Source organism: Halictus rubicundus, unplaced genomic scaffold, assembly GCF_050948215.1.
Source record: "Halictus rubicundus isolate RS-2024b unplaced genomic scaffold, iyHalRubi1_principal scaffold0396, whole genome shotgun sequence".
Taxonomy (NCBI): domain Eukaryota; kingdom Metazoa; phylum Arthropoda; class Insecta; order Hymenoptera; family Halictidae; genus Halictus; species Halictus rubicundus.
Window position 1 is genome coordinate 34,611 of NW_027488937.1, and position 144,179 is coordinate 178,789.

Here is a 144,179-nt window from a genome sequence, read left to right on the forward strand (position 1 = left end):
CAAATCTGATAAGTTAGACGGTGCCAGTATTGAAACGTTTCCTTCGAAGTTTATCAACGAATTTTATTTCACTAGCTGACCGTTCCATTTCGATAGAGTCCGCTGCCGTACCAGAGCATGTTCTACAGAGTCGGTAATTCAGAACCGTAGACAGAAAAATGCCATAGCATGCAATGCCTACATATGTACGTGTACCTGTACATAATACATAATCTAAAGAGTTCTTTATAAAATTGTCTTAATAACTTAACATCCAGCAGAGTACCAATGGTGAAACCCAATGACATTTCCTTTTCTTATAAATAGTTTTACTCACTGCAAAACGTGACGTAAATTGTTTAAGTAATAAAAATGTGTTTGTTTAAACAATCCTTTAAGTAATAAAAATGTACTGGTTTAAACATTTGTTTCAATAATACAAATGTACTGGTTCAAACATTTGTTTTAATAATAAAAATGTATTTGTTTAAACAATTGTTTAAATAATAAAAATTTAATTGTGAAAACTAGCGTTTAACTAGTAAAAATGTACTGGTGTAAACATTTGTTTCAATAATAAAAATTTATTTGTTTAAACAATTGTTTAAATAATAAAAATTTATTTGTGTAAACTAGCGTTTAACTAGTAAAAATGTACTGGTGTAAACATTTGTTTCAATAATAAAAATTTATTTGTTTAAACAATTGTTTAAATAATACAAATTTATTTGTGTAAGCTAGCGTTTAACTAGTAAAAATGTACTGGTGTAAACATTTGTTTCAATAACAAAAATTTATTTGTTCAAACAATTGTTTAAATAATCAAAATTTATTTATGTAAACAAGCGTTAAAAGTTTAAACGATAAAAAGTGTTCGATTGTTAATGGTAGTCACTGTACCGTGGTACGTATTTACGTATTATGGCTTGGCAACGTCGGATAAAAAAGTCGGCCATCCGACCATCGAATACAATTTCGAATAAAAGATACATTTCATTTTCATCTCTGCCAAATACTCGTCCCGAATAAATCCTCAAACAATCGTCTGGCCACATCGAGCTTCGGATATCGAATAAAAGTTACGAATAAATTTCGCCGCGACATCTGCCTTCGAATACATTCTGAAATTAATTTTTATTCGACGCCTAAAATCGTTCGGATGGTCGGCGGACGCCGAGTATCTACAAATAAATCCGTCGAATAAATGGGGGCGTTGCAATCGACCATCCGAATAAATCCTGACGTAGCCAGAAAATCATCCGGAGGCACGTCGAATACAAATCTCGAAACCAGACGCTCGTCGAATAAAGATACAAATAACTGCTCGCGATTCATCCGACTTCGAATAGAAACAAAAGAACAGAGAATTTGTATCCGAAGGCGCTTCAAATAAATTTTTCATCGGATACTGCCCAACTCTGCAACCGGGTATCGCGGTGGGGCTCGCTAGCACCCGATGACGTACTGCCAAGCGTCTTGGCGCGCTCGCGGATGGAAATGATGGGAATGTCTACGGATGACGATAGTAATAACTTATAATTAACTTATCTTCTACCTTAACCTATGATGCGTCGCGGCCGGCGCCATCAACCACACGTCGGTCGCCCGACGTGACAAGGAATAGATTCGGGATAAAATCGTTTGTTCTTTGTGACTGCAAGACGGGTTATATTCAAGACTTTATTGTTTATACGGGGGCTGGTACCACTATAGGGACCGAACATAAGGACTATGGTAAATCAGGAACTATTGTAATGTCCCTCCTAGAACCATATCTAGGTAAAGGTCACACCCTTTACGTCGACAATTGGTACGCGAGCCCCGCATTATCTGATGAATTGCATAAAAATTGTACAAATGCGTGTGGCACTGTAAAAAAAAAGAGGAGAAAAGGAATGCCGAAAATGAACGAAAAATTAAAAAGAGGAGAAGCGTGCTTTCGCTCGGCTGAAAATATGTTAGCCATAAAATGGCAGGATAAAAAAGAGGTTTTTATGCTTTCTACAATACATAAGGAAGACTTTGTGGATGTTCCAAAACGCTACAGTGCACAAGAAATTGTACAGAAACCATCTTGTGTACATGCCTATAATAAATTGCTGGGTGCTGTAGTCAGGATCGACATGGTCATCAGCACTATAAATTGTACCCAAAAAACAACGAAGTGGTACAAAAAATATTTCTTTCATATGATTGAAATGTGTTTATGGAATTCATATTGCCTATACAAATTGGAAACCGGTAAAACAATATCAATTGCAAAATTTCAACTGAAATTAATCGATCAAATTTTAAAGAAATTTTGGGGAAAAGCAAGCCGTCATGTAACTATGTGTAGCAATCGGGAGTAGTAATTTATAAGCTGCAACTCGCGCCGAGAAGTCAAATGACATTGCAGACTAGCAGTTGGGGGATTTTATGAAACCCATTTTTCGCAAGACACTCCTTGAATCAATCCTGACATCCCGAAATTTGTATTAATTTAAAAAAAGGAAACGCTCCGTTACAAGTGAAACATTAACCCGGAAATAGGCTACGAAATTTGCAAGAATCTCTTAAACTTAAAGTATTATGAAACAATCATGCTGTTACAATCATCCGTTAATTGTAACGCCTAAATGACAATCGCTTTGAAAAACACGAACAACCCATTTCTTCCATTCGCCGATAAAGAAAAATTAACAGATATTATCGATCAGCTGTTGAAAGAAAATATTATTCGTCCAAGCAGTTCGCCTTACGCAAGTCAAATAGTATTAGTTGTCACGTGCGTAACAGATTTGGCGACCCGAGGGGCCAGAAAAAGGCTCGCATCTGGTCGAGTCCTTGGTCAAACCTCATAAAACAATTTTCAAAAAATTGCAGGACGGTTGGGGACGTGTACGATCAAAAAACCATAAACCCAAAATCTTTGTAACACCCAAAATATAATAAACCTCCTACTCCCAACGTCCCACACAGACCACACCCACTGCCATATCTACGCCAATCAGAGAAACATACACTCGTCCCCACAAAACGTAGACACAACCAATAGAAATGTAACCCAAAAAAACTTAGTAGCTAAGTTCAAACTGGCACTCACTCGAGATCCGAATTCCGAACCGCCAACACGACTTCGTACAATTCCGATTTTAATAAACAGTTCTAACCCTTAGCGCTCGAATGGCGACTGTAAGGCACCACTAAAAATTGCTGTATTATTTTTTAAAATATGTTTTACATTATTAAGTTTGTTTCAATTTAATAAATTACTAAACATTTCAGTATTGTACGAGTAAATTGCACCATTTTCGTATGTATAACATGAAAAAAATATATTGAAGGGTGTTTGGGATTGGCTGCGCGTGGCGTCAGATCTCGAACGCGAGATCCACCGCGCCGCCCCGCTATTGGCAGGTGCTATTGTCGCCGCGAGATCGACGGTCGATCGACGACGAGTCGTGCCATAGGCTGTCACCGCCGGATCGATTATCGACGCCGCTATTAGAATTCTAATTGGCCCGGGTTCAAATTCCGCCAAATCATCATTCCGGCGGTGATAGAAAACCGCTCGCGACTCGTCGACGATCAGATCGTTAGTTCATCTCCCAACGTCAACATCGCGAAATAGTTCTCTCAAAATCGTTAAATAGTAGCTCAGACGTCGCGCGTCGTGGGACCGGTCTAGCTACATCAATTCGGTTTCGGGATTCTCTCCTCAGCCCAGCTGAGAATAATCATAATTCTCTCGGTTTCATACATTTATTGTAACCTGAAGTCCAACCGGTGGGCTTCACATTGTACATATTCTTTGTAAAATTACTCAGTGTAAGTGACGTCCGTTCGACGGTAGAATAAAGTGCTCGTCCCGTACAGCATAATTTATTTTCCGTCCCAATCCGTAACAAAGGGAAATATTCTAGGTCGGAAGAAATGTTTCGTTTTGGAGTTAAAATAGCTTCGAGTGCAAAGGGTTAATAGTTAATCCGGTTCGCGTTCCACTACCCGAGTCCCGATCCCGGGTAAATTCCTTCAGTGGTTTGACCCAAAAGTAAAGACAAATATATCACGTCGCGATCGGTCCGTAAATCGGTACATCGCACAGTGCGGACAAACAGCCTGGTTTCGGCACTTCTCGTAGTTTGGTTATTAATGTATATATAGAGGAAATTTTTTACAGATAATTATATTTACCAATATAGTTAATAATTTTAACAAAAGAAAAAAAATTTTGTTTTTAAATTTATTATTAAAAATTACCAATTTTAATTTTAAAAACTAACAAGTTTAGAACAAAATTAATAATAAATGGACCATATGTAAAATTAACAATAATAAACTTAAACAAATTATAATACTAGTAAATAAAATTAATAAACTTAAGAAAACGCTATTCGCTACTCGAGTCATTCTCAGTACTTTGATTCCGATCCAAAATCGTTGACTCTCGTGATCTTGCTCATTTCTTATTAAGAACTGATCAATTTCAGTAAAATTGCAAGATTTGCTTTTTGTTGTAGTTTCTCGATATGTTGAAATAAGCGAATCGGATGTGAGTAAAAGATAATTGAATAAGTCGGAGTTCGTGTCCTGTCTGTCCTGGTTTTTCGTGTATAATTCAGACGATATTTTCTGATTTCTTTGTGTCCCGCTTCTAATGCCTCCTCAGACAGAAGTCCCATTGGCACATCAAAATGATTAATAATGTCACACCCATGAATTAAAACTTTATGTATGGTTATAGGCATGTAGTACCAATTGTATTTTTCTATGTATAAATCTAATTATATATCATATCAAACATATATTAAAAATAAATTAAGAATACATAAAAATGATTGATATATAATTATTGCAAAATTTTATTATGCATAGAAATGATTATTATATTAATGATTATTATTAACAATTTCCATCCTAATACGCATGTTTTGCAAAAGAAATGTATTTCATATCGTGATATACACGAATATTGAACTTTTCCAGTAAATTCCCCACTGTAACTGTGCGCGAACAAATGGCAAAATTTTTTACAAAAATCCAAATTTGTTTACAAATGTATACTTATTGTTAATTATTCAAAGAAAATGAAATTTAACAATATAACTAATACATTTAAAAAGAAAATAACAAATTTTCCACGATAGGTCCTAAAGGAAAGATATGGACACTCCTTAAAAGGTTTATAAAATTAAGAGTCACAAAAAGTGGCAGACAAAACTATGAAATTCTTAAACTATAATAAGTAATGTATCCGAATAATCGCACGTTTTTTCATTTTCATTGCCGTTTTTGTTTTATGTTAATTTGAAGTTTTATATGCATTTAACAAATAAAACCACCCTTGAAAATTTGTGCAAAAAATAAATCTACTTTATTAAATGTAAAAAGAATGCATGTTCCTTGGTAAGCACTTTCCATTACACAGAATTTTTATTGCAGACTCATTTACAGTTAATGTAATATTTTTCGATTTTTGGCACTTTAGAGAGTGCCTCCAAGGCCAAATTTTTTTACAAAAATCTAAATTTGGTCACTAATGCATATGTAATGGCAATTAGTCACAAAAAATTAAATTTAACAATAAAATTAATGAATTGAAAAAAAGAAAACAATTTTTATGCATAAAAATAATTGTTAAATGATTTTTAAATGAATAATAATATGGATTTCCGGCTAATATGCAGTTCTGCCAAAGGAAATTTTGGTACGTCGTCAAATAAACATGTAGTGAGATGTGCCGAGTTGTCCGCACTGTGCATCGTCGCGAACGTAACATAGTACATAAGAAAAATGGTGAATTACGAGTATGCGTGGATTATCGCGAATTGAATAAGATCACCATTACAGATAATTTTCCGACGCCATTGATACACGATCACCGTGATCGACTGCGAGATAGAAATTATTTCAGTAGCTCGATTTAAGGAATAGTTTTCACCGCGTTAAAGTAGGAGAATCATCGGTAAGATATACGTCCTATAAAATGCTATTTGGTTTTACGAACGGACCCCTCGAGCGAGCTGGTCGAGGATATAAACATCTCTTCTCTATTGTTGACGGATTTACGAGATTTATTCAATTGTATCCGTGTAAATGAACTATAACCGACGAAGCGATAAAACACTGAAAAGATTAGTTTAGGTCGTACGGTAAACGCACGCGATTAATGAGCGCTCGCTGTACTTGGTTTACTGGCGTGCAATTTTCTGACTTTATGCGCGAAAAATCCATTGATCATTTGTTAATTGCAGATGGCACGCCACGCGCCAATGGACAAGTCGAACGCTTCAACAGAACAATAACATCGATACTAGCGAAATTATCCGAGCATCCTAATAAGTGGGACCAAGTTCTCGATTTAGTAGAATACTCATTGAATAACACGATTTCTTGATCGATTGGGGATACGCCCAGCAGATTATTGTTTGGTGTAAAGTCCACGACAACATTCGCCCCGTGTTAGAGTCTCAAATTGAGAAGGATTCAGATCTTGAAACCGTTAGAAATGATGCGGTAGCCTGTATAAAACATTGTCAACGGGAAAACAAGCTAATTATAACGGAAAAAGGAAGCCCACGTCTTTGTATAGGGAAGAAGATTGCGTGGTAATACGGAATTATGGCACTACTCTAGGAGTAAATAAGAAATTGCTTGCTAAATTTAAAGGGCCTTACGCCGTAAAAAAAAAAAACATGATTCGACCGATACATGGTAGCCGATTGAGAAGGATTTCAAGTCACACAATTGCCGTATACTGGTTCCGTGAGTGCCGAATATATGAAGTCCTGGACCCGTGCTCGATCGGTTACATAGAAACCATTTCATTAATATTAATTAATAGGTCCCCTCGTATCTCCGACAATAGCCAACCATGTGAGTGGATGTGGATCGATAGCATAAGCCGCGGACGGGACTAAAACGGTTTGCCGTACGAGGGGCGAGACGAAAGCACGTGGCACCCCTGCACCGGTGGTGTGCGCTACACAAAAGATACATCGATGGGGGAAGCGTTTTGCCTGGGGCAGACGTATCTCCCCATCACTGGTCAATACTAGCGATGGGGAGGATAGGGGCCGCCGAGAACGTCTCTTTCGTACAGCTCCCATCTTCGTCGCGCTTCGGTGCCATTTGCCTCCATCACCATGTGCCATGTGCGCTGGTTATGCCGCTGCACAAAAGAGACGTTGGCGGGAGAAGCGTTTTGCCTGCAGCATGCATCCGCGCCTATCGCTGGTCTATACCGTGGTCCAGTTTATGGTCAGAATGGCCGAGCTATGGGTAATAACGCTTTCTAGAGATTGCGTTGAGCGTGTGCGTGATGTCATTGCAAACAGTTTCGGCCGAGCAGTGGAAAAATAAGCGACGAGTAATTAAAAGCGACGATCAATTAAAAAAAGAAAACGCGTTGTTACTGCGTAACGGGAAAAATAGTTTGATGCGGGAGCTCGAGAAAGAAAGTCATACGAAATATGTATTTCCAACCTTGTAATTTACGATCTAATAAGATTTGTGTTTGAATTCCTATTTTCTATATTAGAGAAATCAATATTAATTCTTTCCTTAAATAAAACTCCTTCATTTTAGTATTTTTCTAGCAACTCCGACTAATTGAAATTTTCACAAAATTTTTCTACGCCATGTAGTAAACCAATTCTCAAAAACAAAAATCCAAGTCGTACAGTCCGATATTAAAATAGTTATCGTTTTTAACCCCTTGCAGTACGATTTATTTTATGGTTACAGAGATTAGAACTCTTTTGTGATTCATCATTTCCTAGAAAAGAAAAGAAAATTTCTGTGTATTGTATGCATTTTACTAATTTTTCTATCCGTGCCTGTATTGAAAATTTGAAGACTGCATTTGATAAATACATATGTGTCACTTACAGGATGTTCCAAAAATGTACTTCCTCGAAAGGGATGATTCCTGAGGTCATTTCGAGCAACTTTTTCCTTTACGAAAAGGAACTTTATCCATTACGGTTCCAACTCCGCCAACACCAACACCATGCTCTGCTGTATCCGCGCTTTGATTGGCTCGCGTTATTCGTTAATAAATTTTTAACGGAGCCGAGGAGAACAGTTTTGGAAAGATAATAGTTGCTTCAAATGACCTTGGGAATCTCCTCTTTCAAGGAAGTACATTTTGGTACACCCTGTATATTCTGCAATGATTATACATCGACGACGAAATAATCTGTTCGAGATCCCTATAACGAGTCTGACTCGATGTAAGTAGTGCAAGAGATTAAGAGTATCCGAATATTAATGAGAGTCGTTGAATGTGAAGATTATAACCCTCAAAGCAGAAGTCGGCGAAAAGAGTACATTTCGGTTCGCGCGTAACTGCGCGTGGCGCGTTAAGGCGACACCCGTATCAATAGGATTCCACATTACGCATGAAGTACTATGTATTGACAATCTCGCGACGAAAAGTTTCAGAACCGTAACCCGGGCCCAGAGGGCCCGGATGCATTTTCTTCAATCAACATCCTCTGCTGCCGCGACTTGGGGACACCCGCTTTGCCTGAATCATTGGAAATCTCCCCGAGGAGGAACGATAAGGATCCCGAGCCCGGGCCAAGCAACGCGGAAGCGCCGACGAGGGATCAAGGGTACCCAGAAGAAAACAGGCTTAACGTCCCGCGTTGGACATTCCCGGTCGCGGAAACGCGGTCGTTAGGGAAATCGGGAGATGAGGTGGACAGGGGCCCTCCCGTTGAGGTGCGTCCCTGCGTAGCCACAATAGAGCACGCGACAGCGATTGGGGGAAGAAAGGATAAGGAGAGTGGGGGACGCCTCACATCCGCGACCTCGAGCCCCCCAAAACTTCGCGTGGTGGCTCGAGTGGCGTTTGAGGCGGGTCCGATCGTGTTATAGTTTCCTTTGTGTGCCGCTCGAACGGCTTTTTCGCGCTTATAGCATGACATTTCTCTGGTGAGAGCGACAAGCAAGAGTTTTCGCGATGCCCGCGCTATTTCGTGCCGAGAGTATCTTATCGTACGGGTAGTACACAGTCTGGAAAGTCCGACGAATTTCTGTAAAATCGCGTATACCATCGGAAACCGGTAGAGAAATCCGAGGACCGCGTTCCCTCGCTCGTCCAGTCAGCGAAATATCGATTTCCACGCGGAAAGATAGAGAGGCGGGTCTTCCGAAAAACGCGAGCGTGCCGGTTATCTGCCGTGTTCGTCGAATCCTGTAACGACGTGCTTCGCTCGAATGATTCGCTGCCGGCTCGTTAATCGGCCTCTCAACGAATTTGCTAATAAACATCTTCGATCTTCGGAAAGCTGTTTCACATTCTTTGAGAGGTCCCTTCCCGCCGAGGGGAACGTCCCGTCCGATCCCACGTAGAATCCTGCACCCTTTCCGAGCTAATCCAGCCTTTGCGATCGTGCCCTCGGAGACTTCCAATTAGATTCCACGATTTCGTGTGACATCCCTCCTTTGGAGGCCCGGAAAAATAAGCGACGTGATAATATAAAGGATATTGGATCTGACGTTCTTGCTGAATAGCGAATCTCGAGGAATATTTAAATTTCATTTATCCCTTACATGAAAGAGTTTTGATGACCGAAAAGTGCCAGCATCACATTGCTTTCCGTATCCCCCAATTTCCACCATAATAAATTTTCCACGAGCATCTGCAACAGCTTGTAGAACAATTGAAAAGAATGGTTGTAATTATAATACATTGTCCTTGGACATTTCAAGCGTATGTGTTTCCCATCAATTGCACCAATTACGTTTGGAAAATTCCAAATGTTTCAAAATCACTTGCGGTACTCAAAAATCGTTTAAAGTTGGTGATTTCATATGAATGGGCTGCAGACATTCCCATAATGCAACAATTAAGAATCGGCGGCGATGATGGGGCAGCTGCTACATCTCGTCCGATAACGCAACATGGAATAACACCGCGTGTGACTGCGTCGATGGTGACGGAGATGCTAAATTATTTCGATGGCAATGTCGAAACATACGAAATGTGGGAAAAACAAGTGCGTTTACTGAAACAATGAGGCTGGTTATTTCGTCGCGTTTGAAAGGAAAAGCGTGCGAGTGGTTCCACTCAAAACCCGAATGCATCGCGATGAAGGTCGAGGAGACCATTGTTAGAGGCGTTCGAGGGGGTGTCGTCGTATGGGAAATTCTTGTCAACGACGTATGAATTATATGCGAGGGCTAAAGAAAATTCGTTTCAACCGCGGATGGCAGAAGAGAGGATATTTCGACCATGGAGGACCGAGGAGAAGATGTTTCAACCACCGTGGGAAGAAGAAAGGAAGAGAGACATAAGAGAGGCATCCGCCGTCGGTGCCACGACAGCATCCCCACACAATCCATGTTCGAAGTAGAGAAAAGAATATTGTTCATCTGAGTTGTAATGTTTAGAAGTAATGGTTCAAACTATAATCTAATTTAACGATGGAACGATGAAAATCAGCTTCACAAATCAATTTTAGCATACTTAAATTATATCTTATATCTTATAAGTGATTACAAGTCAAAACTCCGGAGAACAAGTTTAAAATGATTAGAATTCATTGGTTGCAAGGTGTGTTCGAAAGCTGGTGGAAATAGTGGAAAATTGGAAAAGTTGAAATATACGTATAACATTTGGTTCGCAAGCATCTACGGTTGTAAATCTTAGTACGCTAACGGTGTACAAGGTTCAGCATGTGCTGCATTCGGCTGGCTTAAAAATTACGAAAGTGCTGGGTACAATCGGAAGGATTTTTGATTTATTATCGATTTATTATCGATTTATACCTGGCCTTGGTCGCGTGCTTGTCGCGTCGTACGTAAGGTCTTACGACGCAACCCAAAAAAAAACCATTTTAATGTCGCCATTCTTTCAGTGCCACCATTTTTGGGGAGTCTATCGTTAGATCTGCCTATGCTCATCTCCGCCGCGCCCGCAGACCCAGTATCTTGGCTTCGACGTCACACGCTACATAGTATATGTGACCGCTGTAGCCAATATCTCGACTATAGCCGAAAGTACGTGTGAAACGAGGCCTGTCCCTTGCACTCTGATCCAATCGGCCGCGCATTCGTACCTATGCTCTGTCCAACGAGACCGAGGCAGTGAAGCACCCAACGTGCGTCCTTTGCTAATCGTCTTGCAAGGGTAACTTCAACTCTGTCGCACTCGAGCGCCTATGTTTACGTCTACTGTCTCGTCTCATTGGACAAGATATAGATACGCCATCGCATTCCTGCCTGGGAACCTTGCATCTAATCATCTTTAAGTCATTATGGACAAGAATTCAGAAGTTTTCCATGTACATTTTTTCGTGTCGTAAGACAAAACGATGCAATTTATGTGGAATTAATTCTTCTTATTCTACAAATTATCATGTGATTGAGTCCTGAGGATTTCTTCCACTTTCACTTGGACCACAACATATTTCAATGTCATCAAAATTCGAGACATAGTCCCCCAAAAATGATCGAATTCACAAGGCATGATCCCCTTCCTAACGTGGATACTTCCTTAAAAAAAACAACTATTCTCGTTTTTACAATATATGTACAATTTAGGTTAATATATAAGGATGTGTGATGCTGTTTCACGAAGAGGCAGGAACGGTTCCTATTTCCATAATGTTGTAGAGGAGGGATACCGATAGTTTACCTAAGGAGCTGTAGAGCCCCGAGAAACCTTTTTTTTTTGTGCCACGCACAGCAGGGAACTGTCAACGCGGTCTCGAAAGGGCATCTGGTAATGATCAGCCGCTTGCTCAGCCGACGGGCAACGGCGGCCGGTGGGATTGCTCTAACGCCGGGACGACGGCGCCCGTTTTACGACAGATAATCGGCAACACGGCATTTGGACCTACAGTCCTTACGTAAAACCCTCCGGTCCCGGCAAGTATGAAGAGACCCTTAGGCAGAGTTTCGTCTTAGGGTTTCAATAGCGCCCGGGCGGAAAGTCCTAGATCTCTCGTTAAGTAGTTGTAATTTGTTTTAAACATTAACTCGTCTTGCCGAGCGCGTTGTGCTCGTAGTTTTAGTTCAGTATCAGTTTTACGGTAGCTCGTTAGCCCCGCGGTATCGTTATTCGCGTGGCGGAGTGTTTAACGAGTTAACCGTTTTAATTTTAGCTTTTAGATACATTACTCAACGGCATATTGTATTCTCTCTTTGCGAGTTATTTCCACCGTTGTATTGTGTGGAGAGAGATATTGTATTGGTGAGTGGTTTTCGTTGTGTTTTTATATTGTTTATATTCATGTGTGATATATTGCTAAACTGTTGCCTTGCCGGTCCCTATACAGCCGTGCGGGTTATGCTAACCGATTTCACTCGATTGTTTTCGCTCCGCATTTGCGTAAATATATTCATACATAGTTCGTTCATCTACTCGAACCCATAGTTTGTCATTCAAATCCTCCTGTTCCTTTATGCTTGAACCGTCGGGAGAGCAGCGGAACAGTGGGTAGTAAATCTGGACGATTAGAGAGATCCCGCTCTCTCGGTTTAGGCTTATGCCCTTCCGGGAGTTCGCGTAGTCGTCACACTGGTGACCGAAAAATGTATTTAGTTATTTATGTTGATGATGGGCTTTTAGCAGCTACGCAGAATTTCTTAATATATCAATTCTTTACTGAATTAGCGAAGGAATTTAAAATAACTACCACAAAAGAAGTAACGAATTTCTTAGGCGGAGAAATTGTCAGATTAAAGGATGGTTCTATATTTGTACACCAGACAAAATATATTGAAAGCATTTTACAAAAATTTAATTTAAACGAAGCAAATAGTGTCTGTTCTCCAATGGAGGCAAGTTGGGATGCAGGTAATTCAGAAGGAAACAATTGTAAAGCGCCCTATAGGGAGGCCGTAGGTAGCCTTATGTATCTTCAAGTATTTAGCCGGCCCGATATAAGCTATGCCGTAAACATTGCTTCGAGAGCTCTAGAAAAACCAAGCGAAGGACATTGGCTACTCGTCAAGCGAATAATGAGGTACCTCAAGGGTACGTTAGACTTAGGATTATTTTATACTAAAGGCGGTAATTTTAAGGTATATAGTGACGCAGATTATGCGGGAGACAAGGAGACGCGTAAATCAAGGTCGGGTATCGTATGTCAATACGCGAATGCAGCCATCTCATGGCAGAGTAAGAGACAGCAATGTGTATCATTGTCTACGACAGAAGCTGAGTATGTTAGCGCAGCATCAGCCGTTAAAGAGATTGTGTGGCTAAAGAAATTGTTCAGTGAATGTGAAATTAATGTACAATACACGTTATTAGTAGATAATACGAGTGCGATCAAATTAATCAAAAATCCAGAGTTTCACCAGAGAAGTAAACATATCGATGTAAAATATCATTTCATACGTGATCTACATAATAAAAGCGAAATTGACGTAGAATATGTTAAGAATATGTTAAGACCGATAAGCAGTTAGCTGACATTTTTACGAAAGCACTATGTAAATCGCGATTCATGCATTTAGTAAAGGAATTAGGACTGTTCGGTGCCGTCGCCGCAACAGACGCGGTCGTCAAGCGACACCACGACGACGATGAGCACCACTGCTCTCGCCGACTCCGCGGAACAATAGACCACGGGGACCTCCAGCGAAGACGACTGTTTAGGTCACGTTTTTTGGAAACCTCCACCAAAGGAGAATCGACGCTCGATACTCGTCGCGAGGTCGATCGCTCTCTCGCTTTCCGGATCGTGAATCGTTCACACCTTCGTTTTTCGTATCCCGAGCAATCGGTAGAGTGTCGGCCGTTCGTGAAATTAACCGCTCGTTTAACATTGTACCGGCGATCCTAAGATTATTGTTACGCGAGTGCTTGGTGTCCGCCAAGTCTCGCGATCAGACGATATCAAAATAAACCTGGTCATTTTTCGCACCACCCAGTGACTTTTTTCATATCCACGTGGCACCCATCTCGCCGTCTCCTCACTCAACTCCACCAGCCTCCACGAAACACATGTTAATTCGTCTTTCGAGGCCTCCCGAGAGGCCAAGGTGTTCCTACCGCAGGCGCGGAAAAACTAATAAAAAGACTACCGCAAAACCAACGGTGAGTCGTCTCATTTTCTGTTCCGACCAGGCCCAGCCCAAAACTCGGTTCACATATTCCAGTGTGAGTATTCCGGCGGTCACGTCCGGCGGTTCGCCGATAAACGCCTAAACAAGGACCATTAGTATTATCACACGGGAAAACAAAATAAAATCGAAATATACGTGACAAGCCGACGCGGTTAAAAATACGCCGACTTATCTTCCTGCAAGACACGCAGATGAAGACCAGATTACAAATTAGACGCAAAAGAGGAAAATATCAAATTACGCCGAACCATAAGAAAAGACGACGACTTCATCTTGGCAACACACAGCTGACGAAGCAAGAAACATCGAGAAGATCGGGAAGCAGAAACGCCTAAATCAGCACTTCAAGAAAACAAAGGACCGCCCACACTATAAAAAGGAAACCAGGTCTTCAATTCGGATTCACTCAGTTCAAAATCAGTGCTACTGCTCAGTTCCGTTGACAGACCCTTGTACCACACACGCGTCGCGCCGGCAGTAAGATAGTGTCGCCGAATTTCGAAACCCCGTTGCGTGAAGTGTCCGCGTGTGTCCCAGCGTCCAGCGGCTACAACCAGCGAGCGCCCAAAAACTCCACAACCACGACTTGCGAGCGCCTACCAACGACTCGGTAATTTAAACGTACTATTAAGCGAACTGTTTATAAGTGCTCTAGCTTATGCGCTATGAGAATTCATCCTTGTATAATCTGATTCAGAACCAGACTCTAAATAAACCAAACCTTTGCCGTTTTTATATAAAATTTAAGGTACAATTTATTTAACCAGCCCTCAATCTCCCGAACCAAAGCCGGTGAACGCAGGTAGGTTCAAAACTGCGCCTTATCCCCGGAAAACTATAAACAGCCCCATCTGGGACGTAACAATTAATTCATATTTAAAAACACGAAGGCAGAATTTGAAGTCTTCAAATAGGGTAGAAGTCTTCAAATAGGGTAGAAGTCTTCAAATAGGCTACTCTTCAAGTAGGGTAGGGAAAATGCCGTCCTAGTCTTGCGTAAGCCGTCGGAAGAAGAACTACTAATCTGCGAATTTAATTCAAAATTCAAGATTTTGGTCTACGGTCTGTAGCGGACGAAAGCGGAGCTATTCTACGCGATGAAGGTACGTAACTTTTTGGGTTTTATACAAACTTTTTCTTCGATAAGACTTTGGACCCCTCCCCTATCGGAGGGGTCCAATTGAGTCTTTTCGAAATGTGAGGGGTACAATTGAATTTACAGTAAAACGCCATAAAAACCATCATTTGTACCACCTTCGGAAATGCGTCTGCCGAAAAAACGGTTGGGCATTTTATGAACACGGAATAAACTTCGGGACGTCCAAAATTGTTTTATTGCCGTAACCGTCAACTACCTGCGCTGACGAATCGGGCAATTCCCAGCGTTAGTCCACCCCCACAAGGAGCGTCTTCCAAAAAATATTCCGCCAATCGAATTTCGAGAAATCAACCCCCCGCCAGGAAAGAAGAGACTCTCGAAAACCGGCAAAGCAACAACATCTAGCGTCTAACTCGCTGTCCGATACATTATGCAAGATTCTCGAGGAATGGGGTGGTTGATTTTAAATAACGCTTTACTGATTATATTAGTATATTTCAGCTAGTAGGTAAACGCTCGCTCTCTTAAAACGCACCGTAATATACTTTCTTTCTGATTGACTGCGACTACCCCTCTCGTCGAACTTCCACGCCTTATATACTCTTTCACCTTCTTGCATTCGTCTCGCTTGCACTCTGTCTCTCGCATCTGTCACGGCCCGATAAGACCAGGACAACAACCCTCGCAACACGTCACCAGGCCCAAGTTCACGACCCACTCAACGCCCAACACTTTGACCCATTGGACAGTCTCAAACCTTCGTACCTCAATGATTACGACAGGACGTGCAAATATGCAAGTAATGAAATATGTAATTGTACGTAAATTGTACGTAAATAGACTGCCGGTCGCGCACGTGCTCATGGTTCGGCGGTCGAGAGCAGAGAGAGCTCGGCGATCAGGCGGCAGCGGTCAACACGTTACAAAACAAAAAAATACCGCACGCGGTTCAGGTGTCTTACGTGCGGGCACTTTGAAAATCTTAACACGTACCTTCCGCGGAGCATTTCGCCGTCCGTCGGAACCGAAACCACACCACGACAGTCGCATTGTAATTGCGCCGACCATCCGCGCGCCGCGAAGTTCTCGTCTCGGCGAGAACATTAACCCGTGCCGATCTACCGCACGCGCGCGGCAGATTTTATCGTACGACTACCACGCGCTGCGATCCCTCCATCGATTCGCCAATCTTGTACAAAGAGCGAGGGTGCGGCCATGTGGCCGCGTACCTTGTAACATCTGACAGGGAATAAATCTTTTAGAGCCCATTTCGTATTGTGATGCTTTCAACCTGCGCGACCTGCCCTGCCGTGAGGGCTGTCCCCGCTATTTCCGTGTCCGAAGCCCAGGCAGGTGGATGGTGGATTATGCGCGTATGCGAGACTTTAATGATCGCAAAAATCAATCTGCCGGCTTTAGCTGGGCAGATGAGGTCAATGTAAGAGATCGTTATGAGGCTGCGGTCGGTGCAGGCAAAAGAGTAACTCCTAGCCGCCAGCAACATAACAAATCTCGTTCCGACCGTTGGAAGGAGGGAGCTGGAACACCAGCAAATAAACAACCCTCTTCTAGAGATGCCGAGTCCGTGGTGGACTTGAAGATGTTCCGGGCACAGAAACAAACGCCTGAAGTAGTCGAGGACTTGTACTCCGTGGGGTCAATGGGGCCACTGACGCCCATCACCCAGCAGTAGGGTCACAATCTTGACTATTCGACATTTCCGCTCCTTGTTGAGCGGACATTTCGAGACTTACTCACCGTTGACGAACGGTTGACACACACGATGCCGTTTTGTGCATTCTTGCATTATTGCAACACGTTGCTTAATGCAACTATTATTGACGTCTCCCAAAACGAAGACCGAGAGGGAGCCCTATATGGAGAAGGAGATGTAAGGCGATATCTTGACTACATGGTACCTAGTCAGATTGGAGAATACTTCTCCCTTATATCACATGTCACCACGATTGCTGGTGACCACGTCCGAGTTAACATTCCGGACGTTGCTATTCCGCGGAGGGGGAACCATGCTGGCACGTTTGTACCAGTAACTGCACAAAACCATAATGCATATGAGTGCTATGTCGCCCCGATGGTTACGCGAAGAAGAGTGGAAGCCACTCTTGATAGGAATAGGAACTGGCGTCCATTGCCCGAAAACCTGATGGGCTTGGAAATGGTTCCAACATCGAACTTCCTAGGATACGGACCAATTGAAGATCTTAGTCCGGAAGGAAGGAATGTTCTTACGGGGGTATATTTTCCGCCCGCAACCGCCGACACTTTGGAGGGACGCCTCCAATTCTCCCGGGAATGGATGACCCGAGTTAGCCATGTTATGCGTAACATGGAAGAAAAATATAAGATGACGTCGGCCATGACGAAAAAGAAGGTTGTGCCAGGTCTTGTTGGCTATCGGGAGGTGACACAACCTACTGAGAGCACTGAAGACTTGGCGAATGTTAATGCGGCCGTCTTGACGTGCAATAACGTCGGTTCTTCCATCGTACAGATGATGCAGAACCATGGAATAAAGAGGAAGCGATCTAGAGTCGCTCCTGGACTATGCGCATTGAGTGTGGAGCACACGCCTCTTGATGGGTGGATGAACACCATCAATGCTAATTTTGATTGCAGTGGAGATTTCTCCTGCACGCGATATCGCGATGATCCGGGACTACGTTCAGCCCGATTCATCGCCATCGCACCAGATGGAAACCGGTCATACGAAATTGACCGATGGATCATCCGTAACTTCAGAAAGGCAGGTGGATGGTGTTGTAGCGCGTCTGAATCCGTGGTGGATTCTATGGGATTGGAAACATTTGGAAACACTTGGAATCATTGGAAACAAGAGTAGTAAAACTAACGTAATACTACGCATCGATAGCTCAGATTCAGAGCCAACGTGTAGTGCTTACTTCAAGGGGGTAAGAATGTAAGTAACAAAGGACATCTTTTCAATTATAATTTACGAGCCAGGGCTGCGAGCAACGCGAGAGGCCGGCGAGGGGTTGTTACCCCAGGAATATGGTTTCAATTTGTTAGTTAGGTACGCGGACGCACCCAATGCGAGATCGGGGAGCCGCTAGGATAGTTGACGTCGAGGACGCACCTGATGCGAAATCAGGGAACATCTGGGAGGTTGGAGTCAAACGCAGACGCACCTGATGCGAGACCAGGGAGCTGCTGGGATACGGAAGAACCCAATGCGAAACCAGGGATCCGCTAGGATAGTATAATTTTCGTGGACGCACCCAATGCGAGATCGGGGAGCCACTAGGTTGGAGAAATCTTCGTTGAATTGAATCTAAGATTAGTAAGCCTCGTAACTTATATATAATTTAATTGATACAATCCGAGCGGTAAGATTGTATCATGTGGGAACGTTCAATTATTAGATTAGGATATCAGGCAATAATCAAAGACTATCTTGACAAAACATTCCAGAAGGGGATGTTTTGAAGATTTCCATATTAGGAAATCGTACGGTGCTGTTACTGAATCATGCTTCGTGCCAGCTGCGTCCAGCCGGAGTACAGTCATTAAACAAGGGGCCTGTTGGGACGCTTTTCGTTCTCAGAAAAGAGATTAGAACTTCTAATCGAAATGAACGTGGAGAAACGTCTCCATACGTAACAAGTTTCATCAAAATCGGATTTTCGCATCTGAATATGTTCCCTTGTTAGACGGGAAAAAGAATTGAATGTCCATCCTGAATCGCGCGTATGCGCAAAAGGGAGGCAAGCTTGCCTGTCATGAGAAACTTGTGGAGAGGGGAGGTGCGTGGTGAGCACCCACGCAGGGATCCTGTCGTGTTCTGGTAGCGTCGCGATGCCTCTGATCGGCATTCCCGCGTAGACGCAAAGTCGTGGTGCCCGGCGTCGTCGAGCAGTCAACCGTAATTCGTTCGGAGTCTCGTCAGATCAAGAGGACCTCGGGAATAAGAGGGAGCCTTCCCTGGAGACCTTTTCGGAGCCATTTTGGGAGCCTTTTCGGGAGCCTTTTCGACACCTTTGGGGACCTTTTTCTCGGTGCCAACAGGTGAGCCGACTCCGTTTGCGAAAAACGCCGGATCCGCTCACGGAACCGTTCCGCGACCGCCAATTTTCTGCCAGTTTCCGCAAACAATCCGATCCCCATTCGTCGTGAAAACGAGTTTTCTCGGTTGTACGGCAGGCTGTATGGTCGTCGGCACGGATTTCGTCGCGCGGTTCCACGGTCGCAGGAAATTATAGCCTCCCGAGCGATTTTAGAGGCGTCCCAGTGAGAAGTGATTGTGTTTAGATTTTCGCGGCATTGTAGGATACGGAGTGTGCGATTTTTTCGGTAGATATCTCTGGGGGACTTTCCTTGAATTTTTGCACGGTTTCATTCGGCTCTGGAAAATTTATTCTGGCAAGACCTTCGACGAGTTCGAATTTTTGATGACGATTTTTGTTAGAAACACAAGAATACATGCGATTTTATGGTTTCGCTGCATTGTGTTGGACGTTTAATAATTTTTAGAATTTTTATACAATTTTATAAACTTCGCAGAAAGACTTTCGAGTGGGTCGAAAATATTTGTTCATTTTGGGTTTGATAGGCGGTCTAACGATTTTTGTTAGAACGATTGTACAAGGAAATTTGCAATTTTGGGACAGATATATTCTCTGAATTGTGTTTGACGTTTTCCGGTCATTTTTAGAATTTTTAGTTTTATTGGTTAATGAAAAATATTTTTTTGTAACACCGTTGAGTTAGAAATATTTGTTCATTTCGGTCTAACGATTTTTATAATAGCTGGGTTCTATGTTTTGTCGGTTGCTTAATGTTTTATCGCGATTAAAATGTTTTATGAAATGCAACGTAGTTTCTTCGTGAAATATTGAAACAGTTGAGCAGATGAAAGTAGTGGAATGCAATACCGTCTATTATCACTGCAGATAAGAATGTGTATAAAATTAATTGGACTATCTTTGAGTAAACTGCGAGATGGTGGACTTCACATATCCGTGACACTGGTAGCGAACGTGTTAAATTAACGTTCTGTTGTCAAACCCGTGGGAAATTTCAAGAAAGATCGCTTGCAACGCGAGGAACGTGCACCCGTACGAAACATATGGAGTCGAAGGGTTTTATTTTGTGAAACGTCACAGAGTCTGTAGGCTTTTGACTGTCAAAAAAAGTGAGAACAACACGATTCTTCAAAAATGTGATCCACTCATTGTCAGTTTTTCGTTTGCAATCTGTTACCAGTAAAAAGGATTAGGATAATGCCTGAACAGTGCATTTCCGGTCCTTACGCGTTACTTTACTTCCATGAAATATAATCGTTAAATCAGATTATCAAAATTTTCATAGAACGAAAAAAAAAAAAAATGTATCATTTCTCGTTAGCCTCATAAATCTTGACAGTGTCAGTTTCACGATTGTATGTAATATTGCAACGAGCCTTCCCTGGAGACCTTTTCGGAGCCATTTTGGGAGCCTTTTCGGGAGCCTTTTCGACACCTTAGAGTACGGAGTTAATCAAAATGGCCTCTGAAATAAATTATTTATTATTCAATGGCCAAACGCTCACACAAACGGCGTACAAAATTTATGCGGCAGTATTGGCAGAGAGATTAAGAGAGGAGGTAGAGGGAAAAGACTATTACCGGATAGTCAGGCAGGCTTTAGAAACGGTATGGGGTGCATTGATAACTGTTTCGGCGTCGACCGACGGTCGGAGCAGCCTGCTGCCGGGACCACTCAGATTTGAGCGCGCAAACGAATCCACAGGATGGGTCAATGAGAGGTTGAGACAGAGAGAGAGAGAGAGAGAGAGAGAGCGAGGATTAAAGGTGGAACTGCACTTTTAATAGAGTACTCGCAATTACAATGCGCCGTGAGAGGCGCGAGCCGGCGGACGAGCGGAGATCTTGCGCGAGCCAACTTCTGCCGTCGGATCGCGAAGCGGAGATCTTGAACGACACGAAACACGTGCCGTCGCGAGGCGGAAATCTTCGACGCGGACGACGGAAATCTTGGCGCGAAGCATAAGGCTCGTAACGCGGCGCGAAAGAGCGCGAGAAAAATACAAACGAGTATTTTGAGAGCGCGAGAGATCAGCGAACGGGCGCGAGAACTATTAGCGTACGATTAGAATACACCGTGACGATTGACGAAAGCGAGCGAGAAGGCACGCGCAGGTGCCTTAAATAACAAGGACCATCGAATGTGGACCACCGTGATTGGTGCTCCCGAATCGGATAATCCTTGTTTGTCTCGATTTGAAGGATTCAAGCGTTGGAATTCGGTCAATGAGAGCGACACGCGTTCTTGCCGCGTGTTGACATACGAGACAAAAACCGTATGAAACAGCGGTCGCCCGCCAAGACAATAGCCGCCGAATTCCAACGCTTGAATCCTGAACAATTTAGAAATATTCCTAAAAAATTCCTCCTGGAACATCAAATAATCGTAACTTCCGCACGATTCACTCTTGGTAATTCTGAAGGTTGATATTTAAACTTAAATTGTGGCGAAAGGGTCTCGAAGGGTCTCATGATTTTTTGCACAAAGTCAGATCAATATTACACCTTGCCAAAACGATGAGTTCCAGACCGAAATCTATTAAAGGATTTGTTGTATGCTTCCATAAATAAAAAATAGGCAGAAAACAGAGATTTTCGATTAGCCCATATTACTTAATGTTAACATCTTTTTATAAAAAATTTTTTGCCAAATAAGCGTTGTACCTGTGGCAATCTCTCCACAAATTTTCAAACAAATTCGTTGGATAGTTTCGTTTTCACAGATTTTTTGCCGCTTTTTGGCCATTTGGCACCGCGGCGCTGCTCTGTATGGAGCGGTTTATGACAGATCATTACTATTGAGCTGGAAGTCGGCACAGTCGGTCAACATCTGTTTACTGTAAAGTAATTTGTAGACCCCGACCTCTTCGACGAATGTAAAAATGCTACCCCCAGCAATTAAAAAGCCCGAGCAAGGCCAGGTTGTACCTGTTCCCACAGCGACCCTCGGCTCTTACCCGAAAATAATATTTCGGATCGCGCTTTTTACCCCCACGCAAAGGACAATTCCGAGGTTTCTTCATGACAGAAGTTCGCCGCAGGAGACACAGCTAGTTTCGACTGCAGAGCAGGACACGTCAAAACACGGTTTCAGTATGCAGGACGAAAAATTAATAGAGTGTGTGAGGTGTAGAGAGTTTCTCTATAATTTAAAACACCCGAGGTACATGTATACTACGTACAAGAATATCGCATGGAGGGAGATAGGAGAGGAATTAAATCAACCAGGTCAGTATTCTCAGCATTTTAATAACAATTTTATTTATACTCCTTATTCATACTATTATCTATACAACTTCATTTTCTGTTAGTTTATACATTCGTGACGGTCATTCCACGCGAAATAACAGTACCTTTTGAAGCGCAGTTACGGATTTTGTTCACACTTCAATATGTTACAATCTTTAGTGAGCTGTGAATGGATCTCAAATGTTTTATTAGTATTTTTAAAATTGTTGATGAACGTTGTTGAACAAAATCGATCCGAAACTGTGCTTCAAAAGGTACTCCGTTGTCAGTAAAACAATGATAGAAGGGTAATTAATAAATATTTCTGTTTGCAGCTAACACGTGCAAAAGCAGGTGGTTTAATATCCGGGACTCGTTCCGGAGGTATCGCTCCCGCAGCAACGCGACGCGGAGCGGACAGGCGGCAGACACCCCGCCGCTAAAAAAGCAAAAATACGGGCATCTATTGGAGTTCCTAACTCCATACTTTCAAGAGAGAGAAATGATGTCGAGTCTTCAGGCGGGGGTCGAGGCGGGCAGCAGCAGCCAGTCAACGGAGGACACGTCCCATTGTGCTGTCGCCATGAATTTGGACGGAGAAGAAGAAGAGATGGAGCCTCCGCGGAAGAAACGGAGGCAGCAGGCGGATTTTTCAGATATTGCCCAATCGATGGACGAATCTAACGTAGTACTTAAGAACCTACTGCAACAGCCGCCACAAAGTGATATAGACTTGTTTTTGAAAAGCATGGCAATAACATTAAATAAGTTAGATGACAAATCAAAAATTATAGCAAAAAAGAAAATTTTGAAAATAGTGATGGCTTTGGAGGAAAAGCGTTTAGAATCTAGCTTAGATTAAGTAAAATTAGTTTTAATAATGCGTTAGATTAGTTATTTCTGTTAATTTTCGTTTAGTTATAAGTTTTTAGTTATAAGTTTAGTTATAAGTTTAGTTATATGTTCAATGTAAATATAGTTATAATAAATGTTAATATTAATGCCAAAAAACTGTAAAATCACTTAACTAATAACGCTCAAATTCCTTAACAAAGTATTCCCCATCTATTACCACGAGGGACTCTGAAATGTTCTAGTTAACAGCTTTTGAAATAAATAATGACGAATTGTTTCACCGCACAGATTGTCAGATGATATTCTTTCTTTTTCGTTAGCGTGGTAATAAATTGTTATTTCGTTTGTTATAACGTTCAAATTCCTTAACAAGATCTATTACCACGAGGAACTCAGAAAAGTTCTGGTTGATAGTTTTTTAAATAAATACAGCATGTTCATTCTGTCTTCGTACTGCTACGCTACGAGCCGGCCGGCTAGCCTGCGAACATTCTCGTCGAGAATGCTAGCCGGCTAGCCGGCCGGCTCTAGCATTGGGCAGCGAACCCCTGGGGTTCTGGTAGCAGAGGACACGCTGTGCCTTTGTTCCGAGCCTCTCGAACCCTCTCTAATAGCTGTCCCGGACCCCAAAATGCTTATAAACGGGGAAAAAACGGCCGGTCGGCCGGCCGGTGAGATGTGCATCGACCTTAATGCGTTTCCGGGCCTAGACCTTTCGGATAAGGTACTCCTACCGGTGGAGTGTATTGCGAAGATTGCGACGTATTTACAATTTCAGGATAGAGTAGCACTAGAATTAGTCTCGACAAGGTGGCGAGAGGGGACCTTAGCGTCGTATGGTAAAATTAAGCGTCTCGATGTGACTGATTGGCGTTGGCCGCATGGGTGGAACGGTAAGACGGTTACTATGGGCGCATTACATTGGTTATTACGTAGAACAGCAAACCATATAACAACGATAGTGGTAGATGATGAGAGTATTTCAAAACTTCTACAACCACAAATAATAGTTATAGCAATAAAAACTTGCCCGAACCTTACATATTTAGATTTTACAGCAGCGACCATAAGGCCAACGTCACTTAGGAACCTTGTCGAAGGGGCAAACCAAGTGGTACATATAGCGTTTGGAAAGTCACAACCACCGATAGAGCCAGAACTAGCCCAGGTGCTCGAAAAAGCTAAAAATTTAGAGACATTTGAATTAACAAAAACTGTATTAAGTGGGAAAGCATTACATTACTTAAATCCAAACTTGAAACATTTTAAAATAGACAAGTGTGTAGGAATATCAGTACAATATTTAATCGATATACTAGGAAGGTTACAAGCCTTAGACTCTTTGGACTTAATATTACAACAAACACTGACCGACGATACTATATTGAGTACTTTAGCCAATAATAGAAACCTACAACAAACGCTAAGAACTCTAAGAATCCACGCGCTGACCTTCGGCGTGGCCCAGTTAAACCAAGATGAGGAGGATGACCAGCTCCAAATAGGACGAGGGGACTTTGTGGAAATAGAACTGGGACCAGTAGATCAGGCCCTACCGATAATCCGGGATTACCGTCGAATCACGCATCTCTCACTGACATTTTGTGGATGGGTGACAGGCACTACGGTACAAGAAATAAGTGCGAATCTCACACAGATCGAACACCTAGATCTAAGTGGTTGCACAAATATCAGAGGAGAGTCGTCCCTCGACACATTATCTAACTTGGATAAGTTAGCGGTCCTGGAATTGAACAACATGTATCCAGAAATGCCAGGGTATGCGTTGGGGTCATTGTGTGGATTAAGAGAAATACACTGTAGGTCAAATCCATCAATACATAGCGAGCATATTTGCAGTATAATTAGGAATTGCCCACAAATACAGGTAGTAGATGTGGAAGGATGTGCGAGAATAGACAAAGCAGTGTTAATGTGCGCATACAATACCGTTAGATTAACGGATAGAACACAGATATTGCATATATATATATATAGCAGATACTACAGTTAGTAGATACACTAAATATAAAAAGAATTCGCGCATACAAATCTTTTTCGACCGCCGTTTCGAGCCATTGTTTTGTTAGTCTGGGTTCCGATTAAGCGCAAAATGTATATTAGCCGTGTTAACATCATCGGGGACGACGATGTCTTTAAGGAGGGAGGACTGTTACGTTCCGAACAATTATTATTAGTTCTGAAACCATTTTGGCTTTATCCGTCGGTAGCACTGTGGTTGATAATTCTTGTAATTGTGGGATTTCCCTAATTGATCACAGTGTGGCCTTTGACGTTGTATAGCATTCTAGATTATTCCGCGTTAAATGTGTTTATGTAATGAATACCCTTCTTGGAATCAACGCCGTCTGGAAAATATTTAGTCTTAGTATAGCAAGGCGACTTTCTATAAGTATTTAGATGAGACAAAGGGAGAGATAGCGACGCCCCGCTCGTCGCCTTGTTTAGTATTAAGCGACCTCGTCAGTCGGGCCGTAACATAAGGCGTGTTGCACCAACGGTCGGGGGAGAGGCTGGCTTATGTGGTGTTGAGTATGGGAGCGTGAGGGTGTTCGGTAATTCTTTGCAATTGTGGGGCCACCCTAACCGAACGCACCGAGCGTCGTCTCAGGTATGTTGACCGTTGAAGGTTTTCCTTTGTTTACACGAGCTACGCCGTTCGGCGACCGTTGGTGTAGGCATGGGTGTGTGAGAGAGAAAGAAGTCGCAAGAGTGAGACAGGAATGCGTGACGCGCGTGATTGGGCTGTCTGAGACCCAAATTTTATTGGCTAGGCGCGTAGAGAGGGGAGCTGGCCAGCGGGCCGAGCTAGCCGAAACGCGGCACGGAGCGATGTTTCTTCGATGTACAAGCGCGAGGTGCGTGTCGTCGAATTCGTGGGATCCGTATTAGGCAGAGTTTCGTCTTAGGGTTTCAATAGCGCCCGGGCGGAAAGTCCTAGATCTCTCGTTAAATAGTTGTAATTTGTTTTAAACATTAACTCGTCTTGCCGAGCCCGTTGTGCTCGTAGTTTTAGTTCAGTATCAGTTTTACAGTAGCTCGTTAGCCCCGCGGTATCGTTATTCGCGTGGCGGAGTGTTTAACGAGTTAACCGTTTTAATTTTAGCTTTTAGATACATTACTCAACGGCATATTGTATTCTCTCTTTGCGGGTTATTTCCACCGTTGTATTGTGTGGAGAGAGATATTGTATTGGTGAGTGGTTTTCGTTATGTTTTTATATTGTTTATATTCATGTGTGATATATTGCTAAACTGTTGCCTTGCCGGTCCCTATACAGCCGTGCGGGTTATGTTAACCGATTTCACTCGATTGTTTTCTCTCCGCATTTGCGTAAATATATTCATACGTAGTTCGTTCATCTACTCGAACCCATAGCTTGTCATTCAAATCCTCCTGTTCCTTCATGCTTTAACCGTCGGGAGAGCAGCGGAACAGTGGGTAGTAAATCTGGACGATTAGAGAGATCCCGCTCTCTCGGTTTAGGCTTATGCCCTTCCGGGAGTTCGCGTAGTCGTCACAGATGGAAAAGGTCGATAAAAATTTAAAATCGGAAAAGTCGGGTTCATTACAGTTATGGCATGAGCGTTTGTGTCAGCAAAATAAAAGGCACGTGAAAAGTTTTTTGCAAAACGTGGGTATAAATGTGAATGATTCGAATGACGATGATATGTGTGAAGGCTGTACTTACGGAAAACAACACAGGTTAAGTTTTCACGAGAATGTAGAACGCGCTAAAAAACCTCGCGAAATTATACATGCTGATGATTGTGGGCCTGGGTCTTATAAGCGTCAGGGACTTATATCATGGTATAACCCTGACGCACCAAACCCTCCTTCACGTGGTAGGACCTGGACACCTTCGGGTGACTAACGGGGCTCTGGTAAGAGAGCTCCTGCATGAGTTGTCGCTCTGCGACAACCGCGGCTCTCTCATAAAGAGAGTTCTTGCGGAGTCATCGCTTCGCGATGACCGCGGCTCTCAGAGAGCCCATGCGTGAGTTATCGCTTGCGATAACCGCGGCTCTCACCCGGAAGACTCCCCTCTGCCGCGACGACCCACCGGATACATCAGGTGGTATGTTGCAGAACGGGAGAAACGGGGGCTTACCTTAACCGGTCGGCCCAACGGGGAGGCGAACCCCTTGAACAAACCCTTAACCTTCTAAGCTGAAGATCGCGGTGAAAGAGGTCCCGTGTCTGACACGTGGCGGTCGGTGGGTCCACCGGCCATTAGCGACTAACTTCAGGACACCAGGCGAAATCCTGACAGTAATAGCATTCTCCCCGGAAAGGGCGTAACCCGGGGAGTGACTGTCTTTCGTCCCAACTCGTGGGAACAAATATGTATGAGCCAAAATCTAAAAACAAATCGAAGAAAGCAGGTGGAGCATAGAAAAATGAAGTTGGAGGAAAGGCGAAGGCCGAAAAAGAAACGACCCAGACAGAAAGGGACATAGCTACTGTCTGGGATGACGAATCGGACGAGTACACAGATGATTCGTATTCGGACCTAGGTCCAGAGGACTATAAATGGGATTTCCCCAACAACAGAAAGAGAAAGAACAAACGCTCAAGTGACTCGTGCAACGAGTCACATAAGAAACACTAAATGCAGAGGAACTCCTTAGAAGGTTGCTTAGGGGACTTAGCAAGCCCGAACAAAAAACAGGCGAAGAGCTCCTGAACTCCCTACTTAGGGAGCAGCAGGAAGCGGAGACAGAAGCCAGAGAGTTCAGGCTTGAACTCCACAGGGATAACACAGCACTAAGGGAAAAATTAGACGCACAAAAGGAGCAGAGCCCCGTGCAAGACAGACTAATAGAAAAGATAACAGAAAAGCTAAATGAGCTTTCTGTAAAAATAGACAACCTAATGTCCGAGAAGAGTCGTGCTCAAGAGGCCCCGTCCTCCAAGCCGCTCTTCTACTCAGACATCATAAAGGCAAACCGAGCAACTAAGCAGCTGGCTAAAAGGACCCCGGTTACAAAGTCCAAGCCAGCTGCAGCCACTTACCCTGTAAAGGGCAGTAAAATTAAAAATAGCGATGAGACCAAAAAGGTATCTTTTCTTCTGTCGGATTTATGCAATCCGACAGAAGAAAAGATACGAATCCGGAACCTGAGGAAACTCGGGAACTCCGGCATTCTCATAGAGACCGAAACAGCTGAGGACCTTGAGCAAGTCCTCAGCAATGAGAAATTACTCAAACAAATGGACATTGGTCCCCTCCCCAAGAGGAGACCAAAAATTATAATATTTGGAATCCCCTCGGAAACATCTGAGGCGGATATAAAGAAGGCAAACAAGAACCAGAATCTGGAAATTGACTCAGAGGAAAAATTGGAAGAGGAGTTTAAACTCCTCTCCAAGACAGGAAAAAAGGACTGTGAAACCATCAATTGGGTGGCGGAGGTATCAACAAAGACCCGGAAAACCCTGCTGGACAGGAACCGGGTCTTCATAGGGTTCCAAGCCTACGGGCTGAAAGATTATATCGCTGCAACTAGGTGCTTCAAATGCCAGTCATTTGGGCACGTTGCAAAGCATTGCAGAGCGAAAACGGACACGTGCGGGCACTGCGGCAAAGACGGGCATACTTATGACAAATGCCCGTCGAAACAAGAGAAGCCTACTTGCATTAACTGCAAGAGAGCAGGCAGACCAGCCAATCATGGGCTGAGAGATAAGAGCTGTGCGGCGTTTAAACACGCCATGGAACTATGCCTTAGTCGGACAGACTTCGGCACATAAGGGAAACAGGCAAAAAATAACCCTGACGATCCTTCGCAGGTAATACCTCAACAACTGAGTATTGGGGATCGTAGGGTGAAATAGTCATGAGAACGGCTGCCACACCGTTCACGAAACCTGCTAGAGACCGAGCGCTAAGCTGGTAACTCCGCCTCCTCGTGGCCCCCGCTGGTAACGCTCCTGGGTCGGCGCAAGCCGATTCGGTAGCGGTTAAGCGAGTTACTTCCCGTATGGGACGGTCTACCTTTCTAATGATCCTTAAGTGGTGAACGAGGGGTTTTTCCAATGCCCAGTCCACAACACCTACGGACTGTTTCCTTTGCAACTGATGGAGTTAGGGGTAGAGAGCCAAACATGAACGGCTGACTTTTCCGGTATGGGGAGAATCCCCGAGGTACGGAACAAGAGTCGTTGGGTAGAAAGCTATATTTTGTAATTTTTAAGGACGATTTTTCGAGATTTAGAACAATTTATTTTATTCGCCATAAATCGGAAGTAATCGATAAACTAAAAATATATTGTAATGAGATTGAAAATCAATTCAATAAGAATATAAAAGTGTTTCACACAGATGGTGGAAAAGAATTTAAAAATAGAGAGGTCAACAATTTTTTTGGACAATAAAGGGATCAAACATACGGTAAATGTTCCATATACACCTGAGCAAAATGGTATCGCGGAGCGCGAAAATCGTATTGTAGTAGAAGCAGCAAGATCAATGATTTATTCTAAGTCGGGAATGTCTTTGTCTTTGTGGGCTGAAGCAATGAACACCGCCGTGTTCGTAATTAATAGAACAGGTCCGACTAAAGAAGGGAATAAAACTCCTTACGAGTTATGGTATGGAAAAGTCGCGAATATTGACAATTTAAAAGTTTTTGGGACTGAGTGCTTTGTTCGCGTACCTGTAGAGAAAAGGAAAAAGTTGGATAAGAAGGCGTTAAAACGGTTTCTTGTTGGATATATCGAGAATTGCAAAGGTTATCGTATTCTGGTTCCGGGCTTGAGAGATGTAATTCTAAGTCGCGATGTTATGTTTAAATTAGAAAAGGTATGTTCGAATGAAGTGACTGTTAGTAACTCAAAAGGAAATAATGAGGCTACTAATTCAGTTGAAGATAATCAGGACAGTATAGACAATAGTACTGAGGAAGAAGGGAGATTAACAGGGGCCTTGCACTCTTTAAAAGACACTGAAGAGAACGTAAGAGAATTACGCGATAGACGACGTATTAAGCGTACTGAATTTTATGGGTGCCCGATTACATTTGTGGCAGAAGCGTTGCCTGAAAATTATAGTGATGCAATTAATTCTAAAGAAAAGGATCAGTGGATGAAAGCGATGCAAGACGAGATTAACTCTTTGCATGAAAATAAGACGTGGATACTCGTAGAAAAACCGGAAAAGCAAACGGTTATTAGTAGTAGGTGGGCTTATGTAAAGAAATTTAATGAAGATAGTAGAATACGTTTCAAAGCGCGATTAGTTATTAAAGGTTGTTCGCGGCGATTTTGTAATGTCGATCGTATCATCGCGAAGGAAGACGATAATCGCGTCATGTAGATATATATGCGAGTCTAGCGAGCGATTCACGGTGGTCGCGATTGACAAGCAGGCGTTGTTGTGGAAACGGTCGAAAACAAAGAAAGAGTGTGTTGAGAAAAAAGGTTGAATTTACTTGTCAGAAGGAGAGAGTCGACTCGGGTCCTTCATGCGATAGTTCGTAATTGAAAATTGAGTTGCTTTTTTGGTTTGAATGCTCACGCGAGTGATTCCGGGTAATAGGAGATTTGGTTTCGCACTCGGTTCGGCAATACTTGAATCCTCCCAGGCCGGCTCACAGATCCAAGGGCATTGGCAGCTTTGAAGCTCCTTTCCAGTGAATCCCGAAGCTGGGACGGATTGCAAGGCTAGCCGTAGTGCTGCCGGCAGAGGAGTGCCTTATGGGCCAGCCGGCAATTGTGCAGAGTTCCAGTGGAACTCTGCTGTGGATCACTACGCGCAGAGACTTGAGTATTAACGGTAAGAGAGCTCTCTTAGTTTTAGACTAAAATGTCATTTAGCATGTAAATTGCTTGAAACGCCGATTTTCTAACTTCGTTATCTATATTTAAACACTATTTGATACTGGGCTTTCGTACGGCGAAATTCTTGTAGTTGCTTAATAGAATAAATTTATTGCATCTTGCTTTGGCTTTTCCTCGTAATCCGTCGAGGTTTTTATGCCGAAGCAAGAATTTGTTCAACCGGGAAATTGTGTATTTCATTCTAGTATAAGTTCGAACATTGTTTAATCTGAACTTCTATGAATCCTGTCTTTTAAATGATTGAAAAACAAAGGTTATTCACAAAAGGAAGGGATAGACTACAAAGAGACATTTAGCCCTGTTGCACGTTTTGATACAGTTCGATTTTTGTTAAGTATTGTTCGAGATTCGAACGGTAACGACTTGGTTTAATTTCTGTTTGAGACCAATCTATAAATAGCCCGTTATTGTTCTTGTCTCGTACATGTTGTCGTCGTCGTCGATGCGATCGCTTCTGTTTCGTCCTTCCTTTGTATCGCTCCTGCTCCGTCCTTCGTTCGTCTCTCTCCTGTTGTTTCCCCAAATTTCAAACTACCCGTTTCTTCATGATCCACCGATCGCTCCGACGGAGACAACGATTTCTCGTATGTTCATTCTACCGTACGCTCTCAGCGGACTCGCGTCTAGTTCACGCTCTATACTCGCCGATTGAGTTACGTTTTCGCAGCCGCCTCGCACGAATTCAATCGCGAGTCTCGTTCGTTCACGAACATACGAACGTCCGCTTTCTTCTCGCTTATCGATTAAAGTTCATATAATTGATACTCGGTATTCTGGCAATAATCTTCTTCCATCCGCGTCGCGAATCGCATCTTCTCGCGTACAAGATCTCCGCTCTTCCGCGGTCAAGATTCTCCGACGCGCCGCGTGCAAGATTTCCGTGATCGTCGTCCTCCGTGTTCGTCCGAGCGTCAATGTACCGAGAGTTGTGTCTTTTAATAAATTACCGTTCATCCAGCGCACCTTTTGTGTCTTGCGAAGTCCGTTCGTTCCCTCCGGAACTTCCTCCATCTTTCCGGTGCTCTCATTCCGCGTCCACCGCTGGACGGTCCCGGCAATCGGCACTTCGCCGAACAAGTATTGTAGCTCATAATGGATTATATCTTGGACAGTTTGACATAAAAACGGCATTTTTATATGGGGATTTAGAAGAGAATATTTTTATGATGCAACCGGAAGGGTTTAATGATGGGACAGCGAGGGTTTGTAAACTATTAAAGAGTCTTTACGGGTTAAAACAAGCTCCAAGGTGTTGGACTGAATACTTTTCAGGTTTTGTGAGAAGGTTTGGGTTTCATCGAAGCTCAGCCGACCCTTGTTTTTATATTTATGATGCTGGTGACCGAAAAATGTATTTAGTTATTTATGTCGATGATGGGCTTTTAGCGGCTACGCAGAATTTCTTAATAGATCAATTCTTTACTGAATTAGCGAAGGAATTTAAAATAACTACCACAAAAGAAGTAACGAATTTCTTAGGCGGAGAAATTGTCAGATTAAAGGATGGTTCTATTTTTGTACACCAGACAAAATATATTGAAAGCATTTTACAAAAATTTCGTTTAAACGAAGCAAATAGTGTCTGTACTCCAATGGAGGCAAGTTGGGATGCAGGTAATTCAGAAGGAAACAATTGTAAAGCGCCCTATAGGGAGGCCGTAGGTAGCCTTATGTATCTTCAAGTATTTAGCCGGCCCGATATAAGCTATGCCGTAAACATTGCTTCGAGAGCTCTAGAAAAACCAAGCGAAGGACATTGGCTACTCGTTAAGCGAATAATGAGGTACCTCAAGGGTACGTTAGACTTAGGATTATTTTATACTAAAGGCGGTAATTTTAAGGTATATTGTGACGCAGATTATGCGGGAGACAAGGAGACGCGTAAATCAAGGTCGGGTATCGTATGTCAATACGCGAATGCAGCCATCTCATGGCAGAGTAAGAGACAGCAATGTGTATCATTGTCTACGACAGAAGCTGAGTATGTTAGCGCAGCATCAGCCGTTAAAGAGATTGTGTGGCTAAAGAAATTGTTCAGTGAATGTGAAATTAATGTACAATACACGTTATTAGTAGATAATATGAGTGCGATCAAATTAATAAAAAATCCAGAGTTTCACCAGAGAAGTAAACATATCGATGTAAAATATCATTTCATACGTGATCTACATAATAAAAGCGAAATTGACGTAGAATATGTTAAGACCGATAAGCAGTTAGCTGACATTTTTACGAAAGCACTATGTAAACCGCGATTCATGCATTTAGTAAAGGAATTAGGACTGTTCGGTGCCGTCGCCGCAACAGACGCGGTAGTCATGGGACACCACGACGACGATGAGCACCACTGCTCTCGCCGACTCCGCGGAACAATAGACCACGGGGACCTCCAGCGAAGACGACTGTTTATGTCACGTTTTTTGGAAACCCCCACCAAAGGAGAATCAACGCTCGATACTCGTCGCGAGGTCGATCGCTCTCTCGCTTTCCGGATCGTGAATCGTTCACACCTTCGTTTTTCGTATCCCGAGCAATCGGTAGAGTGTCGGCCGTTCGTGAAATTAACCGCTCGTTTAACATTGTACCGGCGATCCTAAGATTATTGTTACGCGAGTGCTTGGTGCCCGCCAAGTCTCGCGATCAGACGATATCAAAATAAACCTGGTCATTTTTCGCACCACCCAGTGACTTTTTTCATATCCACGTGGCACCCATCTCGCCGTCTCCTCACTCAACTCCACCAGCCTTCACGAAACACATGTTAATTCGTATTTCGAGGCCTCCCGAGAGGCCAAGGTGTTCCTACCGCAGGCGCGGAAAAACTAATAAAAAGACTACCGCAAAACCAACGGTGAGTCGTCTCATTTTCTGTTCCGACCAGGCCCAGCCCAAAACTCGGTTCACATATTCCAGTGTGAGTATTCCGGCGGTCACGTCCGGCGGTTCGCCGATAAACGCCTAAACAAGGACCATTAGTATTATCACACGGGAAAACAAAATAAAATCGAAATATACGTGACAAGCCGACGCGGTTAAAAATACGCCGACTTATCTTCCTGCAAGACACGCAGATGAAGACCAGATTACAAATTAGACGCAAAAGAGGAAAATATCAAATTACGCCGAACCATAAGAAAAGACGACGACTTCATCTTGGCAACACACAGCTGACGAAGCAAGAAACATCGAGAAGATCGGGAAGCAGAAACGCCTAAATCAGCACTTCAAGAAAACAAAGGACCGCCCACACTATAAAAAGGAAACCAGCTCTTCAATTCGGATTCACTCAGTTCAAAATCAGTGCTACTGCTCAGTTCCGTTGACAGACCCTTGTATCACACACGCGTCGCGCCGGCAGTAAGATAGTGTCGCCGAATTTCGAAACCCCGTTGCGTGAAGTGTCCGCGTGTGTCCCAGCGTCCAGCGGCCACAACCAGCGAGCGCCCAAAAACCCCACAACCACGACTTGCGAGCGCCTACCAACGACTCGGTAATTTAAACGTACTATTAAGCGAACTGTTTATAAGTGCTCTAGCTTATGCGCTATGAGAATTCATCCTTGTATAATCTGATTCAGAACTAGACTCTAAATAAACCAAACCTTTGCCGTTTTTATATAAAATTTAAGGTACAATTTATTTAACCAGCCCTCAACAATCTCCCGAACCAAAGCCGGTGAACGCAGGTAGGTTCAAAACTGAGCCTTATCCCCGGAAAACTATAAACAGCCCCATCTGTTACGTAACAATTAATTCATATTTAAAAACACGAAGGCAGAATTTGAAGTCTTCAAATAGGCTACTCTTCAAGTAGGGTAGGGAAAATGCCGTCCTAGTCTTGCGTAAGCCGTCGGAAAAAGAACTACTAATCTGCGAATTTAATTCAAAATTCAAGATTTTGGTCTACGGTCTGTAGCGGACGAAAGCGGAGCTATTCTACGCGATGAAGGTACGTAACTTTTTGGGTTTTATACAAACTTTTCATTTTGATAAGACTTTGGACCCCTCCCCTATCGGTCTTTTCGAAATGTGAGGGGTTCAATTGAATTTACAGTAAAACGCCATAAAAACCATCATTTGTACCACCTTCGGAAATGCGTCTGCCGAAAAAACGGTTGGGCATTTTATGAACACGGAATAAACTTCGGGACGTCCAAAATTGTTTTATTGCCGTAACCGTCAACTACCTGCGCTGACGAATCGGGCAATTCCCAGCGTTAGTCCACCCCCACAAGGAGCGTCTTCCAAAAAATATTCCGCCAATCGAATTTCGAGAAATCAAGCCCCCGCCAACGCTCGGTTCACATGCCGACCAGGAAAGAAGAGACTCTCGAAAACCGGCAAAGCAACAACATCTAGCGTCTAACTCAACAACCTGTAGCATACTTTCTGACCAGTAATGCAGTAAAAATTAGCGATTTATCATCCTTATTGGATGAAATAATAGAAGCAATTTTCAGCACGGGATTAAAAGTACGTGCTGCTGTTTCCGATCAAAATGACAGTAATCGAAGTGCTATTAAATATAGAATTTCTGTAGACCGTCCATATTTCATGCCTGGAAATCAAAAAATGTACACGACCTTTGATATACCGCATATTTTTAAATCTATAAGATATCAACTTTTGAGATATGATATTATGTTTGACGATCATAAAATTGCATCGTGGAAAGACGTACGTTCGTTATGGAAATTGGAAGGTGATAAAGCAACGAGAGCTGCTTGCAAATTAACGGAGAAACACGTTTATCCAAATAACTTTGAAAAAATGAAATGTCGTTTAGCTCTGCAAGTATTTAGTCGCAGAGTTTCAGCAGCTCTTTTAACCGCGGGAACGGTGGGGGGAATTCAAAGTCAAACAGTAATGCATACTGCTGAATTTTTCAAAATTCTTAATGATAGTTTTGATTCCTTAAACAGCCGGAGTTGCAACGATTCGAATCCAGATAGATGTAAATTGTCGGAAATTCGATTAAATTCACAAAATAATTTAACTGCATTATTAGAAAGATGTCCCAAATGGTGCACCATTAAAACTAATGGTCAGAATATACCACCATGTTTCGAAGGCTTGGAAATTTCTGTGAAAGCAATTTTGCAATTATGGGAAGATCTCAAGTGCGATGGAATTAATTTTTTGTGTAACGTCTAGAGTGAATCAAGACCCATTGGAAAATTTATTTTGAATGATGCGCACTTATGGTGGAATTTATAATCAAAACCCGTCTGCAAAAGCTTTTCGCTTATCATTGCAAAAAAAAATATTGTATTAAATTGATCAAAACCGGCTCAATCTGCCAATTGTTTATATGATGAGGACGAAACATTACTTCCAAGCTCGAAATATGATGCTACATCTAATGTTGCACTAATATCGACAAATACAAGTCGTGAATGTGAAATTGATCAAGAAACGTTTATTGATGTCGAAGAAGTTGTCATTGATGCGTCATATATAATTGATAAAACATTAGAAGACACTGCGGTTGAATATTTTGCAGGATTTGTGGCCATGAAATGGGTTACAAAATCTGGTTGCGAACAATGTTCGATCTCATTAATTAGCGAAAATCACGAATTCCTGGACGCTACAGATATATAAGGGACAACGCGCTGATCCCCACTCCAGTGCATACCAATCAGCATGCATTCTAGGTGTCCCCTTAGGCATCGAAGCTATGGTTCTGTAACAGTTATTTCTCGATTCTGTATTTTGGTTCTAGTTTCGGTTATATTTCGATTCTGTTATTTTGTTCGGCCATATATCAGAATATACAATGTATACAAGCAAATGAATCATCGACGATCGACAATCGTATTTATGTAAGTAATTGTTTAAGTAATAAATACTAATAAATAATTATTGAAATAAGACAGTTTTTTTCCGTTATAAGGCAACGGTGTTTGTTCCAAAATAAGGAAATCGTTATCCCCTCCCGCCGCTTAGTGTCGTTACACGAGGGTATGTTACATTTTATCGTTTTAAACGAAAGATACAGTCTTCCTTCCACGAGTGATAAAATTGTATCCCCACTACTATGGGGGAATTTCGATTATACTTACTTATTTAAGAAGCAACGAATGTTTAAAACGCAAAGAAGAACAGCGTGTGGAAAGAAGGAGATGCACAGAGTCGTAGCAGTCGACATAGATACAAAACTTTCTTTTTTTCCTTTTTTTTTTCTAGAAATTTTAATAGCATATTTAGATGATTTTTCTGATTAAAATGTGTCTAAACACGGCATAATTTGGAATTTTTTTACTTTTGTACCAATTCATAGTAGCTCCTCTTTAATCTTTATCTCGGGGTTTTCATCGCTCAGCTGTCGTAGTGGTCGACTTCGTGTTCTTCAGTACTGATGAAAAACATGTATGATGGATTCTTGAAAAGAAGCAGAGAAGACAGAAATTTCCTATTCACGAAACGAACATTGATGCCGTTTCTCGAGACAGAATATATCAAAACATCTTTGCGGTCGATATTCTTCCGATACCGTTTACTGCCAGAAGGAGAAGGACAACTTTATGATCTTGCGCTACCTCTCCCCTCTTGCTGACTCTCCATCTTGCTCCTCTCTCGACTCACAGGAGAACAAAGTCAAGCCAAATACAAGATTTACATATGCAGCAGAATGAGAGGGCATGTTACACTTGTACCACTGCTCGGCCGACCACTTTATAGTTATAGTCGCTACATTCGAGCCTCTCGCAAAGTCAAGCCGTATAGGTAGTGTGATCCAAGAAACGGCAGAAGCCGTTCTGATCCATCTCCGTTTCTTCAACAAAACTGTATTATGTTTTTGTAAGTTTTGTTTATCAAGTCAAATATTTCCAAGGCCTCCAAATGTAATTGTAGAGAGCATGCCAACGCCCGTTCGTGTTCAAGCTTGTTAGCGACAGTTTGTTTTTGAAAGAAATCGAAGGCAGATAGCCCGACGCTAGTCCGCTTTCGGTTAATTTATGGTAGGGTCGAGGGTTCGAAGCTGTAGTTCCTGTCGACGGACAAACCCCAGATGATGTCTGGCAACTCGAAGTTGTTCAGGTACTCGATGGGGCGCATTCGTTGACATATGTTTGGAAAGTTAGGAATCTTTAAGTATGGCAGACGACCCGACGTCGTACTGCTATCTTAAAGAACAAAGATAGTCCTTATGAAGGATCTGGCCACGGAGTGGGGGAAGGCAAGGGTGCCTTCTGGTAAGAGGACTGTGTTAGACCGCTCAGCACTTACCCCAGAACCTCGGAAAAGGGCAGGTCATAAGAATTTTCTAACAAGCTGAACACGCTGTTTTTGAGTATACATTTCCACTCGCACCAACATCTTTCTTCTTCATATCTTGCTGTACTGGTCTCCGCAATTCGTTAACTTCTCTCTAATCTTCATCTTAACTTCTCTGTAATCTTCATCTTCGTTTTCATTTTCCTTACAGTTGTTTTGTGACAACAGTAAAACTGTGCATTACAGGATGATCAATTAGTAATGCATCAGGTTCCATTAAACCATCAATTCAATCAATGTGATGAGGCTTCCACTGTTGCAGAAGTGGTCAATGTAAACATAATGTTTTAAAGGTCTAGTGAATGACCTACACCGCCGACAGCTGTCAAAATTCGCTACCACTATCCCGACAGTGATCACTGTTAGCATCCGAATCCCCTTCGACAATTCCAAGAGTGATCAATGAACAAGACATTGTAATTTCTTTTCAGATTTATGAGATTTATATGGTTGAAAAGAGACCAAGCTCGATAGAGTTTTAATGATATTTACTTGCATTCTAGCGAGCTATGGTCACTCATTAAATAAGTATACAACATCAAAATTATGCCGTGATTACACTCATTTTAATCAACTCCTCTTTGTAGTCACCGCGCTATCCTTCTCTATCGTCGGCAAACTTCAAATAACGTAGTAAATACCTACGACCTATACGATCATTGATACAGTTTTCTTTCGAAATAAGACGACGATGCTTTTTCGCAAGAAGAAAATGTTTATCCCCTCTCTTTCTTTTGAAGTTGTCTGCTCGACACCGGCCAGAACGAGAGGGTATGCCATATTCTATCGTTTTTGCAACGAAAGATATGACTGCTCGGCCAACCACTTTGTAGTTTGCCGCCACATTCAAACCTCTGGCACATTCTCCTTACTCACTCGCGGTCCGCTCAAGAACAAACCGAAGCGACATAGATACCGTTATTCATAATAGATCGAAAGTCGTACCGAGCCATCGACTTATAGCAAAAGAAAACTGTACTCCAGAGCCCGGAGGTTTTATCACTTTCGGAGGGAATACTGTATTGCTACACGGCTGACAACTGTATGGTCTGCAACTACCTCTCGCCTCTCTCATTCTCCGTGTTCACTCTCGGGCGACTCCATAACAAAGTCAAGTCGCATAGGTAACCTGATCTGAAATACGGCGAAAGCAGATCCCGAGCTTTCGCCCTATATAGGAACAAAACGATAAATATACAAGTGAGTTTTTACAATTGTATTCACGATGTTGACATCTACAACATATTAAAAAATCATCGAAATAGGTGAGGTGAGGTGGTACAGATATCAATAGTTGACCGATCTCGTCGAACAGTTTTGTGTTTTGTCAGCATACGCTAACCTTTCATCGTGGTATTTTAGGGTCGCACTGACGATGATTTAGTTGCTTGCACACATTGTATACTCTACGTTCTATCACAGAACCGAATTATAAATGAAACTGGAACCAAAAAATAACAGTTATAGGATCGATATAATATTGGTACTTAAGAACCATAACCGTCACCGATATAAGCCAGAACCGTTGTCCTCATAACAGATAGTATTGAAACTTCGCACACTTATAGATCTCGTTCTCCTGTTCACGAATATATACCATGTCACGTCCGGTGGTTCGACCGTCAATGAATAAACCCTCAGACAAAGAATTATTATGAACTATTATGCTGTGACGTGGCACATTTATTCACGTCCCTCCTGTAAGAGCGCGCGAGCGCACGATTTGCCACAAGGGGTAGCAGGGCAGCGACGACGTCGATGGAATTCCACGATCGCGACGCAATCTGACGATCAGCGGCCACGGTCCGCGGCGCAGTTCGCCTAGACAATCAATAACGTTAACATGTACGGGCGAGAATAAATAAAGTTTCGTTGAAATAAAGTTTCGCGATTACACTCCGATCAAAGATCGAAAGACCGGGCCGTCCTTTGACAGCACCGCCGCGATAACGGCTGTCGTGATCGCTCTCCCTGGGCACATCCGAGATCCCAGATTGGAGATTAAAGGTCAATGCATATCTGGCAGGCCCTGCCAGCCGGCTCAAAATTACAACCCTGGTTTTGGTCCTAGCGTTTACTAGCGGCAACCGTGTCAGACTTTGGAACCGAATTTCTTCTCTGGCCTCTCGGCCCTTTCCAGATGGCCTTTCGAGAGCGCGTTGACAGTTCCCTGCTGCGCGTGGCACAAAAAAAAATGTTTTTAGGGGCTCCACAGCTCCTTAGGTAAACTATCCGTATCTCTCCTTTATAACACCATAGAAATAGGTAACGTTCCTGGCATTTAATGAAACAGCATCGCACATCCTTATATGTATTTTATCATACGTAAATTATACATATAAAATTCTTCTTAAATAATTTATCATGTTATACGCAAATGTAATTTCTTAATGAAAATATATTAGAAACATCTTTGTTCTGGAAATTCTTCCACCGATTATAAAGTGTAAAAAATTTTTTTAAGATATGGTCGTATTCTACGATTCTTCCTGTTTGAAATTCCGTTTTTTAATTCGCGGAGCATCAAAAACTGCAAATATTGGGTACTTGAAACTGTTATAAAAATATATTAGATTGGAGGGAAAGTTCTATCGTATTTTAAAGAAAACATTTGAATCAATTTATAAAAATACGTGTTTAATATTATTCAATGATATAATTTCCATTATTTGTAAGGACTTGTTGCCATCTTTCAGGTAACCTGTGCATTCTTGTTTCCCAATGACTCAATAGATACTATTTTTACTAAGAAATTCCCGTGTGATTAACTCCATGATTTGGATGTAAGCTGTGTGTTGCGACGGCAACACCGAAGGTCGTACCGTACCGTTCCTCCAGGCGACAAAGGGACATACCTGAAGGGGATGTCCCATTAAAAACACGTGCGAAGTAGGTATAAACGACCGAAAAAATTAGTTTACGACCACCGCAATTCGACAATCTTGACCCCGACAGATGGACAGCACATGCGACCAAACTAACGAAACGACGAACGAAACACAGTAATAAATCACGCCATTGACGAACGAAGACAAAACCAGGAATCCCTGACAGTCTCCCACTCACATCAACTCAAAACTCCTCCCAATGCACCCACGTCCAATTACAAAACACTATATTTTCCCACCTAAATCCAAAATCATCCAATCACGAAAAAACCGAACTGACGATAGACAGGACACGACAAGACAGAGCAGATACAAATCGAACAGGCAGACGGACGAGACGAACTCTCCGAAATAAACATATATCGCGAACCACCAAGTACCATTTAAGAAATCTCGAAACGAACAGTTATAACGCGAACCATCGTACCTGTAGAGACTGGTTCGATAACACGCCATAGGAAAGTCGCTTGGGATGTATACACGGTGTTTATTATTTCGGTGATGATACAACGTTTGACAGGAGTGGTCCTGAACGGCAGCGAGCAACCAACTGAACTCGGTAGGCTTTTTGGCGCTATTTATAACAGTCTAACCGCGCAGAGGAAGGTACCAGGTATGTCCATACCGAGGTCACGCCGGTGTCTCCCTGGAAAAACCCTGGTACACTTCGGTATACAAGAGGGAGCGGTGTGGCGGCAGCCGGGCCGCTACATACCATAGAGGAATAAAGTTATTATACCAAACAGTGTACAACCTATTCCTCACCAAGGTGCTCAATATTATATACTACATATTGAGAGAAGGCATCGGGGAAACCATTCATCGCTGCCTTCGTATACACGGTGGATTATAGGAGTGGGCTAAGATATGAAACTGTTACCGCCCACTACTACACGATTGTAGGGGGTGTCAAGACGCCATTTCGTATGGGTTCGAAGTGATGACATTGTATTGATGCGAAGCTTAGAAGAAGGTTCCCCGGCAGGACTGCGGTGACGTATGTAGATACGAATGCGCGGCCGATTGGTTCAGAGTGGAAGAGGCAGGCCTTGTTTCACACGCATTTTCGGCTGAATTCGAAATAATGGCTACAGCGGTCACACATACTGTGTAGCGTGACGGCCTTCGGCCTCAAAAATTGGGCCAACAGCCGCGGCAGAGATGGGGATAGGCATACCTACGATAGACTCGGTTTGTTTAGGTAACCTCCCCCCGTCGCTGCTCTGTATGGAGCGGTTTATGACGGATTATTACTATTGAGCTGGAACGTGTAACGACTAGATGACTCAGGACCGATGACACATTGTATAACAAACAAGCAGCCACCGATCGCCCCTGTACCTTGCCCTTAGCAGATAGTACCCGATGACTGTATCCACCCACCCCCAAAAACCAGCGCATCCATAGCGATAAGAAATAGTACTTAAACCGGAGAACCTCCAATAAAGAACCAGAATATTCGTGTCAGTCTTAGACTAAATTCTGTGTCTCTTTTATTTTAAACCCCTATTCGACCGAGTATCTACGGAACGCGATCGCTAGGCGGTATCTTTGTTGAAGTTACGTTTTTCCCCGTAACATTTTGGCGATCCTGCCAGGATATACACAAGAGGACGACTGGAAAACTCGGGAGACAACCGGATCCACGGAACCTGTTGAAAGCTGAGGGACAAGTCCAGAAGGTCGTCACGATTTGTATAACGGACCAAAGAAGGGAAAAATCAGGATGTCCAATCCTCTCGAAGAAGCCATGCCTCTCGTGGCGTTCACGAAATCTATCCAAACCTTGACCACGCAACAGGAAAAAATTACGTAAAATATTGCGATACTGGCAACTGAAAACGACAAAAGAAGACAGGAAACACTGCCATTCCATAAAGTATTAAAACCACTGCTTGCGGACGACGAGACTACAGCTACGTATGGTGACATCGCTGCAGGCAACCCTACGGGACATCCCGCAGAGGAAAGGGAAATGGACGAAGGAGACGGATCATTTAAGAACCACTTCCGACTACCGGGTACATCTGGACAAAACTCCGGCCAGGTTAGCAACAATACGGAGCCCAGGTATGACGAGCATCGTTTTAAAAGGGCCAAAGACCTGGTCGACACCATAAAACCTCTCAAAGAACGGGATGACTCCGGGGTTGAGGATTGTATACGACTGGTTAAGCGCGCTAGATCTCGTTGCTACGAACCGGATATTTTACTTGACATAATACTTACTACTAAAATCATCGATCAAGCGGAAAGAAGCATTCGGTATTTAGAAAGTAATAGTTACGACAAATTATACGACGCGTTGCGAACATACGTGTTCCCAAGTGTTTCGCCAGACGCCGCGAGAGATAAATTGAATAATATAATTCAGGGAAAGACGGAAGGCGTGATGAATTATACTCTTCGCTTTAGACAGCAGTTAAATGAATATCGGTACGCGACACAAAACGAGAATTCGCGCCCTACGACGAGGCAAGTTGCTCTTAGCATTTTAGATAAGGAAGCCGTTAGAACATATGTTAGGAACTTGCGTTATGAGCTTGCCGTCCTCGTGTATCCAAATAAACCGAGTAATATTTCGGAAGCACAAGGCTACGCCTTAGAAGCCGAAATGTGGGAGCGAGACTCCAGAAATAGACGCGGAATCGGTAGACCGACAACCGATAGGACATGGACCGGACAAACAGAACGGCCTGTTAATCCTAGACCGACAACGCAACCGTTTGAAAAACCAGTAGGAAGCAATCCATTTAGACAGAACACACCGATAAAATGTAACCGATGCGGGAAGATAGGGCACTACGCGAATCAGTGCCAAAATTTTAACATACCACCTCAACAGAAGCCGCCTCCGCGAATAAAACTTTGCAACCGCGAATTACCAACACTAGATTACAGTCAGGAAAATTGCGATAGAATAGAGCCGGGTGTAAGAAGCGCGAGCGACCGTCCAACTGTCGTACATTTTTGTAAAACCGCGCGGGCTTCGTTTCCATCGCTGCCGGGCCTTCCCGGCAGCCGCCTGTAACAACCGGACTAAATAAATGTTCGTTCCAAGCCCATACCCGTGTTCGCTTTTCTCATGAGAAACCTTTCCGCCGCGGAAAACGTCCCGTATTCCCTCCGCGTAGAATCATGGCCCAGGCTGTCGCTATTCAGAACCTAGCGCGGCTCTCGTAGGTTCGGTGTTATAATTCGCGTCTCGCGTTCGTTACGAATTGTTCGTGTGACACTTGCGAGTGTCTGGCGCCCGTTTCAAGTCTCGAACCTTGTAAGATCCATCGGGAAAATCGAGCCTACGAGATACCGTTTGTCACGGGTGGACCACGTATCGCGCGGCCGAGCATGGCCCGGCCTCACGGTCTATGAAAACCCGCCGTTACCCAGGTTTTCTTCCGTCGGACGGGCCGGAAAATCAGGGCAACGTGACAATGCAAACCCAGTGATGTCACGCGAGGAGAAATAAATAGAATTAAGATACACGTTAAAAATTCTACGCAGTTAGGTAGCGCGCAAAACGACTCCAACTTATCTTCCTGCAAGACACGCAGCAAAGATCAGTTACACCCTGAGAACGAACAGAAAGGGTGTCCAATTATGCCAAATTGCAAGAAGGGATGCCGACTTCATGGTAGGTGTTCGGTCCCACACAGACCGAACGTGAGTTATAATAAACACGGTCGGCTGCGATAGCCAAAACACTTTAGGCGAAGCGACGGTCCCAAGATTTGGAGTGTCATCGGACACCACTTGGAGACCTCCGTGAACGAGCCCATTGAAGGGGCAATACACAAACATTTAATTTTCCAGACCATCTTTCCCATATCTCTCACACCTAATCCATTCAGATCATCTAAACACAATTCCACCAAATCGCATCCCCACTCCGACGACCAAAGGCACCACCCTGTTACGAGCCAGGGCTGCGAGCAACGCGAGAGGCCGGCGAGGGGTTGTTACCCCAGGAATATGGTTTCAATTTGTTAATTAACCGCTAGGATAGTTGACGTCGAGGACGCACCTGATGCGAAATCAGGGAACCTCTGGGAGGTTGGAGTCAAACGCAGACGCACCCGATGCGAAACCGAGGAGCTACTAGGAGGATGAAACTTCGTGAACGCACCCAATGCGGAATCGGGGAGTCACTAGGAGAGACACGCGGCGAACCCGATTAAAGGAAGGTGGATAACTCACAGACGCACCTGATGCGAGACCAGGGAGCTACTAGGATACGGAAGAACCCAATGCGAAACCGGGGAGCCACTAGGTTGGAGAAATCTTCGTTGAATTGAATCTAAGATTAGTAAGCCTCGTAACTTATATATAATTTACTTGATACAATCCGAGCGGTAAGATTGTATCATGTGGGAACGTTCAATTATTAGATTAGGATATCAGGCAATAATTAAAGGTTGTAGATTACGCGAGTTAACAAACAAGACAAATATATTCTGATTTGGAATAGTTACAAGTGTAATTGTTTGTGTCGCGAGTGGATGTAGTAAGTGTACAATTAGAGAAATTGTTACCTAATGATGCACGGTGTTGACGCACTGGCAATGCGGGGTTAGATAGCGATTGTTGAATGCCAAATAGAATATATACCGAACAGACGGAATCTATAAGGTTACGAATTGATTCGAAAGGGACTTCAACCCGATCTCACTAGACTTGACGCGACGTGACTGCACGAGTACTGAACCGCGTCTGAATCTTGACTGAACCGCTTCTCGACTAACCAAAGAGGATGAAAATGCATGGGTTTATATACCCTAAAAATGAGAGGGGAATGTATCTGTTTTATTTTACGGTCGCATACTCGTATTTGTCGTTTCTAGTGAGTTTAAGGTTTGCAGCTGAATCTTTTGTTTATAGGGGTAAAACGAAGAGTTAGCCAGGATGTTTCCTATCAAAGACTATCTTGACAAAACATTCCAGAAGGGGATGTTTTGAAGATTTCCATATTAGGAAATCGTACGGTGCTGTTACTGAATCATGCTTCGTGCCAGCTGCGTCCAGTCGGAGTACAATCATTAAACAAGGGGCCTGTTGGGACGCTTTTCGTTCTCAGAAAAGAGATTAGAACTTCTAATCGAAATGAAAGTGGAGAAACGTCTCCATACGTAACAACCCATTAACCAATAGAAGAAGAGCCCGAGTTGACTTTATAGACGACACGACACCGAACCGCAGAAAGCTAAGATACCTCGAAGAAAACACAAATCGATCGCGTCTAGAAAACTCGTTGTACGCGTCATACCTCGCCAACTGACTTGTAAATGTTAAGTTAAAATATATTGAAGTGTTGTTCCAAAACGTCGAGTTTCATTTCAACTAGACGTAGCTACCCCGTAACTCCGTCAAGGCCCGAATATCTTCCGCGAGCAAGCGAAACGGGATTTACGACCCCGCGAAGTCCGACAGGCGGACTGACGACACTTTCGGACGCCTCAGTAGGAGTATCGACACACTAGCCAGAAGACATCAAGAAGGTAAAAAGATGCAAGGTAGAGACTCCTGAGCCAGCATCTTTGAAAAACAAAGGACTGTCCATCTTATGAAAAGGGGGAACCAACTCCTCAAACTCAGTTCATTCCGTCATAAAAGTTTCATCCAGTGAGTTACGTTTTGTCAAAGTTCATTCAGTTCTCCCAGATATAAACAATAGTAGTCCAGTTCGGTTTTTAGTTTAAAGTTCCGCGAAGTGCTTGCAGTGCCCAACGACTCCTGTACTTGGCGAGTGAATACGAAGCGACTCCCAGCGACTACTACTACTATTGCGAATCATCCGAAGCGACTCCCAGCGACTACTATTTTTGCGAACAAATCCGAAGCGACTCCCACAGACTCGGTAATACTAATATTATTGTTATTATTGTCATAAACGAAGTACTAGTAAGCACTCTAGTATACGCGCTATATAATCCCTATTTGTAAAATCAAATTTGCAATCTCTGATTCAGAACCTCACTTTGAATAAATCAATAATTTTGTTAGTTTCGAAATAAGGGTACAAATTTATTTAAACGTGCCTCAATTTCCCGAACCGTAGCCAGTGTATGCAGGTACGTTCGAAACTGCGTCGTATCCCTTAAAAATCATAATGCGTCCCACTCGGGACGTAACACCATTATAGGGGCAGAAGTTTCAACGCAGTTTAAACAGGACAAAGTTTGCGTTTGTCTGTGTGTGAGGTCGTCCCCTACCGGTATGATCTTTGGGTTTCTCTGTTGATGGATGTACTTGTGAGTGTGTGTGTTGGTGTCCCGACGTTAGCTATGAAATTTCGTACAGCTGAGGCGTTCGGCAGTTACGATTTGTACGAGTCTTGAAACGCGTCGATAGATCGGTCGGCTTATCGACCAAAACTCTCAACAGGTTATGAGCCCAGGACGATAAATCCTGTATCGAAAGAAAATAATTTCAAAAAGCGCGGAAGAGTGATCAGTGAATAGGCTTGAAGAGGTTCTAAGATGACGGTTTGTGGTGTGACGTGGCAAAGTTGTCCACGTCCCGCGGATCTTAGATCGAAAGACCGGGCCGCCCTTTGGCAGCGCCACCGCGATAACGGCTGTTGTGATCGATCTCCCTGGGCCCATCCGAGATCCCAGGTTGGAGTTTAACGCGGTTTAAACGCCGCGCCACTTGGCGCGTCGAAAAGTTGCAGGTCCGTGGCCGGGCCCCAGGGGGCCCGGATTCTTTTCCCTTCTCCCAGGAGCGCGGAAAATTCTAAGAGAAACGTTCAGGGGACGACTACGGGGGACACCCTACAGGAAGACATCGAAGAGGACACCGAGCCCGGGCTTGTCAACCCGGAGGCGCCGCCGAGGAATTACGGGTCTGAGGAGCACACCATCTCAACCTCGTCGCCGCCTCGTCCCGGAAAGCTGCAAGGACCCGTCGAGGGAATAGCTCGATGTCTTCCGCCGTGGGAATCGGCCAATCAACGCATGTCATCCGGAAAGCGTTAGCCGATAAATCCGTAGCCGAGGGCCCCGGACCGCCGGGCGCTGCCCTGCCGCGCGAGAGCTAGCGATAGGTCCGAGCGTCGCGCGGGAGCAGGGAAAACTAGGACAGTGGGGGACGCCTCGCTTCCGCGTTGGCGAGTCTTCGCCAAGTAGGTCACTGTATCGCCGAAAGTAGTCCAGGCTAGTCCTTTAACGATCGCTTCAGCAATAAAGTAATTTTGAGAAATTAGTGCTGCCGGAACGATTAAGAAGCCGGCTGCCGAACATCGAGACAACTAAAGCCGCTGAGTGACCACGTTGCCGAGTGGTAAGTGCCGACCAGGTTTTTCCGCACCATTATAATTTTCGCGTTGGCTCGGTAGCGTTTTTGCGAATCGGCCGGACTTCGAGTCGAATTTAAGACCAATTCTCGTCTATCTTTCTTTCGTGAGAAACCTTTCCGCCGCGGGAAACGTCCCGCATTCCTTCCGCGTAGTACCCTGGCCCGGGCTGCCGCTATTCAGGCCCTCGCGCGGTTCTCGGAGGTTCGGCGGAAGAATTGGCGTCTCGCGTTATCTTCGAAAATGTTCGTGCGGCACTTGCGAGTGTCTGGCGCCCGTTTCGAGCCCCGAACCCGGTAAAGTCTTCCGTCGGGGAAAAAGTCGAACATCCGAGATAGCGTTTGTCACCGGGCGAAACGCGTTCCGCGCGGCCGAACGTGCCTAACCCGTTGTGGCCCCGGTTTTCGTCCGTCGGACGGGTCGGAAAACACGGGCCCCGTGACAAATTGGCGCCCGAACATCCGGATATCTCGCCGGGAAAGTAAACTGAGAAAGGGCTTTTCCATAGAAAAGAGATACGCGATGAGTGCGGGACTCTCACGTAAATTCTATCGTGTGGCCGGAAATAAAGTCGGAGCGCGATCGGTGCCGTCGCGTCGTGAAGACGAATACCTGCGTCGCGAATAAATAGAGAAACGCTACAAAACGAGCCAACGTTACCGAGATTGTAAATTGATTGATAATTTTATGATGTTATATTATTTATGAAATGCAATTTATTGTGACATGCTGTGATATTATTGATGAAATGTTATTTCCGTATGATATTATTGTTGAAATGTTATTTTGATGACATACTATTTTTGCAACTCTATTAATGATGATATATTAATCATGAAAGTCTATTTACTAGGATGATTTATTGATGCACGAAAGATTTCAAGTAATATTTCATGAAGGATGTAAAACTCCACGAAATCAAGTATAGATTTGAAAAAAAAGGAAAGAATAGTACAAGTTGATTCAAGTAGCTGCCGAGTTAATTATACAAAAATTCATATATTTATTCGTTATTTCATTACGTCGTAATTTATTCCCTTATTTCTTAATTTATTTTGTGATTTCCTAATTTATTCCGTTACGTTTTCGTTATATTTTGTTAGCCAATAATTTATTACGTTATGTTTTGATTTTAATTTGTTGATTGCGTATTTATTCCATTATCCCGTATTTATTTTGTTAATCCCTTACTTATTTTGTACATACTTCATTAATTTTATTAACCCCCTATTTAGTTTGTTACTTCCTTATTTATTTTGTTAAACCCCTATTAAGTTTGTGACTTCAATATTTATTTGCTTATCTCCTAATTTCATTTTGTTGTTTTCAGTAGAAAATTTATTACCTCCGTATGTATTTCTATGTCCCGTAATTTATTCTGTAACGTCCACAAATACATGTCAAACCACTATTTACTAAAGTAAAAATTTCGGAAAATGCTAAATTGAAAATACACTCAATAATTCGGCCACTAAATGAAAATAGAATAAAAAGACTTGATGAAGTGGAGAATATGATGATGATAAATGAAATTGAATTATTTTTTTTTATGATGATCAATTGAATATGTTCTGTATAATGATGTTTTAAATGATTTTCTGGTTTATGCCATTATGAGTATTATGGAATTACAATGTTCGATATGATTGTATGATGTATTGTATATTTAATGTGTCAGGGCATAATATATGTACGTAATTTACGGTGATGGAAGGGACGTTCGGAAGAACGCCTCGTAGACTTTGTGCCGTCGAGAAAAACGTGCCGTCTTTGTAAGTCGTTGTATTTGCGATACGCGAACGCGAAACCGAAAATTAGCGAAATAATCTTGCGAAAATAACGAAACAAATTAGCGACAGGACGAAGAATTTGCGAAAAGTTGTAAGGATTGTGAAAAAAAAATTGCTGGGGAAAGCCACGAGTATCGAAAAATAAATTCGTGCTGCCGTAGAAAATTCCGAAACACGCGAAGACACCCGATATATTAGTAAGGAATTCGGAGACAGTTTTTCTGTAGGCAATAGTAACAACGGGTCTATTGTTCGTACGCGTACCACGGCAAGGACGTCGGCTGGGGTCGCTAGGCCCAAACGTAAACAGCCGAGGAATTTATAGCCTTGCCTGAAATGCGAAGTAACGCGATACAAAGGGGCTCGAGAAATAATAAACAGATGAGCGACATGCTCAAGCCGGAACTCGACGAGGGGGACGAGGGGGAAGCGAAGTCGGTTTACGGGGAAGCATCGGATGAATGGCCTTTCTCCGACGCAGAACCAAACACCGAAAACAATAATTGGGCGGAAAGATCACCGCCGAAAAATTTTACGTTGCCGGTACCGAACTTTCACAGTAAAGAACCGATGCCGGAATTTCGTGGTAATGAACCGAGATCGTACCCCGTACACCTCGCATCCGAAATAAATCCGAGCCAGTCCAGAGCGATGCCGGCGAATGTATCACGCGAATCATATTACCGGGGACGCCAACCGCGGAAATAATGCGTAAATGGCGGATAAAATTTTCCGGGGCACCAGGAGAGGACCCGGAAGCCTTCCTGGACAACCTATTGAAACAGCGTAAATATTGTAGTATCGCGGACGAAAATTTATTACGCTGTCTGCCGGTATGTTTAGACGGGATAGCGGCCCATTGGTACGAGACACGGGAAAATAAATGGACGTCGTGGAATAAATTTGTTGCCGAATTTAGGAAATTCTTCGGGGATCCCGAGTATCGCGAAACGCTGGAAAGGAATATTAAAGATCGTTATCAGGGGGAAAACGAGCCAATACGCGATTACATGGTAATAATGCGGGCAATGTTTAACAAATTAAATCCATCGTGGCCGGAAGACAAAAAGGTTCGAAAGGTATATTGGGGCGCGAAACCAATTATTAGACAGGCAATAGCACTGACGACAATATTAACACTGGAACAATTAGAAGACGAATTATTAGAAGCAGACCGACAGACGAACATGACGACAAGACATAACCCAAGAGCGTCCGAAATGGCCCACCCGAGTTTCGCATACGAACCATACCGATACCCCCGCCAAAAACAATAGGGCAAAGGGAAATGGAATAATAACGAATACGCGTATGCAATGGCTGCCGTTACAAACGTTGATAGCGAGGGATCCAGCGAAAAATCCTCCAGCCCCACCCGCGAAAATCGAAACGTAAAATCAGAAAGGAAAATGATACGGCCGCGTAACACCTCGACGCAACGGACAGAAACCTCCGAAAAAGACGACAAGCGTCAAGTACCGCCGCGCGACAAACAACGCACGAGCGGGAAAACATCGCTAATATGTTGGAACTGCCGTAAGACAGGGCATATGTCGCGAGATTGTCGCGAAGAGCCTCGGCTGCATTGCTACAGCTGCGGAGCGGAGGGAGTCACTATAAAAAGATGCCGTAAATGTAATAGATTCACGGGAAACGAGAAGAGAAGTCGCTCGGAGGGGCCGGAGAGACTTCACCCGAATTAATATCGGCCCGCGTCGCGACAAAAGAAACATCAGGGACGCCGCCAATACTAACGATAAAAGCATATATCGGAAAGCTGCCGGTTCGCGTATTAGTAGACTCGGGGTCTACGATAACATTTATAAGCAGAGCCATAGTTAATCAAATAGATGCCGGAGAAATAAAACTAAAAAGAGCAGAACGCCCATGTTATTTCCTATTAGCAACAGCTGCCGTAGATCGCGCAACGGAAGAAGCGAAATTCAAATTACGAATCGGGAGTAAAGAATGCCAAATATTAGCGCGCGTGCTAGACAACCTAGTGACTCCAGTATTATTAGGGATAGATGCAATAGCGAAATTTGGAATCATCGCGGAATACCACCGAGCTGTTTGGTACTTTGCCGAACAGCCGCAAGAAACGTTTCCGTTCAACGATACCCCCCACGCGACGATTTGCTGCGGGTTACAAAAATTAACCGACGTAGAGAAGGTTAAATTGGAAAAATTTCTAGAGACTTCGCTGCCGGAGTTCGAAAAGATGACTGGATTGACAGACTTGATTAGCCACAAAATTGACGTTGGCGACCACCCGCCTATAAAACAGAGATATTATGCCGTCTCTCCTAAAGTGCAGGAAGCGATATACAAGGAAGTAGATACCTTATTAGCGGATGGCATAATCGAACCGTCACAAAGCGGCTGGTCAAGTCCAATAGTGATGGTCAAGAAACCAAACGGGAAATATCGATTTTGTCTCGATTTTAGAAAAGTAAACGAGGTCTCTAGAAAAGATGCGTACCCACTACCACTCATGACGCAGATACTAGACAAACTGCGCGCCGCAAAATACATCTCGACTCTTGATCTCAGCCAAGCGTACTTTCAAATTCCGCTAGAACCGGGAAGTCGCGAAATTACGGCGTTCACGGTACCGGGAAAAGGACTATTTCATTTCCGTCGCATGCCGTACGGGCTTACGGGAGCACCGGCCACCTTCCAACGTTTATTGGATCGTTTGATAGGGCCAGAAATGGAACCCCACGCGTTCGCATATTTAGACGATATAATTATCGTAACGAAAAAATTCGACGAACATCTAGAATGGCTAAACCGCCTGTTAGAACGTATCAAAGCTGCCGGATTACCAATCAACCCCGAAAAATGCGAATTTTGTCGCCAACAAGTCCGTTACTTGGGATTCGTGATCAGTCACGAAGGGTTAAAAGTCGATGCCGAAAAGATAAGACCAATCTTAACGTATCCTCCCCCGAAAAACGTGAAACAGGTGCGACGATTCCTAGGAATGGCATCCTGGTATAGGAGGTTCATTCCGGGATTCGCAACACTTGCAGAACCGCTGAACAACTTATTGCGGAAAAATCGGGAATGGGAATGGAAGGACGGACAACAAACCGCCTTCGAAACCCTTAGAGATACCATCGCAACTGCACCGACTCTTTCGTGCCCGAATTTCGAAATCCCTTTCACCTTGCAGACGGATGCGAGCACGGTAGGATTAGGCGCCGTTTTAACGCAAGAGGTCGAGGGAATAGAAAAAGTAATCGCGTTCGCCAGCAGGTCTCTCACGCTGCCGGAGAGAAAATATTCCGCAACGGAATTAGAATGTCTAGCTATAGTCTGGGCGGTACAGAAATTTAGGGCATATCTGGAAGGGTACACATTTACCGTAATAACCGATCACAACAGCTTGCGATGGTTACGAAAATTACAAAACCCGTCGGGGAGACTGGCGCGCTGGGCGCTACAACTGCTGGAATATGATTTCCAAGTAGTCTACCGCCAAGGCGCATTAAATAAGGTGCCGGATGCACTCTCGCGCGTTTTTGAGGGGGGGTGTCGTTGGGGGGGGGAACTCCGATAGCTGCCGTAGTACGCGCGAGTTGGTACGAGGGAAAATTCGCGGAGGTCGAGAAAAACCCGGAAAAATTTAAAGACTGGTCCATCCGTAGCGGGGAGTTATATTGCCGAAGAACCGATCCTTTGATCGCAGAAACGCTAGGGCAAGACGGGGACGAATGGAAATTAGTTGTCCCCGAGGAGCGCAGAACCGAGATCCTGCAGGAGGCGCACGATAGTCCGCAGGCGGGACACTTAGGCATAGAAAAGACCTACTATCGAATCGCGGCTCGCTACTACTGGCCCGGCATGTATCGTACCGCGGTAGAATACGTAAGACGCTGTACTACCTGCCAACTTACGAAAGTGGAGCAGACACTCCCTTCCGGATTGATGGGTCGGCGCCGTATTGACACGCCGTGGTCAGTGATAGCTGCCGACATTATGGGCCCGTTCCCCCCTAGCAGGTCCGGTAACGCGTACCTCCTAGTAATCCAAGATCTGTTCACGAAGTGGATTGAATGCGCCCCGCTACGACGTGCGACCGGTCCGAAAATTGCAGAGGTTCTAGAGGGGTTAGTTTTCTCCCGGTGGGGAACCCCGGACGTGCTCGTGACGGACAACGGCACCGAATTTGTGAACAAATGTTTGCGCGACCTTGCCGAAGACTACGGGATTCGGCTCGCTACGACTCCCCCGTACCATCCGCAAGCAAACCCGGTGGAACGCGTCAACCGTATTCTGAAAACGATGATAGTAGCGTATATTGGAAGGGATCATAGGGACTGGGACGTGAATCTACCCCAGTTCCGTTTCGCGTACAACACAGCACGACACTCGGTAATACAGGCTTCCCCAGCCTTTTTAAATTTCGGGCGAGAACCGCGACCGGCCAAATGCGTGCGAGCGGAGGCAGAGCCGCCTATAGATCTCGAATTAGGATCCACCGCGAAGTGGAAAGAGCGGGTTGCCCAGCTGCCGTTATTGAGGAGCTGGGTGATAGAGAACCTGGAGGATGCGTATAATCGACAGGCGCGACACTACAATTTGCGACACCGCGATCGGGAGTTCGAGGTAGGGGATAAGGTTTTAAAACGGCAACGCGTATTATCGTCGGCAGCGCAACACGTAGCGGCGAAATTAGTACCGAAGTATACAGGGCCCGTAGTTATCACGAAAAAGATTTCGCCGGTAGTATATTGCGTAGCGACCGAGACCGGCAAGGGCTTAGGCAAAGTCCACGTCAGCGATCTGAAAACGTTCCTTCCATCACGGGAACGAGAGAGTCAGAACTAAAGGGAAGAGTTTCATTTCAGTATCGTGACGACTCTCTGAAGAAAAAAAGTAGCTGCCGGAAGAAGAAGGATGGAGCCGAACACTCCGATCGTCAGATTGGACGAGGCGTTGAGGGCCGTGAACACCCAGGCAGACCGCCGCGCCGCGATCCGGCTCCTCCGGGAATACCTCAACGAGGGAGAGTATTCGGGGCGGCGAACGGTCAGTACCCAAACGTGGAGGAAAACCGTCACTATCCCCTGCAGCTTGCCGGATTGCGCGCCGGATGTGGAGGTAGCCGTGGGCGAGTCCTCGACCGACTCGGACACGCAGTATGAGTCCGCTGACGACGACGGGCCAAGGTCCTGCCGGTCGCAGGGCGGCTCGGCGAATGGACTGGACGAGACCCTGGACGGCCAAATAGAAGAGCTGCCGGTGGACCCAGAGCCCATGGCCCAGGAGGAAGCCGAAACGATTGACCAGCTGCCGGTGGAAGAGACGGAGACGGGGAGGCCGGAGGGGACCGGCCGAACCGAGAATGAGGTACCCGACGACTCTGACCAACCGCAAGTCGAAGAGGGACAGCCGGAGGCCTCGGAGGAAACCGGCCTACCCGTGGACGACGATACCTTTGAGCTGCCGGTCGAGGGGGAAGAGCCGGACGCACCGGAGGGGGACGACACCTCAGAGGACGAGACCTTGCGGCCTGCATCCGAGCCGCAGACCCCGGACGTGCCCCGGAGTACCGGAAGCTCCGCTCCAGGGTTACTAGTAAACCCGATGACGGGCGAACCCCGCAACCGCCCTGGAACCTCCACGGTGGGACCATACAAGACCGCTGCCGGGTCCTGGGAGCCTCCCTCTCCAGGCCAATCACGAGCGACCGCGTTCGAGGAGGCACACCGAGTCGCATTGGACTTATTTAGACGTCGGCGAGCGGAGGAGGAAGTGGAAGAGGAAGCGGAGAAGCTGCGTCGGAAAGCTCTGTCGCGGACCCGATGGACCCCCGCCAACCCCACCTTCTACCCAGAAGAGAGACGGGAGCCCACGTTGTGGGTGTTGCCCAAGGTGGCCCCTCCACCTGCTGCCGTACCACCTGTAACCCGCCTAGAGGTGGTAACCCTCCGGGATAGACAAAATGGGTGCTGGAGATGCGGGGCTCCCGACCACAAGCACCGATTCTGCCCGGGCCCCGAAACCACCTATTGCTTTCGGTGTGGCCGCATGGGCTACACACTCAAGTCCTGCCCGAAGTGTGGACCAACTTGGAAGGCGGGAGGGCCTCATCATCCTTGGGACCTAAAACAGCTTCGGCCCTAGGAAGCTTCCGTACCGCGCTGCCGTGAGGCTCGAACGCCCTCGCTCCCCTGGCCGCGGGAATTTGCGACCCAAATAGAACAGACTGTTTCTTTTCTCGCCTTATGTTTTTTTTTGTTTGCTGCCGACCCGCGCCAAAATAATATTTAATTTCGCTGCCGACAGAGGGTCTATGATCTCTTATTGCCGTTTCGATAGAATGCGTGGGTGACTGAGCGCACACTATTTTGTTAAGATTCTTTTTTTTGTAAGCTGCCGAGTGTGAATGAGTGTGGGTGAAAGCGAGCGGACGATTGTGAAGCGAATGTGGACAAGTAGGGTAAGACGCTGCCGTAACTAATAAGGAAAAGGACCAAGTTTTCTTTTGTTGTTTTTTGTTGAGAATACAAGGCTGCCGGGGACAGTAACGTCCCCTGAACTAATAAATCGTATATTCAGTACAAAACCCAGAGTCCGGTTATTTATTCCGCGCTATAACAACCCCTCGAACTCCCTACGCGTGCGGACCCCGCTTTAGTGAATAGCGATAAGTTGGTGCCGGCCGGAAGAAAGTGTCTCGCCCGAACATTTGTGACTCGTCCAGTGAGTATTTGTCGTAGATTATATTGGTGATGGGTATTCGTCTAATACTATGATTCATTTTTGCGTAAACCTAAGGGCACCCCCAGGGTGAAAGTTCGCTGCCGAGCCCGCGGAAGCCTAGTCGGTGGCTGCCACCGGTGGGGCCCGGTCTCCCCCGGGGGGGGGAGGAGTTGTGACGTGGCATATTTGTCCACGTCCCGCCGATCAAGGTCGAAAGACCGGGCCACCCTTTGGCAGCACCGCGGCAACAACGGCTGCCGTGATCGATCTCCCTGGGAGCACCCGAGACCCCAGATCGAGAAATTGACGCGGTTTAAACGCCGCGCCACTTGGCGCGACGAGAAGTTGCAGGACCGTAGCCGGGTCCCTGGGTGGCCCGGATACTTTTCACTTCTCCCAGGAGCGCGGAAAATCCGGAAAGGAACGCTGAGGGGCCGGCTACAAAGGACGCCCGCAAGGATACATCGAGGACGACACCGAGCCCGGGTTTGCCAACCCAGAGGCGCCGCCGAGGAATTACGGACCAGAGAAGGCCTTCGTCTCGACCTCGTCGTCGCCTCGCCCGGAAAAATTGAAGAGGATCCGTGAAGGGATAGGCCCGAGGTCTTCCTCAGCGGGAGTTAGCCAATCGACGCGTGTCATCGGAAGAGCGTTAACCAATAAGTTTGTTGCCGGAGGCCCCGGACCGCTAGGTGCGGCCCTGCCGCGTGCGAGCGAGTAATAGGTCCGAGCCTCGTGCGGGAGCGGGAAAAATGAGGAAAGTGGGGGACGCCTCGCTTCCGCGTTTGCGAGGCTTCGCGAAATGGGTCACTGTGCCGCCAGATCTAGTCGGGTTTAGACTTTTTACAATTGCCTAAGAGAGTCAGTTTTTGTACGACCTATTGCTGCCGGAAGGACGTGGTAACGCTGCAGACCACCGAGCGAGCGACACAGCTTATTAACCACGCTGCCGGGTGGTAAGTGCCGACTAAGCTTTTCGTGCCCTTATTATTTTCGCGTTGGCTCGGTAAGCGTTTTGCGAATCGGCCGGACTTCCCGTCGAAATAAAGACGGAATCTCGCCCGCCGGGAATCGCGGTTCGAGGGAATTCGCGAAGGGGGTGAGACCGTCCGTCGGTCATCGGGCGAGAGATTCGTTCCGATACCGACCTTTGGCGATATTTGCGAATCTGGGGGTGTCCCACGGTGGGACGACGCGACGTAGGCCGTACCGCCGTTTCCGGCTGTTTCCGACGGTCACAGTCTTTAGAACTTTGCTGCCGCGTATTCTATCGGAATCCGGTCGCTTCTCGACCGGCTAATTGCCACTCGTAGCTGCCGTACATCGCGCCCACGATCGGATTCGACGCGTAGGAGAGTAGAATCGGGAGAAATAAGCGCGAGCGACCGTCCAACTGTCGAACTATTGTACTATACCGCGCGGGCTTCGTTTCCATCACTGCCAGGTCGCCCCGGCAGCCTTCTGTAATCAGCAAGATTAATAAATGTAAAGTCGAAGCCCATTCTCGTCTATCTTTCTTTCGTGAGAAACCTTTCCGCCGCGGGAAACGTCCCGCATTCCTTCCGCGTAGTACCCTGGCCCGGGCTGCCGCTATTCAGGCCCTCGCGCGGTTCTCGGAGGTTCGGCGGAAGAATTGGCGTCTCGCGTTATCTTCGAAAATGTTCGTGCGGCACTTGCGAGTGTCTGGCGCCCGTTTCGAGCCCCGAACCCGGTAAAGTCTTCCGTCGGGGAAAAAGACCATTGCAAATGGCTGCTCTGAGGTGACTACGTGCCGGAAAGTTAAAAACGAGGTAGGTCGAAACAAAAAAACGCGAAGTCCGCGACGCGACTGTCCGCGAGTCGACTGTTTAAATATTATCAAAATCGGTGCGGCGCGGGGGCATCTCCTGGGCACTCGGGTAGCCGGGTAAATAAGATATATTAAATAAATAAGATGACATTTGCGCCAAAAACGACAACATTTCGTGTGCAGCATGTAAAAAAGGACTAGAATAATCTATGTCATATTTCGAAAAGAGCGGTTCGGGGTGGGGATGTCCAAAAGTCTTATTAACCCTTAGCACTCGAATGATGACTGTAATGCACCACTAAAAATTGTTGTATCATTATTCAAAATATTTTTTACATTATCAAATTTGTTTGTATTTAATAAATTACTAAACATTCGGTATTGTACGAGTAAGTTGCACTATTTTCGTATATATAACATGAAAAAAAAATATATAGGAGGGCAATATTCTAGGTCGGAAGAAATGTTTCATTTTGGAATTAAAATAGCTTCGAGTGCAAAGGGTTAAACAACATTTTTATATAAAACTTAAAAAGTTACATACCTTCATCGCGTAGATCGGGTTCGACGGTTCGACGGCTTAGGCAAGACTAACTCGCAAGCTCCGTCAGCCGGATGACCTGACTACTTCAGTGGGGGGATTTTCGTCGGGGTTTTTGCGCATGCGCGTCCGGCGCAGTAATGTATCTATATTGTGACGACAGTAGTGGGGTACTATTATTGGCAGGAAAAACCGGAAGTGTCCAGGACGAGACGACGAAACAAGCGTGTTACATATTTTTGATAAATTATTATTACCATTTGATTGGCATACACATGTTATACATTCATTTTTCATAATCAAATCATTTTGCGAAATTATACGGGATGACTAAAGTACCCCATTTTAGCCAAAATTGTACTTTACTCATGCTACAATCGTCGCGCCTGCGTCAACAAATCCGATCAATATCCCATCACTAGACCAACAAGGAAGCGAATCTTCCACCAATATCTCCTTCTTTTTCCTGCATACGATCATGTCCCTGCGCAGACCAGGACCTTACAGAAGTGGCCCCTTACCTAGGCGGATTGCAATTTCCAGGAAGACCGTCATGGACCCAGATTTAATTGAATATTTGTGTTTTAATGTTTTGATGGTCGCCGATTACGAAATTGAACGCAAAATTTAAAAAAACAAAATGGCAGATCCAATATGGCGAACGTGTACGTTAAGAAATTGTTCGTTCTGTTAAAAAATTAGTATTCTAAGGTTTTCGGGATCGCCGGTTACAGATCTGCACTCAAAATTAAAAAAAATGGCGGTCGTGTATTTGCAAAAATTATTTGATTTCCGCAAAAATTTGAAATATAACGTTTTGAGGTCTCTGATTGTGGACGTAAATTTTGAAATTAAAAAATATTACTGATTCAAATTTTTTTAATCACAAGGAAAACTTTCCTTGTAAAACGAATTTCGGTATCGCACGATGCTGAAAAATTACATTAAAAAAACATAAGTCGTGTCTCTGAGAGTAAAACTGTCGCGATTTACTCTCGAGAGAAAAATTCGTCAGTGTTTTATTTTGCAGGATAGGAATAGCACTCTCCGATAGCATTGGAGAGCTCAAACGGCCACGCACCCTTAAGGGGGCCGGCATGGTTTGAAATCCATATACGTATGCAAGGGTCAAAATCTAGACAAACTGCCGCTTCAATATTGCAATGAGCAGTTTAGAAGTGGTCAATTGTGTTTCCTAAAAGTCCAATCTACGTCTGTGTAGTGGAGTAATATGTAATATTCGGCAGAAAATTTGAATTCTGAAGCAAGTATGACGTTACGAGATGGCTGCCGCTGAGAGATTCTCTTAATTTCGAGAGATTTAGTGTTCGTGTCGAAAAAAAGGCTCTATACAGACGTAGCAAAGACATGTACAAACACGGTGGTATGCATTTTTAATTGATTACTTACTTATTGAAGACGTAAAATGTCTAGAAAAAAAAGGCACAGCGTAACATAGCGCGACAGTCAAGGCCAAATGCCTGCCGGCCCCCGAATTAAAAATGTCTTGTAACTATGCGAATCCCCTTTCTGATGCAGCTACCTGAATCCCCTGTCTCGTTCCCTTTATTGTTACTAAGCAGAATGGCGGCTAGCATCGAACGATACCCCTATTACCTTTGTATGAAGCAGATTATGTACAGGGTGTACAAATAGTAACGGTCATCCGTCCTAGGGATGAATCTACATCTCTCGATCGGTGAACGTTTGTAAGAGAAACTTGCCGTAAAATTGTTTATAACGAAGAAACTTGTTGTTACAGTTTCTTTTTTACATTGACACCTTCTGCTTATCGAGAAGAGAAAAAGATTGAAAGGAACAATATGTCGCAAACGAATAGTTATTGAGATAGAAGCTGTTAAAGTTTTTGCAAAATTGGATTGTGTGGAGTTTACACATATAGGAAATATGAAAGTGATTACTAGGTGACATTCTAACAAAATATCAGAATTTAAAATTACTTTGGAAATTATTGCGATATTTATAAAATAATGATTCTTAAACAAAAAATATTCTGTAATAATTATAGAATAAAAAAAAAACAGAATAAATACAATCTACAAGTACTGACAAAATTCAATCGTTCTTATCGAGATCCTTAGTAGAAAACGCTGTTTTTTTCTTCGTCAACCGATTTCGATGAAATTTTCAGTATGCGTATCAGTAACATTGATGTACTTGAATAATGATGCAGAATAAAACAATTGCGCTGCACAAGAATGTGCTGTGAAAACATGGAATGGCACGGTAGGAGCCGCTTGCTTCCCCTACCAAATCTCTTTCGCGCAGCTCGCATCTTCACCGGGCTGCGGTGCCCCTTCGTCTTTTACCCTGGAAAAGCGTTTTGCCAGGGGCAGCCATCCGTTCCCATAGATAACCTACATGGCGTTGTTCGAAATAAAACAGCGAAGTACCTTGAAACGATCAAGTAACAAGAAATACAACCCAGATATTTTCTTTGTAGAAATGTTCTAGCGAGAAATGAAAAATTCCGTCTTCAGGACAAATATTTACCAAATGCAGTTGTTAAATATTCAAGACAGGCCCGAATAAAAAAAAGTAATAAAAAGTAAACCTCAAATTTTTCTCTACGATTTTGACCAATTGCAGTTTTTTGAAAAAAATTCTGTTGCTTTGTGACACTAATTTTTCTAATATCTCGAAAAGATTAAAGTCGTTTGGTCCAATTATTAAAAAATTGTCTTATTAATTGACTGTATGTCTTTAGACGTTACAGTTGTGGACATTACACGACGCTGTAATACTGGTATAACACTATTGTTCCGTCGCAACAGAACTGTCATCTTAAGCATGAATCGTTTCTTCATGCTATCGATAAACGAAAGGGTCTTACAGAGGGTCTTTGTTCGTAGCTCCTTTTATTTCAAAACATTCGTGATTTAGAGACCACTAAGTACGGTCAGGCCATAAATTCATGACACGGTTCAAGGGTCTATGACAATCGACCTTTCGACAGCGTCGAATTACCAAAACACTCGGTTTTTCCCAAGTTATGCATCGCCCCACTCTTCCTTCCAACCAGGCTCTTAGCCTGAGCCTGTGGAAGGGAATTCGAACAATTAAGGGCATGCTGATTGGAAAATGCAAGTTTTCCCTAACCAATCCGGAGAGCTTCCTTTCTCGTCGCAACGAGCGACACATACCTCTCCTACACCTAAGGCCAACCTCTCAGCCACGAGGAGCCTATAACCACCTAAGGCCAACCTCTCAGCCATGGGGAGCCTATGACCTCGAGTTAATTCTGAAAGGCGGTCGAGCTTCAAATACAGTTCATATACGATCTTCGGACGAGCAACACCACAGGTCTCATCCGAACCTTACAACTTCGCGTTGAGTCTGGAAGTCTAGCTTGCAATGAGTCCATACAAGATCTTGAACACGTGACACTTACAGTCAATTATACCGAGAGTCAAATCGCCTTGCACACGGCAAGGCGAATACAATACGGATCACTCGGATCCGCGCGCGTCTAAGGCAGGACCTGTCGGAATAGCCTTACTGACGAGTCCTCCGACAGGTTCGGGACGAAACGCGATTCCTTTCCTGTTCCAATCCAGTCTTCCGTATCCGTTGAAATAGTTGCCCAAGATTAAGTTGGCGGGCAACAAACGCGAAAGTACGTCGCGAACAACTATCATCGAGTAGGGGGTGGAAACGCAATTATCAGGTAGCATCCTCGTAACGGGCTCTGCTCTAAAGACAGAGGAAAATATTATTTCAGTAAATGGTTCAATTTATTTCAAATCGTTTGCATACTTGGAGAATTACGCGTTCGATTTTAGTGACTTTTTTTGTTATTTCAATAAGTCGTCGTTTGCGAAAAGTCAGAGTATTTTATTTGAACAATAAAACAATTCACTCGTTCGATTCTCACTCGCCTTCAAAATACTATTTCATCGGAACTGTGCAATAACGATCGCGTTACGAACGCTGCAAACAATCTTGTTTTATCTGCATTTCGTTTTTCTTATTTGATTTTCCGCAAATGAATTCACAGAGTCGGTCGTTGAAATTGTCGCGCGTGTATGGCAATCGCGATTTCCGACATTCAATATTACATATGAAGCATAGAACGATTCAGAGAGAAACTCTTCGCGTTTTTGTAATCATATATTGTTCACATTTCGTAAGAGGATGTGTTGCGTTTGATAAAATGTTACAGCTTAAAGAAATATTGCCGAAACAAACGCTGGTAGCGAACGCGTTAATTATGTATCTTTCTATCGCAAAATCGAGGGTGCGCAACAAGACCCAGCAACTCGTAATGGCGTCCCTGACAACGGACATAGTCGCCAGATCAATACTTGTTGCAGCTCGAATTTCCTCTCCTACAAGTCTTCTCCAAACAGAGGGTAACTTTGTCCCGTCAATTCGTGCTCTCCCTCCTCATCTGGGGACACTGAACGTGGAACGGACGAGGAGTTCTTGCAATAAATGAGGTTGCAACAGGCGAGGTTATACTGTAATTATTTCTATTTCCTTCGATATTTTACCGATCGTATGTGATACCACATTTTAAAAGAGGACGTTTTGAAGAATATCATACGATGAAGCTTGTTGCCAAAACAACCGCTAGTAACAAACGCTAGTAGCAAACGCGTTAATTATTTCTCTCTTCGTCATCAGGTTTTTTATGATCATATCAATTGGTCACAGATTAAATCTGTGATTAAATCATCTGATTAAATCTGGAAGAGTTCAAAAACTGTAAGCAATTCTCCCTCTAAATTCTCCTCCCTCGAACTGGTTTCTCTGTCAAAGGGACGATACGTAGTTTCCCACGAGCTTTGAAAGCGTACAACACAGGCCGGTGGAAGAGGATAAGGCCACTGCGACTGGAGGTGGCCCGATGTGATGCGCCTCCCAGCACCCAGGAGTAAATGCGAACAATAGGACCCTGGGTGCTGGCGTATCGGGCTTGGCGGAGGGTTCGGACGGTAGCCCTGGGCGGTGGGGTTTTAGTGGGTAGGAGCCAGGGAGTAAGTCCCGTTCGCCCCAACCTTCATCGGGGGGGGGGGGGGGGGGGGCTGAATCCCACACTACCCACCAAACTTCAACGTCGGAGGTTGTACGTAAAGGCATTTCCCCACCGACACAAACAAAAAAAAAGGCCGGTGGAGATATTGTTACCATCGGGATGCTTCTGTTGCAACTGAAGAAAAGGGTGGTATTTGCTGAGAGCACGTGGGTGGTGCCCACCGCAACACAGATTTTGTGTAAAAGACCTATGTTGCGCGAAAAAATTGCCCTTTCCATGGGCGATGCTTTATTTCCAGAGAAACTGTTTGTCCCATGATTATACACAAAACGCAATGAAATAAATGCGTTATTTGTTGCGGACGTGATTTTTATTTTATTTCCAATCTCGCGAAATCCCATGGTTAATTGCGGAAGAATTGAGTTTTAATATTGCTTGCTACGTTCGGAAATTCATGCTTGACGATGAATCAAATCAGGTGTCAGAAACAGAGCGTAGCTCGCCATTGTAGATGCGAAGGAAGAATGGAAATTGAATTTTTACGATAAAAAACACAAGAAATCGTTGAATATTAAAAGTTTCGATAACATTGTTCACCTCTGGTATTTTATATTCGAACGATTTCTTCGAAGCTGTAGAAATTTTGATTTCATAAACATTCCGGAAGACAGATATTTTCTACTCGAGAAATGGATAGTACAGGCGAAGGCTCTTTGCCGGGGTCATTTTTTCAGACATTTGCCTCAATGGGAGCCATCAGGTCACGCGCAAAGAGAAAATACGCACTGGACTCGCGAGAAAGGGCGTTTATGGCAACAGTAACGTCAGTACGTCAACTATGTACATATCCGTTGACATTTCGCCGAGTGTTTCGGAATTATATCATATTTGGTTTCATCTTAATCAGAGAATGCCACGAATATGTTGGTAAAAGTTTCATTAAAAAATAACGAAAAATAAAGAAGTTTTGTAATTGGATTAGTAGTGGCCTTCTGATCTCACACCGAGATATAGCCGACATGTGTGATCCACTCCTCGGCGACGACGGTTCTCGAGTTTCGCTGCCCGCTTATCCGTGTTAACATTATATCGGAGACGGATATTTTCTCCGTTTGAATGGTAGTCATTTTGGTGTGCCATAGGTTTTTTATGACTTTTAGGTTTAGGATTAAAAGTGGTCAGTTGTGTTTCCTAAAAGTCCAATCTACGTCTGTCCAGAGCCCAAATTGCGAATTTTTACCTCATCGTGGAGTAATTTGTAATATTCGGCAGAAAACTCGCTTTCTGAAGCAAGTATGACGTCACAAGATGGCTGTCGCAGAGAGATTCTCTTAATTTCGAGAGATTTAGTGTTCGTATCGAAAAAAAAGGCTCTGCACAGACGTAGCAAAAACATGCGCAAACACGGTGGTATGCATTTTTAATTGATTACTTACTTATTTAAGACGTAAAATGTCTAGAAAAAAGGCACCATTCAAACACTGTACGTTGCGATAGAATACGGTCGATAATGCAAATCGATAGTAGAGGTTTACATATGTACAATATGTATGCTGTCGAATATTGCAAATTACTCGACGATGAGACAGAAATTCGCATTTTGGCCTCTGAACAGACCTAGATTGAACCTTCAGGAAGGACAATTGACCACTTATAAACTGCTCATTGCAATATTGAAGCGGCAGTTTGAAAAAGTTTCTGACCCTTGCACGTTTCGCAAGACGCCACGACCTTCGAGTCACCGATTCTGTTGAAACTTTGCACACTTATAGATCTCATTGTCCTGTTCACGAATATATATCATTATAGCGGCAGATACTGAATAGATTTCGAGTTTCATTATTTCCTGTGTAATGCCGTATTTTTTCTACGGTACAACAAGATTTGGTTTGCCAGCGTGCCAAGTTTTCAGCCGGACGACCAGTGTTCAAATTCTGTCGACTAACGCATTTTTTTTTTTAATTTTATTATGTTTTGTCACTGTATCTTTATATTAGCAATTTCACATCGGAAAGCAGTAAAATATATCACCTCGCAATTCTAATTACGGATCAGACAGAATTCCAGTATCAATGAACGTTCGAAAGGACAATATCATATAAGGTAGAAAAGACCGCACTTGTTCAAGAAAAGGTATTTATTTTTTTAAAATTAATTTACAGAATAATCATTATATAATTTATGTAGGGATTTGGTGTCAGGCTGGTCGAAATGAATATATATCGGTGTATGTGATACGTTTAGTAACTTAAACGTTGAGTCGGCTACACTTGCTCCACAAGATCGGTCCTCTACCGAAATCTCTCTCTCTCTCTCTCTCTCTCTCTCTCTCTCTCTCTCTCTCTCTCTCTCTCTCTCTCTCTCTCCCTCTCCCTCTCCCTCTCCCTCTCCCTCTCCCTCTCCCTCTCTCTCTCTCTCTCTCTCTCTCTCTCTCTCTCTCTCTCTTCCCGTCAAACTCTGACTCTCTACTTCCGCGACCGCGACCTACCTCGCATATATAGCCCGATGGTCCTTAATACATACACCCGAATCGGATCACCTACATCGCTCGCGGTCGTCGCACCTTCCTTACTCTCTCACATTCATTCGCACGCGCTCGCTCGGGCATTCACCTGTCGTTGTGTTGATGTTTTTCGGCCATCCGCGGACGACCTGCTCCACAAAAACGCTGGTCGTTTTTGCGTTTTCGCTGACCTAATCGGCGATTTCCGCCAACGGCTCCGTCCCCTACGTTTATGTTAAACAAAAACGAACAAACAAAAAGAAACAAAGAAACAACTGACAAACTAAAACATGAAAATAAACAAACAAACAAACTTATATTTTATATATATTTATTTTTTATTTATTTATTTTTATTTCCTTACAGAATATTTATTATATAATTTATGATAGGGGAATATTCAAAGTAAAATTAAAATTAAACAGAAACAAACAAACAAAACAAACTAAAACATCGAAATAAACAAACAAACAAACGAAAAGAAAAGAAATCATCTATAATAATAATTATGATTAATATTGATGCCGCGGCCTCTTGGAAATAACATTGTAGCGGCGTGAAGTGAGCGTGAAGAGAGAAAGAGAAAGAATGTGTCAGTACGCGTGAAGTGAGCATGAAGAAAGAGAGCGAGGATGAACAAATGAGCGTGAAGAAAGAGAGCGAGTATGAACAAATGAGCGCGAAGGAAGAGAGAGAAAGAATGAGTAAATACGTGTGAAGGAGCGAAAGAAAAGATAGAACGTAGAGACGCGTGCGTGTAGTTTTCACCAGAAGCAAACGAACCAGCGTGTGAGACGGTTGCAAACCGCGTGTAAAAAAGTAATAAAAGTGAATTCCAAGAATACAGCGTGAAAAGTGTGTTAGAAAAATCGAAGTAAGCAAACGGTCGAGGCAGGCCATGTGGTTTTTGTCAGCGCGTTGCCCTTCCACAAGGGAAAGTCCTTTAGCTTGGGGGTGTCATAAACAAGGGGGCATACTGTCGAAGGCGTTCTCACGGCTGAGGATTTTTGGGACAGCAGGACATTCTGATTCTGACTGTCGTCGTGTACAGTTGTCGTGAATAAAGATTCATAGTATTTTGTAATACGCCCACATTTATTTAAGTTAACGATATCGCGTTATCTATCTTTCTAGTACTTTCTTACAAGTGAATAAAAGAAGCCTAACAACATTATAAAAATAATTTATAATTACTTTGTATTTAAATTATATAATAAGAATTATATTTATTATTATTTTAATTTATAGTTATTATTATTTATTTTAGTTTATTTTATCGCCTGTGTGTGATGAAAGCAGCCTCTCTTTTTTTAGCCCCGCATCCGCTGGCGGTACTCCGCCCGCTTTATCAGCTTGGCCAATTTATTCTGAAACATAATATTATGCTTTATAATTTTTTAATTATTCACCATTTATTTATTATTTTATTATTTCTTCATTTATTCTATATTTACTTACATAAGAATCATAATTTAGCCTAGCCGTGGAGGTGGGCGGGGGCCCACGTTCAAATGGCCTCGGGATGCGGGAGGGCGGAAAGTTGGGCGGCAACAATTTTACCGCAATGGGCGACGGTATCTGCGAGGCCCGTGGCGTTGGGGCGGATGGCCCCTGTTCTAAGGACATTTTTTCAAATTTGATGGTGTTTGGTTCCATAATTCTGGAAAAGAAAAAAGAATTACTTCATGCGCCGTCTCGAAAATGTCGGATTCAAATTGACGCGTATTATAGTGTTGTTTGGAATTTGGAAGTGTGCAAGAACGGTTTTTTCGGGATCGTATCGGATTCTCGAACAAAGATTGTAAGTCATTGCAGGTGTGCAATAATTCGAAAGAATCGGTTACCCAATCGTTGGGACGGGTCGGAAATCCATAGGATCGAGATCAATCACTGAAGAGCAAAATTCTTCACTGATTCGTCTCGACCCCATGGATTTCCGACACGTCCGAACGATTCAGTGCACGACTCTTGCGAATTATTGCACACCGGCAGTCACTCACAATCTTTGTTCGAGAATATGATACGATGTCGAACAAAACATTCTCGCACACTTCTAAATTGTATATATCACTATAACACTTCACGACGCGTCCAACGAATCAAGTCTATTCGTCTAATGTAACAAAAATGTTTATATCTCAGAAACGGTTGACCTTTCGACCTATGTTTACTATAGCTTTTTCACTCAGCACTGTGTATCCTATATACCATATAAATATTGAATGGTTTTTTTTTAACACCCTGTATATATATATATAACATGTATCCAACGGCAGAAGGTGAAGTTTTCAAGCTACTACACGCTGTAAGGAAAATAAATTGTAGGGACAACCTGAGAATAAATGAAGGGATCGTTTGCGGTGCAATTACAAAATTGTCTCTACCTGAAATACTTGCACTTGTGAAGACCATTCAACGTTTATGAACTCAATGGATACATATATAGAAACAACTTATCGTGATCATGAATAAATTACTTCTGTGAATTTGATTGCAAAGTGGGAGAACATCGACTCGATAATTTCATAGGGTGGATAATAAAAATCTCCTTGTGGATTTTAACAAAAGAACACACACCCCCCCCCCCCGCCCTAAAGAACAAATTCGGTCATTCAAAATAGGCAGAATTTTTCATCGAAATAGATAGTTTTTTGCAAATATCTCGGAAAATAAAGAGACCGCCGTACTGTGCGGACTAATGGCCTGTTTTTGGGCACTTCTCGTAATTTGGTTATTAATGTATAAATATGTATCAGAAATTGTTTGCAGAAAATTAAATTTACTGTGGCGGCCGTGCAAATAGCACGCCGACGAACCGCCAATATACATTGTAAACGCGGCGGCGACCGTCCTCGGAAAGCCGCAAAGAAACACGTGAAGATCGGCTCCGGGGACGGTCGCCATCTGTTAAACAATTGACTGACGCGAGGGAGAGGTGGTCAGTCAAAGGTATGCGATCGACACTCGGTCGCGAACGTCGATACAGGGCAGTCGACGGTCCACCGACCAATAAAGACGTATACCACCGAACACGGCCTCGATCATTACACCGGACACCCACATTTACCAATATAATTAATAAATTTAACAAAGATTTTATTTTTAAAAACATTCAATTTAAAACGAAATTAATAATAAATGAAGTATATGCAAAATTAGTAATAAGAGACTTGAGCAAATTATAATAGTAGTAAACAAAATAAGCAAACTTAACAAATCACTATTCGCTATAAACAATTTCGATCTATCTTTACATTCTTATTACTTTTCCAGTAGGTGTAAAACATATATTAAAAACAAATTAAGAATACGTAAAATGACATGATGCGAGTTACATGATGCGTAGTAGACATGATGCGCCTCCCCTCAGGTCAATCAACGAATGGGGATGAGTCTTTCGGGATTTTCGGGTCCATCCCTTGGAAGAGTTGGACACCAACGAGATGGCCAGCAAACGGACCCCGGACAGCAAACGCAGCAGTCATTCCGTTGTTATCAGACTTTCGCGATCGTACGCAACCACAGCACTTTCAATCGGATCCCGTTACCCAATATTAAATTGGCGGGTAACTTTTCGGCGATACGGGTACGCGACGCGTTCACAACGGTGAATCCGAGCCTTACAACCTCGGGTGGATATACAGTGGAAATCCGCGCGGCACACTCGATAGTCGCATCGCAAAACACTGGATCAGGTTATTCGGCTATCGAAACTTGCCAGTTAGTCGTTCCTAAACCATTCGAGAGTAAAATATTATTGTTTTCATTTATTGAAACAGCCCCTTGCGGGCCACACGGGGATACCGCTCCATCTCCGTCAAGGTGGTGGGCCTCCTCGCAACGGTTCCATCGTTCCATTTGGCGGCGGCAGAGCGTGGGAAGTTATACCACATCGCCTGCTCGTTCCGCCGCCCGGTGGAGGTGGAGCTTATGCGCGGGGAGGATGAGGAGCTTGTGGCTCTGATACGCCAAGCCCGGGCGGATACGTTTGCTGAATGGGGGAAACTGCTCGCTACGGAAAACACTTCAACAAGCAAGCGCTTTAAGAGAAGCTTTCCTAGGCGTATCAAGCAGAGATTGGTGCGTGTCACAAGCACATTCGAAGCGAGATCACCGTCACAACGCTAAACTGGTGCGGATACCTACACAGACTGAGCCTAATCAAGATGCATGGGGTACTAAGTACCAAAAAGTGGGATCCGATAATCTCTGGGGATTGAAATGTACAGAAGTGAATGTGTGGCCTACCCATGTTGTCGGCGCTAGTATGTATGAGATACATCCTGACATAGAAGCAAATAACCCCAGCGTTAGGTGTTATGGAGCGACTGATACATATTGGATGATCTCGACAACTGTTGCTGGGGCTAAGGAGCAGTTTATAATTAGGCCGAAACAGCCGTTTATATTTTTCTGCAAAGGACTTGTTAGAGTTGTTTTAGCTCATGTAATTGTTAGCAAAAACAAACTTCCTTCAGGACAGTGCATTTATGCGTTGTCACGTCCGGTGGTTCGACCGTAAATGAATAAACGCTTAGATAAAGAATTAGTATTAATTATTATAGAAAAACCCGATGATGTCGCGCGAGAGGAAATAAAATAAGATTAAAGTATATGTTAGCAATTCTACGCAGTTAGGTAGCGCGGAAAAAGACTCCAACTTATCTTCCTGCAAGACACGCAGACGAAGATCAGTTTACACCTTGGAAACAAACAAGAAGAATATTATGCCGAATTACAAGAAAAGACGTCGACTTCATAAGTAAAAGAACCCTGGCAACACACAGCTGACTAATCAGGAGACATTGAGAAGATCAACTCCTCAAAATGAGTTCAGTCAGTTAGTAAAAGATCCATACGTTAGACGCGTCGTGCAATTATTAACAGTTCTTTTTAAAATCTACGAGTTTCGACGTATAAGTCCCGCGAAGTGCTCGTGAAAGTTCAGCAACTTCGACCTGCGAGCCACTGCGGAAAACCAGCGACTACAACCTGCGAGCGCCCTCCCGAAATCAGCGACTGCAAACTTGCGAGCGATCTCCAAGAATCAGCGACTCGATAAATTAATATTATTATAAAGCGAAACACTTGTAAGCCCTCTAGCTTATGCGCTATACAAAATCCCTGCTTGTAAAGTAAAGTCAAACTTCGAATATCTGATTCAGCACCTAATTCTGAATAAATCGATAATTTTGTTGTTTTTTAAAAATACGGATACAACTTATTTAATCAATCCTCAATTTCCCGAATCGTAGCCGATGAATGCAGGTAGGTTCAAAACTGCGACTTATCCCCAAAAAATTATAATCCGCCCCACCTGGGACATAACAAAAATTGGTGACAGCGGTGGGATAAAGCGCAGTGACAAAGACCTTTGATCAACAAAATATTAGAAAGTTTTGGAAAGAACCTTCAATATATGAGTATGTATATCGGAAAATTAGTCCAGAGAAGCTGCTATCAATCCTCAGCACATCAACTTGTATGGGTAAACCAGTGATAAATTACATCAGAAACCCTGATATCCCAGAGACCAACTATATAAAATCGATGAAGGTAATAGCGGGACAAAGGATCAATTCAGAAAGACAACAATGCCTGTCCCAAGGCCGAATTATCGCCCAGAGGAAGAGGTGTTAGAAGAATTCTACGGGCCTATAGATGGGATAGTACCGACCCACTATCCAGAAACATACCGGAACCTCCTGAATCTGTACTGTGTCGTCGCACCACGACAAGAGACGTCCTATATACCTCACTGAAATAGGATATGTCGTGCGTGTTATGGCCGCCTGATCAGAAGGGAACAATGGTATTGTGAAGAAGGAGGCTGGCACATCTTGTGTCAGCTAGATCCAGCCCAAACCTACTCCAAATATGGACTGCCCGCCGGGAATTTTCCGGACCGAGACGTACGGAGGAGACGTATGGACTACCGCCCCGAAGAGGAGGTATTGGAGGAATTTTATGGGCCGATAGATGGGGTAATACCACACCATTACCCTGAAACGTACCGGAATCTTCTAAATTTATACTGCGTGTGTACATCACAGCAAGAAGCATCGTACGTGTACCACCAAAATAGGATATGCCGGACATGTTATGGCCGCCTAACCCCAAGAGAGCACTGGTACTACGAGCAAGGGGCTGGCACATCGTGTGTCAGCTGAACCCGGCCCACACCTACTCCAAATGCCAAGACTGCGGTCGGCAACTAGGAAGGGTCCGTCAGGCATGGGAGTGCACGGAATGCATCGAAGAGAACTTCGAAATGAACGTGGACGAGTGATGACCTGATCCACACTGGCTACGCCCAAGAAGTAGTCACCCGATGGTGACAAGCGCACCCACACCATGTACACATTTTTTTTCTTCTCATCCCATTACATTTGGATCCTTCAGTGCAGGAATATTAGCAGTCCTTATAATCCTCAAATTTATAAAGGTGTCACGTCCGGTGGTTCGACCGCCAACGAATAAACCCTCAGATGAAGAATTATTATGAATTATTATGGACATCCGATGATGTCGCGCGAGGAGAAGTAAAAATAGGATTAAGATATATGTTAAAAATTCTACGCAGTAAGGTAGCACGAGAAACGTATCCAACTTATCTTCCTGCAAGACACGCAGATGAAGATCAGTTTTCACCCTGAGAAGAAACAGGAAAGGTGTCCAATTATGCCAAATTATAAGAAAAGACGCCGACTTCATGGTAAAAAGATCCTGTCGGCATACAGCTGACTAGTCAGGAGACATCAAGAAGATAAAAAGATGCAAGGTAGAGACTCCTGTGCCAGCATCTTTGAAAAACAAAGGACTGTCCATCTCATAAAAAGGGGGACCAACTCCTCAAATTCAGTTATAAACAGTCAGTCGGTCAGACAATCGTGAACAATCAGTTATTCAGTCATAGTCAATAGTCCAGTAACCTCTTTTGAAGTTAAAATAGTTCATTCAGTTGTTTCGCGACAAACCGTTTCAAAGACCAGTGTCAGCAGTCGGAGTATATTGTAACCGAATTCGAACCCGTGATCACGGTAATATTAATATTATTATTATTATTATCAAACTATTTATAAGCACTCCAGTATATGCGCTATATAAACCATATTTGTAAAATCAAATTTGTAATCTCTGATTCAGAACCACACTTTGAATAAATCAATAATATTGTTGTTTTCAAAATAAGGGTACAAAGTTATTTAAACGATCCTCAATTTCCCGAACCATAGCCGGTGTATGCAGGTAGGTTTGAAACTGCGTCCTATCCTCTTAAAATCGTAATTCATCCCACTCGGGACGTAACACTATCAAAGCTTGCAAAGGAGTATCTTTGTGTTATGGCAACATCTGTTCCTTCCGAAAGAGTATTCTCAAAGACTGGCGAAATAATTAGTAAAAAAAAAAAGAAATAGATTAAAAGACAATATAGTGAATAAAATATTGCTTCTTAATATGTACAAAATAAATCCTTCATTATGTCTATTTCGTATATTTTCGTTTTATCTACGTTTTTTTCTTGCCGAAATGTTCCAGTATTTCCACTCGCGGCATTTCTATACTCATGTCAGGTCGGAACTCACAGTCAAATTTAAAGCATCGAGATATTTGAAGGAATCATTTGGCAATCGATACATATAGTACAGAAACAACTTATAGTGATCATGAATAAATAACTTCTGTGAATTTGATTGCAAAGTGAAAAAACATTGACCACTTCGACTCGATAATTTCATACCTCCCTTCATATATTAATGTATATATATATATAAGGCGCTAAAACTCATGGAACGTAAAGAATATATTTCGCAGAAGTTATAAGGGAATAGCAATCCCTAAGACCCGCATCCTATAAATTCCAAATTCAAGAAAACAAAATCTATTCAAATTAAAACATTGATAAAGAAATAATGAGGAAATACCTGCAAAATTACTTCTTAACCGTTGAAAAGGAAACATGAGACCCTGGGGTGACCGAGGAACCAGTGCGTGAGGTAAAGAGCGAACCAGCACTGCATCCGTTGGCGAACCTCACCCATTTGAAAACACTGGAAATAAATAATAACATGTATCACTCAATGAATACATATATAGAAACAACTTATAGTGATCATGAATAAATAACTTCTGTGAATTTGATTGCAAAGTGAAAAAACATTGACCACTTCGACTCAATAATTTCATACCTCCCTTCATATATTAATGTATATATATATAAGGCGCTAAAACTCATGGAACGTAAAGAATATATTTCGCAGAAGTTATAAGGGAATAGCAATCCCTAAGACCCGTATCCTATAAATTCCAAATTCAAGAAAACAAAATCTATTCAAATTAAAACATTGATAAAGAAATAATGAGGAAATACCTGCAAAATTACTTCTTAACCGTTGAAAACGAAACATGAGGCCCTGGGGTGACCGAGGAACCAGTGCGTGAGGTAAAGAGCGAACCAGCATTGCATCCGTTGGCCAACCTCACCCATTTGAAAACACTGGAAATAAATAATAACATGTATCCAACGGCAGAAGGTGAAGTTTCCAAGCTACTACACGCGGTAAGGAAAATAAATTGTAGGGACAACTTGAGAATAAATGAAGGGATCGTTTGCGGTGCAATTAGAAATTGTCTCTACCTGAAATACTTGCACTTGTGAAGACTTCATTCAACGTTGATGAACTCAATGGATACATATACAATAGTATATCATGAATAAATTTCTTCTGTGAATTTGATTGCAAAGTTCAAGAACATTGACCCCATCGACTCAATAATTTCATAGGGTGGATAATAAAAATTCCCTTGTAGATTGTTATGACACACAGCCATTTCGGAGGAAAGACCATTAGACCTCGGGATACTTTTACAAGGGTCTCGAGAAGGCCTAAGCATTTTTTATATACACGTTACCAGTTAAGGCCTAATCGTCACGGGTTAGGCATCCGCGTAGTGCATGAGGGTTAGAGACCCTAAGGCAGACCCCTTGGGCCATCAGTTTGGGGACCCCTAATAAACATAGTTGCCAGATGACTGGAACAAAGTGACTCTTCTGCCAAGTCCTTGGAAAATCTAGCTTTTCCAAGGAAGCATTGTTCCCAAACTCGATGGTCCTCGCCCTCATGGGACAAGGGGGTAATAAACATGGGACAAGGGGGTCACGTGCTGGTCTAGGCACTTTCTCTACGCGTTTGACTTGGGGTGGGGACTTCCTCCACCACCAACAGGGGTTGCATACAAATGACTCCTCCCTCAAGTCAATCAGCAAGTGAGATTTCTTTCCCCCAAAAATGGGACCATCTCCCACTCTTCTCCAAAGTCACCACCGAGGTGAAGAGCGAGCTGACCCCAGAGCAGAAATTAGATACAAACTTGTTCTCAAAGGAAACCGAATAATCACCAGTCCGAATGTAAACTGTATATAGTCATTGTTCTAATAAACCAAAGTTGTTATTGCAAAGGAAGGTGTCGGGTCATTAATTCGACAAAATAACACGCAGAACCTCTCCTACAATTGCGAGAAACTGCACGACATAACATAGATTTTAATGAAAGAACTCTCCTCCATCCTAAAGAACAAATTCGGTCATTGAAAATAGGCAGAATTCGCAATGGAGACTCTGACAGTTTTTTGCAAATATCTCAGAAAATAAAGAGACCTCCGTACAGTGCGGACAAATGGTCTGTCTTCGGGCACTTCTCGTAATTTGGTTATTAATGTATATATTAATGTACAATAACCAGCAAAACTGAGTCTACACTATTTGAAGCAACATAACTTTTTAAAAATTAGATCAAATGACTTGAATTTTATTGAGAAGTTAGAAGGATTAGTTTATTAGACGAGGTGTAGGAAGGAATGGGAAGAGGTGGAAAGATTGCAGGAGAGGTTTCTGAGGTGGGTCCTAGGAGTAGAGAGGTACGCACCGCGGTATATGGTGCGGTAACAGCTGCAGAGGGAGTTGTTGAGAGGGAGGGCGGGGTTGAGGGCATGGGGGTACCAGAAGAAGTTGAGGGTGGAAAAAGGGGGGGAGCTAGCTAGGTTGTGCTGGGAGCAGGGAAGAGGAAGGGGCAGAAGGGGAGGGGAGGTAGTAGGGTGGGTGAAGGAGTGACGGCGTTTTTGGGAAGAGAGGGGCTGGACAGCGGAGGAGGCGGAGGAGATGATGGAGGAGAGGATAGAGGCAGTGAGTGAGGAGATAGTGAAAGGGGAAAAGAAGAAGCAACAGGGGAGAGATGGGAAAAGATAGGAAGCGCAAGGTACAACATGTGGTACGGGAGGGTGAAGGGAGAGCGGATACCGGGGTATCTGAAGAAAGGCTGGGGAGAGAGCAGGTGGCAAAGGGTGGCCAGGTACAGGTTGGGAAACGAGATGAGAGGTGGAAAGTATTGGTTGGAGGAGGAGAAGAAAGTATGTAAGGTCTGTGGGTGAGAGGAGGAAACGTGGGAACATGTGTGGGAAATGTGTAAGGGAGGGTTGAGGGGAGTGGTTGGCAGGGGATGGTGGGGAAGTATTAGGGGATGAAGGAGGAGAGGAATGGATGAGGAAGGTGGATGAATGGAGGAAGAGCAGGAATGGAGAGATATGGGAGATGAAGTAAATGGAGAGAATGCATAGGAATGGAGTGAAAGAGAGAGCAGCCGAAAGAGGAGGTCCAGGAGGCATGGGAAGGATGGGTGAGGTGCAGGGAGGGGAGAGAGCAGAGAAGCATGTATGTGTGGGACAGGGAAAAATAATAACGCGGCGGATATTAGTGAAAGATCGTTCTCTCTCTCTATGGCGTGTTTTTAGGACACGTTTAATTAAGTTAGGGTAAGTTAGGATAAGTTTAAGGTTAAGATTGGGGTAAGAGGGAGATGTAATTAAAATTGTAACCCCGAGGGGAATCAATAATTGATATATATATTAGACGAGGTGTACAAAATTTTTGAAAAAAATTTTAATTGGTCGGAATCGCAAAAGAAATAGTAAAAGTTGGTTTTTTCAGCTTTTTTATCAGAGCCTGTATTGAAAATTTAAGGAATGTATTTGATTTGCTCGAATAAATTATATCTACGCTTAAAATTTCACAGATATTGGTTAATTCGATTACGAGTTATAAACGATTAAAAGTGTGGTTTTAAGTCGAAAATCATGAAAAACGGCAATTTTTCCACTTTTAAGCGTTTATAACTCGTAAACGAATTAACCAATATCGGTGAAATTTTCAGCATGGATGTAATTTACTCAAGCGAATCAAACACATTTTTTAAATTTTGAATACAGGCTCAGATAAAAAAGCTAAAAAAACCAACTGTTACTATTTCTTTTGCGATTCCGACCAATTCAAACTTTTTTCAAAAATTTTTTACACCTCGTCTAACAAACTAAACCTTCCAACTTCTCAATAAAATTCAAGTCATTTGATCAGATTTTTAAAAAGTTATGTTGGCTCAAATAGTGTAGACTCAGTTTTGCTGGTTAGTGTATGTATATAAAGCGAGAAAACTCAAGGAACGTAAAGAATATATTTCGCAGAAGTTACAAGGGAATAGCAATCCCTAAGACCCATATCCTATAAATTCCAAATTCAAGGTAACAAGATCTATTCAAATTAAAACATTAATAAAGAAATAATGAGAAAATACCTGTGAAATTTCTTCTTAACTGTTGAAAACAAAACACGAGGCCCTGGGGTGACCGAGGAACCAGTCAGTGAGGTGAACAGCGAACCCACATTGCATCCAATGGCCGGCCTCACACTTGAAAACACTGAAAATAAATAATAACATGTATTCAACGGCAGAAGGTAAAGTTTTTAAGCTACTACACGCGGTAAGGAAAATAAATTATAGGGACAACCTGAGAATGAATGAAGGGATCGTTTGCGGTGCGATTAGAAATTGTCTCTACCTGAAATACATCCACTTGTGCACTTCATTCAACGTTTATAAACTCAATGAATAGATATATAGAAACAACTTATAGTGATCATGTATAAATAACTTCTGTGAATATGATTGCAAAGTGAAAAAACATTGACCACTTCGACTCGATAATTTCATACCTCCCTTCATATATTAATGTATATATATATAAGGCGCTAAAACTCATGGAACCTAAAGAATATATTTCGCAGAAGTTATAAGGGAATAGCAATCCCTAAGACCCGTATCCTATAAATTCCAAATTCAAGAAAACAAAATCTATTCAAATTAAAACATTGATAAAGAAATAATGAGGAAATACCTGCAAAATTACTTCTTAACCGTTGAAAAGGAAACATGAGACCCTGGGGTGACCGAGGAACCAGTGCGTGAGGTAAAGAGCGAACCAGCATTGCATCCGTTGGCCAACCTCACCCATTTGAAAACACTGGAAATAAATAATAACATGTATCACTCAATGAATACATATATAGAAACAACTTATAGTGATCATGAATAAATAACTTCTGTGAATTTGATTGCAAAATGGGAGAACATCGACTCGATAATTTCATAGGGTGGATAATAAAAATCTCCTTGTACATTTTAACCAAAGAACCCTCCCGCGCCCTAAAGAACAAATTCGGTCATTCAAAATAGGCAGAAGTTTACATCAAAATAGACAGTTTTTGCAAATATCTCGGAAAATAAAGAGACCGCCGTACTGTGCGGACAAATGGCCTGTTTTCGGGAAAACTTATCAAAATGTATACTCCAAACCTAATCGCCATAATACGTACTTACAACACACGGCACTGACACGAATGGCTGCTCTGAAGTGAATACTGGCCGACGCTTGCGAGCGAATGTTCGATGGCATTCCTTCGACCGCCTTCGGAACCGATCTTCGCTTCTTTCTCTGCAGCTTCCCGTGGACCGTCGCCGCGCCGCCGCGTATACAATGTATGTTGGCGGTTCGTCGGCGTGCTTGCCGCTGCGCGATGCCCAGGCTGCCACATGTCCATTTTCATCTGTCTTTTTCGGCGGTTTATTTGACTTCGAATAATTTCCGGAGGCGCGTTCGAATGCTGTAACGAGGACAGAGCAGTCAAAGACTGGCGCGCGCGTTGCAATGTATGTGGTTGTATCGCCCAATGACAAAGCAAGGATCAAATAAAACTCTAGTCTATATATAGACACTTATGAATCGTAGTTCTTTTTAGACCTTTGACATTTTGAATCATTTCATTTTTGGTTTAATTTAGCTTCACACATGAATTTATTGACTCTGTTGTAAACATTTATTTCATAATAAAAAAAGAGAGACCGAGGTGTGTGCATGAATAATAGTGGTAAAGTATTTTTAAGTTATAACATTCGCAAAACATCGTATCCGGACCTAATCTAATCATACATTATCATTATTAGGATCATACTCTTATGCAAATGCACGTAGACTTTTTGACAGTGATACTGAAATAAATGTAATGTAACAATTACAATTTTTATTCTGTTATAACGTCTGACACCTGATCGTTCCATACTCCGGGTAAAAAAAAACATGTCCACTTAGGACCCTCCTCCCTATAAATATCCAACATTTAATAAAATTGAAAGATTCCCTTTTCAGTTCCTTTCTTATTCGTTATCCAACACGCCGGTGTTTCCATCTCGTATTCATCAGTCAGCTACACATCTGTAGGTAATACCATACCACAGACGAGGTATAGGAGTAGACCAATCACCCAATGTATTATTCTGTCTCACGCTCGGGGGGCTCTAGAGCCCCCGTACTATTCCGTGTCACATCCTACCGTATCATCCAGAACTAATATTGTGGAACCGATATTCTACAATGGCGCTGTTGCTGATATAATTTTAAATCTCATGTCGAGGATTCATATGATGAATGAAACAAAAGAATGTTGTTTCCTCTTAATTCCATTACGGCTGACACGCGAGTGCATCGAAGGAGACGTAATGTAATAATAATAATAACGTAACGTCTCCGGCTGAGAATATTTTGGTCCCGGATCGAATCCCGCATGGAACGATTTTTTTTTCGTTAAACACTTTTTTCTTGTTCTTTCTACTACATCAGTCGTCTTCCCTGTGCAATTACAACTACAACAGTGTAATAACATAATTATAAAAAATTAAATTAGTTCAATATTAGCCAAAAGTAAGAATGTAGTTTAAATTTAATTAAATAAAATACGACGTTGATATCATTAATTTCATTTGACTATTTAATAGCTACTTATTCAATGTACTTCTGATATTGCTTTTCATTCGCAGCATATATATTCTAATAAATTTAATTATTTGGGATTGATAAAAGATTGAACAACAATATTTATAATAACTAGTTTTGAACATTTTTTAAGGGTAATTAAATTTAAAAAACAAAAAGAATGATTTAAAAATACAAAATATATTTCAGTATATACCATTAAACCCGATTCTTTTTAATTTTTTCAGTTTAAATTTTACTTTGGTATTGTTCCGTCACAAGACAAAACAAATATTTCAATATAACCAAACATCTGGGTGGCAGACTTCGGCCTACCTCCAGTTTATCATGTTTGTAATGCACTAGCATTTATGGTAGCGGCCCGGGACAAAATTTACAACACTTTACCGGGCGCAGGTTTATAACGCCTTTCCGGACCCATCGAGTGAGGGTACCGCGCGTCCACCTCGGCACAAGGTTACCCTCCCTTTGGCAATGGTAGGCGCCAACGAAGATCAATGACAATGATTGACCAATCACGAACAAATTAGAAGACAGAGATTCTTAGACCCCACCCACACCGAGATTAGCTGCAAGGAGTGAAGAGACGACAAGACCAGTCAACCAACTAGCCTCAAATAAACAAGTATTCCTCCGAGCAACCGTAGAGTCGTAGTCCACCAGAGCAGCAGCGGTCGTAGTATCCGCGTATTTCTTTTTATTTCTTCGGTTCTGTTAACGTCAGAGTCGATAGTGCAAACCGACACGGACAAGAGTGTCCCTTGCACTGCATTCCAGACAGAGTTGGGCACTATTTAGATAACAAATTATTTAAATAAGGATTCGAATCAAAGATATTTTATCTTTATTCGTTATTCGAAAGTTCGAATAAAAAAAGTATCTCTGTCGAATAAATAATTTTATTAGACGAGAATTTATCGGACGAATAGAGAGAATTTTTTTTATTCGAAGCGGATTTATTCGAACTTGGAATAAATTTTCATCTTTTATCTGTATCTTTTATTCAAAGGCTTCGGATAAATCTTCGAATAACTTTTGCCAGCTCGAATAAGCGGCGACGAGGTCCGACGAACGCCGATCTTCAAAGACCCAGCGACTGACAAACGGTATACAATGTAAGCAGATGGAGAATCGCGCACGAATGAAAGTTCAAACTTTTAGATTTTTCAATATACCTCCATAAAATTGCGGCGAGTGAATTGAGGGGCTTTTCCTGATGAAAATGAGTCCAAACTCGAGTGTAATCGAACAATTTTATTGATACGTAATGTTACGATAAAAATTAAAATCTTGTTGAAGATAATCCAAATGATGTCGTGTTTGGACTCATTTTCATCTGGATAAGCTCTACAACTTATTCGTATTAAAAATACTATTCGCATTAACACTATTCCTACCGAAACTTCGCGTATACCTATTTCTACCGCGACCGGTCAAATGACCGGTCTGTAGCACAACTTATATTTTTTAATATAGAATGAAGATAATAGCCAATTTGACAGTATAAAAATATAGTTTCTTTTATTTAGGAGTATATAATGTATATTTTATTCGTTTTCACCGCATAATATTTCGTTTACTATACCCTGTTGGGCCTGATGTTCCCCTAAACATATTATGAATAGGTGCTCTTCCAGGATTAGACCCTTCTTTTACTTCTTGCCAAACAGTTCCGTCTATAGCAGTTTCGATTACCTCTTCCTCATTCTCGCTATCGGAAGTAACTAAAAATCTCCTTCTCTTTCGTCCTCTACGTACGTTCGAAACATTCCCTTCGTCCTCATCGGTGTTCGAGTCGTTCTCAAATAGATCATAATTTTCCGTATTGTCATTTGCAATATCAAAAATTTCGAACGTCTTTACATTTTGGGAATGAATATTCAAGGGATAAAATAAAAACTAAAATATAAAAATGTAAATCAAGATGGATAAAAAAATGAACAAAAGATAAAATGTGAAACTTGCTACGAAGTATTGTTGGTTTGTTCACTTTTTTGAAAATGACACTTATAACGCGTAATACAATAGAAAATAAAAGTAGAATAATAATAGAATAAAAATACAAAATAGTAAAAGACTGCCGAATATGCTCCTTGTAACTTTCACGTTTTGATGCTCTCTGTCCAGCTCACGAGACTTTACCGATTTGAATTCGTGAGAAGACGTCTAGGCATCTCCTTCGGCTATGATTTTATTTATTTTACAGTCATAGTAGATAAGACGGTGTAAGAAAATCCGAGGTTCTGGACCGCTTCGGATACCAATCAAGCAAATAAAGACCGCGAGGCCGATAGGCGAGCGAGGACTGTAAGCACTTTTCGGCTAAAATCATGCCACAACTGCATTACCTTCCGTTTGTAACGACTTTATAGTTTCGGAATTGAGTCTTTGAAAGAATACTATTACAAAAAGATATAAATCGATCTACCGGTCAAATGACCGGTCGTGGTAGGTAAGACAGACTACAAATTTTTCTCAGAAAATAAACAATAAAAAAAGAAGTAAATATTGAAAAATGTATTATACGCATATTGTAGGAAAAGTCGTGAAGTTTAAAGGCGATTCAACTACGTTGTATATAGGAAATTCTAATCGAAATTTTAAAAACGGTCATTTGACCGGTCGCGGTAGGAGTTTGGACTCATTTTCTTCAGGAAAAGCCCCTAACAATTCACTCGTCACAATTTTATGAAGGTATATTGAAAAATCTAAAATTTGAACTTTCATTCGATGCGGGTTTCGATGGCGGACGAAAAGATTCTCAGCCGGAGACGTTTTACGGCCTTTTTTTTTTTTTTTATCGTGAGGAAATGTTTTATACATACCCCGACTCCCTGGGGGAAGCCGGGGTTATGTGGGATTCTCTCCGGGGGGCGAAGCCCCCGGAGACTACCCACTAAAACCTCACGCCCACCTAAGCTACACGGGAGGTGCCTGGATCACGCGAGTACTCAACAGGACACCTCCCAGCTATCATCATACCCCGGGGGAGGGGTTAACCTCCCCCACTGCCTACGCTATAAGACCCCGGGCGGAGGGACCCGCCCGGTGTCCCCATCCCTGGAGCCTTCGGATTGGGCTTCCCGAGCCCCAGCTCGGTCCACCCACAGCTCCCGGAGTCTTCGTGCCCCGCTCGGGGCCGGTATCCCGAAGGAACCAGCCCCGGCCGAGGCAAGAAGACGCCGCCACCGGAAGGAAGGGCCGTCGGAGGCGTGATCCGGCACGCCCCGACCCTTCCTCACCCAATACCCCCCACGGATCCCCCTCCCCAATCGGGGAGGGACGGACCGACACCCCCCTACACCGGGGAACTAACCCGGGGGGACGTTTTACGGCCTGCACCAACCGAAACTGTTGAGAGTCAGAGTTATATATTGAAATGTAACGCAAATAAAATATTTTATACTGCAGTTTTAAGTTTCTACACTGTTTTCCTCAATATAAAAATGTTCAATATTACATAATACACCTACAAAACGATCAGGAGGCATCGAAACAATTGATTTTTTTTTTAACGACGATGCAATTTATAAAAAAATAAGAAAAATTGTTTCAGTATTATCTAACTACTGAATTTTTATAAAACTGGTATCTCGGAAACTTCAATTCGAAATGTGCACTTTCTTCAAATGATTGGACAATTCAATTATCCAATTTTCTTAAACATGTTTGTATAATCTGGAAAATCTTTAAAAATTACACATTAATAATCACGATGAGACACAAATAACATAATAACATAAACGTGGTCAACTGAAAACTTCGATATAAAATCGGCAATTTTATGCTTTCGGATTTATTTAAAAATCTATTTTGCAGCCAAAAATTCTGAAAAAGTCTCAGTCGTGTATGATATTAGGTAGAATATTCAAGAATTCTTTCGTAATTTTTTGTTGAGAATGGTACGACTAAAAATTAATTTGGTTTGGAGACACTTTTGACCATCTTATCTGTCTTTGTCTTAAAAATCAACAAAAAAAATTATTTAAAAAATATATAACATATTTCAGTATACGCCATTAAACCCGATCTTTAAAAAAGATTTCTAGTCCAAATTTCGCATTGATATCTTTTTTAGTTTAAATGTTGTAGCAAAATGTGCGCCTCGCCGAACCACGAATCGATTGTGCTAATCGATTGCGGCTCAGGCGCTCGAAACTTTGGTAACGTGAATTCGGTGGAACGCGTCGAACAGTCGAGCAGGCAGCTCACACGGACAGAATAGAGATACGCTTGTGTGTAGCGCGTGCATAGTAGAAGCAACGTAAAGGCTCGTACAGACCTGAAGATTTCGACGAACATTGCGCCGAACGGCGCGCCGAACAGCGAACGAAACGCAAAATCGACATTCATTTCGGCGAACCGAACGGCGCGATCTTGCGTTTCGTTCGCTGTTCGGCGCAATGTTCGTCGAAATGTTCAGGTCTGTACGAGCCTTAAGGAGACGACGGTACGAGAGCCAACCCTTCACGTGGGACGGCGAACAGTGGTGCCAAGGCGGCAAAAAATCCTTTTTATAAATTTTCGATTTTTATAAAAAAAAATTATTTTTGTATAGCCTAATAGTACGTGCATGATGTGCCAGTCAGATTTTTGAAAAAATTTTTTTTACGGAGATATACGCATGGTAAATAACCATTTCCTCGCTCCTGAGAATTCATCAGTTTTCAGTGCGATAGTTATGTAATTACTCCGCCTATAATTGAATACTTAGGGGTCTACAAATCATATGGGTTATTGCAAATGGCTTCAACTATTAACTGGTAAAAAAAATTTTCCAAAAAACGTTGTTTAACACTAAGTAATATGGACTAACCTGAATTCCCTTTGCGTTACGCTCATTTTTTATTTATGGAGGAATACAAAAAATCCTTTGAATAGCTTCGATTTGGAACTAATCGTTTTGGCAAGTTATAATATTGATCTAGCTTTGTGCAAAAAATCATGAGATACTTCGAGATGCTTTCGTCGCAATTTAAGTTCAAATATCAACTTTCGGAATTTCCAAGAATGAATCGCGTGTATGTCACGATTATTTGATGTTTCAGGTGGAATTTTTAAGGGATACATATCAGATAATAAAAAAAAATGACATTCATACATATAAAAAAATATTTAATAACAATTTTTTATGTTAAATAAACAAAGTTTTCGTTCACTGGACCACTGTCGCAAAAATGCAACAGGTATTTTTTGGTAGTGCTCCAATGAACGCTATAAAAATAATTTATGTAAGATAAAAAAAATTGTTATTAAATATTTTTGTATACATGAAAAATTAATAAATCATATGCACTTCACATTTTTCTTTATTAATTAGAAATATTCCTAAAAAATTTCACCTGGAAAATCAAATAATCGTAGCTTCCGCACGATTCACTCTTGGAAATTCTGAAAGTTGATATTTAAACTTAAATTGTGACGAAAGGGTCTCATGAATTTTTGCACAAAGTTAGATCAATATTACACCTTGCCAAAACGATTAGTTCCAGACCAAAATCTATTAAAGGATTTGTTTTATGCTTCCATAAATAAAAAATGGGCAGAAAACAGAGATTTTCGATTAGCCCATATTACTTAATATTAACAACTTTGTGCAAAAAGTTTTTGCCAAATAAGCGTTGTAACTGTGGTAATCTTTCCACAGATTTTCAAACAAATTCGTTGGATAGTTTCATTTTACAGATTTTTTGCCGCTTTTTGGCCATTTGGCACCACTGTGCGGCGTCACGCTGTTATGCCGCAGGAAGGGGTAGATGAAGAGTATCCTCGAATAAACTCCAAACTCTTCTAGCACAACTTAGGTTTATTTGGGAATAGGTCGCCAAGCAAGAATACAAAGCGATTTTGTACACGACGAATAACTTTGTAACAAACGAGTCGACTGACGGGTTACGTGTAACTTCTTCTCTGTGTGTGTGTCTGTCCGCGCCCTTTCGCAGGGCCTTATATAAGGGTACAACTATGGAAGTTTGGTGGGGATGGATGACACTAGCACTTAGAGATAGGGAATGACGTGGAGGTCGGAATTTTCGCAGGGTTGGACTTTAATCTGAAATCTCAGTACCAGTGAGTAATTTGCCTTAGTCTAGTAGATGAGAAAGCCCGTGAGTTCTGACTCATCTATTTGTCTGACTTATCTATAGAGAATAGATAAGTCTGGTAGTCTCGCATAACAACGCGATTCTGGCATCACGACTGAACAAGTGTGATCGAGCTCGATGAATGCGGTAGTGTTTGTACGTGTCGTACTGTTATGCCGCAGGAAGGGGTAGATGAAGAGTATCCTCGAATAAACTCCAAACTCTTCCAGCACAACTTAGGTTTATTTGGGAATAGGTCGCCAAGCAAGAATACAAGCGATTTTGTACACGACGAATAACTTTGTAACAAACGAGTCGACTGACGGGCTACTTGTAACTTCTTCTCTGTCTGTCTCTCTCTCTCTCTCCGCGCCCTTTCGCAGGGCCTTATATAAGAGTACAACTATGGAAGTTTGGTGGGGATGGATGACACTAGCCCTTAGAGATAGGGAATGACGTGGAGGTCGGAGTTTTCGCAGGGTTGGACTTTAATCTGAAATCTCAGTACCAGTGAGTAATTTGCCTTAGTCTAGTAGATGAGAAAGCCCGTGAGTTCTGACTCATCTATTTGTCTGACTTATCTATAGAGAATAGATAAGTCTGGTAGTCTCGCATAACAACGCGATTCTGGCATCACGACTGAACAAGTGTGATCGAGCTCGATGAATGCGGTAGTGTTTGTACGTGTCGTACTGTTATGCCGCAGGAAGGGGTAGATGAAGAGTATCCTCGAATAAACTCCAAACTCTTCCAGCACAACTTAGGTTTATTTGGGAATAGGTCGCCAAGCAAGAATACAAGCGATTTTGTACACGACGAATAACTTTGTAACAAACGAGTCGACTGACGGGCTACTTGTAACTTCTTCTCTGTCTGTCTCTCTCTCTCTCTCCGCGCCCTTTCGCAGGGCCTTATATAAGAGTACAACTATGGAAGTTTGGTGGGGATGGATGACACTAGCCCTTAGAGATAGGGAATGACGTGGAGGTCGGAGTTTTCGCAGGGTTGGACTTCAACATGAAATCTCTGTACCGGTGAGTAATTTTGCCTTAGTCTAGTAGATGAGAAAGCCCGTGAGTTCTGACTCATCTATTTGTCTGACTTATCTATAGAGAATAGATAAGTCCGGTAGTCTCGCATAACAGTACGTTGCGTTCGTCGTTTATTTTCTCATTAGAAACGTGCAAAAAAATAATACAACTACGTTCTGAGTGAATAGTGAAATAGATTGACATCTCGCAAAAAACGATCAACTACATAATTATTGATTAATTAATTCTTAACTCTTTCGAATTTCACAATTAATATTAATTGATATTTTACATGATTCTTTAAAGCTAAAATTTATGTTGTTTAAATGAAATATACATGGAAATATATAGTAAATTTCAATTTAATTTCTTTTTCAAGTTCAGTTACAAAAGATATTCAAAATGAATGCGTATTAATAGTGTTAAAAAATTGTAGAAATGCGAATGATTATACGTATGGAGAAATGTTATTTACGTTCAAGATTTATGAAAATTGTATTTCTATAATTTGGAAACATGGTATCTATATTTATTAATATTGTATTGATAAAGATAATTGTAGATATATAACATAATGACATCAAATTAAAAAATATAATTTGAACATATAGTCATAACTCTGATCATAACATCAGATATGTACATAACTCGTCAATCATTTGTATTTGACCACATTTGATAATTTTTTATGATCTAGTTCCAACATTTATCGTTCGTCAGCGTAGAGGGCGTAAGAAAACCAGTTGTTTACATGTGAGACACGAAACCGCATATGGTGATTGGTCTACTCTTATACCATAAAATTGCCGATTTTATATCGAAGTTTTCAGTTGACCACGTTTATGTTATTATGTTATTTGTGTCTCATCGTGATTATTAATGTGTAATTTTTAAAGATTTTCCAGATTATACAAACATGTTTAAGAAAATTGGATAATTGAATTGTCCAATCATTTGAAGAAAGTGCACATTTCGAATTGAAGTTTCCGAGATACCAGTTTTATAAAAATTCAGTAGTTAGATAATACTGAAACAATTTTTCTTATTTTTTTATAAATTGCATCGTCGTTAAAAAAAAAATCAATTGTTTCGATGCCTCCTGATCGTTTTGTAGGTGTATTATGTAATATTGAACATTTTTATATTGAGGAAAACAGTGTAGAAACTTAAAACTGCAGTATAAAATATTTTATTTGCGTTACATTTCAATATATAACTCTGACTCTCAACAGTTTCGGTTGGTGCAGGCCGTAAAACGTCCCCCCGGGTTAGTTCCCCGGTGTAGGGGGGTGTCGGTCCGTCCCTCCCCGATTGGGGAGGGGGATCCGTGGGGGGTATTGGGTGAGGAAGGGTCGGGGCGTGCCGGATCACGCCTCCGACGGCCCTTCCTTCCGGTGGCGGCGTCTTCTTGCCTCGGCCGGGGCTGGTTCCTTCGGGATACCGGCCCCGAGCGGGGCACGAAGACTCCGGGAGCTGTGGGTGGACCGAGCTGGGGCTCGGGAAGCCCAATCCGAAGGCTCCAGGGATGGGGACACCGGGCGGGTCCCTCCGCCCGGGGTCTTATAGCGTAGGCAGTGGGGGAGGTTAACCCCTCCCCCGGGGTATGATGATAGCTGGGAGGTGTCCTGTTGAGTACTCGCGTGATCCAGGCACCTCCCGTGTAGCTTAGGTGGGCGTGAGGTTTTAGTGGGTAGTCTCCGGGGGCTTCGCCCCCCGGAGAGAATCCCACATAACCCCGGCTTCCCCCAGGGAGTCGGGGTATGTATAAAACATTTCCTCACGATAAAAAAAAAAAAAAGGCCGTAAAACGTCTCCGGCTGAGAATCTTTTCGTCCGCCATCGAAACCCGCATCGAATGAAAGTTCAAATTTTAGATTTTTCAATATACCTTCATAAAATTGTGACGAGTGAATTGTTAGGGGCTTTTCCTGAAGAAAATGAGTCCAAACTCCTACCGCGACCGGTCAAATGACCGTTTTTAAAATTTCGATTAGAATTTCCTATATACAACGTAGTTGAATCGCCTTTAAACTTCACGACTTTTCCTACAATATGCGTATAATACATTTTTCAATATTTACTTCTTTTTTTATTGTTTATTTTCTGAGAAAAATTTGTAGTCTGTCTTACCTACCACGACCGGTCATTTGACCGGTAGATCGATTTATATCTTTTTGTAATAGTATTCTTTCAAAGACTCAATTCCGAAACTATAAAGTCGTTACAAACGGAAGGTAATGCAGTTGTGGCATGATTTTAGCCGAAAAGTGCTTACAGTCCTCGCTCGCCTATCGGCCTCGCGGTCTTTATTTGCTTGATTGGTATCCGAAGCGGTCCAGAACCTCGGATTTTCTTACACCGTCTTATCTACTATGACTGTAAAATAAATAAAATCATAGCCGAAGGAGATGCCTAGACGTCTTCTCACGAATTCAAATCGGTAAAGTCTCGTGAGCTGGACAGAGAGCATCAAAACGTGAAAGTTACAAGGAGCATATTCGGCAGTCTTTTACTATTTTGTATTTTTATTCTATTATTATTCTACTTTTATTTTCTATTGTATTACGCGTTATAAGTGTCATTTTCAAAAAAGTGAACAAACCAACAATACTTCGTAGCAAGTTTCACATTTTATCTTTTGTTCATTTTTTTATCCATCTTGATTTACATTTTTATATTTTAGTTTTTATTTTATCCCTTGAATATTCATTCCCAAAATGTAAAGACGTTCGAAATTTTTGATATTGCAAATGACAATACGGAAAATTATGATCTATTTGAGAACGACTCGAACACCGATGAGGACGAAGGGAATGTTTCGAACGTACGTAGAGGACGAAAGAGAAGGAGATTTTTAGTTACTTCCGATAGCGAGAATGAGGAAGAGGTAATCGAAACTGCTATAGACGGAACTGTTTGGCAAGAAGTAAAAGAAGGGTCTAATCCTGGAAGAGCACCTATTCATAATATGTTTAGGGGAACATCAGGCCCAACAGGGTATAGTAAACGAAATATTATGCGGTGAAAACGAATAAAATATACATTATATACTCCTAAATAAAAGAAACTATATTTTTATACTGTCAAATTGGCTATTATCTTCATTCTATATTAAAAAATATAAGTTGTGCTACAGACCGGTCATTTGACCGGTCGCGGTAGAAATAGGTATACGCGAAGTTTCGGTAGGAATAGTGTTAATGCGAATAGTATTTTTAATACGAATAAGTTGTAGAGCTTATCCAGATGAAAATGAGTCCAAACACGACATCATTTGGATTATCTTCAACAAGATTTTAATTTTTATCGTAACATTACGTATCAATAAAATTGTTCGATTACACTCGAGTTTGGACTCATTTTCATCAGGAAAAGCCCCTCAATTCACTCGCCGCAATTTTATGGAGGTATATTGAAAAATCTAAAAGTTTGAACTTTCATTCGTGCGCGATTCTCCATCTGCTTACATTGTATACCGTTTGTCAGTCGCTGGGTCTTTGAAGATCGGCGTTCGTCGGACCTCGTCGCCGCTTATTCGAGCTGGCAAAAGTTATTCGAAGATTTATCCGAAGCCTTTGAATAAAAGATACAGATAAAAGATGAAAATTTATTCCAAGTTCGAATAAATCCGCTTCGAATAAAAAAAATTCTCTCTATTCGTCCGATAAATTCTCGTCTAATAAAATTATTTATTCGACAGAGATACTTTTTTTATTCGAACTTTCGAATAACGAATAAAGATAAAATATCTTTGATTCGAATCCTTATTTAAATAATTTGTTATCTAAATAGTGCCCAACTCTGTCTGGAATGCAGTGCAAGGGACACTCTTGTCCGTGTCGGTTTGCACTATCGACTCTGACGTTAACAGAACCGAAGAAATAAAAAGAAATACGCGGATACTACGACCGCTGCTGCTCTGGTGGACTACGACTCTACGGTTGCTCGGAGGAATACTTGTTTATTTGAGGCTAGTTGGTTGACTGGTCTTGTCGTCTCTTCACTCCTTGCAGCTAATCTCGGTGTGGGTGGGGTCTAAGAATCTCTGTCTTCTAATTTGTTCGTGATTGGTCAATCATTGTCATTGATCTTCGTTGGCGCCTACCATTGCCAAAGGGAGGGTAACCTTGTGCCGAGGTGGACGCGCGGTACCCTCACTCGATGGGTCCGGAAAGGCGTTATAAACCTGCGCCCGGTAAAGTGTTGTAAATTTTGTCCCGGGCCGCTACCATAAATGCTAGTGCATTACAAACATGATAAACTGGAGGTAGGCCGAAGTCTGCCACCCAGATGTTTGGTTATATTGAAATATTTGTTTTGTCTTGTGACGGAACAATACCAAAGTAAAATTTAAACTGAAAAAATTAAAAAGAATCGGGTTTAATGGTATATACTGAAATATATTTTGTATTTTTAAATCATTCTTTTTGTTTTTTAAATTTAATTACCCTTAAAAAATGTTCAAAACTAGTTATTATAAATATTGTTGTTCAATCTTTTATCAATCCCAAATAATTAAATTTATTAGAATATATATGCTGCGAATGAAAAGCAATATCAGAAGTACATTGAATAAGTAGCTATTAAATAGTCAAATGAAATTAATGATATCAACGTCGTATTTTATTTAATTAAATTTAAACTACATTCTTACTTTTGGCTAATATTGAACTAATTTAATTTTTTATAATTATGTTATTACACTGTTGTAGTTGTAATTGCACAGGGAAGACGACTGATGTAGTAGAAAGAACAAGAAAAAAGTGTTTAACGAAAAAAAAATCGTTCCATGCGGGATTCGATCCGGGACCAAAATATTCTCAGCCGGAGACGTTACGTTATTATTATTATTACATTACGTCTCCTTCGATGCACTCGCGTGTCAGCCGTAATGGAATTAAGAGGAAACAACATTCTTTTGTTTCATTCATCATATGAATCCTCGACATGAGATTTAAAATTATATCAGCAACAGCGCCATTGTAGAATATCGGTTCCACAATATTAGTTCTGGATGATACGGTAGGATGTGACACGGAATAGTACGGGGGCTCTAGAGCCCCCCGAGCGTGAGACAGAATAATACATTGGGTGATTGGTCTACTCCTATACCTCGTCTGTGGTATGGTATTACCTACAGATGTGTAGCTGACTGATGAATACGAGATGGAAACACCGGCGTGTTGGATAACGAATAAGAAAGGAACTGAAAAGGGAATCTTTCAATTTTATTAAATGTTGGATATTTATAGGGAGGAGGGTCCTAAGTGGACATGTTTTTTTTTACCCGGAGTATGGAACGATCAGGTGTCAGACGTTATAACAGAATAAAAATTGTAATTGTTACATTACATTTATTTCAGTATCACTGTCAAAAAGTCTACGTGCATTTGCATAAGAGTATGATCCTAATAATGATAATGTATGATTAGATTAGGTCCGGATACGATGTTTTGCGAATGTTATAACTTAAAAATACTTTACCACTATTATTCATGCACACACCTCGGTCTCTCTTTTTTTATTATGAAATAAATGTTTACAACAGAGTCAATAAATTCATGTGTGAAGCTAAATTAAACCAAAAATGAAATGATTCAAAATGTCAAAGGTCTAAAAAGAACTACGATTCATAAGTGTCTATATATAGACTAGAGTTTTATTTGATCCTTGCTTTGTCATTGGGCGATACAACCACATACATTGCAACGCGCGCGCCAGTCTTTGACTGCTCTGTCCTCGTTACAGCATTCGAACGCGCCTCCGGAAATTATTCGAAGTCAAATAAACCGCCGAAAAAGACAGATGAAAATGGACATGTGGCAGCCTGGGCATCGCGCAGCGGCAAGCACGCCGACGAACCGCCAACATACATTGTATACGCGGCGGCGCGGCGACGGTCCACGGGAAGCTGCAGAGAAAGAAGCGAAGATCGGTTCCGAAGGCGGTCGAAGGAATGCCATCGAACATTCGCTCGCAAGCGTCGGCCAGTATTCACTTCAGAGCAGCCATTCGTGTCAGTGCCGTGTGTTGTAAGTACGTATTATGGCGATTAGGTTTGGAGTATACATTTTGATAAGTTTTCCCGAAAACAGGCCATTTGTCCGCACAGTACGGCGGTCTCTTTATTTTCCGAGATATTTGCAAAAACTGTCTATTTTGATGTAAACTTCTGCCTATTTTGAATGACCGAATTTGTTCTTTAGGGCGCGGGAGGGTTCTTTGGTTAAAATGTACAAGGAGATTTTTATTATCCACCCTATGAAATTATCGAGTCGATGTTCTCCCATTTTGCAATCAAATTCACAGAAGTTATTTATTCATGATCACTATAAGTTGTTTCTATATATGTATTCATTGAGTGATACATGTTATTATTTATTTCCAGTGTTTTCAAATGGGTGAGGTTGGCCAACGGATGCAATGCTGGTTCGCTCTTTACCTCACGCACTGGTTCCTCGGTCACCCCAGGGTCTCATGTTTCCTTTTCAACGGTTAAGAAGTAATTTTGCAGGTATTTCCTCATTATTTCTTTATCAATGTTTTAATTTGAATAGATTTTGTTTTCTTGAATTTGGAATTTATAGGATACGGGTCTTAGGGATTGCTATTCCCTTATAACTTCTGCGAAATATATTCTTTAGGTTCCATGAGTTTTAGCGCCTTATATATATATACATTAATATATGAAGGGAGGTATGAAATTATCGAGTCGAAGTGGTCAATGTTTTTTCACTTTGCAATCATATTCACAGAAGTTATTTATACATGATCACTATAAGTTGTTTCTATATATCTATTCATTGAGTTTATAAACGTTGAATGAAGTGCACAAGTGGATGTATTTCAGGTAGAGACAATTTCTAATCGCACCGCAAACGATCCCTTCATTTATTCTCAGGTTGTCCCTATAATTTATTTTCCTTACCGCGTGTAGTAGCTTAAAAACTTTACCTTCTGCCGTTGAATACATGTTATTATTTATTTTCAGTGTTTTCAAGTGTGAGGCCGGCCATTGGATGCAATGTGGGTTCGCTGTTCACCTCACTGACTGGTTCCTCGGTCACCCCAGGGCCTCGTGTTTTGTTTTCAACAGTTAAGAAGAAATTTCACAGGTATTTTCTCATTATTTCTTTATTAATGTTTTAATTTGAATAGATCTTGTTACCTTGAATTTGGAATTTATAGGATATGGGTCTTAGGGATTGCTATTCCCTTGTAACTTCTGCGAAATATATTCTTTACGTTCCTTGAGTTTTCTCGCTTTATATACATACACTAACCAGCAAAACTGAGTCTACACTATTTGAGCCAACATAACTTTTTAAAAATCTGATCAAATGACTTGAATTTTATTGAGAAGTTGGAAGGTTTAGTTTGTTAGACGAGGTGTAAAAAATTTTTGAAAAAAGTTTGAATTGGTCGGAATCGCAAAAGAAATAGTAACAGTTGGTTTTTTTAGCTTTTTTATCTGAGCCTGTATTCAAAATTTAAAAAATGTGTTTGATTCGCTTGAGTAAATTACATCCATGCTGAAAATTTCACCGATATTGGTTAATTCGTTTACGAGTTATAAACGCTTAAAAGTGGAAAAATTGCCGTTTTTCATGATTTTCGACTTAAAACCACACTTTTAATCGTTTATAACTCGTAATCGAATTAACCAATATCTGTGAAATTTTAAGCGTAGATATAATTTATTCGAGCAAATCAAATACATTCCTTAAATTTTCAATACAGGCTCTGATAAAAAAGCTGAAAAAACCAACTTTTACTATTTCTTTTGCGATTCCGACCAATTAAAATTTTTTTCAAAAATTTTGTACACCTCGTCTAATATATATATCAATTATTGATTCCCCTCGGGGTTACAATTTTAATTACATCTCCCTCTTACCCCAATCTTAACCTTAAACTTATCCTAACTTACCCTAACTTAATTAAACGTGTCCTAAAAACACGCCATAGAGAGAGAGAACGATCTTTCACTAATATCCGCCGCGTTATTATTTTTCCCTGTCCCACACATACATGCTTCTCTGCTCTCTCCCCTCCCTGCACCTCACCCATCCTTCCCATGCCTCCTGGACCTCCTCTTTCGGCTGCTCTCTCTTTCACTCCATTCCTATGCATTCTCTCCATTTACTTCATCTCCCATATCTCTCCATTCCTGCTCTTCCTCCATTCATCCACCTTCCTCATCCATTCCTCTCCTCCTTCATCCCCTAATACTTCCCCACCATCCCCTGCCAACCACTCCCCTCAACCCTCCCTTACACATTTCCCACACATGTTCCCACGTTTCCTCCTCTCACCCACAGACCTTACATACTTTCTTCTCCTCCTCCAACCAATACTTTCCACCTCTCATCTCGTTTCCCAACCTGTACCTGGCCACCCTTTGCCACCTGCTCTCTCCCCAGCCTTTCTTCAGATACCCCGGTATCCGCTCTCCCTTCACCCTCCCGTACCACATGTTGTACCTTGCGCTTCCTATCTTTTCCCATCTCTCCCCTGTTGCTTCTTCTTTTCCCCTTTCACTATCTCCTCACTCACTGCCTCTATCCTCTCCTCCATCATCTCCTCCGCCTCCTCCGCTGTCCAGCCCCTCTCTTCCCAAAAACGCCGTCACTCCTTCACCCACCCTACTACCTCCCCTCCCCTTCTGCCCCTTCCTCTTCCCTGCTCCCAGCACAACCTAGCTAGCTCCCCCCCTTTTTCCACCCTCAACTTCTTCTGGTACCCCCATGCCCTCAACCCCGCCCTCCCTCTCAACAACTCCCTCTGCAGCTGTTACCGCACCATATACCGCGGTGCGTACCTCTCTACTCCTAGGACCCACCTCAGAAACCTCTCCTGCAATCTTTCCACCTCTTCCCATTCCTTCCTACACCTCGTCTAATAAACTAATCCTTCTAACTTCTCAATAAAATTCAAGTCATTTGATCTAATTTTTAAAAAGTTATGTTGCTTCAAATAGTGTAGACTCAGTTTTGCTGGTTATTGTACATTAATATATACATTAATAACCAAATTACGAGAAGTGCCCGAAGACAGACCATTTGTCCGCACTGTACGGAGGTCTCTTTATTTTCTGAGATATTTGCAAAAAACTGTCAGAGTCTCCATTGCGAATTCTGCCTATTTTCAATGACCGAATTTGTTCTTTAGGATGGAGGAGAGTTCTTTCATTAAAATCTATGTTATGTCGTGCAGTTTCTCGCAATTGTAGGAGAGGTTCTGCGTGTTATTTTGTCGAATTAATGACCCGACACCTTCCTTTGCAATAACAACTTTGGTTTATTAGAACAATGACTATATACAGTTTACATTCGGACTGGTGATTATTCGGTTTCCTTTGAGAACAAGTTTGTATCTAATTTCTGCTCTGGGGTCAGCTCGCTCTTCACCTCGGTGGTGACTTTGGAGAAGAGTGGGAGATGGTCCCATTTTTGGGGGAAAGAAATCTCACTTGCTGATTGACTTGAGGGAGGAGTCATTTGTATGCAACCCCTGTTGGTGGTGGAGGAAGTCCCCACCCCAAGTCAAACGCGTAGAGAAAGTGCCTAGACCAGCACGTGACCCCCTTGTCCCATGTTTATTACCCCCTTGTCCCATGAGGGCGAGGACCATCGAGTTTGGGAACAATGCTTCCTTGGAAAAGCTAGATTTTCCAAGGACTTGGCAGAAGAGTCACTTTGTTCCAGTCATCTGGCAACTATGTTTATTAGGGGTCCCCAAACTGATGGCCCAAGGGGTCTGCCTTAGGGTCTCTAACCCTCATGCACTACGCGGATGCCTAACCCGTGACGATTAGGCCTTAACTGGTAACGTGTATATAAAAAATGCTTAGGCCTTCTCGAGACCCTTGTAAAAGTATCCCGAGGTCTAATGGTCTTTCCTCCGAAATGGCTGTGTGTCATAACAATCTACAAGGGAATTTTTATTATCCACCCTATGAAATTATTGAGTCGATGGGGTCAATGTTCTTGAACTTTGCAATCAAATTCACAGAAGAAATTTATTCATGATATACTATTGTATATGTATCCATTGAGTTCATCAACGTTGAATGAAGTCTTCACAAGTGCAAGTATTTCAGGTAGAGACAATTTCTAATTGCACCGCAAACGATCCCTTCATTTATTCTCAAGTTGTCCCTACAATTTATTTTCCTTACCGCGTGTAGTAGCTTGGAAACTTCACCTTCTGCCGTTGGATACATGTTATTATTTATTTCCAGTGTTTTCAAATGGGTGAGGTTGGCCAACGGATGCAATGCTGGTTCGCTCTTTACCTCACGCACTGGTTCCTCGGTCACCCCAGGGCCTCATGTTTCGTTTTCAACGGTTAAGAAGTAATTTTGCAGGTATTTCCTCATTATTTCTTTATCAATGTTTTAATTTGAATAGATTTTGTTTTCTTGAATTTGGAATTTATAGGATACGGGTCTTAGGGATTGCTATTCCCTTATAACTTCTGCGAAATATATTCTTTACGTTCCATGAGTTTTAGCGCCTTATATATATATACATTAATATATGAAGGGAGGTATGAAATTATTGAGTCGAAGTGGTCAATGTTTTTTCACTTTGCAATCAAATTCACAGAAGTTATTTATTCATGATCACTATAAGTTGTTTCTATATATGTATTCATTGAGTGATACATGTTATTATTTATTTCCAGTGTTTTCAAATGGGTGAGGTTCGCCAACGGATGCAGTGCTGGTTCGCTCTTTACCTCACGCACTGGTTCCTCGGTCACCCCAGGGTCTCATGTTTCCTTTTCAACGGTTAAGAAGTAATTTTGCAGGTATTTCCTCATTATTTCTTTATCAATGTTTTAATTTGAATAGATTTTGTTTTCTTGAATTTGGAATTTATAGGATGCGGGTCTTAGGGATTGCTATTCCCTTATAACTTCTGCGAAATATATTCTTTACGTTCCATGAGTTTTAGCGCCTTATATATATATACATTAATATATGAAGGGAGGTATGAAATTATCGAGTCGAAGTGGTCAATGTTTTTTCACTTTGCAATCAAATTCACAGAAGTTATTTATTCATGATCACTATAAGTTGTTTCTGTACTATATGTATCGATTGCCAAATGATTCCTTCAAATATCTCGATGCTTTAAATTTGACTGTGAGTTCCGACCTGACATGAGTATAGAAATGCCGCGAGTGGAAATACTGGAACATTTCGGCAAGAAAAAAACGTAGATAAAACGAAAATATACGAAATAGACATAATGAAGGATTTATTTTGTACATATTAAGAAGCAATATTTTATTCACTATATTGTCTTTTAATCTATTTCTTTTTTTTTTTACTAATTATTTCGCCAGTCTTTGAGAATACTCTTTCGGAAGGAACAGATGTTGCCATAACACAAAGATACTCCTTTGCAAGCTTTGATAGTGTTACGTCCCGAGTGGGATGAATTACGATTTTAAGAGGATAGGACGCAGTTTCAAACCTACCTGCATACACCGGCTATGGTTCGGGAAATTGAGGATCGTTTAAATAACTTTGTACCCTTATTTTGAAAACAACAATATTATTGATTTATTCAAAGTGTGGTTCTGAATCAGAGATTACAAATTTGATTTTACAAATATGGTTTATATAGCGCATATACTGGAGTGCTTATAAATAGTTTGATAATAATAATAATAATATTAATATTACCGTGATCACGGGTTCGAATTCGGTTACAATATACTCCGACTGCTGACACTGGTCTTTGAAACGGTTTGTCGCGAAACAACTGAATGAACTATTTTAACTTCAAAAGAGGTTACTGGACTATTGACTATGACTGAATAACTGATTGTTCACGATTGTCTGACCGACTGACTGTTTATAACTGAATTTGAGGAGTTGGTCCCCCTTTTTATGAGATGGACAGTCCTTTGTTTTTCAAAGATGCTGGCACAGGAGTCTCTACCTTGCATCTTTTTATCTTCTTGATGTCTCCTGACTAGTCAGCTGTATGCCGACAGGATCTTTTTACCATGAAGTCGGCGTCTTTTCTTATAATTTGGCATAATTGGACACCTTTCCTGTTTCTTCTCAGGGTGAAAACTGATCTTCATCTGCGTGTCTTGCAGGAAGATAAGTTGGATACGTTTCTCGTGCTACCTTACTGCGTAGAATTTTTAACATATATCTTAATCCTATTTTTACTTCTCCTCGCGCGACATCATCGGATGTCCATAATAATTCATAATAATTCTTCATCTGAGGGTTTATTCGTTGGCGGTCGAACCACCGGACGTGACACCTTTATAAATTTGAGGATTATAAGGACTGCTAATATTCCTGCACTGAAGGATCCAAATGTAATGGGATGAGAAGAAAAAAAATGTGTACATGGTGTGGGTGCGCTTGTCACCATCGGGTGACTACTTCTTGGGCGTAGCCAGTGTGGATCAGGTCATCACTCGTCCACGTTCATTTCGAAGTTCTCTTCGATGCATTCCGTGCACTCCCATGCCTGACGGACCCTTCCTAGTTGCCGACCGCAGTCTTGGCATTTGGAGTAGGTGTGGGCCGGGTTCAGCTGACACACGATGTGCCAGCCCCTTGCTCGTAGTACCAGTGCTCTCTTGGGGTTAGGCGGCCATAACATGTCCGGCATATCCTATTTTGGTGGTACACGTACGATGCTTCTTGCTGTGATGTACACACGCAGTATAAATTTAGAAGATTCCGGTACGTTTCAGGGTAATGGTGTGGTATTACCCCATCTATCGGCCCATAAAATTCCTCCAATACCTCCTCTTCGGGGCGGTAGTCCATACGTCTCCTCCGTACGTCTCGGTCCGGAAAATTCCCGGCGGGCAGTCCATATTTGGAGTAGGTTTGGGCTGGATCTAGCTGACACAAGATGTGCCAGCCTCCTTCTTCACAATACCATTGTTCCCTTCTGATCAGGCGGCCATAACACGCACGACATATCCTATTTCAGTGAGGTATATAGGACGTCTCTTGTCGTGGTGCGACGACACAGTACAGATTCAGGAGGTTCCGGTATGTTTCTGGATAGTGGGTCGGTACTATCCCATCTATAGGCCCGTAGAATTCTTCTAACACCTCTTCCTCTGGGCGATAATTCGGCCTTGGGACAGGCATTGTTGTCTTTCTGAATTGATCCTTTGTCCCGCTATTACCTTCATCGATTTTATATAGTTGGTCTCTGGGATATCAGGGTTTCTGATGTAATTTATCACTGGTTTACCCATACAAGTTGATGTGCTGAGGATTGATAGCAGCTTCTCTGGACTAATTTTCCGATATACATACTCATATATTGAAGGTTCTTTCCAAAACTTTCTAATATTTTGTTGATCAAAGGTCTTTGTCACTGCGCTTTATCCCACCGCTGTCACCAATTTTTGTTATGTCCCAGGTGGGGCGGATTATAATTTTTTGGGGATAAGTCGCAGTTTTGAACCTACCTGCATTCATCGGCTACGATTCGGGAAATTGAGGATTGATTAAATAAGTTGTATCCGTATTTTTAAAAAACAACAAAATTATCGATTTATTCAGAATTAGGTGCTGAATCAGATATTCGAAGTTTGACTTTACTTTACAAGCAGGGATTTTGTATAGCGCATAAGCTAGAGGGCTTACAAGTGTTTCGCTTTATAATAATATTAATTTATCGAGTCGCTGATTCTTGGAGATCGCTCGCAAGTTTGCAGTCGCTGATTTCGGGAGGGCGCTCGCAGGTTGTAGTCGCTGGTTTTCCGCAGTGGCTCGCAGGTCGAAGTTGCTGAACTTTCACGAGCACTTCGCGGGACTTATACGTCGAAACTCGTAGATTTTAAAAAGAACTGTTAATAATTGCACGACGCGTCTAACGTATGGATCTTTTACTAACTGACTGAACTCATTTTGAGGAGTTGATCTTCTCAATGTCTCCTGATTAGTCAGCTGTGTGTTGCCAGGGTTCTTTTACTTATGAAGTCGACGTCTTTTCTTGTAATTCGGCATAATATTCTTCTTGTTTGTTTCCAAGGTGTAAACTGATCTTCGTCTGCGTGTCTTGCAGGAAGATAAGTTGGAGTCTTTTTCCGCGCTACCTAACTGCGTAGAATTGCTAACATATACTTTAATCTTATTTTATTTCCTCTCGCGCGACATCATCGGGTTTTTCTATAATAATTAATACTAATTCTTTATCTAAGCGTTTATTCATTTACGGTCGAACCACCGGACGTGACAACGCATAAATGCACTGTCCTGAAGGAAGTTTGTTTTTGCTAACAATTACATGAGCTAAAACAACTCTAACAAGTCCTTTGCAGAAAAATATAAACGGCTGTTTCGGCCTAATTATAAACTGCTCCTTAGCCCCAGCAACAGTTGTCGAGATCATCCAATATGTATCAGTCGCTCCATAACACCTAACGCTGGGGTTATTTGCTTCTATGTCAGGATGTATCTCATACATACTAGCGCCGACAACATGGGTAGGCCACACATTCACTTCTGTACATTTCAATCCCCAGAGATTATCGGATCCCACTTTTTGGTACTTAGTACCCCATGCATCTTGATTAGGCTCAGTCTGTGTAGGTATCCGCACCAGTTTAGCGTTGTGACGGTGATCTCGCTTCGAATGTGCTTGTGACACGCACCAATCTCTGCTTGATACGCCTAGGAAAGCTTCTCTTAAAGCGCTTGCTTGTTGAAGTGTTTTCCGTAGCGAGCAGTTTCCCCCATTCAGCAAACGTATCCGCCCGGGCTTGGCGTATCAGAGCCACAAGCTCCTCATCCTCCCCGCGCATAAGCTCCACCTCCACCGGGCGGCGGAACGAGCAGGCGATGTGGTATAACTTCCCACGCTCTGCCGCCGCCAAATGGAACGATGGAACCGTTGCGAGGAGGCCCACCACCTTGACGGAGATGGAGCGGTATCCCCGTGTGGCCCGCAAGGGGCTGTTTCAATAAATGAAAACAATAATATTTTACTCTCGAATGGTTTAGGAACGACTAACTGGCAAGTTTCGATAGCCGAATAACCTGATCCAGTGTTTTGCGATGCGACTATCGAGTGTGCCGCGCGGATTTCCACTGTATATCCACCCGAGGTTGTAAGGCTCGGATTCACCGTTGTGAACGCGTCGCGTACCCGTATCGCCGAAAAGTTACCCGCCAATTTAATATTGGGTAACGGGATCCGATTGAAAGTGCTGTGGTTGCGTACGATCGCGAAAGTCTGATAACAACGGAATGACTGCTGCGTTTGCTGTCCGGGGTCCGTTTGCTGGCCATCTCGTTGGTGTCCAACTCTTCCAAGGGATGGACCCGAAAATCCCGAAAGACTCATCCCCATTCGTTGATTGACCTGAGGGGAGGCGCATCATGTCTACTACGCATCATGTAACTCGCATCATGTCATTTTACGTATTCTTAATTTGTTTTTAATATATGTTTTACACCTACTGGAAAAGTAATAAGAATGTAAAGATAGATCGAAATTGTTTATAGCGAATAGTGATTTGTTAAGTTTGCTTATTTTGTTTACTACTATTATAATTTGCTCAAGTCTCTTATTACTAATTTTGCATATACTTCATTTATTATTAATTTCGTTTTAAATTGAATGTTTTTAAAAATAAAATCTTTGTTAAATTTATTAATTATATTGGTAAATGTGGGTGTCCGGTGTAATGATCGAGGCCGTGTTCGGTGGTATACGTCTTTATTGGTCGGTGGACCGTCGACTGCCCTGTATCGACGTTCGCGACCGAGTGTCGATCGCATACCTTTGACTGACCACCTCTCCCTCGCGTCAGTCAATTGTTTAACAGATGGCGACCGTCCCCGGAGCCGATCTTCACGTGTTTCTTTGCGGCTTTCCGAGGACGGTCGCCGCCGCGTTTACAATGTATATTGGCGGTTCGTCGGCGTGCTATTTGCACGGCCGCCACAGTAAATTTAATTTTCTGCAAACAATTTCTGATACATATTTATACATTAATAACCAAATTACGAGAAGTGCCCAAAAACAGGCCATTAGTCCGCACAGTACGGCGGTCTCTTTATTTTCCGAGATATTTGCAAAAAACTATCTATTTCGATGAAAAATTCTGCCTATTTTGAATGACCGAATTTGTTCTTTAGGGCGGGGGGGGGGTGTGTTCTTTTGTTAAAATCCACAAGGAGATTTTTATTATCCACCCTATGAAATTATCGAGTCGATGTTCTCCCACTTTGCAATCAAATTCACAGAAGTAATTTATTCATGATCACGATAAGTTGTTTCTATATATGTATCCATTGAGTTCATAAACGTTGAATGGTCTTCACAAGTGCAAGTATTTCAGGTAGAGACAATTTTGTAATTGCACCGCAAACGATCCCTTCATTTATTCTCAGGTTGTCCCTACAATTTATTTTCCTTACAGCGTGTAGTAGCTTGAAAACTTCACCTTCTGCCGTTGGATACATGTTATATATATATATACAGGGTGTTAAAAAAAAACCATTCAATATTTATATGGTATATAGGATACACAGTGCTGAGTGAAAAAGCTATAGTAAACATAGGTCGAAAGGTCAACCGTTTCTGAGATATAAACATTTTTGTTACATTAGACGAATAGACTTGATTCGTTGGACGCGTCGTGAAGTGTTATAGTGATATATACAATTTAGAAGTGTGCGAGAATGTTTTGTTCGACATCGTATCATATTCTCGAACAAAGATTGTGAGTGACTGCCGGTGTGCAATAATTCGCAAGAGTCGTGCACTGAATCGTTCGGACGTGTCGGAAATCCATGGGGTCGAGACGAATCAGTGAAGAATTTTGCTCTTCAGTGATTGATCTCGATCCTATGGATTTCCGACCCGTCCCAACGATTGGGTAACCGATTCTTTCGAATTATTGCACACCTGCAATGACTTACAATCTTTGTTCGAGAATCCGATACGATCCCGAAAAAACCGTTCTTGCACACTTCCAAATTCCAAACAACACTATAATACGCGTCAATTTGAATCCGACATTTTCGAGACGGCGCATGAAGTAATTCTTTTTTCTTTTCCAGAATTATGGAACCAAACACCATCAAATTTGAAAAAATGTCCTTAGAACAGGGGCCATCCGCCCCAACGCCACGGGCCTCGCAGATACCGTCGCCCATTGCGGTAAAATTGTTGCCGCCCAACTTTCCGCCCTCCCGCATCCCGAGGCCATTTGAACGTGGGCCCCCGCCCACCTCCACGGCTAGGCTAAATTATGATTCTTATGTAAGTAAATATAGAATAAATGAAGAAATAATAAAATAATAAATAAATGGTGAATAATTAAAAAATTATAAAGCATAATATTATGTTTCAGAATAAATTGGCCAAGCTGATAAAGCGGGCGGAGTACCGCCAGCGGATGCGGGGCTAAAAAAAGAGAGGCTGCTTTCATCACACACAGGCGATAAAATAAACTAAAATAAATAATAATAACTATAAATTAAAATAATAATAAATATAATTCTTATTATATAATTTAAATACAAAGTAATTATAAATTATTTTTATAATGTTGTTAGGCTTCTTTTATTCACTTGTAAGAAAGTACTAGAAAGATAGATAACGCGATATCGTTAACTTAAATAAATGTGGGCGTATTACAAAATACTATGAATCTTTATTCACGACAACTGTACACGACGACAGTCAGAATCAGAATGTCCTGCTGTCCCAAAAATCCTCAGCCGTGAGAACGCCTTCGACAGTATGCCCCCTTGTTTATGACACCCCCAAGCTAAAGGACTTTCCCTTGTGGAAGGGCAACGCGCTGACAAAAACCACATGGCCTGCCTCGACCGTTTGCTTACTTCGATTTTTCTAACACACTTTTCACGCTGTATTCTTGGAATTCACTTTTATTACTTTTTTACACGCGGTTTGCAACCGTCTCACACGCTGGTTCGTTTGCTTCTGGTGAAAACTACACGCACGCGTCTCTACGTTCTATCTTTTCTTTCGCTCCTTCACACGTATTTACTCATTCTTTCTCTCTCTTCCTTCGCGCTCATTTGTTCATACTCGCTCTCTTTCTTCACGCTCATTTGTTCATCCTCGCTCTCTTTCTTCATGCTCACTTCACGCGTACTGACACATTCTTTCTCTTTCTCTCTTCACGCTCACTTCACGCCGCTACAATGTTATTTCCAAGAGGCCGCGGCATCAATATTAATCATAATTATTATTATAGATGATTTCTTTTCTTTTCGTTTGTTTGTTTGTTTATTTCGATGTTTTAGTTTGTTTTGTTTGTTTGTTTCTGTTTAATTTTAATTTTACTTTGAATATTCCCCTATCATAAATTATATAATAAATATTCTGTAAGGAAATAAAAATAAATAAATAAAAAATAAATATATATAAAATATAAGTTTGTTTGTTTGTTTATTTTCATGTTTTAGTTTGTCAGTTGTTTCTTTGTTTCTTTTTGTTTGTTCGTTTTTGTTTAACATAAACGTAGGGGACGGAGCCGTTGGCGGAAATCGCCGATTAGGTCAGCGAAAACGCAAAAACGACCAGCGTTTTTGTGGAGCAGGTCGTCCGCGGATGGCCGAAAAACATCAACGCAACGACAGGTGAATGCCCGAGCGAGCGGGTGCGAATGAATGTGAGAGAGTAAGGAAGGTGCGACGACCGCGAGCGATGTAGGTGATCCGATTCGGGTGTATGTATTAAGGACCATCGGGCTATATATGCGAGGTAGGTCGCGGTCGCGGAAGTAGAGAGTCAGAGTTTGACGGAGAGAGAGAGAGAGAGAGAGAGAGAGAGAGAGAGAGAGAGAGAGATATATTAAACTGCACTTTATTGATCGCAGACCGATCACAGGCGGCACGACCAGCCGGTCACTCGCGAGCGATGGAGAGAACGAGGACGTCACGAGGTGCGCACGATCGAGAGAGAGAAAGCGCGATCGAGAATCGCGAGCCGGCGGATGGACGGATATCTTGCGCGTGCAGATTTCTGCCGTCGGAACGCGAAACGCGTGCCACCGCGATACGGAAATCTTTAACGCGGGCGACGGAGATCTTCAACACGCGGCAGAATGCACGTAACGTGGCGCGGAAGATTGTAGAAAATACTGCGAAAGAGCAGTTCGAGATCGCGAGAGTCTCCGAGCGAGAGATTTTGAAATCTGACCTGAGCGAGACGAGCGCGAGCAGCAAACTAGCGCGAGAAATATGACTGAAGACGAACGTTAAGAGCGTTAAGCAGCGTGATGCGAGTGACGAACATTAAGAGAGCGAGAAGGCACACGCAGATGCCTTCAATAACAAGGACCATCGAATGTGGAGCACCGTGATTGGTGCTCCCGAATCGGATAATCCTTGTTTGTCTCGATTTGAAGGATTCGAGCGTTGAAATTCGGCCAATGAGAGACGAAACTGTTGCTACGCGGTGTCGAGCAACGGCGACACGCGTTCTTGCCGCGTGTTGACATACGAGACAAAAACTGTATGATACAGCGGTCGCCAGTTGAGACAATAGCCGCCGAATTCCAACGCTTGAATCCTGAACAAATTGTAACTTACCGAAAGTGCTGTTTCTAAAAATCTTGACCTTGTACTTGGTCCATAAATTGTTACTGGCCTCCATTTTTTTTATTGCGGTCATCAAACGACCCCGTTGCAGTGGTGGCCAGTAACAATTTTCGCCCTCTAACCACTTTGTTAGCACTGCCTCCATGCTGCCATCTTCGATGAACTGAACCACCGTCCACGTTGCAGTTTCCATTGTTTGCTTGCCTAGAATTGAAAAATACAGTCAAAATTTCTGTGGCATGGTTTATAAGAAAACATACTAATTTAAACATTAATTAAAGAGATATATACGGAAATTAAGAGAAGTTATATCAATGTAACAAATATAGCGGAAGAGCATAAGCAAAAACACGAACGATAACAAATAGTAGCAATAAAAATACTTACTTGTCTGAATATTACAAGAATGACGATGTGGAATTATGTTGTTCTCACTTCACACACTTGCTCCTGCTCCCAGATCGATTCACTCGCAAAATTACTTAAAGTGCCGAATACGTCTCCGGATGGTTCCACGATAAGTAATGAGAAGTCACTCGCGCTCCTAGAAGACACCCTCGCCCATCCCCACTCCGCGGCCAGATCCCTTAAGGGGGCCGGCAGGGTTTGAAATCCATATGCTTATACATGGGTCAAAACCTTTTCAAACTATCGCTTCAATATTGCAATGAGCAGTTTAAAAGTGGTCACTTGTGTTTCCTAAAAGTCCAATTTATGTCTGTATAGAGCCCAAATTTCGAATTTCTACCTCATCGGGGAGTAATTAACAATATTCGGCAGAAAATTCGAATTCTGAAGCAAGTATGACGTCACAAGATGGCTGCCGCTGAGAGATTCTCTTAATTTCGCGAGATTTAGTGTTCGTATCGAAAAAAGGGCTCTATACAGACGTAGCGAAGACATGTACAAACACGGTGGTATGCATTTTTAATTGATTACTTACTTATTTAAGACGTAAAATGTCTAGAAAAAAGGCACAGGATAACATAGCGTGACAGTCAAGGCCAAATGCCTGCCGGCTCCCTTAAGAACAAGGTATCGTCCACAGTAAAGACCCCTAACTTTCTAAACATGTGTCAACGAAAGCTCCGACTCGGGTGTGAGTACAACCTCAAGTTGCCAGCCATCGCACAGTGGCGAATTCGGCCGAGTTCGTGGCCAAAATTCGTATCTTCAAATCTATGATGAATTATTGAAATAAATGACGACGATATGACTCCCCTAAAGACGTCTTTTTCAAGACGTGGTTTTAACGTCTGAAATAGATACCGAAATAAAACTGACATCTGAAATATAGCTATGTTAGTACTTTTTAATTTGTACTATGTATGTACAATATCTCTTTTTTACACAGAAGAGCATGCGTTTATGTTTTAAAAATTAACACCAACACTAAAAAATATTGTTCACAGAAAGTTCTAGCCCCCGGTAACATGACGGGTTTTATATCTGACTAATCCGGTACTGGCAGACAGAGGGTAACTTTTTCCCGTCAATTTGTGCTGCCTCACCTTATCTGGCGATACTGGCAAGGGATCATATTCAGATGCGAAAATCCCATTTTGATGAGACTTATGGGAGCTTATAGTTCTTTGAAAGAAATTTGACACGTGCTTTTTTATCAGCAACCATACACTCGGGCGTTAAAACCATATTTTTTGGGATATCTCGGAAACCAGACGTCGAAAAAATTTGAATTTTTTTTTAAATTGTGTGTTTTTCAATGGGAAATGTAGTCGCGCAAGAAAATTTTAACAAAAGCTTCTTGTTTAAACAATATATTAAAAATTTGATTTTTCTTCAGTTTCCCTTATTTATTGTTAGTTCATTTTAATGTAAACTTGGGTGTGTGATCTTTGATCCAAAATAGGGGGTACATGTTTCAGGATTTTTTTTTGCCATTTAACAATAATTATGCATAATGGAAGATATTCTTGCGCCTGGCGTGCGTAGGAAGGAATTCTGGCTGGTTTTATCGAAATATAAGCATTTAGTATAAACCTGTATAGTATTTTAAACAATACCACTGGGTTATGTGTCGTTTATTATTTTATTAGTAGCGAAAGAAGGTGGCGCAGGTAGCAGCGTGACGCGGTGCTAATTATAATTACGGCGCGCCGCAAAAAAATCAAATTTTTAATATATTGTTTAAACAACAAACTTTAAAAAAAAAAAAGTGTGAAAAACACACAATTTAAAAAAAAATTCAAATTTTTTGGACCTCTGGTTTCCGAGATATCTCCAAAAATATGGTTTTGACCGCCAACTTTGAGGGCTGTTTTCACCCCTTCAAAGTGGATGGTTGCCGATAAAAAAAAAACAAGTGTGAAATATTTTTCAAAGAACTATAAGCTCCCACAAGTTTCATCAAAATCGGATTTTCGCATCTGATTATGTTCCCTTGTGAGTATGAAAGGGACGAGGAGTTCTAGCAATAAATGACGGTCGACGAAGCGAGGTTCTACTGTAATTATTTCTCTTTCTATCGATATTTTACCGACCGTATATGACACCACATTTTAAAAAAGGACATCTTAAACAATATCATATGATGAAGTCTATTGCCAAAACAACCGCTGGTAACCAATGCGTTAACTATTTCTAGCCCATCATCATGTTTTCTATCATCCTACCAATGATTCACAGATTAAATAGGAGTCACGAGTGACCGACGAGGAATAAGTCGTAGCCAGAAGAGAACAAAAACACGAGGGGTCAACCGTATGGCGATCAGACGTATTAAAAACGCCGTAAGCAATTCTCCCCCTAAATTCTCTTCCCTTGGCGCGGTTCTCATCTCTGACGGTCGCAGGGGTGGGAAGAAAGGATGTCACGTATATACAGTTTCGCTGTCAAAGGGACGATACGTAGTATCGGTTAGCGGGTAGCGATATTGTTACCACCGGGATGCTTCTGTTCTCACTGAAGAAAAGGGTGGTATTTGCTGAGAGCACGTGGGTGGTACACACCGCGACATACATTCTGTGTAAGACTCTAGCAAACCGCGCGTGCCTGTGTTGCACGAAAAAATTTGCCCTTTCCGGAGGCGATGCTTTATTTCCAGAGAAACTGTTTGTCCCTGAGCCTCGTGGCTGGAAAAATTATGATAGTGGAACTGGCAAAAGTGGAGCTAACACCTCTCCTCACCTGTGAAGAAATGCGGAAAATACGAAGCGGATACTGTTGCTCAACGTATCCTCTTCGAAACGGATTTATATTATTTAGTGATTGTAAAATCGAGGCAGCCAATCGATGGGGGCAGAAATAAAATAAATCAGCATACGAGAAGCATGTAACAATTTCCGATATTTCGCAGCCGATTAAACGACCAGCGATCGAGCAGTGGCTCCTGAAACTTATTACTCTGACGTAACGGCGAAGGGCAGAGGGGGTGGGGCCGACACGAACGTGAACGCTACCAAGCAGAACCGGGGGTAATGTAGAATGAAAAACGAGGAAAAGTCGAAGATAAAATTTCACTGTAGCTGAAAAACGCGGAGTATCAAGCCGATTTTTTCCTTACGGCGTTGAAAACGTAACAATGAAATTATTGGCCACAACTAACACTGATTCCTACCGTGTCCCTGCTGGCCAATCCCGCGAATGGAAACGGTAAAATCGGATTTGTTACGTTCTGTCGAAAGCTCTTGATCGGGAGATTAAATATCTTCACATTCAAATTCGTGGAATTTAAAAGGTTTTTGTATCAGCCCATTGAGAGCATCGAATTTAAAACATTATATTTTGAACGATTATTCATCCCAGGCTAAACGAACAATGATTAACAAGACCGAGGATTTTATAGATTCGTGTTAAAAATGGATGGATCAAACGCAAAACAGTATAGAAGCATTTAGAAAATCTAGAAACGCATAAACGATTTAAAAGGGAAATAAATTTGGTCTCTGTATTTTTCAACGAACGCAGGCGATATTTCTTTCGCATTAAAATTCGCAATATATTGATTAATATTTCGCCCGAACGACTCGATGACTCTTCTCTCTCCGTAAACATGTAATCTGTTAAATTTTCGATTTTAATAAGCGCGGATATTTCCGGCCAACGGGCAAATAGACCATCCACGCGATTATACACAAAACGCGATAAAATAAACGCGTCATTTGTTGCGAACGTGATTTTTATTTTATTTCCAATCTCGCGAAATCCCATGGTCATTTACGGAAGAATTGAAATAAATATTTTTTTAAATTTTCAATGTATCCGCGCTCTGATTGACCCGCGTTTTTCGTTAATAACTCCTTAACGAAGCCGAGCAGAACATTTTCACGGAGGAAAAAGTTATATAAAATTTATTGTTATGATAAAAGTTATTATAAAAAGTAATAATAATAATATTGCTTTATTCAGCCTTACGGCCAAGAATTGGACCCGGTTTACAATAACCTATGAATACAAAAAATAACTATCTTATCCACGCATTAATTCTCTCTCTCTCTCTCTCTCTCTCTCTCTCTCTCTCTCTCTCTCTCTCCCCCCTTCCCTCTTCGACTCACCCATCCCTACCCTGACTACTCTACCTATATTCTGCCTGTTCCTATTCTTATTCTGATTATTGCACCATTTCCTAGTCTGTTATCTTTGGTTTACGCTTCCTTATATTACCTTTATATTTCTGCTCGCTTATCTCTCTTCTTCCTGAACTTTTGAAGCCGCGCTTCAACATTTGTATCTATCCTCCCACTCACTATGTCCTCCATCCTGATCCTTCCCTCCATTTCCCTGCATTCTCTTGTTAGATGCTCCAGATTGCCATACCTGTCCCCACACAGGTCGCATTCTCTTGCTTCGTCTCCCAGCCAGTATTTGTTCCAGTTTTCTGCATTTCCGCATCTTACTTGGGCTACTAACTTTTGACTTTCCCCTCTTCCCTCCTTACTTAGGTATTCTGGTAACTCTGCCACTCTTATAAACTTGTACCTTTTGTTATATTTTGACTGCTCTATCCTTGTATATTGTTCTTGCCGTTGTACCTCAATGTCTCTCTCCTTTAGCCTCTCCGCTACCTCCATCTCTAGCCTTATCATCTCTTCCACCCCTGCTTGGCTCCATCCGTTTCTCTTTAAGTATTCCTCCCTTTCTTTTCCGCTTTCGCCCTGAACTTTCCCTGATTCCTTTTCCTTCAGACATTCCTTGACTATCTTCCTCCCTGCTCTGTTTCTTACTCCTTCCGTGTATTTCCATGCCCTAATTCCTGCCTTTACTCTAAGCCTCGCCCTTTTTGTTTCTTCCACTACCAAGTATCCTGGGGTACGCACGTCCAAACCAAGTGTCCACTTTATATATTTCAGCTGAATCCTTTCTACTTCTGTTCTCTCCTTAAAGCCCCATAGCTCTACCCCGTATAGGAGTACCCCCAGTACCAACGTATCAAAGAGAAACATTCTCATTTTAAAATCATTTTTAAATTTCCTTTCGCCGATTCCCCATACTTGATTTAGGACCACGTTCGCTCTCTTTATCCTTTCCTTTACGTGACCTGCTATCTTTCCGTTGCTTTCAAACTTTATTCCTAAATAACAGAATTCCTTGACTTCCTCTACCGTTTCCCTCTTCCAGTTCCATGCAGCTTTCTTCTTTTTTTCTCTCCCAATTTATTTTAATAGTATCATCGTTGTTAGAAATTCTAACTGTTAATAGAGATTTTAAGAAATTAGAATTGTCCCAAACAACGCGTTTTACGTTCTACGTGTCGTGCTGAGTATCGTAGGAGCATGAACTGATCGCGTGCCATAGCTCTGTTAATTTTACGGAATTTTTAATTAAAATTCCGGAGGGCCAGACAACGGTATTCGATTACAATATTTCTCGAAATCAAGCCACGAAATTCTATCGTATTCTAAGAATAATTATTCTGATTATTAAATAGATTAAGAAATAATTTAATAAATAATCAAATTGTTTGACGAATACTTCGCGTTTGCTTTAAACCTCACAAGAAAACTTCGATTGACTATTTCGCCGAGGGATTTTTCGCATGTTCCGGGAAGTTCATATTTATTCATCGAGTTGCATTGGCGTTTGAAACAAACGGAAGAATGGGATGAATAAGTTCTTGTTTGCATACCCGACATATGTAGATATTCCCGTTGAAATCGCGCACGTGACGGGCTTTCTTGTTTATCCGTAAAAATTCGAATTTCATTCTCCGCTCGAAAAATTTGCGTCACAGAGGGGAATCATTATTCCCGCAGGGTATTATATCCCGTCGGCCGGGATCGTGTGCGCCCGAATACGAGGCGCATACAATAACACGCGATCCGCTTCTTGTTCCATATTTCACGGTGGGCCCAATAAGGATCACAATTAAGCCCGCAGTGTTCGTCTTCCGCCATTTGACAGTGTCTAACTCTCCTTACGCAAAATTATGCGCGGTGACTTCCGGCCCGTGTTAATTGCGACGTGGAATCCGTGGAACACCGTATCGAACGCGATTGTCGAGAGTGGATTGTCAAAAATGGAATTGAACAACGGGCAATAAACAAACATCGTTAAGTGCATTTTGTGCATTTATAGAAAAATGGAAACTGGAAAGCTAAATTGTGAAGGTGTTAGAAAAATTGGAGAATATTATTTTCAATTTATGAAAGTTGTTGAAAGAACAGGCACATTTTCATCTTGTTTCTATTTTTTACGATCAACTTATTATTTATTTAGAACAATTTTATTTTCTGTAAAGGTTTTCGATACAAGAATCGAAAGTTTCTTATCGAAATGCAACAATGGTGATGACACTGGCAAGACCCGTGTTGTTGACATATATCGAAAATTCACTGTACTTCCAAATTTCGGTAATTCAGAAATTGTCCGGCGATCGACAAACCAGCCCTCGATCACTTGTGACTCATCTCAACTTCGATGACCTTATGAGAACGACGAGAGACGTTTGACCTTAACTGCCGAGTCCTTCTATTTTGGGGGGTGTGAAAAATTCATGTGCTTTTTGCCTCTCATCACGGACGCGATGCTTAACGAGATATTTTATTTATTATGGCGGGTGATTCTTGTCGATGGACTGCGGATGTTTGGGCAATTTTCAGTTTCTGTAGTCAAACTTTAATAAACCCCACGAAATCTTATTTTCAGTGGTAGCAACTTTGTAGATCTAAAATCAAGAAAAATTCTACTCCATTCTATTGAATTTTGTAGTGTAGATATAATTGAAATCAATCTGAAAAGCCGGATATAATCATTTTCTTTGGGGTTATTGCAGGAAAGAAGATAGCTGAACTTCTTAAAGGTAGTTTCCGACGGATCGGTTGAAAATAATGAAAACGGTACGCTAACGTACACCGATCAGAAACATTTCTATCTTTCGTTATATCTTGGAATTATTTCCTGCGCGAAATTGCGTGCAACATCCGTAAAAGTCGATTTTAATTTTTCTTTTTATTTAAGCACAATGGCATTCCTTATTACAAAAAAGTAAGATGTACGAGCAACAACGGTGTCAACATCTCCGCTAATTTCCCGTCAAAAAACTTCCCGCAAAGCAGCCACCTTTGTTCGCGTAAAAACGAAGGATCTCCTAAGTGGTTTTCTTGATTGAGGGGATGAAGAAATTCATTTTTATCTCCCGGAGATACGAGGACGCGCGAAATACGTCTGTAATTGTGTGTGAACCGTATAATCGTCGAGCATACTACTTGAGCATATTTCGATTTTCTAGAAACCGATAGATCTTATTTGTTTGCTAAAAGCCATTTTATTAATCGATTATACACTCGCCATATTTTGGACAGTAGTGGTCAGTTATGATACAGAAGCACGTTGGGGTGTTAAGGGTTAATAGATGACACGAACTTCCACGTTTATCTAACCCGATCTAATTCGTCGGGGGTTACAACCCCTAAAAGCCCCGTTAATTCGACCGGTAATTTCAAGCGATAGATCGAACCGGGCAAGTGACGAAAGTTTAAAATTCTCTGACTTTATTAAACGTAACTCGATCAGCTTGTAAACTTGGCCCGCGTCCCATTAACTAATTGTTTTCACAACGCCATGGTTTCCCGGCCAAGGTAAGTTATGAAAACGAGGCTGGCCGGTGCATCCGATAACTATGCGATTCGATTCCCTGCGTCTTCAGAGCTGCACATGACTTTTTATTCCTCGGCGGAGGCTAAGGAAAATGATTTCCATCCACAATGGCCGACGTCGCGGACGTTCTCGCCGTTCCCTCGAACTGATTCGTTCGATTGTATCAGAAACTTTCTGTATTTCGTCCTCTATGAAACGATATGCTCTCACCTTGTTCTTATAAGGATCATTCCACGCGAAATCGGACTCTTGTTGCAGCAATGTTTCGCATTTTGTTCAAATTTGAATATGTTGTAGTCACCTATGAACAAGTCTCAAAGGATTTTCATGATTTTACAGAAAAGTAAGAAAGTGTCACTCTTGTTTCATTAAATTATACGGCTAGAACTAACAAATCGACAAAGATCAAAGATGAGTTTTTGGGAGCATATAGTGATAACGTAAGAGAGTATACTAAAAATGTTGTCATTTGAAAAAAATGTTTTTTTCACCATTCATTTTGCAATTGTTTGAAACAGATGCAATATTTTCATGGCCGGAATATTCTTAAAAATTTGAAAAAGAATGGGGAGATAGCGCAAAGTGTCCCCATTACTGACAATTTAATGAGAATTAAAATTATTTTAAGTGAACGCTGCACGTAGGTAAGATGTCCGGCCGCTGCTTCTACCGCGCGCCTGCCGTCGGAAGCTGTATGTCACGGTGCAGCGTTCACTTGAAATAACTTTAATTACGGAAATTTGAAACTGTCCGCTTTTATGAGAAAGTTCCTCATTTCCCTTAAAGTTTTTAAATTGCTCCTGCCACGAAAGCAGGAACATTTGTTTCAAACAATTGCAAAATAAACGGTGGAAAAACATTTTCTTCGAGTGACAACATTTTTAGTCTACATACACTCTAAGGATGCGTGCCAATTTAAGAGTAAAATTGTCGCGACTTATTCTCCAGAGTCAATTCGTCAGTGTTTTACATATTATGCACGAAAGGAATGGCACTCTCCGGTAGCATCGGAAGTATTTGCTACCGGAGAGGGCTATTCCTTTCGTGCATAATAAAACACTGACGAATTTGACTCTGGAGAGCAACTCGCGACAGTTTTACTCTCAAATGCACACACAGTCCGGTGCAGTCCGGAGTGTACGGTACGTTAAAAACGTTGTCATTTGAAATAAAAAAAATGTTTTCTTCACCATTTATTTATTGCAATTGTTTTAGACAAATGCAATGTTTTCGTGGCAGGAACATTTTTCAAAATTTGAAGAATACGAGGACCTTTATCAAAATATCGGACAGTTTAAAATTGACGAAATTAAAGTTATGAAATGAACGCTACACCACAGACGAGGTATAAGATAAAAGATGAAAAAATTATTCGAAGTTTGAATAAATCCGCTTCGAATAAAAAAAATTATCTTTTTTCGTCGAATAAAATTATTCGATACACATCAAATAAAGATACTTTCTTTACTTGAACCTTCGAATAAGGAATAAAAATTTTTTTTATCTTTTACTAGTTATTCGAAATTTTTATTTAGATAAATATTTTGCCCAACTCTGCCATTTTGCACGATCGAGGAATGATTAGCGGCATCCCGGACCCTTGCTATTCTCATCGGTACACGTACACGCCGACCTGGTGGTGTGTGAGTGTGCCGAGGCACGGCTGTTCGAACGAAGCTACGGCAGCGCCGTCGTTTACGATGTGGACCACGCATGCTCAGATCGCCTCTATTGTCAGAGATCATGCGATCGAATCAGAGAGGATACTCGGAAAATGCCACTCGACACTGAATTTTTTTTTTTTTTTTTATTTTCATTGCTATTAATATTAACAACAATAATACAAAGACTTGAGTCCACTCGGACCCATTAGCCGCAAATATATGTTTCCCTTATACCTATATACATAACGATTTGACTTACGTACTAAGTTGCACATTTTCCTATATATATATTTTTATTTCTTTTTTTTTTTTTTTTTTCTCTCTCACTCGACACTGAATGTGGAAAGTGCACCCAGCTCCCCATACTGGACGAAAATGTTACTATTTAGCTTCTTCGAGTGGCCGTTATAGCGGTACTATCGATTGTTCAAGGCCACCTGGGAAAACTGGCCCTTAAGAAGAAATTTCGCAGTTATTTTCTCATTATTTCTTTATCAATGTTTTAATTTGAATAGATCTTGTTTTCTTGAAGTTGGAATTTATGGGATATGGGTCGTAGGGATTGGTGTTTCCTTATGACTTCTGTGAAATATATTCTTTACCTTCCTTGAGTTTTAGCGCCTTATATATATACATTAATATATGAAGTAAGGTATGAAATTATCGAGTCAAAGTGGTCAATGTTTTTTCACTTTGCAATCAAATTCACAGAAGTTATTTATTCCTGATCACTATAAGCTGTTTCTATACTATATGTATCGATTGCCAAATGATTCCTTCAAATATCTCGATGCTTTAAATTTGACTGTGATTTCGGACCTGACATGAGTATAGAAATGCCGCGAGTGGAAATACTGGAACATTTCGGCAAGAAAAAAACGTAGATAAAGCGAATATGTACGAAATAGACATAATAAAGGATTTATTTTGTACATATTAAGAAGCAATATTTTATTCACTATATTGTCTTTTAATCTATTTCTTTTTTTTACTAATTATTTCGCCAGTCTTTGAGAATACTCTTTCGGAAGGAACAGATGTTGTCATAACACAAAGATACTCCTTCGCAAGCTTTGATAGTGTTACGTCCCAAGTGGTATGAATTACGATCTTAAGAGGATAGGACGCAGTTTCGAACCTACCTGCATACACCGGCTATGGTTCGGGAAATTGAGGCTCGTTTAAATAACTTTGTACCCTTATTTTGAAAACAACAAAATTATTGATTTATTCAAAGTGTGGTTCTGAATCAGAGATTACAAATTTGATTTTACAAATATGGTTTATATAGCGCATATACTGGAGTGCTTACAAATAGTTTGATTATAATAATAATAATAATAATATTAATATTACCGTGATCACGGGTTCGGATTCGGTTACAATGTACTCCGACTGCTGACACTGGTCTTTGAAACGGTTTGTCGCGAAACAACTGAACGAACTATTTTAACTTCAAAAGAGACTACTGGACTATTGACTATGACTGAATAACTGATTGTTCACGATTGTCTGACTGACTGACTGACTATTTATAACTGAATTTTAGGAGTTGGTCCCCCTTTTTATAAGATGCACAATCCTTTGTTTTTCAAAGATGCTGGCACAGGAGTCTCTACCTTGCATCTTTTTATCTTCTTGATGTCTCCTGACTAGTCAGCTGTACGCCGACAGGATCTTTTTACCATGAAGTCGGCGTCTTTTCTTATAATTTGGCATATTTGGACACCTTTCCTGTTTGTTCTCAGCGTGTAAACTGAGAACTTCATCTGCGTGTCTTGCAGGAAGAAAAGTTGGAGTCGTTTCTCGTGCTACCTTACTGCGTAGAATTTTTAACATATATCTTAATCCTATTTTTACTTCTCCTCGTGCGACATAATCGGATGTCCATAATAATTCATAATAATTCTTCATCTGAGGGTTTATTCGTTGGCGGTCGAACCACCGGACGTTCACTGCCTCTGTCTGCTGGGACTGTGATTGACTGCAATTCTGTTCCCCGCGGGGAAAAAAAAAAACAGTAATAATCTATCTATCTATTATAACGTATCTATCTATTATAATCTATCTATCCATCTATCTGTGCATTGTGCGGCCACTTCTTACTTACAGTAACGAGCAAAACTGAGTCTACACTATTTCAAGCAACATAACTTTCTAAAAATTAGATCAAATGACTTGAATTTTATTGAGAAGTTAGAAGGATTAGTTTATTAGACGAGGTGTAAAAAATTTTTGAAAAAAATTTGAATTGGTCGGAATCGCAAAAGAAATAGTAAAAGTTGATTTTTTCAGGCTCTTTTATCTGAGCCTGTATTGAAAATTTAAAGAATGTATTTGATTCGTTCGAATAAATTATGTCCATGCTGAAAATTTCACCGGTATTGACTTATTCGTTTACGAGTTATAAACGATTAAAAATTGCGATTTTAAGCCGAAAATCGTGAAAAATGGCAATTTTTCCACTTTTTCTCTAAAGGGTGTGTGCCTGGATCACGCGAGTACTCAACAGCACAGAACGCTTCACGATTTTGCGTGTTATCCTTGCGCAGGGACCATGCTAATCTTCTCTGTATCGTTCCAAATTTAGTATATGTGCTGTCGAAGCAATTACATGTCAGACACAACCTCCATAATTTCCAACCAGGGCGTTTGATATGTCCCACCGGATATCTGGTGCAGCGAACGGACGATTATCGTCTGTGAGTTACGCACGATCTAACCACGAAATTATACTAAAGGCATAGAACATGTCAAGACACAACACAATCGTCCTACATATTTCATCGTCCATTACACAAGTATATATCATCGGAATTAAATCATATTTGGTTTAGTTTTAATCAGAAACATGTTGGTAAATATGTTGGTAAGAGTTTCATAAAAAAAAATAATGACAAATAAAGAAGTTTTGTAACTGGATTCGATTAGTCTTCTGGTCTCACACCGATATAGCCGACAATGTGTGCCACACTTCTCGGCGACGACGGCTCTTGACCTTTGCTGTTTTCGCCGTTTTCACGTCAGTAGCGTTTTCAAGTTATAGGTTTCTTATGACTTGAAGAGGGTACGACGGTTTCCAGCGTTCCCTGTGTAGTTCAAATGGGACGCTCGGCGAGAACCTCCGATTTCGTATCTTGTCAGTAAAAACGGCGGACTGACAAACAACGAGATTTCACTGTAATAGGCAGTCCTTATAGTAATAGTTATATAGTATTTGTATGGAGTTTTCTATTTTTTAAATATTTACCTCTTTGTGTATGCACAGGATCACGAGCAGGTTGAACCCATTTACGAGCAGACCCAGGAGGGAGCACAGCAGGATGGGCACGTCAACAAAAGAAGCGTCCATCTTCGAGTCTCTTGCTGAAACACGCCATTCGTAGCTTTATCTTAGTATTAAATAACGAATTTGTACGGTGTCACGTTGCCCTGATTTTCGGCCCGTCCGACGGGAGAAAAACCCGGGCAACGGCGGGTTTTTACAGACCGTGAAGCCGGGCCACGTTCGGCCGCGCGAAACGTGGTCCACCCGGGACAAACGGCGCACAGTGGTGCCAAGGCGGCAAAAAGTCCATTTTATAAATTTTCGATTTTTATAAAAAAAAATTATTTCTGTATAGCCTAATAGTGCGTGCATGATGTGCCAAAGTCAGATTTTTGAAAAAAAATTTTTTACGGAGATATACGCATGGTAAATAACCATTTCCTCGCTCCTGGGAATCCATCAGTTTTCAGTGCGAAAGTTATGTAATTACTCCGCCTATAATTGAATACTAAGGGGTCTACAAATCATATGGGTCATTGCAAATGGTTTTAACTATTGACTGGAAAAAAAAGTTTTCCAAAAAAAGTTGTTTAACATTAAGTAATATGGACTAACCTGAAGCCCCTTTGCGTTACGCTCATTTTTTATTTATGGCGGAATACAAAAAATCCTTTGAAAAGCTTCGATCTGGAACTAATCGTTTTGGCAAGTTATAATATTGATCTAGCTTTGTGCAAAAAATCACGAGATACTTCGAGATGCTTTCGCGGCAATTTAAGTTCAAATATCAACTTTCGGAATTTCCAAGAATGAATCGCACGGAAGTCATGATTATTTGATGTTTCAGGTGAAATTTTTAAGGGTTACATATCGGATAAGAAAAAAAAAGTGACATTCATACATATAAAAAGATATTTAATAACAATTTTTTATGTTAAATAAACGAAGTTTTCGTTCACTGGACTACTGTCGCAAAAATGCAACAGGTATTTTGTGGTAGTGCTCCAATGAACGCTGTAAAAATAATTTATGTCAGATAAAAAAAATTGTTATTAAATATTTTCTTATACATAAAAAATTAATAAATCGTATGCACTTCTCATTTTTCTTTATTATTTAGAAATATTCCTAAAAAATTTCACCTGGAACATCAAATAATCGTAACGTCCGGAAAATTCACTCTTGGAAATTCTGAAAGTTGATATTTAAACTTAAATTGTGACGAAAGGGTCTCATGATTTTTTGCACAAAGTTAGATCAATATTACACCTTGCCAAAACGATTAGTTCCAGACCAAAATCTATTAAAGTATTTGTTGTATGCTTCCATAAATAAAAAATGGGCAGAAAACGGAGATTTTCGATTAGCCCATACTACTTAACGTTAATAACATTTTACACAAATTTTTTTTGCCTAATAAGCGTTCTACCTGTGGCAATCTCTCGACAAATTTTCAAACAAATTCGTTGGATAGTTTCGTTTTTATAGATTTTTTGCCGCTTTTTGGCCATTTGGCACCACTGTGCGGCGTCTCGTCGACTCGATTTTCGCGACGGTTCTCTCAAGTTCGGTACTCAGAACGGGCGCCAGACACGAGGACGGTGCCACACGAAAAATTACGCTATGACGCGAATCGGCCGCCGCGATCTCGATTCGACGAGCACCGCGCGATATCCTGGAAAGCCCCTACACGTGTCAGGGTTCTACGGGAAAGAAGGACGGGGCATTCCCCGCGGCGGGAAAGTTGCTCAGAATTACGACACACGAAAGTGGGCTTCTACTTTACATTTATTGTCGTTCGGGTGTTACAAAAAGCTGCCGGCAAAACCCGGCAGCGGTGGTCCGAGAAGCCCGCACGATTGTACAAAATACACGACGGATGGACGGTCGCTCGCGCTTATCGTACCCGAAACACAGCGTCTCGCAGGTGTATTCGGCAGCTGCCCTCAAATCGTTATCATACGCCGCAAACTGTTACTTATTGTAGGCAACCGTTAAGGTCCAGCTTTCCCAGGTGGCCTTGATCCGCCACAGTGTGCGTGCCGTGTGCGTGTGCCATGGTGTGCCGCACACAACGCTAGATCGTACAAGATTGCAAGGGTTCGGGAGGCGTCAATTTATGGCTCGATAATGTAAAGATGGGGCATGTCAGTGGTCAAAAGCGGTAGATGAAGGATAAATCTAGAGCGTTTGCCACCAGGCAGGTCCTACTTTTGCGTTGTCGAGCAACATTTTGCATTATTCGGTCGCATGATGCCGAATGCCCGAAATCTGCTATGCAGATGACACCCTGATTTATGCCGTGGGGGAGGACTGGAGGAGGACCAGGCACCACGGTGAGGCCGTCCTGGACTGCATGGTCGGGCGAATTCGGAGGATGGGGCTGACCGTGGCCGCCGCAAAGACCGAGGCGATCTGGTGGTATGGATCGCCTCGGCCGTGGCGGCTACCCCGTGGTCAAGACCTCCGGATTCGCGTCGCTAAAACCTCCGTCGAGATCGGGCCCAGGATGAGGTACCTGGTCCTGGTCATAGACGGCCGCTGGCGATTCGAAGGACACTTCGGGCTCCTCGCCCCCCGACTGGAGAGGACGGCAGCCGCCTCGGGAAGCTCAATCCGAAGGCTCCAGGGATGGGAACACCGGGTGGGCCCCTCCGCCCGGGGTCTTATAGCGTAGGCAGTGGGGGAGGTTAAAACCTCCCCCGGGGTATGATGATAGCTGGGAGGTGTCCTGTTGAGTACACGCGTGATCCAGGCACCTTCCATTTAGCTTAGGTGGGCGTGGGTTCTGTAGTGGGTAGCCCCTTGGGGATCTTTCCCCAAGGGGTAGTCCCACATAACCCCGACTCCCCCCAGGGGGTCGGGGTATGCGTAACGTCATTTTCCCTACGGAAAAAAAGGGGGGGACGTGGGCAAATTTTGAAGCATAAACCTCGTTTTCATAATATCCCTAATATTTTTACTTGACAGAAACATATACAACAATACCTCCCGACCCCAATATAACACTAGATTTATTATTAACAATAAGTAATGTGCCGACTAAAGATAAAAGATTTAATAGACAAGTCGATGCACTTAATCCATGTAAAAAAAATGTTAAGGAGATAAGTAATACAGCCCGTAGATGACTAAAGGCCGAAAGTACTCCAAAAATATTTTTCCGGAAAATTATTAAAAAATAGTTTAAACATAGTTAAAAAATGTTTTTACAACAGCGTAACAACAATCATACGGTTAGAAATCGAAAAAACATCTAATTAAAGAAAAAAAAAATTGGACCCGGGCGAGATCCGAACCTGGTCCACAGCTACTGCACCAACCGGCGCCGTTGAAAATACCTTCGAAATATTGGGATATATCCTGCGTAGTATAATTGTTGTTTTTTGTATTACGCAATTTTTAAAGTCTGGACGATGTTTCCCTGAACTTAGAGATGTTTAATATTACATAATATATTTTTACGATAATCATAACTTAGTTTTTAACGGAAAAAACGCCGAAAAAAGTGGTTTTTATTTTTTCCTACTATGACGCACCAATCGCAGGAATTTGAAAAAAATTGAGCATAATGCTTAGGGCAATATCTCATTGTTAAATTAATTCTGTTCTAGTGTCTCTTCGATTTCCATATGAAATCTGCATTTTTTCGATTTTTACAGCCAGAGTTTGCAACCGAAAAATCTGAAAACGACTCGAAGTATGTGGTTTGGTGTCCGAAACGTGTCAGATTTTTTTCAGAATTTTAAATGGGGAAAATGGGCCAAAAACTGGATTTTCGTTTTTCCTCTATAACTACCTTTACAGATGTGCTATAGGACTAAAACTTGGCTGAAAGGTATCTTTTTTGGTAGGCTATCGAATGGCGCAAATTGGAATAAAATCCCTTCCAGGGCACATTTGACCCCCAAAACCGGCTATAGCCTTACTAAACATTTCAGTATTGCACCAGTAAATTCTACCATTTTCGTATGTATAGCATGAAAAAATATATATAGAAGGGAAATATTCTAGAAGAAATTTTTCGTTTTGCAGTTAAAATGGCTTCGTATGCAAAGGGTTAAAAGGTACCTGGCTCTTCTCCAGTGTTTATTTTTACGATATTCACGTTCGAACTGTGTGTACATTGCTACGCAACTGGTTATCATGGCGTCCATTGGTGAAAAATATTCCATGTCAGTGTGAGACCTTGTGCGCTCTTAGCGTCTGTTTTAAAATTTGTTCTGCTCGAATTAATAATTTGAGATTCAAGTGAACTGAACAGCACCACTGAACAAACGAAGAGCAGCACTCTTGCTCTTACAAATATTGCAGTTCTGCCAGCAAAAAATGTTAGCCGGATTTTCTGCCGCACCTGGCTCACGGTCGTATGAATTAAACTCTTCGTTGTATTTAATGTGTTCACCGGGATTACGTTCCCCCGACAGGCAGACCTTGCCACGGTCGAAGATTAACCCTTTGCGAACGAGTGTCGGCAAATAGCCGCCCAAGTCTTTTTACCGTTGCGGACGAGTGTCGGCATACCGGGTGGTTCACGACAAACAGGCCACCTAAATAGCTCCGTTAGGATTAGAGATAGAAGAAAATGTTAGAGAGAAAAGTTGTACTGTTAAAGGGGGCAAATATGGTGATATAAAAAAATGTTCCTATTGTAGTCGTTTTCAAGGTCTTTTGAAGGTCATCGATGATTTTCAAATAGCACCACATATTTTTAACCACCACACCACCATATTTTTTTTTTTTACTATATAGTCTTTGTATTGATAAGATCTTATCTTCCGTATAGTGTAAACTTACGATGCGAGACCATGGTAGGTTCAGAACGAATTCAGTCTGCCGCGTCAGTCTTTCAGTGTCACTACCAGAGAAACCAGCAAAGTTTTCATACATTTTATACATTTTCACATATTTTTTCACATATTTTACATCTTATAACATCTGAAGCCAGACGTGGTTATAAATTATAATAAATATATGGGTGGGGTAGATAAAGCAGATCAGTACACAGGCACGTACTGTTTCATGAGAAAGTCTCAAAAATGGTGGCGAAAATTATTTTTTTGGGGATTGGAAGTTTCAGTGATAAATTCCTATCTATTACATGAAGAACATCACAAGACATACAACATAAAAAAAGTTATCCCATTTACAATTTGTACGTCACTTGGTAGGTCAATTGATTGGCGATTTTTGAGACGCTAATCCCAAGGCTCCTGCGACTTCTGGAACAGCAGAAAGGCTCAACGGCCTTCTACATATTATTAGGCGAGATGAGACAGGAAGAAGTAACGATTGCGTCGTCTGCTCTAATCGAAAAATAAAACACGGAAGGAGAGAGTCGAGGTACTATTGTGCTACTTGTTCGGCTAAGCCGGCCTTGCACATAGGTGATTGTTTCGAACTATATCACACAAAGCACGAATATAAAACATCGCCTATGTAAAGACGACTAAATTTGTTTCTTTGTGATTTTATAAAAATGCTATTTGAATAAAGCTTTAGATTTTATAACACAAACGTGCGACCTGAACACTTTATTTACTGCGCGCTCCAATACCTATCGTCCACAGCGACGCTCGCCCGTCGAGCGCCCCCGTCCGCAAAGGGTTAAAGTGAATAGAATGAAAATCTTCCTTTCTCCGAAAAGGATTAGTTGACCGTAGCAAAAGCTAGCAAAACGGTGCACTTCTTAGGACAATTTGCGGATTATGGAGGTGGATCCGAGGTTAAGACTCCGTAGATTCGCGATAAGATAGAGCGACCACGTTACCGACAAGAATAGGCGAAAAATCGTTTTTCCTGGCTCCGAGTTTTCTGACTCCGCAAAAGTCACGAGACTACCCTTAGCTCCTAGATCGGATGACGCACATCGTCCCGTTCCACCGCTTCGATGAATAGTCGAATCGATTTCTCGATTGTTTGCGGAAGGGGAATCATACGGCAAATGATCAATTAAGCGGAGCCCGATGCGTGCCAGGTTTTTAATTAACCGACCGTTATCACTTCAAGAATTAAAATATACGTGCTCGCAGCTGTGCGCGCGCTTTTGTTCTCTTTGCAAATGTCCCCGGTACGAAACAAATGAAACAATGAGATTTCCATAAAATTACTCGTGTGCACGGTGTACGCAAAGTGCTCGTAATCCGGCCGCGGCGCTTCCCTTCCGCAGTATTGACAAACGTGATAATAATGTGCTCGCTGATGCGGGACAGACACGTGCACCCTTCCTCCGAAACGAAGTTTATTCTTCCATTCTATTGTTTTTTTACATTTTCATTACAGGCTGAAATGCGTTTTGTTTGAAATAACAACTGATAACATTGTTTCTGTGCCTTTGAAAGGCAAAGGTTCTACTGCAATCTTACCGCACTTCTGCAATAATATCCATCGAGTTGAGGATTGATGGAATAGTTTGCGAACAATGCATCAACCGGGGAAGCATAAAAGCAATGACCGTGGTTACAGTTCTACGTACCCAGAGAGAAATTTCATTGTCCGGATAACGGTGCAAAAGCCCTTTGATGGTTAGCAAAACCACGAACATGCAAAGCTGGTATTTATATTTGGATGTTTACGGTCGGATAATATTGCCTGGGCTAACAGATCTCTCTGTGAAACGAACGTTGCAGGGGTTATTACATGAAGCTGCAACGTTTCCGAACGCACTGTATCCAGTTTTATCATCCATTTCTGCTTATTTTTCGTTGATTGATTAACTACAACTGAACCGAAAAATATACAATTTTTCCGATTTTAAATAACTACAACGACTTACAGTCATATTCGGGCACTTTCAAAATCAATTTCCTTAAAGTCAGTTGATTTTTACAGAAAAAGTAAACGAATACTCGATCGATGTCAATTATGAATTATTTACTATTCCTCGCATCGAATAGGGCTGTTACTTTCCCGAAGCTTCGACACTTCGAAGCTTCGAAGGATTCGAAGGAGCGAAGGGACCTTCGAAGGTGATGAAAATCGAAGGTTCGACACTTCGAAACTTCGAACCTTCGATTCGTTTCCAGTTAACGGATAAAAGGAATAAATTTTCATAATTTGTTTCTATATTCATTATTTGAATTGTTATTTCACTTATTTATTGTTAAAATAATGGTTTAAATGAATAAATTTTCAAATTTTGTTTCTACATACATTATGTGAATTATTTCAATATTTCATTGTTAAAATAATTATTTAAAGAATGTACAAGTATTTACATAATGAATATAGAAACACATTTCTATAGATTATAAAAATTTCCGTAGATTATAAATTTTTATACTCTATAGAAATGTATTCCTATATTAATTATGTAAATACGTGTACATTGTCTAAACAGTTATTTGAACAATAAATTATTGAAATAATTCAAATAATGAATATAGAAACATATTGTGAAAATTTATTTATTCAATAAGTTATTTTAACAATAAATAATTGAAATAACAATTCAAATAATGAATATAGAAGCAAATTGTAAAAATTTATTTATTTAAACAATTATTTTATCAGTGAACTATCGAAATGATAAATCAAATAATAAATATATTATCTTAACAATAAATTATTGAAATAATTCAGATGGTGAATATAGAAACAAATTATGAAAATTTATTCCTTTTATCCGTTAACTGGAAACGAATCGAAGGTTCGAAGTTTCGAAGTGTCGAACCTTCGATTTTCATCACCTTCGAAGGTCCCTTCGTTCCTTCGAATCCTTCGAAGCTTCGACCTTCGAAGCAAAGTAACAGCCCTAGTATCGAACGCGTAACACTGTAACACAGTGTTTAAATTTTCACTCCGCGCCGAGAAATTTTAATTTGTAATTAAGTTTCTACTTGCTTAACTGCCTAACATAAACTCGACGAAAATTGTTGTGCCCAGAGCCTCCAAGAGAGTGTTATTATTTTTCACAAATTCAGTCTCCCGTTGCCTACAGAAATTTTCAATAACGAACATGGGAACAAGATAAATAGAGTATTTGATTTAAAAAAAATTTCTTTTTTGCAGTGATGTAACCTTTCATTACTCGCGGATGGCAGTTACAATCTCAAAACTTTAAATTTAGCGTTTCAAGCATCAACGAACGTGTCGTGTACGCTGGCAAACATTTATTCCGCGTTAAGTGACATAGAGAGTTCCATGTAAACAGTTTCGTAGAAAGTGGAGTACTGATTGACGGAGTGGAGTTAATAATTATTTCGGAGCAGCAGGATGCTAAATGTTAAATTCTGTTCAAATGGTCTTCGAAACATTTCGGGATTTCCGCACACGTACTAGCGAGAACTTAACCATCGTTTTCGCGCCGAGCTAGCGATTCCAAGCTATTGTTCAGCGAAACAATATGGCAGACATTGAACGTGCCAGAAATTCAGTGTGAACGTCTGGAACACTCGTGGAAATCGTCGTACTGTGTTAAAAGTTACGTATAGTTTGTTTTAATCAGACTGAGGTAGTCTAACCGGTGGATGAAATTATTTTAATAACACTAACTGTACAGAAGACATATGCACTCATTTTCTAAACATGAAAGTATATTTTTATTTCAATGTTATATTAGTAAATGGGATGACATTCCGGATAAAAATAATCTGATATTATTGAGGACTTTATCAACGAAGATTTTTATGTTTTTGTGGTAGGCCAGCCACTTTTTCAGTTGAATGTACCCAGCATGAAGAGGAACGGGAACCCTACAGGGATGAATAATGACACTCGACCATTTCAACCCTCGACGGTAAATCATGAAGGGCAAAGCCACTCGAAAAAGTATTTTCGACGGGCACCCCTAAATATCCGCAACAAAGGGTCTAGTTCGAGTTGTGTAAATAATTTCAATCCTGTCATTTTTATAAGGCAACATTATTATTAGAAATTGTAATTTTGCTTCCAACTTCACCTATTCGTGTTTATTATGAATTTATAAAACCCACGGTCTACTAATTATTCACCTAAAACGTTTCTCTTGTTAATTGTTTTACATAAAGCACCGTTGCTCCATGGAATATATTCCCCAAGCAGGGCCTAATAAGAAACTGATCTAACAGAATCGACACCCTGCTTCGTTTGATGTTTGAGGTGAAATTTTTTAGGGATATATCATTTATAATGAAGGAAAAAGTGAAATAGTTAGTTAGAATTAATTGTTTAAACAAAATAAAATTTTTAAATAATTTCTTTATGTGGACTAACCTGAAGCCTCTTTGCGTTACGCTCATTTTTTATTTATGGAGGAATACAAAAAATCCTTTGAATACCTTCGATCTGGAACTAATCGTTTTGGCAAGTTATAATATTGATCTAGCTTTGTGCAAAATTTTAAGAGATACTTCGTGACATCAAAATAGTCGTGACATCCGCGTGATTCATTCTCGGAAATTCCGAAAGTTGACATTTAAACTTAAATTGCGTCGAAAGCATCTCGAAGTATCTCTTAAAATTTTACACAAAGCTAGATCAATATTACACCTTGCCAAAACGATTAGTTCCAGACCAAAATCTATTAAAGGATTTGTTGTATGCTACCATAAATAAAAAATGGGCAGAAAACAGAGATTTTCGATTAGCACATATTACTTAATGTTGACAACTTTTTACAAAAATTTTTTGCCAAATAAGCGTCGTACCTGTGGCAATCTCTCCACAAATTTTCAAACAAATTCGTTGGATAGTTTCGTTTTTACAGATTTTTTGCCGCTTTTTGGCCATTTGGCACCACTGTGCGCCGCGTCGTGTCGGCTTTCCTTTGATTGTGCTGCAGCTTGTTGGAATGCTTGAAATCCGAGTCGCGTGTCATGTATCGTTAGATACTTGTTGCGCAGAGCACTTTACACACCGAGCCCGCTGAGTGGAATCGCGGGCTGAACGTTGCCGGAGATCGATAAGGAAACGACTTCAATTTGTGTAAACTACAGCGATGCCTGCGTAACAGGCCTGTCGTCTGGTCTGCAACCCGACAGTTCTAGCAGAGCTGCTACATTCTTTGTAATATCCCGAACGCAGAGAAGGATAGTAATTCAAAGAGAAGAAGGGACTTCAGCTCTCTGCTTCTCTCTCCTTTTCATTCGCCGACCTTTTTCACGCGTATAATCATGCAAATAAATTATTTTATTTATAAGAAGAAGTTTTTGAAGTACTATTTAAAAATAGTATTTTATTTGGAACATATTGAAAAAGTGAGACTTATTTTAAGGAGTGTGTAAAATAGTATTTCAAATAGTTGATTACTGCGACATTGTCGTCTGTTTATTAACATGTTACATGAAAATATTCGTAATTCACCTACAACAAATACTTTGTTAACTATTATAGTATCTTATGTTAAAAATTATAATTTATAATATTATCTATTTGCTCAACTTATTTTCATTGTAAGGAAATATTTGGAATACATATTTGAAGTAAAACAGTAAATTATTCTGTGTATCTGGTTATCAAAATAAAAATATTTTATTTGCCGAAATTTTTCGTTCTATTAAAAGTAGTATTTTATTTGAACCACATTAAATTATACTATTTAAAATAGCATTTTAAATATTTTTTCTTGAAATTTTTCCCAGGTCTGATTCAAAAGGTAATGGGCCGCTGGATAGGGCGTCAAGAAAGACCATGTGCAAAATTTTAATCCTATATCTTAACCGGGAGGGTAGTTATGCCATAGAACGGAAAAGAGTAGTATTTCTTAATTTCTTCATTTCTAATTTCTTTTATTAGTATTAGTATTTGTATCTAGAAAACCTAGATACACATACTGTAATTAATTCAGATTTTTAGGTAGAACATTCTATTGTAAGAAATCAAAATCCTCAAAAAAGAACAGAAAATATGCAGATTACCTAAACCAGACTTTCATATGTTCTAAATCTAATATATTTAATAAGATATTATCGAAATAATTTTTTGCAACAAAACGGTCAGGAATCGATTTTGTCCAGTTAATAAACGTCTACTCTGAATCAAGGGCCGGATTAAAAAGATGAGACACGAAGTACGCCGACAAATGATAGGCAAAAACATGCCAGCGGGCGCTGGTCAAAAATCGAAGGGCGACACGTGTCCTCGGAGGCTGAATTGATACGATCAATAGGTAGAGGACAAACAAAGGGGTCCGCACCCCTGTATGTTCCGACGCGAATTAAATTCTCTTTTTGATTCACCGTGTAGTCGTCCGGAAACAAGCCGGACAAAATTAACAACGATCGAACGAACAAAATGGTGGCGGAAATGAATAGAAGACAGCCCTCGGGTGTATGAACGACGAGAAGAAAGAAGCAACGTACATACACGCTGCTCGCGTGATCACCAACGGGGGTGGGTTGGCGTAAGGAATCCTGACTATTTCGAAGAAACGGGGAATGGGCACATCGAATAATTTTAATCGATCAGCGGGAAACATGCCACGGTAAATGCGAAATTCGGAATGCATCACCTGTGACCCAGAAATCGTGATCGAGATGGATCGACAGGCAATTTTAACTTCCTGCAAAATTTTTGCATTCTTGAAATTGGAACCTGGGCTCCCGTGTGCTACTTCATTTCAAGAGTTAGTGGAAGCAATTCGTTCTACACGAAAATTGTCAAGAAGAATATTTTTTAATGGTCAATTTAATCCCTTAAACGTTCCCAAATATCGATCTGTTTAAAAATTACGTAAAATAACACTAAAACGGCGGGACCCGTTGAAACGAGTCTAAACAATGTTCTCAAATCTTCATTTGTCTAAAAAGCGCGTGAATAGACACTGGAACTAGAGGCCTAAAGATTAAAAATTGTATAATTCACGAGCGTCGACAGACTGCGCAAACGCATTCACGGAAGATCGTTCAATAAATATATTTCAATATGTTTACGATACATTTATCGAAACAAAACACTCGAATGGGTATTCATGCGTCTGGTACTTAAATAACGATATAAAATAAAGCAATTGAGTTGCTGAAGAACCTGCTGTCAAAACACGGAATTGATTTCTCTCACTCAGCAGCTACACGGTGTTGACGGGAATAACACGATTTTCTCTCTGTAGAAATGTTCCAGCGTGGAATGAAAATTTCGTGTTCGTTCGTGCGTCACTGCATTCTCTTGAAAGCCACTCGATAGCCATTCAGACCCGGTCACATTTTCGCCGTCAAAATAAAATGCAACAATAACCACAGTAAAAGCAAACGTTTCAGGAAATGCACCTAAAAATTTCGAAAGTCCCGACCAATCGTCTTACATCGAAAGAAAATTATAGGTGGTAATAAAAATTGATTTTGAAGTTCGATAAAGAAATATTACGTCACTAGCATGTGACCGACGTGTTAGTCCAAGTTAACGACAGAGATAAAATCGTAATACAGTGAATTCTCGATTAACGTCACAGGTCTTGCCAGCGTCAAGTATCGTCCAGGAGACATGTTTACACTCCTCGGCGTCCGAGGCCTCTCGAGCTCCGCGGTCCCTCACGGGGTATACCCCGTAGTGGGGATAGTTCCGCGACGTTTATCATGCAGGCCTTGGCGACATATATAGAGAAATCACTTTGTATTACAAAATACTAGAAAGAGAAAAGGGAAGATGAACAGAGATAAAATGATGTTCATTCAAAGTTAACAGACATGGGTTCACCCAGCGGCGCGCGAAATTCACAAAGCCCGCCCGGGAAACAATAATTATGAAACTGCGAAACCGAGAGGGGCGAGTCTCGTCCACTGCGAAATTGAATGATCGCTCGTTATGCACTTTATACAAGCAACAGAGGCTGATGAGACAATTAGTCGATTCCACCGATATCGGATTAATTGATTTGTAAGTTTGCGGACCGGCGAGAACTCTGCACAAGAAAAATTCTATCTGCATTCTATCGATGCGACTTGTCAATAAACGGACATTTTAGTTTTATTCAAGTATATAAAATCGTGATTTTACAACACTCTGGTCATTTGTTGTCCAATTTTTTCGCTGACTTGTAACTAGACTTGTAGATGACTAAAATACAGTAGTGTGCGAATTAACGCGAACATACCAATATTTTTAATGTCTTATTAGTTTTCTAAATTTGGCAACATGAGTATGTCAGTGGTTGCTGTGATGGCCTGTTAGGTATTGACGTGTCGTTAGTGGATAAGTCTGTGACAAATTACATAATTACATAATTATTTCATTTCCGCTAACGACGCGACAATACCGCTCGACAGGTCAGCGCAGACTAATTCATCAAACGTTCAACAAAATGGCCGCAAGCGCTGACAAAGTCATGATGCCAACTTCATGTTGCAAGGTCCAATCAATTTACTCTGAATTTTAGAAATTTTCGAAGATCTTCTCACACTATAAATGTGTAAAGGTTCGCAATTTAATTACAGTAAATTCAATACGGTCCCAAGGAACAGCAATCTCTTAATTGCGCTCGTACACAAGCTTGTAAGTACTGGCTGCTAAGGGATGAAAAGCATCAGGGCCCGCTCTAGCGGTTACGACGCCCCGGGCAAAAAAAAAATTGCCGCCCCTTTTTAAACACCGCGCTGAACAGAATGACCTTTTTTTTTTGCAAAATTTTCTGGCAAGGGTAGTCAGACATTTTCCATTAACTGAATATTTTAAACATCAATATTTTTCTCACACTTACAGCCAAAGCCAAAATGGCGCCCCTAAATTTTGGCGCCCCGGGCAAATGCCCGGGTTGTCCCCCCCCCCTAGAGCGGACCCTGAAAGCATCGTTCATGGTCTCGCATTTTAATATCCGCGAAACGATTAGCACGGCCCTCTGTCCGGCTCAGCACGGATAGTCTGCGAGTGAAATTAGCCGGTAGGCCATCAACGTTTAATAAAGTTTGTTTAATCAGTCACGATTACAGAGAAAGGGGCATTGGGAACGGTAATCCAACCGGAAACGCGCTTCAATATCCGAGGATCGAATTTTCCACATACCAGGGATGCTGAACGCACTTCATTCCGTTTCATAATTTCCATTTCTACAAACCGATTGTAATGTCGTAATGACTATTGATCATCCCAAGCTGTCATACGGAGAAATGCTAACAAATCGTTCGAATGCGTGACGAACATGTAATTAATATACCGTCGATGTTTATTGGCAAATACAATTAGCTAGAACGAAATGTGCGCTCACGTCGTTGCTCGTTATACTGATATTCCAGATAAGCCGTAGGCTATGGATTGACGATTCGCATTAATTTAACGGGATTAAATTCCTGTTGCAGTAAAAATCTTCCAAAAGGAGTTCGCGTTGGAACAAAATGGCGCGTGTTCTACTTAAAATCGATGGACAAAAAATGTAATAACGACTGCCTGAGAACCTCGCTGGTTCTAAATTTTAATAAATTTTATTTTATTATTTGACTACTAGGAATATCGCCATTTTCGTTATCCCGAGGTAACAACTTTCTCTTCCACAACCAGCTATGAAACCACACTGTCAAGCAATCGCAGTTAAATTACATCCCCGCGAACCCTCGGGAAATGGAAAACTTTCGACATCGAAGACGCGAGAAGTTCGCACAGGACACGTGCTCCGGACACGAGAGATCCTAGGAGCGTGATTGCGGCTCGTTCAGCTGGAAAAGATCCTAACCACGCGCTTATGCTCCATAACACGGCTATCTAAAGTCGCGCATAAACGCCTCCAAGATCAAGGCGGATTTATTCGTCCGTTTCTCAACCGCTTACCCGACTTTTCCTTTGACGCGTGTTGCATAACGTTCCCGTGAAAATTGAGTTGTTGTGACGAGAGTGCCATTTTGCTTTGTTCTATGCAGTTTTTCCGTTCTTAACGCAACGACCTCGTTCTCGAACCCTTCAACGAAATAGCTGATGCCCTTTGTCCCGGAAATGTACCTTCGATTTCCTCTGTGCGCGCAGACCGTCGTCAGTATAATGACTCAAAGATAAATTGTAACTGTTTGGGTTTGGCTGCGCGTGGCGTCAGATCTCGAACGCGAGATCCACCGCGCCGCCCCGCTATTGGCAGGTGCTATTGTCGCCGCGAGATCGACGGTCGATCGACGACGAGTCGTGCCATAGGCTGTCACCGCCGGATCGATTATCGACGCCGCTATTAGAATTCTAATTGGCCCGGGTTCAAATTCCGCCAAATCATCATTCCGGCGGTGATAGAAAACCGCTCGCGACTCGTCGACGATCAGATCGTTAGTTCATCTCTCAACGTCAACATCGCTAAATAGTTCTCTCAAATCGTTAAATAGTAGCTCAGACGTCGCGCGTCGTGGGACCGGTCTAGCTACCTCAATTCGGTTTCGGAATTCTCCTCAGCTCAGCTGAGAATAATCATAATTCTCTCGGTTTCATACATTTATTGTAACCTGAAGTCCAACCGGTGGGCTTCACATTGTACATATTCTTTGTAAATTTACTCAGTGTAAGTGACGGCCGTTCGACGGTAGAATAAAGTGCTCGTCCCGTACAGCATAATTTATTTTCCGTCCCAATCCGTAACAGTAACAGATACGCCAATTTGGTCTTACCATCTCGTAATTGAAATAGTGGAATGACATTTCTCCCTTTCCTTGTGTTTTATTCGAATTACTCTTTCTCTTTCAGGGAAGGTAAGGTTTACGCCATGTTCGTGGACCTAAGAGCGGCATTCGACACGGTAAAAAGGAGAAAGATGTGGGAAGTGATGGAGAAGTGTGGAGTAAGAAAGGGGTTAACTGAAAGAGTAAAGGAGGTGTATGAGGAAACGGTGAACGTTGTGAGGACAAGTAAGGGGGAATCAGGGGAATTCTGGACGGGAGAGGGACTCAGGCAGGGTTGCCCGCTCAGTCCGACCCTGTTCACAATATATATAGCCGACATGGAGGAAGAATTCAGGAAAGGACTGGTGGGAGGAATAAGAGTGGGTGAAGAAAGATTCTGGTCCCTAGCCTATGCAGACGATGTGGTGGCAGTAGCAAGTAAAGAGGGAGATTTGAAATGCATGATGAAGAGGCTGGAAAGGTACTTGGACAAAAAGGAATTGACGCTAAACACGGAGAAGACTAAAATAATGAATTTTAAGAGAGGGAGAGAAAAAAAGAAGAAAGCTGCATGGAACTGGAAGAGGGAAACGGTAGAGGAAGTCAAGGAATTCTGTTATTTAGGAATAAAGTTTGAAAGCAACGGAAAGATAGCAGGTCGCGTAAAGGAAAGGATAAAGAGAGCGAACGTGGTCCTAAATCAAGTATGGGGAATCGGCGAAAGGAAATTTAAAAATGATTTTAAAATGAGAATGTTTCTCTTTGATACGTTGGTACTGGGGGTACTCCTATACGGGGTAGAGCTATGGGGCTTTAAGGAGAGAACAGAAGTAGAAAGGATTCAGCTGAAATATATAAAGTGGACACTTGGTTTGGACGTGCGTACCCCAGGATACTTGGTACTGGAAGAAACAAAAAGGGCGAGGCTTAGAGTAAAGGCAGGAATTAGGGCATGGAAATACACGGAAGGAGTAAGAAACAGAGCAGGGAGGAAGATAGTCAAGGAATGTCTGAAGGAAAAGGAATCAGGGAAAGTTCAGGGCGAAAGCGGGAAAGAAAGGGAGGAATACTTAAAGAGAAACGGATGGAGCCAAGCAGGGGTGGAAGAGATGATAAGGCTAGAGATGGAGGTAGCGGAGAGGCTAAAGGAGAGAGACATTGAGGTACAACGGCAAGAACAATATACAAGGATAGAGCAGTCAAAATATAACAAAAGGTACAAGTTTATAAGAGTGGCAGAGTTACCAGAATACCTAAGTAAGGAGGGAAGAGGGGAAAGTCAAAAGTTAGTAGCCCAAGTAAGATGCGGAAATGCAGAAAACTGGAACAAATACTGGCTGGGAGACGAAGCAAGAGGATGCGACCTGTGTGGGGACAGGTATGGCAATCTGGAGCATCTAACAAGAGAATGCAGGGAAATGGAGGGAAGGATCAGGATGGAGGACATAGTGAGTGGGAGGATAGATACAAATGTTGAAGCGTGGCTTCAAAAGCTCAGAAAGAAGAGAGATAAGCGAGCAGAAATATAAAGGTAATATAAGAAAGCGTAAACCAAAGATAACAGAGTAGGAAATGGTGCAATAATCGGAATAAGAATAGGAACAGGCAGAATATAGGTAGAGTAGTCAGGGTAGGGATGGGTGAGTCGAAGAGGGAAGGGGGAGAGAGAGAGAGAGAGAGAGAGAGAGAGAGAGAGAGAGAGAGAGAGAGAGAGAGAGAGAGAGAGAGAGAGAGAGAGAGAGAGAGAGAATTAATGCGTGGATAAGATAGTTATTTTTTGTATTCATAGGTTATTGTAAACCGAGTCCAATTCTTGGCCGTAAGGCTGAATAAAGCAATATTATTATTATATTAAAATAAATTGTTTCATGGGATTTTCCGTAAAAATTGCTTTCTCTCGGAACGTTCACGATTCACAGGCTCAATTCACTGTTACAAAGGAAATTATGAAAAATATCAGGTCACTTTGAATTGTCACTTTTAGATAGACACAAGACGTCAGAAATGACGCTTTTATATCGACAATAACTATATTTTCCTGTGGAAGCAATTTTCTTTCGTTACGTCAACGGTATGACGAATCGCCCTAAAAGTTTCAATAGAATCGGTCGCACGGTCTCCGGGAAAGCAATTCCGAAAGTTCAGTAATTTTCACAGTCCAACAATATCGTCTCCTGTCCCTTGCGGCACTATTTTATTTGATTCATCAAACGCTACGTCTGTATCACCTGTACCAGCTTTTTCACGATATGCCCAAAGGGAGACGGTTCACTCTATGACGTAGGTAGATTTTGCCTACAACCCTTAATTTTTAACGTTAAAATGATGATTTCACATCACTTTATAGAAATATCGAAAACACGTTCAGTCAGATTTTCAACGATTTCGAGCGTATGTCCGAAGAAACAAAAAAATTAATTTATCCTCCAAAAATCTTCAGAAAATCTAATATTATATTATTCTATTAATTTTATACAAAAATGTTATACAATAAATACGCCATTCAACTCGGGCGAGTCCAAAGAATCGTCGCGTGTGAAAAGAGTTCGCGTATCTTTTGCAGCTAAAGCAGGACAAATGGTTAAAGTTATAGATTGTCGTCACTAAATAAAAATCAAAAATACAAGATAAAGATCCACAGTCTAGTTATTACATTATTCTCTGTTCATTAGAATTGTTGAAAGACGGAATACATTTTTAGTTAACTTCTGTTCTCTGTAATTTTCAATAAAAAAAAAATTGCAGAGAACAGAAGTCGATGTGTAGTCATTGCAGAATATACTTTTTATAATAACCTTTATCATAACAATAAATTTTATATAACTTTTTCCTCCGCGAAAATGTTCTGCTCGGCTTCGTTAAGGAGTTATTAACGAAAAACGCGGGTCATTGAACAGTACATTGAAAATTTTTAAAAATATTTATGTAGATTTGTGTCGATTATATAGGTTGTGAAAATTTTTAAGCGAATGGATCGTGTTTTTGAATTTTTAGAAAAGTCCTCTTCACCCAAAATCAAATTTTTGAGCGCGTCATAAATTTTGCTTGAACAATCGGGGTCTGCCGATAAAAATTTCAAGACGTCAGAATTAATTTCGGGAGGGTCTTACAATTAGGAAAAATTTGCTTTATAAAATCTCCCCCAACTGTGAATCTGCATTTCCATTTGATTTCTCGACGCTAGTTGCAGCTTAATAAATTACTACCCCCGATTGCTACACATAGTTTCGCTGCTTGTTGTTGCACCGAACGCACCATCCTGGTGGCCTTTAATTATCTAACTTCGAACTCTCTGGATTCGCTCCGCACATTGCAGCCCGCCCTTTGATTCCCCTACACCCACTGCGGCTTGCACCTGCAACAGTCCGCGGTCTACATTCAGCATAGTTTCGTCTTTTGACAACAATCGCGTAGTTTTCTCTCTGCGGGCCTTTATTTGATTACGCGTTCCCCGGACCGACGCGCGTCTGTCTATCAACAGACCAACAGTACTATCAACAGGAAATCGCTTGCCTGCCTCTGTATCAAAGTTCGGTATTGGTCAAACAATTCGAAACTAATTTAAAATAATTTAAAAATAAACTTGAATTACTAAAGTTTATTCGCAATAACGAAGAATAAATAAAATTTTAGTTGTTTCCCCATTATTCGTGTCAAATTCGTCATTAATTCGTTTCCCGTTCGTCGAATGCCGTATTCTCTCCGTAACTGTCGAAAAGATCTCTACCGTAATTGTCCAAAATTTATCCGCACCGTGGGAACCTTATAAACATTTAATCATGTGTATGAAATATTCAAAGACAGTTAGATTTTCAGAGTGGAGCTGTTAACGCTTCCGTTGCAACATTTTTTAACGTATTTTTGAAAATTAAGAGAAATTCAGAAAAATAAAATTAGCTTACCCAAGTAATTATTTACTCGAGTGAGTGTACAAGTTTTTGATGTGCAACGAAATAGCAGTGATTCGTTTATCAAAAATTGGTCAAATAAATAATATTGTTTATTTGTCACCGACAAAGATTTTGAGACAGTAGGGATTTTTGAAGAACTTTTAGGGCCACTTCGAATGTATCAACCAGTATCCTGTGACCTGCCAACCTCTCTTGTTTGTTGGATACTGAAGCAAGTAGAACAGAGTACGATTAAGGGTCGACACATACAAGACGGGTTTCACCGGGACCGGGAACGGGGCACGTTTTCCCTATGCCATACAGACTTGAGAGGCGCTCAAGATGCTCGCAACAAAGGCCAAGTGCCGCGCACCACGGGGGTTAGCTACCAGAACCCCAGCACCGTTTACTCCCCGCATACCCCTCAGGATCCTATGGTAGAGCCGACCGGGCCCGGCCCGGGGTTTCACGAAATAGGGTCGACCCATACAAGACCGGGACGGGACCGGGGACGTTTGGCCGCTAGATTCGAAACCAGGGTGTAGGGTTTGAGTCGACGGGGCTTCAGTGTTCCAAACTACATTTCTGCTCGCCCCGGTTGGGTCATTATCTCGAGCGTTTGACCATTTCCAGAAGGCCTTTCGGGAGCGCGTTGACAGTTCCCTGCTGTGCATGGCACGAAAAAAATGTTTTTAGGGCCTTCACGGTTCCTTAGGTAAACTATCGGTATCTCCCCTTTACAATACCATGGAAATAGGAAACCTTCCTACCTCTTGGTGAAACATCATACATCCTTGTATTGTATGTAAATGATACATACATATATTGTAAAAACGAGAATAGTTGTTACTTTTTTTTAAGGAAATATCCACATTAGGAAGGGGATCATTCCATGTGAATTCGATCATTTTTTGGGGACTATGTCTCAAATTTTGATGACATTGAAGTATGTTGTGGTCCAAGAGAAAATGGGAGGCGGCGGTTGAGCCGGGTTATCACAAAAGACTGCTGTTCTCAAATAATTTATTTTTTCCTTGGTGAATGTCATTTCTTAATTAAAAAATATTAGAAATATCTTTGTTTTGCAAATTTTACCACTGGTTCAAGTGTAAAAAAATTTGAATAAATATGGCTGTATTTTACGTTTCTTCGTGTTTCTCTTTGAAATTTCGTTTTGTAATTCGCGGAGCCGCAAAACTATTTATTGTACTATTCATTATTTTAGGTTCATAAAATTGCTGGATATTCTTTAGACATTCTGAAGTAAGGGTCGCTAGCGAAAAAATGTATGTATATGGAAAACTCCTAAATTCTTGTCCATGATGGCCTAAACATGGTTAGATGGAAGGTTCCCTGGCAGGAATGCGATGGCGTATCTATATCTTGTCCAATGAGACGAGACAGTAGACGTAAACATAGGCGCTCGAGTGCGACAGAGTTGAAGTTACCCTTACAAGACAATTAGCAAAGGACGCACGCTGGGTGCTTCACTGCCTTGGTCTCGTTGGACAGAGCATAGGTACGAATGCGCGGCCGATTGGATCAGAGTGCAAGGGACAGGCCTCGTTTCACGCGTACTTTTGGCTACAGTCGAGATATTGGCTACAGCGGTCACACATACTATGTAGCGGGTGACGTCGAAGCCAAAACAATGGGACTACGGGCGCAGCTGTGGGGGGGATAGGCATACCTAACGGTGGGCTTCTCAAGAATGGTGACACTTTAAAAATGGCGAAATTAAAATTATTTGAAGTGAACGCTGCACCGCGATACATAGCCTAGCAGCACGGTTGGCGCACGGTAGAAGCAGAGCCCGGGAGGCTGTTAGGCCTATGGCCTCCCGGGCCCGGGTTCACTTGAAATAATTTATTTCGTCAATTTTGAAGTATCCACTTACTTAAAAACAGGTCTGTAGAGGGGACACTTGGGGCTATAACCTCATTTTTTAAAATAATACAACGTTTATAATGTTCTTTAAACATTCTGAAGTGGGGGTCGGCAGAGTTTGTCCTAAAATTGAAACTTTCACGTAGTAACGAGAAAGAAAACAGGAAAAGAGGTCCGTATTTTATTGGGGTATTGTGCAGTCGGAGTGTACAGGAAAGGTGAATACCATCATTAGCACAGAGGACATTGGTTTTTCCAAACCTGTCGGAGAATAGCGGTCGATCAGTCGTGCACTTATAATTGACTACCTGAATCGCCGAACGTCGCGTCCTTACCTGGTTTTACCTGATTGAAACCTTGGAGGCTCCATAAATTAAAAACCAAAATTTCAAAGAGGCAGCATCGAAGTACTGCTCTGTAACTATTATATTAAAAGAACCGTGATAATATAATGAAAAAAGGGTGACACGTATTTTTACGCGTCTGTAAAACCAACAATTTTTAAAACATTGAAAATCCATTGAGATTCGATTGATAGGTCATCATCATCGGTGAAGTAGTTTTTAAAATAATACAACATTTATAATGTTTTTCTCCCTTCGCCACGGCGACCGGGATCGCTGAGTATTCTTCGCAAGAATATTTCGTGAAACCCCGGGCCGGGCCCGGTCGGCTCTACCATAGGATCCTCAGGGGTATGCGGGGAGTAAACGGTGCTGGGGTTCTGGTAGCTAACCCCCGTGGTGCGCGGCACTTGACCTTTGTTGCGAGCATCTTGAGCGCCTCTCAAGTCTGTATGGCATAGGGAAAACGTGCCCCGTTCCCGGTCCCGGTGAGACCCGTCTTGTATGGGTCGACCCTTATGGCGGTTTCCTGTTGCGCGGTTCGTGCGTTTTCCTTCGCGAATCTGTTCCACGTTTAATCATTTTGAGGGTTTTTCTCTCTCTCTCTTTGGTTACCAGCCACTGTCGTGCTGCACTTCTCGCGGAAATAGATTTTCAAACAATCAACAGGTGGTAGGTACGCCGCGTCTGATGAAATAGGTATCGATTAGAAAGAAATAGGCGAAACGGCGGCGGATGTAGGACGGAAATATTTTATGGACCTTGTTTCTTTATACACAATTGCGACAATGTTGTAAAAATAATCAACAAGGTGTGTACCAATTAAAATCAATTTTTTAAGAGCTCACAATAAAGGGGAAGGATGAGCCTGTGTAATACGGAAATCAGTTTTTCGGCCATATTTGTATTTATACAATTGCAAGGATTTTTTTAAATGTACAATAAAGTGTACTCTTTGCAATAATACCAGAATTAAATCGATTAATTTATCAGCCATATTTATTTCCGTAGAATATCGAGAATTTTTCTAATCAGTCACCACAAGGTAGTCCGTTTCTACTAGTACAACCCTTAATCTCTTAACTTAAAAGCCCGAGAATACTCGTGTATTATACACGCTATTACAAAATAATTGTTAAGTTAATGTTCGAGTACTTAATGTTCGAAACTGAATTATAACTATTCAGAGACTATATCAATATTTTCCCCTATTGTTTGCCTGTAGGAAGTTCCGAAATAAAAGAGAGGAAATGATTGAGAAATTATTTTGTTTAATTAGAAAATTTTAGAGAAACCAGAAGATTCGAGAGACGGGTCTGGCGAGCTCGCGAGTTGTAATTTGCTCGTCCGACCGCGTCGATCAATATCGTTCGGCTATCGAGTTTTCGCTATCGATACAGGTACTTTAAACCGTTCAGAAGGTACAAGCCGCCATGTAGACTATTCCAAGGGTGCCAAGGTCATATGGGAGAATCTACCAAGGGTTCCCGGCGCGTCGCGTAGATTTCTTCGATTAGTAATAGTCTTCGTACCACGGTTCGTATCGGGATACAGCTAAGTGTTTAGAAGGAGGCGCACGCACCGTTTAGGTTAAGGCGCGACGATGCGAGAAGCGGGGACCGAACGACTTTTGGGACGGGAGGACAGTCTCGTCGAAGCCACGACCAAATAAAGACCGTTTTCCTCGATAGGCCATCTGTTATTTGAACTCCTGACACCTTTCTTAAATCTTACACCCTCCGTCTCTCTCCCTCTCTCCCTCTCTCCCTCTCTCTCTCTCTCTCT

At 41.8% G+C, this 144,179-nt stretch overlaps 2 long non-coding RNA genes and 1 other non-coding gene across 3 annotated transcripts; all 3 read right to left on the minus strand.

Moving 5' to 3' along the window:
- Nucleotides 1-9,348: 9,348 nt before the first annotated feature.
- Nucleotides 9,349-59,487, minus strand: LOC143364273 (uncharacterized). Its single transcript, XR_013084062.1, has 3 exons — nucleotides 59,452-59,487; nucleotides 9,523-9,620; nucleotides 9,349-9,412 (listed from the first exon to the last, which is right to left on the minus strand). It is a non-coding gene; the product is annotated as an uncharacterized LOC143364273 (long non-coding RNA).
- A 15,910-nt stretch (nucleotides 59,488-75,397) lies between these two features.
- Nucleotides 75,398-79,245, minus strand: LOC143364272 (uncharacterized). The gene is made up of 3 exons (XR_013084061.1): nucleotides 79,177-79,245; nucleotides 78,576-78,699; nucleotides 75,398-75,447 (listed from the first exon to the last, which is right to left on the minus strand). It is a non-coding gene; the product is annotated as an uncharacterized LOC143364272 (long non-coding RNA).
- Nucleotides 79,246-120,036: 40,791 nt separating this feature from the next.
- LOC143364274 (U6 spliceosomal RNA) lies at nucleotides 120,037-120,139 on the minus strand. Its single transcript, XR_013084063.1, has one exon. It is a non-coding gene; the product is annotated as a U6 spliceosomal RNA (small nuclear RNA).
- Between the last annotated feature and the right edge of the window lie 24,040 nt (nucleotides 120,140-144,179).